General features: G+C 42.3%; 2 protein-coding genes across 9 annotated transcripts; one reads left to right on the top strand and one right to left on the bottom strand.

The window, feature by feature from the left end:
- Positions 1-42,141: 42,141 nt before the first annotated feature.
- On the bottom strand, positions 42,142-95,871 carry LOC115195481 (zinc finger and BTB domain-containing protein 1-like). Of its 7 annotated transcripts, XR_003878706.1 has the most exons (3): positions 83,668-84,084; positions 45,668-45,762; positions 42,142-42,664 (listed from the first exon to the last, which is right to left on the bottom strand). XR_003878706.1 is itself a non-coding variant. In XM_029755369.1 (2 exons), the coding sequence occupies exon 2, from the start codon at positions 53,576-53,578 to the stop codon at positions 51,479-51,481; it is 2,100 nt and encodes a 699-aa protein (XP_029611229.1). In that variant the 5' UTR covers positions 53,579-53,582; positions 83,668-84,038; the 3' UTR covers positions 51,383-51,478. The 7 variants fall into 7 exon arrangements, 5 of the variants coding, with proteins under 5 accessions (XP_029611229.1, XP_029611238.1, XP_029611254.1 ...); XM_029755369.1 differs by lacking the exons at positions 42,142-42,664; positions 45,668-45,762 and adding an exon at positions 51,383-53,582 and having other exon boundaries at positions 83,668-84,038; XM_029755378.1 differs by lacking the exons at positions 42,142-42,664; positions 45,668-45,762; positions 83,668-84,084 and adding exons at positions 51,383-53,582; positions 76,503-77,910.
- A 40-nt stretch (positions 95,872-95,911) lies between these two features.
- Positions 95,912-99,483, top strand: LOC115195514 (zinc finger and BTB domain-containing protein 25). Of its 2 annotated transcripts, XM_029755431.1 has the most exons (3): positions 95,912-96,067; positions 97,591-97,785; positions 98,245-99,483. In XM_029755431.1, exons 2-3 carry the CDS (start codon positions 97,613-97,615, stop codon positions 99,479-99,481), a joined length of 1,410 nt encoding a protein of 469 aa, XP_029611291.1. In that variant the 5' UTR covers positions 95,912-96,067; positions 97,591-97,612; the 3' UTR covers positions 99,482-99,483. The 2 variants fall into 2 exon arrangements, with proteins under 2 accessions (XP_029611291.1, XP_029611282.1); XM_029755422.1 differs by lacking the exon at positions 95,912-96,067 and having other exon boundaries at positions 97,192-97,785.
- Positions 99,484-121,520: the final 22,037 nt, after the last annotated feature.

Here is a 121,520-nt window from a genome sequence, read left to right as displayed (position 1 = left end):
CTGGCGGTGCTTTCACTCTAGTGGTAGCATGAGATGGAGTCTACAACCCACACAAGTGGCTCAGGTAGTGCAGCTCATCCAGGATGGCACATCAATGCGAGCTGTGGCAAGAAGGTTTGCTGTGTCTGTCAGCGTAGTGTCCAGAGCATGGAGGCGCTACCAGGAGACAGGCCAGTACATCAGGAGACGTGGAGGAGGCCGTAGGAGGGCAACAACCCAGCAGCAGGACCGCTACCTCCGCCTTTGTGCAAGGAGGAGCAGGAGGAGCACTGCCAGAGCCCTGCAAAATGACCTCCAGCAGGCCACAAATGTGTATGTGTCTGCTCAAACAGTCAGAAACAGACTCCATGAGGGTGGTATGAGGGCCCGACGTCCACAGGTGGGGGTTGTGCTTACAGCCCAACACCGTGCAGGACGTTTGGCATTTGCCAGAGAACACCAAGATTGGCAAATTCGCCACTGGCGCCCAGTGCTCTTCACAGATGAAAGCAGGTTCACACTGAGCACATGTGACAGACGTGACAAAGTTTGGAGACGCCGTGGAGAATGTTCTGCTGCCTGCAACATCCTCCAGCATGACCGGTTTGGCGGTGGGTCAGTCATGGTGTGGGGTGGCATTTCTTTGGGGGGCCGCACAGCCCTCCATGTGCTCGCCAGAGGTAGCCTGACTGCCATTAGGTACCGAGATGAGATCCTCAGACCCCTTGTGAGACCATATGCTGGTGCGGTTGGCCCTGGGTTCCTCCTAATGCAAGACAATGCTAGACCTCATGTGGCTGGAGTGTGTCAGCAGTTCCTGCAAGAGGAAGGCATTGATGCTATGGACTGGCCCGCCCTTTACCCAGACCTGAATCCAATTGAGCACATCTAGGACATCATGTCTCGCTCCATCCACCAACGCCACGTTGCACCACAGACTGTCCAGGAGTTGGCGGAAGCTTTAGTCCAGGTCTGGGAGGAGATCCCTCAGGAGACCATCCGCCACCTCATCAGGAGCATGCCCAGGCATTGTAGGGAGGTCATACAGGCACGTGGAGGCCACACACACTACTGAGTCTCATTTTGACTTGTTTTAAGGACATTACATCAAAGTTGGATCAGCCTGTAGTGTGGTTTTCCACTTTAATTTTGAGTGCGACTCCAAATCCAAAATGGGTTGATAAATTGGATTTCCATTGATTATTTTTGTGTGATTTTGTTGTCAGCACATTCAACTATGTAAAGAAAAAAGTATTTAATTAGATTATTTCATTCATTCAGATCTAGGATGTGTTATTTTAGTGTTCCCTTTATTTTTATGAGCAGTGTATAATTGATCCTAATATTGATCTTAATCAGAAAATGTATTAGATATTACATAGTATGACAGCTGTTACCTTATTGTATTGTCCATGGGCCATGAAATGGGTGTCTTGCAAACTGCAGACACGACATTGGACAATAACATTGAAAACAGTTTACTGGCTGACACATTTCCTAATAATGTTCACTGAGGCAAGGAGTTCACATGAAGAATATGGTTTTAGAATTTTGGGGCATTTCACATTAAATTGCACATTGAATACAAGATCATACCAACCCCCTTGGATTTCTTCACATTGTTGTGTTACAAAGTGGGATAGAAAAATATTTAAGAGATTTTTTGTCATTGATTTAGACAATATACTCCGTAATGTCAAATTGAAAAGAACATTCTTCACATTTTTACAAATGTATATATTTTTTATTTATTAAAATATAGTTGTTGCATAAATATTCACCCCCTTTGTTTAGGCAAGTCTTAACAAATCACATAATAAGTTACATGGACTCACACTGTGTGAAATAATAGGGGTTGACATTACTTTTTAATGACTACCCCATCCTCTGTCCCTCATACATACAACATCAAAACATTAAAGTGCCTCAGTCAAGTAATGAATTTCAAGCACAGATTCAACCACAAAGACCATGGAGATTTTAGTAAGCCTCATAAAGACCGGCAGAGATTGGTAGATGGGTAACAATAACAAATCAGACATTGAATATTTATTTAAGCATGGTCAAGTTAATAGTTACGCTGTGGATAATGTATTAACCCACACAGACACAAAGAGACAGTCGTCCTTCTGAACTGAGCTGCAGCTGCACCGTGAGGCCATTGGTGATTTTAAAACAGCTACATAGTTCAATGGCTGTGATAGGAGAAAACTGAGAATGGATCAACAATATTTTAGTAACTCCATAGAAATTACCTGCTTTACAGATAAAATAATACAAATATACAGCATCAAATTATTCCAAAACTTGCATCCTGTATGCAACAAGGCACTAAAGTAATAATGAATGGGGAAAAAACGGCAAAATAATACACTTTTTATAAAAAATGCCAAGCCTTATGTTTGGGGCAAATCCAACAAAACACATCACTGAGTAACTATTTTAAAGCATGGTGGTGGCTGCATCATGGTATGAGTATGCTTCACATCGGCAAAGACTGACGAGTTTGTCACGATAAATAGAAACGGGATGAAGCTAAGCACAGGCGAAAGACTAGAGGAAAACGTGCTTCAGTCTGCTTTACACCTGACACTGGAAGAGGAATTCACCTTTCAGCAGGACAATAACCTACCAACACAAGGCCAGATCTACACTGGAGTTGCTTACCAAGAAGACAGTGAATGTTCCTGAGTGGCCAAGTTACTGTTTTAAGTTAAGTCTGCTTGAAAATCTATGACAAGACTTGAAAATTGCTGTCTAGCTATGATCTACAGTCATTCTTCTTTTAAAAGTTGTGTCATACTGCAGCACAACTTGCGGGTTGCCGCAGAATTCTATTGCACGTTGTTTAAGTGTCAGCGATTAATGCTAGTTAATGCTAGTTTGACCACCAGAGGGCATCTTTGAGAAGCTAAGTTATTGAAATAACATGGAGCTGTAGGCCTAAGAGTCCTGTTTACTGTAGCTGTTTTAGCATAACTTACAATTGGCATAAAGGCCTACTTCAATATACAGTATATCAATCAATCATTCATTCATGCATGTCATCACACAACATACAGGTCATCCATGTCTTTAAAAACATTCAAGCATTTTAGTTATAAAATAAAATAAAGGGAGCCTTGAATATTTAAACAATGAATAAACCTTAACATGTCAGCAAAAGTGATTGAATTCAGGAATGCATTTGACTGTTTTTAATATTAGGAAAATATGGCGATGTACAACGTGACCGGTCGGGAGTAGACCTAGGTTACTAAGTGACTGTGAGTGAGCAAAATAATCCTAACATTTCCACATCCTAATTGTAGGCTAACCAATACCCAAATGGAGATTAAGTGAAAATAAAAATCTCATTGATTTATCAAGAACAGTCCCCATGCTTGTCTCAGAGCAGCACAAAACGGTGCTGAAATAGTTGACCACACGCGGGTAGGCTATTGCTTCACATTCTATTATAACAATTGGATTACTTTGGAAGTTACAGTAAGCAACAATTTATTTCCTTCATTAGCCTACTTTATTCTTAAAAGAACTCCAGCACAGAGAATAGAAAGGAGCCTTAAATAATTCAACAATAAAGTGATTGAATTCACAAATGCATTTGACTGTTTTTAAAACTCGGTGTCCCTTCTACGGGACGGTTGAGCTAACGTAGGCTAATGCGATTAGCATGAGGTTGTAAGTGTCACAGGCCGGCTCATAGCCTGTGGCAAAAATGAGGGGACACAAACAACAGGTATAGGCCAATCAAAAAGGTTCTTTATTATAAACCAAAAACTTTTAACTTTAAACAAAGAAAAAGGAATGAGGTGTGGAAATGTCATAATGTAGGGTGTATGTAAAGTGCAGGGGTGCATGAATCTGTGTGTGTGAATATGACTGAGTGGAAACTACGTAAAACTACAAAGGAACAAACAAAACAGGATCATACCTGGAGGAGCAGAGAGAGAGAGAGAGAGAGAGAAGAGTGGTTAGTGAAGCAGTTTAAATACCCTGAGCCCAGGTGGCTCCAATCACTAATGACCCTCCTCTGCCTGCAGGAGGAACCGCCCCTGCACTGCAGAGGAGGGGCCGTAACATAAGTAACAAGAACATTTCCCAGGACATAGACATATCTGATATTGGCAGAAAGCTTACATTTTTGTTAATCGAACTGTACTGTCCAATTTACAGTAGCTATTACAGTGAAAGAATACCATGCTATTGTCTAAGGAGAGTGCACGATTTTGAACATGAAAAGTTATTAATAAACAAATAAGGCACATTTGGGCAGTCTTGATACAACATTTTGAACAGAAATACAATGGTTTATTGGATCAGTCTAAAACTTTGCACATACACTGATGCCATCTAGTGGCCAAATCTAAATTGCACCTGGGCTGGAATAAGACATTATGGCCTTTCTTTTGCATTTTAAAGATGATGGTACAAATATAAAAAATATTTTTAATGTAAATAACGGTTTGTTTTTTTCTTTGTATTATCTTTTACCAGATCTATTGTGTTATATTCTACTACATTCCTTTCACATTTCCATAAACTTCCAAGTGTTTTCTTTCAAATGGTACCAAGAATATGCATATCCTTGCTTCAGGGCCTGAGCTACAGGCAGTTAGATTTGGGTATGTCATTTTAGGCGAACATTTAAAAAAGGGGCTAATCCTTTTAATATTGGCCATCAACCAAAAATACAGCATCTACCTGAGTAGAAACATGTTATTGAATTCAATTTCTTTTTTTTTACTATTTCAAAATGCCTATGTTTATTAGGCTACTATGCAGTCTGACAAAACCAACAGGACAATGAGAATATGCAAAATAACACACCATAATTCCTCTCAAGAGAATTAACATTAGAGTTACACCAACTGGTACGCTGATCACACAATTGTACAAAATGGTACGAGAACTGGTGAGGAAAGTTACCCTGCTACATACACATTTCTTGTATTTACATATAACAATAGCAACAGGAATATTAAAAAAGTGAAATTAGGTATTTGACTTACATTTGGCCAAAAATGCACAAATATCCCTGCAAATGAAAACGGTCTAATCTCCACAAAAGCCAACCTAACTAAGAAATACATTTCGTTGGTTGCCATGGTGAATAATCCAATAATAATTGGTAGGACACATTAAAGGAAACATCAAAGGGTTTACATGAAAATACTAGCAGATCAATAAAATGTCCTTGTACAATTGTAGAGTTAATTCAATTTAGAGGATTCTAAATTAATATCTAAGGGGCTTTTATACAATTATAATGCAGGGTTAATAATAAATGAATGTATTTGTAGGGGTTGATGCATTTTTTTGTTGGGGTAAATCTGGTTTTAGAGTACTTAAGCATCGAATACATTGCAAGTTTGGCTACACTGTACAATATGACTTAAATCTGACTGACCGCAGCATCTACTGTAAATAAAAACACAGCATCTACAGTGGTACAAATAAATCATTGAATTCAAATTTATTTTTTTAACTTTAAAAATGTATATGTTCATTAAGCTACTGGCAAGTCTGACAAGTAAACATAGCCTACAATACATTGTAAACAGACATAGTTCCTCTGTCCAGTGTCTGTATTATTTTGCCCATCTTAATCTTTTCTTTTTATTGGCCAGTCTGAGACATGGCTTTATCTTTGCAACTCTGCCTAGAAGGCCAGCATCCCGGAGACGCCTCTTCACTGTTGACGTTGAGACTGGTGTTTTGCGGATACTATTTAATGAAGCTGCCAGTTGAGGACTTGTGAGGCGTCTGTTTCTCAAACTAGACACTCTAATGTCCTTGTACTTTTGCTCAGTTGTGCCCCGGGGCCTCCCACTCCTCTTTCTATTCTGGTTAGAGCCAGTTTGCACTGTTCTGTGAAGGGAGTAGTACACAGCGTTTTACGAGATCTTCAGTTTCTTGGCAATTTCTCACATGGAATAGCCTTCATTTCTCAAAACAAGAATAGACTGATGAGTTTCTGAACAAAGGTTTTTGTTTCTAGCCATTTTGAGCCTGTAATCGAACGCACAAATGCTGATGCTCCAGATACTCAACTAGTCAAAAGAAGGCCAGTTTTATTGCTTCTTTAATCAGAACAACAATATTCAGCTGTGCTAACATAATTGCAAAAGGGTTTTCTATTGATCATCTGGCCTTTTAAAAGAATAAACTTGGATTAGTTAACACAACGTGCCATTGGAACACAGGAGTGATGGTTGCTGATAATGGGCCTCTGTACGCCTATGTGGATATTCCATTACAAATCAGACGTTTCCAGCTTGTAACGGCTGTCGTAGGAGAGAGAGGACCAAGGTGCAGCGGGTTGCGTGCTCATCATTATTATTTATTAAAATGTGAACACGGAAAAAACAATAAACAAAGAAACGACAGGAACAGTTTTACAGGCTATATTAACAAGCAGTGCAAAATCAACTACCCACAAATCCCCAGGTGAAAACACGCAACTAATATATGACTGCCAATCAGGAACAACGACGTACAGCTGTTCCTGATCGGGAGCCACACAAACCACACAGAAATAGACAGACTAGAAAACCATAGAAAACCAACACTAGAACAATTACTCAAACCCCAGACTACATAAACCAAACACCCCTTAAATAACACACACAACCCGAACCATATGAAACAAATACCCCTCTGCCACGTCCTGACCAAATATAATACAATTACTCCCTCTGTTGGTCAGGACGTGACACAGCTACTATAGTCATTTACAAGATTAACAATGTCTACACTGTATTTCTGATCAATTTGATGTTATTTTAATTGACAAAAAATGTGCTTTTCTTACAAAAACAAGGACATTTCTAAGTGACCCCAAACTTTTCAACGGTATTGTATGCTGACTGCCTGTCGAATGTGGAGTTCCAGAGCTCACACGTGTGCCTGGCATGGATTGTGCCTCAATCTCATTCCTCGTCCTCTTCAACGCATCATTCTCCGCCTGACTCTCTGCCAATGCCACCTGACTCTCCGCCAATATCACCTGGCTCTGGACAAATGTGTTTCTATTCCATGGAAAACTAAAAATGCATTTCTTACTGTAGGCCTAAGTGTTTTTGTTAGGACAATATGGCGTTGTACAACGGGACCGGTCAGTAGTAGGCCTAAGCTACTAAGTGACTGCAAGTGAAGATCAAAATAATCCTAATATTTCCAAATAATAATCTGATTCATTTATCAAGACCAGTCCCCATGCTCTGTCATTCAGTGATATTTATTCCCTATTGTCCTGCTGATAGTTGAAATAAACAACTGCATTTTGAAAGAGTATTTGTATCATTATTTTATTAACGAAATCACAAATACTGTACAGTATATGCTTGATCCGACATTTTGCGGTTGCATGAGGTTTGGAGTTAGAAATTGTCATGACTTCCGCCGAAGTCGGTCCCTCTCCTTGTTCGGGTGGCGTTCAGCGGTCGACGTCACCGGCCTTCTAGCCACCGCCGAGCCACTTTTTATTTTCCATTTGTTTCGTCTTTGTTTTTCACACCTGATTTCAATCCCACAATTACTGTTTCATTATTTAACCCTCTGTTCCCCCATGGGTTTTTGTGAGTGATTGTTTATTGTATTTTCGGTCTGTCATGCTGTACGTGTATTTGTTACTTTGTATATTTGACATTTTGAGTAAAAGTACGTTGATTACTCATATCTGCTGTCCTGCACCAACCTCTCTACACCAGCCACACAAAATTGGATCTCAGGAGCGCCTACAACCTGGTGCGTATCCGGGAGGGGGACGAGTGGAAGACGGCATTTAGTACCACCTCAGGACACTATGAGTACCTCGTCATGCCGTACGGGTTAATGAATACCCCATCAGTCTTCCAGGCCTTTGTTGACGAGTTTTTCCGGGACCTGCACGAGCAGGGTTTAGTGGTGTATATTGACGACATTCTGATATACTCCACTACACGCGCCGGGCATGTGTCCATGGTGCGCAGGGTGTTTGGTCGATGGTTGGAGCATGACCTGTACGTCAAGGCTGAGAAATGTCTGTTCTTCCAACAGTCCTTCTCCTTCCTAGGGTACCGCATTTCCACTTCAGGGATGGAGATGGAGAGTGACCGCATTTCAGCCTTGTGTAATTGGCCGAATCCCACCATGGTAAAGGAAGTGCAGAGGTTTCTAGGGTTTGCCAACTACTACCGGATGTTTATCTGGGGTTTTGTCAGGTAGCAGCTCCCATTACCTCACTGCTGAAGGGGGGACTGGTGCAGCTGCAGTCTGGAGTATATCCGGCCGGCAAGGAGACTGAACCCCCGCCAGGCAAGGTGGGCCATGTTTTTACACGTTTTGTTTTCATTCTATCCTACAGACCAGGTTCCCAGAACGCTAAAGCACTGTCCCGGATGTATGACACAGAGGAGCGGTCCATCGGGCGGACAGTGCGTTGCCTTAGTGGGAAGTACTGGTGGCTCACCTTGGCCAAGGACGTGAGGGTTCATGTTTCCTCCTGCTCGGTGTGCGCCCAGTGCAAGGCTCCCAGGCACCTGCCCAGAGGGAAATTTCAACCCCTACCCATTCCACAACGGCCGTGGTCACACCTGTCTATAGACTTCCTGACGGATCTTCCTCCCTCACAGGGCAACACCACAATCCTGGTCATTGTGGATCGGTTTTCTAAGTCCTGCCGTCTCCTCCCTTTGCCCGGTCTCCCTACGGCCCTACAGACTGCGGAGGCCCTGTTCACTTATGTCTTCCAGCACTACGGGGTGCCTGAGGATCTCTGATCGAGGTCCCCAGTTTACGTCCAGGGTCTGGAGAGCGTTCATGGAACGTCTGGGGGTCTCGGTCAGCCTCACCTCAGGTTTTCACCCCGAGAGTAACGGGCAGGTGGAGAGAGTAAACCAGGATGTGGGTAGGTTTCTGCGGTCATATTGCCAGGACCGCAGGGAAAGTGGGCGGCGTTCATCCCCTGGGCAGAGATGGCCCAAAACTCACTCCGCCACTCCTCCCGCTCCTTTCCAGTGCGTACTGGGGTATCAGCCGGTACTGGCACCGTGGCATCAGAGCCAGATCGAAGCTCCTGAGGTGGACGAATGGTTCAAGAGCTCGGAGGAGACCTTGGACGCCACCCACGCCGCTACAACGGGCCATGAGGCGGCAAAAAGAGGGCGCTGACCGTCACCGCAGCGAGACCGGGTCTGGCTCTCAACCCAAAACCTGCCCCTACGCCTGCCCTGCCGGAAGCTGGGTCCACGTTTTGTGGGGCCATTTAAAGTCCTGAGGAGACTGAACAAGGTATGCTACAGGTTACAGGTTACAGCTTCCCCCAGATTATCGTATTAATCCCTCGTTCCATGTGTCTCTCCTCAGGCCAGTGGTGGCGGTCCACTCCAGGAAGCTGAGGTGCGGGAGGTTCCTCCGTCCCCTCCGGTTCCTCCGGCCCCGGCATATGCTGTTCGAGCTATCCTGGACTCGAGGCATCGGGCGAGGGGCCTTCAGTACCTCATGGAGTGGGAGGGGTACGGTCCAGAGGAGAGATGCTGGGTGCTGGTGGAGGACGTCCTGGACCCTTCGTTGCTGCGGGATTTCCACCGTCTCCATCCGGATTGCCCTGTGCCTCGTCCTCCGGGTCGTCCCCGAGGTCGGTGTTGGCGCGCTGCTGGAGCCACGCATCAAGGGGGGGTACTGTCACGACTTCCGCCGAAGTCGGTTCCTCTCCTTGTTCGGGCGGCGTTCGGCGGTCGACGTCGCCGGCCTTCTAGCCACCGCCGATCCACTTTTCATTTTCCATTTGTTTTGTCTTTGTTTTACACACCTGATTTCAATCCCACAATTACGGTTTCATTATTTAACCCTCTGTTCCCCCATGGGTTTTTGTGAGTGATTGTTTATTGTATTTTCGGTCTGTCATGGTGTGCGTGTATTTGTTGTTATTTTGTATATTTGACATTTTGAGCAAAAGTACGTTGATCACTCATATCTGCTATATGAACATGTCATAAGCCATGGCCCAAAACATTTGAATGACAGGAAATTAGATTCAAAACAGCAACATTTTCCCTCAGCCTCATGGCAAATATGTAGAATAGCATAAGATTATCTTTAAAACTGCAATTCTTTCTCTGAAGGAATAAATTATTTCAGAATCGATTGGAGCAAACTTTGTACCAGAATAAAAAGACAAACAAAATGTATTTTTACAATCAACATTTAATAACACTAATCAATATGTTTACAAACATACTGAGAATGATTATGAAAAGCGACCTCGAGATATCTGAAGATACGTCGATACCTGTTGTATTCAGCTCATGTGACAAATCAAATCAAATTTGCTCTTTTCCTCTCCTCTGAGTTGGGTGATTTCTTGGCTGCTCCTTCTTTGGGTTGTGTCTGAAGATGGCACTACAGTGGATAGTAGTCGTCTTAAGGGCTCCTGACCAATTTTGCTATTTTGTGTTTTTTTTTGTTGATGTCTCCGACAATGTCAGGGAACAAATAGACCGCCATTGCCCTCTGTTCTGTTGGCGAACGTGCAGTCAATAGAGAAAAAACTAGAAGTGATCCGGTTGAGACTATCCTATCAACGGGACCTAAAAAACTATAATATCCTATGTTTCTCTTAGCTTGGACATGGGAGGAAAGGTTACATCAGACAAGACCATGGTTGCAGACAGTTTTAATAGCTACCTTACTGCTATAGCGAATACATTAGTTAGCACAGTTCCTTGTCAATGATGTTGCTATGGAGAGTCAAGTCCAGCAGTTTAACTCGCAGCAGGGGATTCAAGTAAATGCTTTTTCATTTGAAGTCAACTGTACTATAGAAGCTGAAAGGACTTGACCATTCCAAGTCAACTGGCCTTGACAACATTCCTGCCAGATTTCTAAGGGATAGTAAGGTAATTATCACCCTCTGCCTAACTCACATTGTAAATCTGTCCTTTGAACTAGGGTTTTATCCCAGTGAACTAAAACTTGCATTCCTCTATATAAAAAAGTGAATAAGTTAGATCATGGAAACTATCGGCCTTTCTCAATCCTGTGTATTTTAGCGAAGGTCATGGAAAAGATTATGTTCGAGCAGATTGACAATTATATTTCTGTACATAACCTACTATATGAGCTCCAATCTATCTTTAGGAAATCCCATTCCACCAACACTTGTCTACTATATCTAACTGACCACGTCAGGAAGGAAGTAGATGGAGGGACATTTTGTGGTATGGTTATGTTAGATCTCCAAAAGGTGTTTGATACAGTGGATCATGAGATTCTGTTAATCAAACTAAAAGCCTTGGGCTTTAACAACTTAGCCGTAAAATGGGTTAGTTCTTATCTGCAAGGAAGAAACAGATGGTGGATGTGGATGGGACCCTGTCTAAACCTAAATTTTGAACAGCGGGGTACCCCAAGGGAGTGTGCTGGGTACACCAAAGGAGTGTGCTGGGTCCAGTTTTCTTTCTGTTGTATATAAATTATCTGAAATCTGCCTGTACATGTGATATTTTCCTCTATGCAGATGATTCTGCATTGTTGGTTTCCCCACAGAGCAAAAATGTGGTTGAGAAAGCCCTCAGTGCTGAACTTCTGAATGTCAGTAAAGGGTTATATGACAATAAGGTGTCACTTCATCTTGGAAAGTCCATCTTGTTCGGGTCCAAAGGGAAACTGAGGAAATCCCTGGATTTTAAGGTGTTAGTAGGTGACTTAGTAGTCACAGCAAAATACTGTTAATTATCTTGGATGTGTGCTAAAGGGGAGCGCATGGCACAAAAAGTTATCAACAGTGAACCATAAAATTAGGATTCTGGCAAGAACCTCCAAATATCCGGATAAGAATGCAATGGTGTCATTGGCAGGAGCTCTTGCTCAGTGCCACTTAGACTATGCGTGATCTTCCTGGTACCCCCAAGGTAATAAAAAATGAATTAGTCAGGATTATTCTTAAACTTCCAGCACATACTCATCTTGACCACACACACTTTGAAAGCCTTAGATGGCTCAAAGTGGAGGAGAGAGTCTCTCAGATGAAATTGTGTCTTGTACATAAAATTATACCGAGTATGGTCCCCAGGTACCTACAGTGCTTTCAGAAAGTATTCAGACCCTAAAATGGATTAAATCGTTTTTTTCCCTCATCAAGCTAAACCCAATACCCCATAATGACAAAGCATAACAGGTTTTTCAATTTTTTTGCAAATGTATTGAAATGAAGAAACGTAAATATTACATTTGTGACTCACTACCTGGATTTGGTCTTATGTAGCAAAATTTAAAATTGTGTTTTTTATATTATAAAAAAGTAGAGACTCAGAGCTACAAAATTGTATATCATACACTGCATTTGAGGAACAAATGGGAAAGTAATTCTGCTTTGAAAGATGATCAACTTGTAAACTCACTTTTGAGAATATCGCCTTTGAATGTTTTGCTGTCTAGTGAAGAGCTCTTCTTTGTCTACACCCATTCAGCATCGTTCACACCCTAAGCTTTAGCCCCACCCATCTCGTTTCGCTCTCGAAGTGCACACTTGATGCTCTGGCTGATGATTTGTTTACCTCTGGATAACATGAAAACTGCCTTACCAGCTCTGCTGGCAACAATTTCATTAAGCTTTTCTGCAGACATTTACTGACACCAGCCATATTCAACAGGTGTTGTACACACGTCATATAACGTGTGTTAGCTAATGTGCCAGCCAGCCAACTTTAGCTATTTAAACAAACAGTGCCAACAATGCCACAATGCTTGGAGATAGCTAAAATTGAACATGGTTGGTTAACTAACATTAGGATCTAACTAGAACAACACACGGCTCTGGGAAACTAATAATAATGTCAGTTAGGGAGCAAGCCAGATAAGTTTAGCTAGCTAGCTAACAGTACATTTTAGCGTAAGACATAAAGCTTGCTAGCTAGGTTAACAATATACCTAGCTAGGTAAACAAAGTGTAAGTTCACACACGTCACATAATGTTAGCTAACGAGCCAGCCAGCTAATGTTAGCTAGTCAAACAACAATGAACAGCGCCAACAATGCCACAGTGCTGGGAGCAAACCAACCATGTTCAATGTTAGCTAGCTAACATTAGGCTCAACTAGAACAGCAAACGGCTCTGGGAAATGAATAATAACATCTGCTATGGAGCCAGTCAACTAACATTAGCTAGCTAGCTAACAGTACACTTTAGCTTGAAATGAAACCACTTTCTGCCAAAATTAGAAAACGTTTAATATGTGAAAATGACTATCTTACTTGTATATATCATTGTGCATGGAAGCGTCTCCCTGTCAGGAATGCCATGTCACGGTTTCCCTTAGTTTGAAGATGTAATCTGGAGACACGTGTTTCCTCCATCTCTTTAGCTATCATACTCTAATTCCACTGATTTCAAAACTTGATCCTCCAGAAAGTGGAGAGCCACACTTATGCAGCTCCACTAGACAATATATTTTTTTAAAAGCCGTGTATGACAGGATTACCAACACAGACTGACGAGCTTCTATGGCAGACCAATCCAAACTCGGCATGTCCAGCCCACTCATTATCTCAGCCAATCATGGCTTGTGGGAAGGTTGCTCACTTTTTCTGTGGCTTAACCAACAAGGCTTGTAATTTAACAATTGTATTCGTATTTACAGATGGCATACAAGTTTGTTATTAAGGCACATGAATGTTCACATGTTCAAGGCTGCATTCATGCCAAAAAACGCATTTTGATTAAAAAAAATATTTTTATGTTTAAAAGGCTCTCGTGTGAAGTCGTGACTTGTGACATACGCCTAGTTTCCTGAATCAGGTCACATTTACTTAAGTATTCAGACCCTTTACTCAGTACTTTGTTGAAGTACCTTTGGCAGTGATTACAGCCTTGAGTCTTCTTGAGTATGACGCTACAAGCTTGGCACACCTGTATTTGGGGAGTTTCTCCCATTCTTCTCTGCAGATCCTCTCAAGCTCTGTCAGGTTGGACGGGGAGGGTTGCTGCACAGCTATTTTAACGTTTCTCCAGAGATGTTAGATCAGGTTCAAGTCCCGGCTCTGGCTGGGCAATTCAAGGACATTCAGAGAATTGTCCCGAAGCCACTCCTGCGTTGTCTTGGCTGTGTGCTTATGGTCGTCTGAGGTCTTGAGCACATTGGAGCAGGTTTTCATCAAGGATATCTCTGTACTTTGCTCTGTTCATCTTCCCCTCAATCCTGACTAGTCTCCCAGTCCATGGCGCTGAAGAACATCCCCACAGCATGATGCTGCCACCACCATGCTTCACCATAGGGATGGTGCCAGGTTTCCTACCGAAGTGACGCTTGGGCTTCAGACCAAAGTTCAATCTTGGATTCATCAGACAAGATAAACTTGTTTCTCATGGTCAGTCCTTTAGGTGCCTTTTGGCAAACTCCAAGCGGGCTGTCATGTGCCTTTTACTGAGAAGTGGCTTCCGTCTGGGCACTCTGCCATAAAGACCTGAATGGTGGAGTGCTGCAGAGATGGTTGTCCTTCTGGAAGGTTCTCCCATCTCCACAGAGGAACTCTGGAGGTCTGTCAGAGTGACCATCGGGTTCTTAGTCACCTCCCTGACCAAGGCTCTTCTCGTCGATTGCTCAGTTTGGCCGGGTGGCCAGCTCTTGGAAGAGTCTTGGTGGTTCCAAACTTCTTCCATTTGAGAATGATGTAGGCTACTGTGTTCTCGGGGACCTTCAATGCTGCAATTCCCCGAGTCTCTGCCTCGACACAATCCTGCCTCGGAGCTCTACGGACAAATCCTTTGACCTAATGGCTTGTTTTTTTTTCTCTGACATGCACTGTCAACTGTGGGACCTTATATGTGTGCCTTTCCAAATCATGTCCAATCAATTCAATTTACCACAGGTGGACTCCAATCAAGTTGTAGAAACATCTCAAGGATGATCAATTACTAAATTAAAATTGCCATGGCGCCCAGTCTCTTTCAACTGTTAGTATCTTCTTGGACCCCAAGTGATGCAAGCTAGGCACTTCTCATTTAATTTATTTATTTAGCCAGGATACTAGTCCACTCAGTAACACTTGCCACTGTTCTCCAGGGAGTCCTTCTCACTCTTAACTCTCATCCCTTAGCGATACAATGTATATGCCAACAGCATACAATACACATCAACATCCACTAGTTGAGAAGCCTCTAAAAAGTAAACTCAGATTCAGACATCCGCTCAAAACAACCTCAGATGAGTCACTTGGAACAATGTGTCTCAGCAGCAACGGTTTCATCTGCACATAGTGTCACCCATAGCAAATCAAATCCCATTTTATTTGTCACATACACATGGTTAGCAGATGTTAATGCGAGTGTAGCGAAATGCTTGTGCTTCTAGTTCCGACCATGAAGTAATATCTAACGAGTAATCTAACAATGTCACAACAACTACCTAAAGGAATGGGTCCTGGACTTCCAGAAGTTGTTTAGTTTGTCTGGGAGCAGGAAATCGTGGACCGCTACGGGGCTTGTTTTCTTTTTGTAGTCCGGGATTGACTGTAGACCCTGCCACATACCTCTCATGTCTGAGCCGTTGAATTGCGACTCTACTTTGTCTCTATACTGACCCTTAGCTTGTTTGATTGCCTTACGGAGGGAATAGCTACACTGTTTGTATTCAGTCATGTTACCGGTCACTTTGCCCTGATTTAAAGCAGTGGTTCGCTCTTTCAGTTTTGCAGGAATGCTGCCATCAATCCACAGTTTCTGGTTGAGGAAGGTTTTAATAGTTGCTGTGGGTACAACATCACCGATGCACTTGCTAATAAACTTGCTCACCGAATTAGCGTATTCATCAATGTTGTTGTCCGACGATATGCGGAACATATCCCAGTCCACATGATCGAAGCAATCTTGAAGCGTGGAATCAGATTGGTCAGACCAGCGTTGAACAGACCTGAGCATGGGCGTTTCCTGTTTTAGTTTCTGTCTATAGGCTGGGAGCAACAAAATGGAGTCGTGGTCAGATTTTCCGAAAGGAGGGCGAGTGATGGCTTTGTATGTGTCGCGGAAGTTAGAGTAACAATGGTCCAGGATTTCTTCCACCCGGGTAGAGCATTCGATATACTGGTAAAATTTAGGGAGTCTTGTTTTCAGATTAGCCTTGTTAAAATCCCCAGCTACAATGAATGCGGCCTCAGGATATGTGGTTTCCAGTTGACATAGAGTCCAATGAAGTTCATTGAGGACCAGCGATGTGTCTGCTTGGGGGGGATATATATGGCTGTGATTATAATCGAAGAGAATTCTCTTGGTAGATAATGCGGTCGACATTTGATTGTAAGGAATTCTAGGTCAGGTGAGCAAAAGGACTTGAGTTCCTGTATGTTGTTATGATCACACCACCACCCGCCCTTCTTCTTACCAGGGATATGTTTGTTTCTGTCGGCACGATGCTTAAAGAAACTAGGTGGCTGTACTGACTCCGATAGCGTGTCTCGAGTGAGCCACGAGTGAGCCTCGAGTGAGCCACGTTTCCGGTTTTCTTTTTGTAGTCCGTGATTGACTGTAGACCCTGCCACATACCTCTCGTGTCTGAGCCGTTGAATTGCAATTCTACTTTGTCTCTATACTGACCCTTAGCTTGTTTGATTGCCTTGCGGAGGAAATAGCTACACTGTTTGTATTCGGTCATGTTACCGGTCGCCTTGCCCTGATTTAAATCAATGGTTCGCGCTTTCAGTTTTGCACGAATGCTGCCATCAGTCCATGGTTTCTGGTTGGGGAAGGTTTTAATAGTTGCATATTCATCAATGTTGTTGTCCGACGATATGCGGAACATATCCCAATCCACGTGATCAAAGCAATCTTGAAGTGTGGAATCAGATTGGTCGGACCAGCATTGAACAGACCTGAGCATGGGCGTTTCCTGTTTTAGTTTCTGTCTATAGGCTGGGAGCAACAAAATGGAGTCATGGTCAGATTTTCCGAAAGGAGGGTGAGGGATGGCTTTGTATGCGTCGCGGAAGTTAGAGTAACAATGGTCCAGGATTTTTTCCGCCCGGGTAGCGCATTCGATATGCTGATAAAATTTAGGGAGTCTTGTTTTCAGATTAGCCTTGTTAAAATCCCCAGCTACAATGAATGCAGCCTCAGGATATGTGGTTTCCAGTTTACATAGAGTCCAATGAAGTTCATTCAGGGTCATCGATGTGTCTGCTTGGGGGGATATATACGACTGTGATTATAATCGAAAATAATTATCTTGGTAGATAATGCGGTCGATATTTGATTGTAAGGAATTCTAGGTCTGGTGAGCAAAAGGACTTGAGTTCCTGTATGTTGTTATGATCACACCACGTCTCGTTAATCTTAAGGCATACCCACCCGCCCTTCTTCTTACCAGAGATATGTTTGTTTCTGTCGGCGCAATGCTTGAAGAAACCAGGTGGCTGTACCGACTCCGATAGCGTGTCTTGAGTGAGCCACGTTTCCGTGAAGCAAAGAACGTTACAATCTCTGATGTCTCTCTGGAAGGCAACCCTTGCTCGGATTTCATCTACCTTGTTGTCAAGAGACTGGATGTTGGCGAGTAGTAAACTCCGGAGCGGTGGGCAATGTGCCCGTCTACGGAGCCTGACCAGAAGACCGCTACTTCTGCCCCTCCTGCGGCGCTGTTGTTTGGGCTGGGATCTGATCCCTTGTCCTGGGTGGTGGTCCAAATAGAGGATCCGCTTCGGGAAAGTCGTATTCCTGGTCGTAATGTTGGTAAGTTGACGTTGCTCTCATATCCAATAGTTCCTCCCGGCTGTATGTGATAAAACTTAAGATTTCCTGGGGTAACAATGTAAGAAATAATACATAAAAAAACTAAATACTGCATAGTTTCCTGAGAAGGCAAAGCGAGGCGGCCATCTCTGTTGGCGCCGGAATAACTATAAAAGTAAAAAGATACCAATACATACAATACATTTTAGTCATTTAGCAGACACTCTTATCCAAAGCGACTTTCAGTTGTGAGTGCATACATGTTCATACTTTTCTTCATACTGGTCCCCCATGGGAATTTACTGGTCCCCCATGGGAACTTTATCATTGCAAGCATCATGCTCTACCAACTAAGCCACACAGGACAGAGAAGGCTGGCTGAAGTAAGGGGGCAATCAGGACACCAAGGCCTTTGCAATCACTTTTGATTTCCATGAGAGAACCACAGAAAGGGCTCTTTTCAATATTTAATCACTGGGTGGGTTTTATGTAAGCCTGATAATCTTGTGAGTAGATTTCTGCTAATGCTTAGACCTTCCTCCTCTTTAGGGCCCTAAACTCTGCAGGTGTCGAGGTGGAAACTAATGGCTTATAGGCATCGAAATCCCAATCCCAACGCTGCCCGTGAACACAATACACACAAAGTCACACACAGAGCTGCACACAGCAGCAGCATGTGCACAAAGCCACTCACACATAGATGACACACAGACATGACACCCACCACACACCCACACAGAGATAACATGCACACAAACAGAGACAAACAGAAATAGACAAAACACACACACACAACCTGCTTCAAACACAATCTGCTTACAAAGATACACAACCTGCTCCCAACACTCTCACACACACACATCTTGCTTCCAACACACACACACACACACACACACACACACACACACACACACACACACACACACACACACACACACACACACACACACACACACACACACACACACACACACACACACACAAACACGCCCCTCCACCAGCCAAGGTCTTAGGGGCTGTCCCTGCATGAGGGAACACTAGGGAACACTAAACCCACGGAACAGTAAACTGAATCACACTACAGGATAAACCAGGATGCTGTGTGGCTAGTGACCATACTTCCAATCAGTGTCCTACAATCCATTTAAAGAACACCCATGTAAAACTGGGACAACAGATGTTAAACAGAGTTTGATCTAGTAATTTATGTATATTTCTACAGAAATGACAATTTAAGCTCAACGTTTGTGTCCTCGACTAACCCGGAGAAGCCATTTATAGTTGTTTGAAGGAATTTTGTAAAAATGTCTGGGCTTATTCTAAGCCTGTGGGTAAACAATGGGCACAACAATTCAATTAAGCCCCAAGGTCAACGTTGGCCAAAACAATTCAATTAAGAGGCATGATTATTATATTTCACACAAACATAGTAACTTAATGTTGTTAAGTGACTTTGCACCTCATATGTTATAAGTATAACATATTGTTATTAAAAGCCAGACAATGACATATCATAAAACAAAGGTAATTGTGATTTAAAATGAATTTGACCCTAAGAACATAACAATTCAGTCAGTCTCCTTTCAACATGCTTTAGGTTGAAGATTTGACAGAAGGATTTGTGTGGTCTCTACTATTCTGTAGTGCTTTATCACGCTTTCCCAAATTAGGCAAGGCATTATTGCTGATAATATTGCCCCTCTCTCCTCTAACCATCCACACTGTATTTTCGGAGAACAGGCTCCTCTTCTGGGTATTAATTTGCTTTCAAACCTCCACATAACGGCACATCATATTCGGTTGGTTGAATAACATAGTCTACTCCTGATGTATGCAATGACTTGGGACTGTGGTGAATAGCCTATGTATGCTATTCTGAACTGGAGTATGCAGGTAGGTACTAGTCCCGACTCCCAATTGATAGTGCATTTATTCGATTGCAATATACTTTATTTCTATGCCTGGAATGTCTTGGTGCAGAGCTGGCAGAGACTCTTTTACTATGGGCCAAGAGGACAAAATAACATCGCAAAGCTGGTAGAGACTATTTTACTGTGGGCCAAAAGGACAGAATAACAATGCAGAGCTGGCAGAAACTCTTTTACTGTGGGTCAAGAGGACAGAATAACAATGCAGAGCTGGCAGAGACTCTTTTACTGTGAGCCAAGAGGACAAAATAACAATGCAAAATAAATCACCCACTCGCTACTAGAGGGTAAATGTTTAAGGTAGTTTGCCGTTTTATTAACTAAATGGAGAAACATTAAACCTGAGATGATAAATTATAAGAGATTAAGAGTTATAAATCTATCTATATTTACTCGGAGAGGAGACACCTGTCGACATAATAACCCATCAAATTAACGAGGCGGCTACATGGAAAGCAACAATGTAGAGGGGACACAAGGTAGCTAGTCACGCAATCCCCTTTAAACTCGTCAAACGACATCGGAAAATACTGTGGATCATCTCCTGTAAAGAGAAGCACTAAATTGCTTCCTCTAATTGCAATGACATTTTTCCCCTAAGAGGTTTCAATCAAAAATTGGTCACTGGTATAGATAGTACATAACATTTTTGCCAGTCGGTAATGTTTTCTCGATGTTGAGGCGACTTTCTCCAGAGAGCTAGTTTCTTGTTAATATTTGGGTGCCTCTTAGATTCAAGTTCACATCTACAGTTTTGTAACATGAGTGTTCTGATGAGGCGGTCTTGCTGTAATTGCTTGTTTTTCAACAACCCTAATTCCTTAATTACTGCCAAAGATTCATTACATGCTTCCAGTGTATTAATCATAGGAGATATGTATCTGAAAATGTGTTTAGAAAACTTAGCCCCTATTCTAGCTGAACTAAGGATACATGTATGTAAATATACATAAGCTACATAGATTTCCTCAAAACAAAAAACGATTTAGAACGAGGGAAGTCAGGAAATAGATTAACATAATTGTATCATGTATACACTAAGTTACGGCTCGGGTAGAAAACCCAGAACACAGACAAAAACTTTTAATCAAAGACCTTGGCGGTCCATCTCCCCTGGGCATCATGCTAGAATAAGATAAACAAGAGAAGTCCAAAGGTACCTTCACAGTATTATCTGTATTCTCCCACTACCTAACCCTTGTGTAGTCTTAACATTCTGTATAGTGTATAAAAATAACTCGCCTTCACTAAACCCCTGAAATAAATCAGCTTAATTGAATTTTAAACCCCAAATCTATTTTGCATGAAGAAACAGCCTGTCATTCATCACAAACTTTGAATATCTGGGTTTTCCCTCTTCACAATCAGAAAGACTGCATTTAATCAGTGGACACCACTCGTTTTTATTACAACACACCTGCCATAATTGTTTTCTTCACTAAAGTAGAGGTTTATTATTATTATTGCTAAAGGTTCTGCATAGGTGTAAACATGTTTTTTTCAGCAAGAGATAGCACTTATACAGCCTAAGAAAGTAGCAGAAATGTGCAGAAAGTAGTTTTGAATGCATTTTATTGAAGGGAAACAATAACAGTCTTGAACTTTTTTGGCAACATGGTGATATATTCTTACATACTGTACAATGAGGAATGAGGAACTACAAAATACAATTTTTTAACCATTGCCCCCACCCACAAGGTGTATAAACAACAACAATAAATAATAATAAAATATGATAGATATAAAATCAATCAACTCTAATTAGCACATGTAGGACAGTATGCAAGTGTGTGTGTGCATGGACTTTGCAGATGTATTTCTCACATGTGCAGCACATAGTATTTGTTTTATAGTGCTTCTTTGGGGGGCAGAATTGGCATCTCCTCCTCTTGCCTGCCCCAGCTGCAGCCTCCGGTGGATCAGGACAATATTCAGCCCCCTGAACAGCTTTCCCAAGCACTGCAGAGGCTGCTGTGCGGGGGAGGCGCTCCCTTCTTTGAATGTGTGGGGTTACAAGTGCCTTTCCCAGCTGCTCCAGGAACACCCTCCTCTTGTTCTGCTTATCAGGCATTCAGGTAGGGTTGATCTTGTTCTATATCACGAAGGCATTGTATGAGGACACATCAATGATGTTATGGAAGATGACCAGGGGCCAGCGGGCAGTCAAAAACATAATTTAGGGTTTTTTCTCTGCTGTTAAACAGTGGTGGGTCATTTTTGACCCTTAAGACAACACAAGGGTTAAGTCGGGCCAACAGTTAGGCTAGTTGAGCCACCCCTTGATGGTAGGAAACTATACATACTGTAAAATCAATCATGTGGTCAAATATTAAGGAAGAGGTCATCATTTCATAGAGTCTGTGAAGAAAGAAACCACATGGATAACGTGGTAAGCAAATTATGTCCAACAAACTGATTTTCACAAAGTTGTGGTATATGTTTCATCATGCTTGTTTAAACCAAAGAAAACAACTGTTCTATAGATCAGTTGGGGTATCTATAAGCTTCAATATGAGGTCCTAACCCTAACATGAAAGTACATCCTTGTAGGGTTAGTGTTATCCAGGATCATTGGGACATCCCTATCCTGAACCCTAACCTGAACCCCAACCCTTACCTTAACCATAGCCCTTACCGAACCCTAACATTAACCATTTTAAATGTCAACGTCAATGGGGTAGCGACATCCCAAGGATGCCGGATAGCATGGACCATCCCTGTAGCTGTGTGGGCTAATATGTGACTCATTTCAGGAAACTAGGCGTGTGTCACACGTCACTAATTCAGAGGAGAGGCATTTGAACGTAAACATTTATTTTTAATCACAATGTGTTGTTTTTTTTGTAGAAATGCCTTCTGGAACATGTGCACTTGCTCTTAGTACCAAACTTGTATTCCAGCCATAAATACAAATACAATTGTTAAATCAAGAGCCTAGTTTGTCACAGAAAAAGTCAGGAACCTTCCCGCTAGCCATGATTGGCTGAGATGATGGAAGGGCTGGACATGCCAGGGCATGAGTTTGAATTGGTCTGCCATATAGCATGCTTCTGTCTATAATGTGAGCTGCTCAGTATGTGTTGAAAGTTCTTTCTACCGCAACATTTTTGAAAGATATAACATTAGCCATCAGGAACTACAAAAGTTATGCTACTTTTCTCAACAACATTGATGCCCTGAATTTAGCAGGCACTATTGATAGATCAGTTGTTAAAAGTGATGGGCTACTTTCTGCACACGCCACAGTCAGTGTGAACCAGAACAGAGTTAAATGAGAGTCTAGATACATTTTTAGATAGTATATGTTTCTATTTTTGTCAGAAAGTAGTTTTCATTGCAAGTCAAAGCATACTGTTAGCTAGCTAGCAAACATTAGCTTGCTGGCTCGCTAGCTAACGTTACGTGTATGATCTGTGTAGTAATATCATTTGCATTGCTAGTTATAGCCTAATGTTATCTAGTTGGTTGGTTAGCTGTTTAGCTACCTGCAGATTTATACTACAGCTATGACAATGTTTGTATTGGGAGTAGTATGAGTTTATTCCGGTTCATTGTTTAACTAGCTAACTACATGTCTAAACAAAAGACTCCACTTCGCCAGATGATTACATAATCCATCAAGTTAGCCAAGTGTGTCTGGGGGTGATTACAGCCATCTATTGTATTTCATGAACATGTGTACATGTCTAGACAATAGTGACCCATCCACTTAACTAGATGTGGCTGGGGAGTGGTTAAAGTATTTCCTTCACGTGTCAGGTAAGCGTCATCTAATAATTATAAAATAATTATAAAATATTTTTATCTGGACACTTTGTTTTTGATATTGCCTGTGGCGATTTTAGCATGTTAATCTTGGTGGGGCAAACTCAACCTTTTTTTGGGGGGGGGGGGGGGGGTGGGATGCATGCCAGCAAAGCCACTTAACAACACTAAACACTACAACGGTAACAAACGGTGCCCACAAACTGTTAGGGCCAAACTGTCCCAACAGCAGAGCTTTCTTTTCAGCACCATGGAATGAATCCTCACCACCGCTACACCTAGCTTTCAGCAGAGCCTTGTCTGGCAGTGAAACAGTTCATTCAGCCTCATTTACTGCCTTTTAAAAAAACATAGCTGATAAGGCTGACTTGCTTAAACAAATGTGGTTTCTACTGACAAGTGATATGTACAAACTATTTCATAAGGGAATGATGAGCGGATAAGAGGTAATACATAATTTTGATTAAGACATTAAATGAGCGAGCTAAGACGGATGTAGTCAATATAAATATTTGTTCAGCACTTTGAAATGTACAGTGAAAGAATTAAAAACATGGGCCGTATTCTCCCTGTACACCAAGTCAGAACTATAGGTTAAATAAAGGGGGTATATAAGCAGACAATGAAAGCTCTTACAATATTCGATGATGACATTTCTCTAAAACAGGCTATAGACTACATGTGCACCACCATGTCAGAACAGTAGGCTAAGCTCTGAGGGGAAAGGGATCAAATTATTATGGTGAGGTACATGGGCTACTAACAGCTTACTACACAACATACACTGAGTATTACTTTCTTAGCTACAGTATACATATCTCCCTGGCATATTACATCACTTACAGGCCGTGATTGGGAGTCCCATAAGGCGGCGCACAATTGGCCCAGCGTCATCCGGGTTAGGGTTTGGATGGAGTAGGCCGTCATTGTAGGCACTCACCGAAGGCACTCACCGTTGCCGCTTGTTATAAACCTCCGTCAGCCCCCAGCTGTGCCCTGGACACCATATGTGAAAGGATTGCCCCCCATCGATCTTCTGAGCTCGTGGTACTAGGTGACCTAAACTGGGACATGCTTAACTAATAGTAAGAAATGTATGTTCTATTAATGCTGTGTTTCTGTAAAGGGGTGGTTTCCACTCTAGATTCTTGCACTTAGTCTGTGCGTATGGTCAAGAGAAATGGGTTTTGCTAGAGATAGCTTGAGCTGACAATGACTTGGTGATAAAAACAACAAGGTGGCATTACATAGACAAGATGTGGTGTGTGTAACCGAGATAGAGATAGCCAGGAAGAGTTTAGAACAATCCCTTATTGTCTCATCTTCATCCTGGCATCTAAAACACCCCCCGTGCAGATAACGACAGGATGAACCCAGAGTGCTTTATGATGCCCCCCGATCAGCATGGGAGGGGTGGAACCAGCCCTGACTCAGCATTTTTTAGATCGCCTACATAAGATCTCTGTTTTACATGATCATGTTAGGCTACTCAGCCCAACAGTCAAGAGTGTTGGGTTGACTAGTCTCGTGTCAAGGCTCACTAGAGTGATGGGGTGAAGTCAGGCGCAGGAGACCAAAGATGCATAGTAGGGTGTTTTATTTCCTAATTCCAACAAATCCAATCAGGAAATGAACAAGGAAAACGAACCAGACAAAAATATCAATGTCCACCTCAACAGGGTCGGAACACAGTCCAGAAACAAAAATAACATCTTCCACAAAAAGAATCATGAAAACAAAAATACACCCCCTAAACCCCACGACAGTCAACAACGAACAATCCCGCACAAAACCTAAACCCAGACAGCAAGACTAAATACCCCACTAATTACCTAACTCAAAACAGGTATAACACAAAACCAGACAAAACCAAACGAAAAGGAAAAGAGGATTGGTGGCAGCTAGTAGGCCGGTGACGACGACCACCGAGCGCCGCCCGAACAGGGAGAGGAGCCACCCTCGGTAGACTTCGTGACATCTCGTTATTTCAATAATTAATCGATTTTAAATAAAGATGATTGTTTGAAGAAATTACCAATTCTCTCTCAATATGAATTTCCATGACATTTTAGGCGACGAGGATGGGATCTGCAACTTCACCTCTTGATCACTCCTGAAGATCTGGGTAAACTGTGCACAGGGGATCAGCAATTGAAATCTCAGGGAAAACCACACATTATTGAGGAGCTGAACCCGCCTATAATCTGAGAGGTAGTGTGTACGTGTGCATGCCAGATCTCACACATAGTACTGAGAGAGGTAGTCTTGGACAATCTATCAATAAGTTATGAAATTATAAAGAAAAAATTAAAATATTAAAAACATAAAAGTCCCTGTTGAGGGTACGCTCTGAGCGAGGGCCACAGCTGAGGTAACTATCAGGACTGAGTTGAGTTGATAAGAGTGTTCTTAATACTTGGTGGAAGCACCTTTGGCAGCCATTACACCTGTGAATCATTTTGAATAAAATTCGACCAACTTTGCACAATTCTTAGGGCAAAGTTTTTTTTTGTTGTCAAAATTGCTCAAGCTCAGTAAATTTGGTTGGGAATCATTGATGGACAGCCATATTCAAACCTTTACATTACAACTCCTCTACATGAACACTCTCCAAAAAAAAGATAAGTGTCCTCCCGAGTGGCACAGCGGTCTAATGCACTGCATTGCAGAGCTTGAGGTTTCACTAGAGACCCGGGTTTGATCCCAGGCTGTGTCACAACCAACAGTGACCGGGAGTCTCATAGAGAGGCGCACAATTGGTCCAGCATCGTCCGGGTTAAGGGAGGGTTTGGCCGGGGGGTCTTTACTTGACTCATCGAGCTAAAGCGACTCCTAGACGCAGGCCATGAGCCTACAGGCTGACTTTGGTCCTCAGTTGAATAGTGTTTCCTCTGACACATTGGTGCAGCTGGATTCCGGGTTAAGCGGGCGGGTGTTAATGAGTGCGGTTTGGCGGGTCATGTTTCAGAGGATGCATGACTCGACCTTCACCTCTCCCGAGCACGTTAGGGCGTTGCAGCGATGAGACAAGATCGTAATTGAAATTGTGAGAAAAAGGGGGTAAAAAAACCCCCAAAATGTATAAATCAAGAGATGTTATGGCGTGTCTACCTACAGGCTATGGTAAAAGTGTATGTGTGCGCCACACTCTGCGATTTCTTGAAATTTAAAGTCACCACAAACACAGCATAAATCATTTTGATGGGGTTCTAAATTGCCAATTTCCCGGCCATCATCATGCACTGTTGATGCTACGGCACTAATCTAGAGAGCACCTTTGGAGCTCCGCCCAAGCAAGGCATTTAATTGGCTGGATGTATTGTGAGGAGTCACTGATTTACACCGAGTTTCCACCCCTTTGTAGTTACTTTCTGCCATTTACTTTACCAGGCTTTCCGATTAGGGAAATCTAGATCTCGTTAAGGCATTTCTATCTCTGTATGAAATCATTTCTGGGTAACAATTAAGTACCTTACTGTAATCATTCACCATTAAAATGGTTTAAAAAAATAATAGAATTCCTAGGACTGTCTGGGGGTGGTCTGAGTCAGGGACATTTACCCTGAAAACTAGCTGGCAGAGAGGTTTGGAACTCTTTGTTATTGGTCTATTAACTAATACGGCCTGGTAATGTCACTTGGCAAGCCAAAACTTCACCAATACAAAAGCTGCTGATTAGAAAGTCTTGTGTAAATTGTATTCTCAACCAGCAACTATCACAAAATAACACTGATAAAATGTTCACATGTTTATAGTGTTAGTTTCATCAGCTGTTGTACAATACGATACAAAACACAGGAAAAACAGAATTTTGACTGCACTGAGCCTTTAAAACGTAGACACAGATGTCTAATTTATATTTTGATACTAAAAGCAATAAAAGTAGGTTAAATCAACATTAAGTTCATAGTTCACCGACAAAAATGTATCTCTTGGAGTGCGGCCCCTGAACAAACTAAAACTATAAATAATTGATAGTTGTAGATGTCCAATGGTTTAATCATTTACTGGGGTACTTTTGGAATTTCCCTACACCTTAGAGTTCAACCACATGTACATTTACCATGGAGATCAGTAGGAGCTTATGCCCAACAGGTTCATTTGGGTAATGTGAGGAAGTGGCTCCTCACCGTAAGACATTCCAGTTTTATCATACTTACTCAAAAATATTTATTAAAGTTATGTGTTTAAGAGCATGTTGTGTAATTTGGGTATCTTCAGTTTTGTTTCACTTTGGGAGAAACATTCTCTCCAAACACTCCAACTCTTTTCAAGCGTTTCAATTACAACCAACGCATCCTTCTTGTTAAAACTTTATTACTTCTCTGAAGGATCAGTTATCTACACAGTGCGTGTTCCATACGTGCTCCCTCTACTTGCTCTGTTGACTGGAAAACTGTTGTCTAGTGATACCCTTTCCACCAGAAGACCAACATGTGGACATCTACTATCTATGGAGTGGGCCTAACCCTAAACTGAGGTTTGTAAAAAAAATAAAAATATGATTTCCCATTTCCAATTTGTAATCGGAATCAACCTTCAAAATGCTGATCTTTGGGAAGTGGATTTTATCGAGGGTTTCGCGGACCATGAGATGTTCAATGTAGTACTGACAAAGACCAACAGCTCCTGAATTTTAAGAGGGAAACTTGATATAAGTGATAGTAACTCTCTCAGCCTTGTCTACAATGACTTGTGTCATGTATCGTTAGACAAAGTGGCTTTGTGAAGAGAAATTCTTCAGCTCTAAGAAAAGTATCTATCTAATGATCATCTCCTTTCCTCTGCCCATGATGGAAAATGCTTCAACTCATCTGTCGACATGACCTTTTCCGAAATGACATTTCCAAACACCACACCTCACACGTATGTCATATAGTGTTGACTGGCTGGCCTGCTCCAATTCAACATCCTACGCCAGCTAATCAAATAGAAATGAGTGTTTTGTGTGTTTGGGATGAGTTGGACGGCAGAGTGAAGGAAAAGCAACCAACAAGTGCTTTGTATATGTGGGAACTCCTTCAAGACTGTTGGAAAAGCATTCCAGGTGAAGCTGGTTGAGAGAATGCCAAGAGTGTGCAAAGCTGTCATCAAGGCAAAGGGTGCCTACTTTGATTTGTTTAACACTTTTTTGATACTACATGATTCCATATGTGTTATTTCATAGTTTTGATGTGTTCACTATTATTCTACAATGTAGAAAATAGAAAAAATAAAGAAAAACCCTTGAATCATGAAAGAATTACCTACCACAAAAAGACCAAGCAGCGTGCGCCAACTGGGAAGACGAGCTGGACCGCGGAGAATCAACCACGACGCAAGCGCGAGAGGCAGCCCCAAATCATTTTTTGGGGGGGCACACGGGGTGGTTGGCAGAGCGAGGTTTCAGACCAAAGCCAACTCCCCGCACTCGCTGTAAGGAGCATGTGACCGTGCAGGCACCATGCTTTGCGGTTACACGTACTGTGTCTCTGGTACGCATCCACAGCCCGGTGCGCTCTGTGCCAGCTCCCCGCATTTGCCCTGCTAGAGTGGGCATTCAGCCAGGACGGTTTGTGCCAGCTCAGCACTCCTGGTCTCCGGTGCGTCTCTTCGGCCCAGGATATCCTGCGCCGGTTCTGCGCACTGTGTCTCCGGTGCGCCTTCACAGCCCAATGCGTCCTGTGCCAGCACCCCGCAGTTGCCGGGCTAGGGTGAGCATCCAGCCAGGACGTGTTGTGCCAGCTCTACGCTCCAGACCTCCAGTGCACCTCTATTTGGTTAGGTCAGGGTGTGACTTCGGTGGGGATATCTATGTTTCTATTTCTTTGTTGGCCTAGTATGGTTCCCAATAAGAGGCAGCTGTTTATCGTTGTCTCTGATTGGGGAGCATACTTAGGCAGCCATTTTCCCACCTGTGTTTGTGGGTAATTATTATTTTGTGTGAGTGTTTGTGTGCGCCACAGTTGTGTCACGTTTGATTTCTGTTTACCTGGTTTTTGTGAAAGGTTTTCACTTCCATTAAAGATGTGGAATTACATGCACGCTGCGCCTTGGCTCATTTATGACAGGGAGTTTGAAGACAGTGATCGTGACAATATCCACAGTAAAATGAGTCCTATATCGACATAACCTGAAAGGAAGAAGCCACTGCTCCAAAACCGCCATAAAAATGCCAGACTACGCTTTGCAACTACACATGGGGACAAAGATCGTACTTTTTGGAGAAATGTCCTCTGGTCTGATGAAACAAAAATATAACTGTTTGGCCATAATGACCATTGTTATGTTTGGAGGAAAAACGGGGATGCTTGCAAGCCGAAGAACACCATCCCAACAGGGAAGCACGGAGGTATTGGAGTGGCTTTCACAAAGTACTGACCTTGATCCTATAGAAAGTTTGTGGGCAGAACTGAAAAAGCATGTGCGAGCAAGGGGGCCTACAAACCTGACTCAGTTACACCAGTGTCACGCCCTGGCCATAGAGGGTTTTATTCTCTATTTTGGTTAGGCCAGGATGTGATTAGGGTGGGCATTCTATGTCCTTTTTTCTATGTTTTGTGTATTTCTTTGTTTTGGCCGGGTATGGTTCTCAATCAGGGACAGCTGTCTATTGTTGTCTCTGATTGGGAGCCATACTTAGGCAGCCTGTTTTCCTTTGGATTTTGTGGGTGGTTACTTTCTGTTTAGTTCATGTTCCTGACAGAACTGTTTAGCTGTTGTTCGTTTTCTTGTTTTGTTGAAAGTGTTCTATTAAAAGTTAATGATGAGCACTCACCACGCTGCGCCTTGGTCTACTCCTTTCGACGGCCGTTACAACCAGCTCTGTCAGGAGGAATGGGCCAAAATACACCCAACTTATTGTGGGAAGCTTGTGGAAGGCTACCCGAAACGTTTGATCCAAGTTAAACAATTTAAAAGGCAATGCTACCAAATACTAATTGAGTGTATGTAAACCTCTGACCCACTGGGAATGTGATGAAAGAAAAAAGCTGAAATAAATCATTCCCTCTACTACTTTTCTGACATTTCATATTCTTAAAATAAAGTGGTGATCCTAACTGAACTAAGACAGGGAATTTTTACAAGTATTAAATGTCAGGAATTGTGAAAAGCTGAGTTTAAATGCATTTGGCTAAGGTGTATGTAAACTTCCGACTTCAACTGTGTATATATATATATATATATATATATACTACCGTTCAAAGGTTTGGGGTCACTTAGAAATGTCCTTGTTTTTCAAAGAAAACTAACTTTTTTTGTCCATTAAAATAACCCAAAATTGCTTAGAAACACAGTGTAGACATTGTTAATGTTGTAAATGACTAGTAGCTTGAATGATTAGTAGCTTGTAGCTTGAAATGGCTGATTTTTAATGGAATAACTACATAGGCGTACAGAGGCCCATTACCAGCAACCATCACTCCTGTGTTCCAATGGCACGTTGTGTTAGCTAATCCAAGTTTATAATTTAAAAGGCTAATTGATCATTAAAAAACCCTTTTTCAATTATGTTAGCACAGCTGAAAACTGTTGTCCTGATTAAAGAAACAATAAAACTGGCCGCCTTTAGAATAGTTGAGTATCTGGAGCATCAGCATTTGTGGGTTCGATTACCGGCTCAAAATGGCAAGAAACAAAAACTTTCCTCTGAAACTCGTCAGTCTATTCTTCTTCTGAGAAATGAAGTCTATTCCATGCGAGAAATTGCCAAGAAACTGAAGATCTCGTAAAACGCTGTGTACTACTCCCTTCACAGAACAGCGCAAACTGAATCTAACCAGAATAGAAAGAGGGGAGGCCCCGGTGCACAACTGAGCAAGAGGACAAGTACATCAGAGTGGTTAGTTTGAGAAACAGATGCCTCACAAGTCTTCAACTGGCAGCTTCATTAAATAGTACCCGCAAAACACCAGTCTCAACGTCAACAGTGAAGAGGCGACTCCGGGATGCTGGCCTTCTTGGATAAGCTAACACAACGTGACATTGGAACACAGGAGTGATGGTTGCTGATAATGGACTACTGCACATTTATGTACATTTTCCAATAAAACAGTTGCCGTTTCCAGCTACAATAGTCATTTGCAACATTAACAATGTCTACACTGTATTTCTGATCAATTTGATGTTATTTTAATGGATAAAAAAATTGCTTTTCATTCAAAAACAAGGACAATTCTAAGTGACCACAAGCTTTTGAACTGCACACACACACATATATATAAATAAAATAAAATAGTTTTTGTCACATGCACCGAATACAACAAGTGTAGACCTTACAGTGAAATGCTTACTTACAAGCCCTTAACCAACGATGCAGTTTTAAGAAAATAAACCAAAAAACTTACAAAAGTAAGAGATAAGAAAAACAAATAATTAAAGAGCAGCAGTAAATAACAATAGTGGGACTATATACAGGGGGTACCGGTACGGAGTCAATGTGCAATGGGGCAACGGTGTCGAGGTATTTGAGATAATTATGTACATGCAGGTAGGGTTGTCAAAGTGGCTATGCATAGATAATAACAGAGAGTAGCAGCAGCGTAGTGGGGGGGTGCAAATAGTCTGGGTAGACATTTTATTAGTTAGCTGTTCAGGAGTCTTATGGCTTGGGGATAGAAGCTGTTTAGAAGCCTCTTGGACCTAGACTCTCTCTGCTACCGCACGGTAGAACAGTCTATGACTAAGGTGGCTGGAATCTTTGCCGATTTTTAGGGCATACCTCTGACACCACCTGGTACAGAGGTCCTGGATGGCAGGAATCTTGGCCCCGGTGATGTATTGGGCAGTATGCACTACCCTCTGTAGTGCCTTGTGGTCGGAGGCCGAGCAGTTGCCATACCAGGCAGTGATGCAACCCGTCAGGATGGTGCAGCTTTAAAATCTTTTGAGGATCTAAAGACCCATGCCAAATATTTTCAGTCTCCTGAGGGGGAATAGGTTTAGGAGGGGAGTGAGCACGCACCCTTGACGATCAGCGTCAAGCCCAGTGTTGACGATCAGCGTGGCGAATGTGTTGTTACCTACCCTTACCACCTGGGGGCGGCCCGTCAGGAAGTCTAGGATCCAGTTGCAGAGGGAGGTGTTTAGTCCCAGGGTCCTTAGCTTAGTGATGAGCTTTGAGGGCACTATGGTGTTGAACGCTGAGCTGTAGTCAATGAATAGCATTCTCACATAGGTGTTCCTTTTGTCCAGGTGGGAAAGGGCAGTGTGGAGTGCAATAGAGATTGCATCATCTGTGGATCTGTTGGTGGAGTATGCAAATTGGAGTGGGTCTAGGATTTCTGGGATAATGGTGTCGATGTTAGCCATGACCAGCCTTTCAAAGCATTTTATGGTTACAGACGTGACTTCGACAGGTCGGTAGTCATTTAGGCAGGTTACCTTAGTGTTCTTGGGCAGAGAGCATGCAGAGAGCGTGATCACTCAATCATCCGGAACAGTTGGTGCTCTCATGCATGTTTCAGCGTTACTTGCCTCGAAGCGAGCATAGAAGTTATTTAGCTCATCTGGTAGGCTCGTGACACTGGGCAGCTCTCGGCTGTGCTTCCCTTTGTAGTCTGTAATAGTTTGCAAGCCCTGCCACATCTGACGAGCATCAGAGTCATAGTAGTATGATTCGATCTTAGTTCTGTACTGACAATTTGCCTGTTTGATGGTTCATCGGAGGGCATAGCGGGATTTCTTATAAGCTTCCGGGTTAGAGTACCGCTCTGTGAAAGCAGCAGCTCTAACCTTTAGTTCGAATGTTGCCTGTAATCCATGGCTTCTGGTTGGGGTATGTACGTACAGTCACTGTGGGGACGACGTCCTCGATGCACTTATTGATAAAGCCAGTGCCTGATGTGGTGTACTCCTCAATGCCATCGGAAGAATCTCAGAACATATTCCAGTCTGTGCTAGCAAAACAGTCCTGTAGTTTAGCATCTGCTTCATCTGACCACTTTTTTTATAGACCGAGTCACTGGTGCTTCCTGCTATAAATTTTGCTTGTAAGCTGGAATCAGGAGGATAGAGTTATGGTCAGATTTGACAAATGGAGTGTGAGGGAGAGCCTTGAATGCGTCTCTGTGTGTGGAGTAGAGGTGGTCTAGAATTTTTTTTCCTCTGGTTGCACATATAACATGTTGATGGAAATTCAGTAAAACTGATTTAAGTTTCCCTGCATTAAAGTCACCAGCCACTAGGAAGGCCGCCTCTGGATGAGCGTTTTCCTGTTTGCTTATGGTGGAATACAGCTCATTTAGTGCGGTTTTAGTTCCAACCTCGCTCTGTGGTGGTATACAGACAGCTCTGAAAAATACAGATGAATACTCTCTGGGTAAATAGTGTGGTGGACAGCTAATCATAAGATACTCAACCTCAGGCGAGCAAAACTTTGAGACTTCCTTAGATATCGTGCACCAGCTGTTGTTTACATAAATGCATAGGCCTCCGCCCCGTGTTTTACCAGAGGTTGCTGTTCTGTCTTGCCGATAGAGTGTATAACCCGGCAGCTCTATGTTCTTAACGTCGTCGTTCATCCACCGTTGTCGTCGTTCATCCACCGTTCATTCAGCCGTTGCTGAACGGCCTTTCAGGTTATGTCGATATAGGACTCGTTTCAATGTGGATATAGATACTTTTGTACCCGTTTCCTCCAGCATCTTCACAAGGGCCTTTGCTGTTGTTCTGGGATTAATTTGCACTTTTCGCACCAAAGTACGTTCATCTCTAGGAGACAGAATGCGTCTTCTTCCTGAGCGGTATGATGGCTGTGCGGTCCCATGGTGTTTATACTTGCGTACTATTGTTTGTACAGATGAACGTGGTACCTTCGGCATTTGGAAATGGCTCACCAAAGGAAGAACCACACTTGTGGAGGTCTACAATTTTTGGTCTGAGGTCTTGGCTGACTTCTTTAGATTTTCCCATGATGTTAAGCAAAGAGGCACTGAGTTTGAAGGTAGGCCTTGAAATACATCCAGAGGTACACCTCCAGTTGACTCAAATTATGTCAATTAACCTATCAGAAGCTTCTAAAGCCAGGACACCATTTTCTGGAATTTTCCAAGCTGTTTAAAGGCACAGTCAACTTAGTGTATGTAAACGTCTGATCCACTGGAATTGTGATCAAATCAAAGTTGATTTGTCACGTGCGCCGAATACAGCAGATGTAGACCTTACAGTGAAATGCTTACTTACTTACAGGCTAACCAATAGTACAAAAAAGGTATTAGGTGAACAATAGGTAAGTAAAGAAAATTAAAAAACTGTAAAAAGACAGCGAAAAACAGTAGCGAGGCTTTAAAAGTAGCGAGGCTAAATACAGACACCGGTTAGTCAGGCTAATTGAGGTAGTATGTACATGTATATATGGTTAAAGTGACTAAGCATATATGATGAACAGAGAGTAGCAGTAGCGTAAAGAGGGGTTGGCGGGTGGTGGGACACAATGCAGATAGCCCGGTTAGCCAATCTGCGGGAGCACTGGTTGGTCGGCCAATTGAGGTAGTATGTACATTTTTTTTATTTCACCTTTATTTAACCAGGTAGGCAAGTTGAGAACAAGTTCTCATTTACAATTGCGACCTGGCCAAGATAAAGCAAAGCAGTTAGACAACATACAACAACACAGAGTTACACATGGAGTAAAACAAACATACAGTCAATAATACAGTAGAAAAATAAGTCTATCTACAATGTAAGCAAATGAGGTGAGATAAGGGAGGTAAAGGCAAAAAAGGCCATGGTGGCAAAGTAAATATAATATAGCAAGTAAAACACTGGAATGGTAGATTTGTAGTAGAAGAAAGTGCAAAGTAGAAATAAATAATGGGGTGCAAAGGAGCAAAATAAATAAATACGGTAGGGGAAGCGGTAGTTGTTGGGGCTAAATTATAGATGGGCTATGTACAGGTGCAGTGATCTGTGAGCTGCTCTGACAGCTGGTGCTTAAAACTAGTGAGGGAGATAAGTGTTTCCAGTTTCAGAGATTTTTGTAGTTCGTTCCAGTCATTGGCAGCAGAGAACTGGAAGGAGAGACGGCCAAAGGAGGAATTGGCTTTGGGGGTGACCAGAGAGATATACCTGCTGGAACGCGTGCTACAGGTGGGTGCTGCTATGGTGACCAGTGAGCGGAGATAAGGGGGGACTTTAGCTAGCAGGGTCTTGTAGATGACCTGGAGCCAGTGGGTTTGGCGACGATTATGAAGCGAAGGCCAGCCAACGAGAGCGTACAGGTCGCAGTGGTGGGTAGTATATGGGGCTTTGGTGACAAAACGGATGGCACTGTGATAGACTGCATCCAGTTTGTTGAGTAGGGTATTGGAGGCTATTTTGTAAATGACATCGCCGAAGTCGAGGATCGGTAGGATGGTCAGTTTTACGAGGGTATGTTTGGCAGCATGAGTGAAGGATGCTTTGTTGCGAAATAGGAAACCAATTCTAGATTTAACTTTGGATTGGAGATGTTTGATGTGAGTCTGGAAGGAGAGTTTACAGTCTAACCAGACACCTAGGTATTTGTAGTTGTCCACAAATTCTAAGTCAGAACCGTCCAGAGTAGTGATGCTGGACAGGCGGGCAGGTGCAGGCAGTGATCGGTTGAAGAGCATGCATTTAGTTTTACTTGTATTTAGGAGCAGTTGGAGGCCACGGAAGGAGAGTTGTATGGCATTGAAGCTCGTCTGGAGGGTTGTTAACACAGTGTCCAAAGAAGGGCCAGAAGTATCCAGAATGGTGTTGTCTGCGTAGAGGTGGATCAGAGACTCACCAGCAGCAAGAGTGACATCATTGATGTATACAGAGAAAGGAGTTGGCCCAAGAATTGAACCCTGTGGCACCCCCATGGAGACTGCCAGAGGTCCGGACAACAGGCCCTCCGATTTGACACACTGAACTCTATCAGAGAAGTAGTTGGTGAACCAGGCGATGCAATCATTTGAGAAACCAAGGCTATAGAGTCTGCCGATGAGGATGTGGTGATTGACAGAGTCGAAAGCTTTTGCCAGGTCAATGAATACGGCAGCACAGTATTGTTTCTTATCGATGGCGGTTACGATATCGTTTAGGACCTTCAGCGTAGCTGAGGTGCACCCATGACCAGGTCTGAAACCAGATTGCATAGCGGAGAAGGTGCGGTGGGCTTCGAAATGGTCGGTAATCTTAACTGACTTGCCTAGTTAAGTAAAAATTATTAATAAATTATCAATGGAAACAGGATGCACCTGAGCTCAATTTCGAGTCTCATAGCAAAGGGTCTGAATACTTAAGTAAATAAGGAATCTTTGTTATTTTTAATACATTTTTTTTTAAATCTAAAAACCTGTTTTCACTTTGTCATCATGGGGTATTGTGTGTAGATTGCTGAGTAGAGCATTTTATATAATCCATTTTAGAATAAGTAACAAAATGTGGAAAAAGTCAAGGGGTCTGAATACTTCCCCAAGGCAATGTATTTTTTGTTTCCCCTCGCATCTAAAGCTGCCTGATAAAGCTAGCCAGTTGATAGTAAAGCTAGGATGAATGTCAGAGGCCATCTAGCTAATGCAATAGCGGCTGTTAATGCAATGGCTGGTCTGGAGTTCGTCTGAAATGTACCATTATATTTTACATGATAAACAAACTACTGTCATGCCTTTTCACCCTCATAAATGTATGAACACAGATAAGAGACAATTACTTTCAAGTAGATTGCTTTTGTTTCATTTACCTCATCCATGCTTGTTCATATGAGAAGCTACTTCTTGAGATTTGATTGTTGGACCAATCCAGCCAATGGTTACAGTGAAATGCTTACTTACGAGCCCCTAACCAACAGTGCAGATTCAAACAAATACGGATAAGAATAAGAGATTAAAAAAATAAAAGTAATTAAAGACAGCAGTTGATAAGCAATTGGCCTTGTGTTTTAGGTTATTGTGAGATCTTGCATGGCGACCCAGGCCGAGGGAGATTGACAGTTCTTTTGTGTTTCTTCCATTTGCGAATAATCGCACCAACTATTGTCACCTTCTCACCAAGCTGCTTGGCGATGGTCTTGTAGCCCATTCCAGCCTTGTGTAGGTCTACAATCTTGTCCCTGACATCCTTGGAGAGCTCTTTGGTCTTGGCCATGGTGGAGAGTTTGGAATCTGATTGATTTATTGCTTCTGTGGACAGGTGTCTTTTATACAGGTAACAAACTGACATTAGGAGCACTCCCTTTAAGAGTGTGCTCCTAATCTCAGTTCGTTACCTGTATAAAAGACACCTGGGAGCCAGAAATCTTTTCTGATTGAGAGGGGGTCAAATACTTATTTCCCTCATTAAAATACAAATAATTTTATAACATTTTTGACATGCGTCTTTCTGGATTTTTTTGTTGTTATTCTGTCTCTCACTGTTCAAATAAACCTACCATTAAAATTATAGACTGATCATTTCTTTGTCAGTGGGCAAACGTACAAAATCAGCAGGGGATCAAATACTTTTTTCCCTCACTGTAGCTTACATGTCAACAATCTCAGCCATAACAGTCTGTTTAGCCCCATAATTGTGCACATGTCGGTTTTGTTGCCAAACAACCAACCCGTCTATAGTCAGATGAGAGTTGTGTCTCCAACACAATTTTCAACAGCACATTTAATAACAGTAACTTATCAAATTACATTGGTTGTAATAAAGCCTATTATTGCAGAAAACATTTACAAGCATTTTTGAATGCTTAAGGTGCGCAGATGTGCAAGATCAGGGGTATATACACCTCACACAACAGCCTCACACGAAGCTGCACACAGTGTGCAGTTTGACTAGGCTACTGATATTGCCTGGGGTTGTTCGACATACAAAATGACTTGTAGATCAATGACTGAGTGTCAACACAGTTACTTGCTTAGTTCAACACTGAAGGAGAGGTTTTGTGACAACTGATGCGTATCAGTTGTCACAAAAGATTAGGTACTTTCAGGAGGTAGAAAGAAAGTAATTTGCAAAAAACATTTGTGAACCAGTGATTCGTAGTGTTCAAATCGATTTTCTGACCTATGCATGCTTCATTTTGATCGATTCGGAGTCCCGCAGACCGATGCACTTCTATCTTAAAAATACTAACTGGGGACCGATGCTAATATTCCACGATATGCAATACATAGATTCATTGTAAGATTCCATTCGACAACACTCAACTTGGCATGATACAGGCCTTTCATAATAACAGGGTACTCACAACAAGAAGAAATAGAACACAGGTAGACCTATTTTGTGGGATGTATGACCTATGCACATTGTACCAGTGGATATAGTCAGCAGATGATGGCCAGCAGTGATTTCTGCATCCTGTGTGGAGCGGTGGGCATAATCAGGCCTAATTGCCTCTCCCAGGAAACTCAATTACTGTGTGACAGAGACTCAAGTCTCAGTGGGGGAGAAATGTGATATATAGCAGCTTTCTGGTGTTTTTTTAGTTGATAGGGCTCCACAGTTGCCCAATAGAATGCACTAGGGGCACTATTTGTTGGTCTAATAGGTGACATTTTCAAGAGGTTCTGATCAATCACTTTAGCAAGTGAAATGAAGAATTCAAGAAACATAAACTTGACAAAAAAACTGCTAAAATGGGAAAATGAACATACATGACTAAAACATGGGTCAAGAAATGCTGTAGAATAGCCCTGGACTAATTCAAACAACTAACTACTGGAGAGAAAACCTGTTCTGAGTGGAACAGCACACCCAAGTGTACAAATTAGGAATCACAGCCTAGGCAACAGCAACAGACAACCCAATGAATTCATCTCCGCCAGGATGATTTGTTCATTGCTTTCCAACAGTATATTGCATCATATCAAAAGATGTGTAAGCAAGCAGAGTGCAACAACTAAAACACTAGGCCTACTGTGTGAATTGAGGCATAGTAAACACAATTGAATGAATTCGACAACACATTTTGCAATAACAGATTGCGGCAGTAATGTGCCTTCACAGGGATCAAGCCGAGGGCGTGGTCCAAAACTACACAATCACCATGGGGACGAAATAGCAACTCTGCTGCAGTTGAATAATTAGCGGTCCGATTGGCATCTATCCCTGAACTTCTTTTCCATTCCACTGTCAAAGCCAGTTACTTAACCTCCCTGGGCAAGGTGGGACGTTTGCCTCCCACCCTAGTCAACAGCCAGTGGAATCGTTCTCCACTAACATCAAGGCGGTGACCCGATCCTGTAGGTTCATGCTCTACAACATTCGCAGAGTACGACCCTGCCTCACACAGGAAGCGACGCAGGTCCTAATCCAGGCACTTGTCATCTCCCGTCTGGATTATTACATCTCGCTGTTGGCTGGGCTCCCTGCCTGTGCCATTAAACCCCTACAACTCATCCAGAACGCCGCAGCCCGTCTGGTGTTCAACCTTCCCAAGTTCTCTCACGTCACCCCGCTCCGCCGCTCTCTCCACTGGCTTCCAGTTGAAGCTCGCATCCGCTACAAGACCATGGTGCTTGCCTACGGAGCTGTGAGGGGAACGGCACCTCCATACCTTCAGGCTCTGATCAGGCCCTACACCCAAACAAGGGCACTGCGTTCATCCACTTCTGGCCTGCTGGCCCCCCTACCTCTGAGGAAGCACGGTTCCCGCTCAGCCCAGTCCAAACTGTTCGCTGCTCTGGCACCCCAATGGTGGAACAAGCTCCCTCACGACGCCAGGACAGCGGAGTCAATCACCACCTTCCGGAGACACCTGAAACCCCACCTCTTTAAGGAATACCTGGGATAGGATAAAGTAATCCTTCTAACCCCCCCCCCCTAAAAGATTTAGATGCACTATTGTAAAGTGGTTGTTCCACTGGATATCATAAGGTGAATGCACCAATTTGTAAGTCGCTCTGGATAAGAGCGTCTGCTAAATGACTTAAATGTAAATGTAAATGGAATCGCGTTGCGCGAAATACAAATACCTCATAAATGCTATAACTTCAATTTCTCAAACATATGACTATTTTACACCATTTTATAGATACACCTCTCCTGAATCGAACCACGTTGTCCGATTTCAAAAAGGCTTTACAGCAAAAGCAAAACATTAGATTATGTTAGGAGAGTACCCTGCCAAAAATAATCACACAGCCATTTTCAAAGCAACTAGCATGCATCACAAATACCCAAAACACAGCTAAATGCAGCACTAACCTTTGATGATCTTCATCAGATGACACTCCTTGGACATCATGTTACACAATACATGCATTTTTTGTTTGATAAAGTTCATTTCTATATATAAAAACAGCATTTTACATCGGCGCGTGACGTTCAGAAAATATTTTCCCTCAAATACTGCCGGTGACTCAACGCCACAATTTACAAAAATACTTGCCATAAACATTGATACAAAATTAAACTGTCATTCAAAGAATTATAGATGAACATCTCCTTTATGCAAACACTATGAAAGATTTCAAAAAAGCTTCACGAGGAAAGCACTCTTTGCAATAATCTGAGTACTGAGCTCAGAAAGATACACTAGGCTATACAGATAGCCGCCATCTTGGGGACATCTAAAATCATACATTGCATTAGAAATATTCCCTTACCTTTGAACATCTTCAACAGAAGGCACTTCCAGGAATCCCAGGTCCACAACAAATGTTGTTTTGTTTGATAAAGTCCATAATTTATTTCCAAATAACTCCTTGTTGTTCGTGCGTCCAGTAAGCTACTCCAAGTGTAGAAAGCGCGCGGACGATGTCGCGACGAAAAGTTGAAAAAAAAGTTGTATTTACGTTCGTTCAAACATGTCAAACGTTGTAAAACATCAATCTAACGGCCTTCAGAACGTGAAGATTCAATAATATTTCAACCGGACGGTTTCTGTGTCTTGATAAAGGTTTTGGAACGGGAGGATCCTCGCTCGTGAACGCGCCCCAAGAAGTGATGTCATCCCCTGCCTCAACAACTTCCCCTCCTTGTCATTCGGTCTCTGTTCATCATAGAAGCTTCAAACAACTTTGTAAAGACTGTCGACATCTAGTGGAAGCTGTAGGAAGTGCACAATTATTACTACGTCACAGTGTATTCAATAGGACACGACTTGAAGGGAGCCCATGCATCCAGATTTCCACTTCCTGGTAGGATTTCTCTCAGGTTTTTGCTTGCCATATGAGTTCTGTTATACTCACAGACACCATTCAAACGGTTTTAGAAACGTCAGAGTGTTTTCTATCAAAATTTGCATATCCTACCTTCTGAGTCTGAGTAGGAGGCAGTTTAATATGGGCACATATTTTTCCCGAAATTGTCGATACTGCCCCCTAGACCCAACAGTTTTAAGTGTCTTAAAGTGGGGAGTTTAGGCTTTCTCTGTGTGGCCTTGTCTGCTCTTAGCTGGGCAGTGTTCAAAAGGGACGAAACAGAAAACAATGCTCTAAAACAGAGTAAAACGGGGAGGTACTATGTGAACTTGTCCAATAAGAAACAATAGTTTTTGTTTCCTGCTACAAAAACATTGCTACGCTCTGACCTAATGGTGAGATTTCTGGCACAAAATGGATGCCATGGCATTATCCAGGTGGGTACTTCACATTAGCAGTGGATGAGGAGAGTACTCCCCATACAATGTAAAGCACCAGGAGCACCTAGAACAGCACTAGCTGCAAATCCAATCCATTATTATCAAGTTATCAAGGTCTACACACTGAATACAATATTGGATACAAACAAATGTTTTGAGAACGTCAATGTTTGCTTAGTCTAGGTCATAATGAACAACAGTAGTTTCACCTAATGAGAGTCACATTACCATAGTGAACCTTATAAAAGGGGAAAAAATCACTGCAGTTTGAGGTCAGGTCAGAAAGCTGACAAACACATGTTCATGTTATAGCAGACACACAGGGCAGCATAGAAAGATTTTACATTGCATTCATCTCCATTTCCGGAAACACATTAGCAGAACAGCCAAGCTTTACAGATCTCAAACCACAAACATTGATGTCAACCACACATTACTACATTAGACAGCTTCCTTTTCAAGTGTCTTATTTCTTCATCCTTGTGTGAGGGGATGGAGTTTCCTTGTCAATGTTAGGGGGTGATTTTTATTTTATTGCCTCTGTTATGGGTTCAACTCCTAACATAAGGCAAGATAAACTTGTCAATAAATTACAGTAGTAGACAACAGTTCTGACCAGTGTTGGTAAAAGCACATCCCTCAAATAGTGCATTTCATCAGCTGCCTCTATTCCTCTAAATGTCTATTCTCCTCCTCCTCTTCACACTTCTCCAGGTGGCCCTCGATCCTCTGATTTGGGATGCCTTTTGCCTCCTTTGGACTGCTTTGCCACCGAACGGGTGTTCATCTCTATGTGACACATAGGAGAGGGGATATTGGATGGTGCATTGAATAAACCAATGCATGAATGAATAAATAAATGATAAAACTTTATTGATCATCAGATGGGAAATTGCATGTCACAAGTAATGTCACCCCATTTGTTGAGATAATAATGGGAATAGCAATGGTGATACTGCATATAAACTACAAGCTATCCTAAACTGCTAAATTATCACCCATGGCTGTTACACTTAAGTTAGAAATGGCTGCCTGCATTGTTAGGATGGAATGAATTAAATTCTGGAATTCTGGAATTAATCCATGTCAAGTTTTTATTAATCTTTCTCAGTCTATTTGATTAAATTTCAAATAATTTCATGACTTGGGTATGTTATCATGTGTGTGTATGCATGTGTCTGTGCCTATGTTAGTGTTGATTCACAGATCCCGCTGTTCCATAAGGTGTATTTTGACCTTTTTAAATCTGATTCTACAGCTTGCATCAGTTACTTGATGAGGAATAGAGTTCCATGTAGTCATGGATCTATGTAGTACTGTGCGCATCCCATGGTCTGTTCTGGACTTCGGGACTGTGAATAGACCTGTTGTGGGATGTCTTGTGGGGTATTCATGAGTGTCCGTGCTGTGTGCCAGTAGTTCAAACAGACAGCTCAGTGCATTCAACATGTCAATACCTCTCATAAATACAAGTAGTGATGAAGTCAATCTTTTCTCCACGCCAGGAGAGATTGACATACATATTATTAATATTAGCTCTCTGTGTACATCCAAGTTCTGAACAAATTGCAATTTTCCTAAGTCCCTTTTTGTGGCACCTGACCACACGACTGAACAGTAGTGCAGGTGCGACAAAACTAGGGCCTGTAGGACCTGCCTTGTTGATAGTGCTGCATCGCTTTAATATCCTCAGTCTTTTTCCCTCCAAGTTGTCAGACCCTGGTGGCTTGTCATTGTTGATTGACAAAAATAAATTCTGCACTTCCACACTCACTTTATGGAATTCAATGCTTGTCTTTCATAATTTAGTCAGATATACTTGGATGTGTAGTGTCAGCGTTTGTTGCTGGCATGTCATGACTAAGTTTGCTAATCTTGCCAATTAAAAAATAATTAAAGTAGTTGGCAATATCAGTTGGTTTTGTGTTGAATGAGCCATCTGATTCAATAAATGATGGAGCTGAGTTTGCCTTTTTTCCCAAAATTTAATTTAAGGTGCTCCAAAAGCTTTTTACTATCATTCTTTATGTCATTTGTCTTTGTTTGATAGTGTAGTTTCTTCTTTTTATTCAGTTTTGTCAAATGATTTCTCAATTTGCAATACCTTTGCCAATCAGTTTGGCAGCCAGACTTATTTGCCATTCCTTTTACCTCATCCCTCTCAACCATACAGTTTTCAATTCCTCATCAACCTACCGGGATTTAAACGTTTTTATAGTCATTTTCTTAATGACTACAAGACGTTTTGTAGTGATTCCTATGTTGTTGATGTAAAAAATATTTGTTGGATCGTGGTGTGTAATGAGGAGCAAACAGACACTGCACTTGACACATTTATGAAATTGCTTATTCTAGTTACTAGTAAGCATGCACCCATTACGAAAATGACTATAAAAACTGTGTAGACTGTTAATGCTGTAAATGTCTATTGTAGCTGGAAACTACTGAGTTTTAATGGAATATCTACATAGGCGTACAGATGCCCATTATCAGCAACCATCACTCCTGTGTTCCAATGGCACGTTGTGTTAGCTAAGTTTATAATTTTAAAAGGCTAATTGATCATTAGAAAACCCTTTTGCAATTATGTTAGCACAGCTGAAAACTGTTGTCCTGATTAAAGCAGCAATAAAATTGGCCGCCTTTAGACTAGTTGAGTATCTGGTGCATCAGCATTTGTGGGTTCAATTACAGGCTCAAAATGGCCAGAAACAAAGGACTTTCTTCTGAAACTCGTCAGTCTATTCTTGTTCTGAGAAATGAAGGCTATTCCATGTGAGAAATTGCCAAGAAACAGATCTCGAACAGCGCAAACTGGCTCTAACTAGAATAGAAAGAGGAGTGGGAGGCTCTGGTGCACAACTGAACAAGAGGACAAGTACATTAGTGTCTAATTTGAGAAACAGACTCCTCACAAGTCCTCAACTGGCAGCTTCATTAAATAGTACCCGCAAAACATCCGTCTCCATGTCAACAGTGAAGAGGCGACTCCGGGATGTTGGCCTTCTAGGCAGAGTTCCTCTGTCCAGTGTCTGTGTTCTTTTGCCCATCTTAATTGAATCTTTTTATTTGCCAATCTGAGATATGGCTTTTTCTTTGCAACTCTGTAATCTGTTACTCCCCAACCCTGGATATGGCTACTATATCCAGGGTTGGATACTGCTTTCAAGCTCATTTCAGCAGCATTAATATATATATATATGTGATCAATAGATTTCATTCCTGTCTGTAACTCCTCTGGTAGGTTGACTGATAACCTGAACCCGGTTGCAGGCACTGGTTACAGTAGCAAGAGTCAGAAGAAGTGCAATGTCTCCCCCAAGTGAGCTTCATAGGAGACACACCTGAGTTGGCATCTGGTTCATTAAAGTGATGGTGAGGCTATCCCACTGGTCCGACAAGTCGGTGATATGAGCTGAATAACTGGTTTTGGTTTTGACCAGCAGGGTTGCCACGCTCCGTTCGGCCTTTCTCCTGTCCTCCTAAACTTTTTATTAAGAATTAGACATGTCATGTGATATAGGTGAGGCCTCAATGCAGCCAAAGACATTAGGAAAATCTAAAGGTAACCAATTCAGTGTGTTTGTATGGATTCTGCTTTGTAGGTAATAAAGCCTCTACTGAAAACAATACACCATCGATCATTCAGATAAATGCTTAAGAAAATGCTAAGTGTAAAAGGCTTCAGTTTTGACTCAAAACAGAGTAGCATATCAATATATGGTGTTTACCTTCGTGTGATATTGGTTTCTTTCAGTCAGGGCACTGCACTAGCTACTGATAGACACTCACATTGAACCTCTCCGGCAAAGCCTTGTTTCTCCTCATCTCTTCGATCCTCCTTTCCAGCTCCATGGCTGTATTGGATGGGTGTACAACCTCTGGCTCTGCAGAACATTAGCAAGGGGAGAACATTGAGTTAATTATCAAGCAACTGTATAGCATCTTTGTGAAAAGTAACAAAGGCAAAACAACATTTGCTGGAATGATCAAAAGAACATGGAACAATAACATCCACAATGGCCAATGAGAGAGAACCCTTACTATGGGCCTCTTTTCAGTGCTGCTGTCCTGAGCAGGTAGCTAGGTCCATTTGAAAGAACACCTGCATTAACTAGTCTCACCTTTACAACTGTTTTGTTCTGAGTTTGTCACCTGCAAACCATCACCAAGTTTGCAAAAAAGAATGAAAGTATAGGATAATTGCATTACTATACGGTAGAGTTCAAGTGTTTAACTAGGAAAAGTTTATTTGAAAAACTGAAATATTGACTAAATGTGCACCACTAGATAGCTGACGAAAGCTAACTTATAGCTTTGCTAGAATGTTTTGCCAAAGCTAACTAGCAACTATAACGTTAGCTAGCATTGCTAGAATGTAACTTTGCCACAAAATTGACCGAGTAAAAATTCACAAGTAGGAATAATGTTTGTAGCAACTAAATTACCTAGCTATATCAAAAGCAAACTTTACTTGTACTTTATTTTAACTTTAATACTAATGTTATGGGCCATGATGAATTTGTTAACCAATACACTTTGGCAAGCACATTTTCACCATCTTTTTGCTAGCAATATTTTGGGAGGAGTTGAGTGAGAGTTTAGAATGTGGGGGCAGTATTTGCATCAAACAGAGCAGGAGGCACAGACAATGAACTAATCAATGATCTAATTAAAATGCCCACCTGACCAACATAGTAGGCCTAGCCTTCTCCTGGTACCACCGAGGTTTGATTTGGACAGTTATCCATGGTGCATTAACAGATAAAAGCAGTTTGCACCATACTTAACTATCAATCTTGCCTTTTCATGTCGTGCAACCTGTTGCTGTATCACGACCATTAACTTGTGTCCATCCTAAAAATACTCCATATCAACAGTGTAGTTACAGCAAAACCAATCATAATATACCCTTTGCAATGCAAATGAACATAGCTCTGTTGTCTGTCCTGTTTGGATTATACTCTAAATCATTAGAGTACAAACCAGTGCTCGATCCCTCTGATATATGGTCCAGCTACATTTATAGGACTGCTGCAAGGTGCTGACTGAGGGAACTAGACTTATTTTGTATATTTTTCCATCATGAAATATATAAAATACTCAGTGCTTGACTCGGACGGAAATAGGTTTCGGTACCCATTTTGGGTGTCAGTACTGCTTATATTTAGGTGCAGGAGCTCCACAATACTTTTGAGCTAATATTCTATAAGAGAAAGAGGAGCTCAAGCAGTATAATATGTGTTCATTACTCAGCTCCGGCGAGCTCCTGGTGAAGTCAAGCACTGAAAATACTACAACCCTTGCCTAGGTAGGTCCGTGATCACTTCAAAGTGGGTTAACTCTATTGGAGCCATGGTTAGCAAGTTTGCCTCTAGGCTGTTGTTGCTCCCTACATTGTGATCAGAAGTTGGATGAGTCTATCAGAGTTGCGTATACACGTGAGGGACTTGTTATGTTGAAGCCAGGTTATACGCTTTTCCGAACGGAGGGGATAGTGTAACAACCCTTGACCTAAGTAGGCCTATTACGATTTCCCCCCAAGTGGGTTACCGTTTTGGAACAGTGAATAGTAAGTTTGCCTATGGGCTTTGAGACCCATAGGGGAGTTGCACTGTTGCTGTCTGCTACAATACTTTGTATTTATGTGGTAATTAAGTAATGGGAGACAACATGAAAGACTAATTAACATAACCCACTGGAGTTCGACACAAACAAAATGTTTTTTCACATGGAGAGTATCCACTTGGTTTATTCAGACCTTGAGAAAAAGCATCTATATCCAAATGAAAACATTTATCGTGGGTAAATAATATATTTTTTAAACAGCCTTACAAACTGGTACAATAATGTTTTCACCTCTCAGATACCCAAAAATCAGTCACCCAACAAAACTGACATTTCCGAGCTTGACCTTGTTACCAACACAACACAATGAAATGACCACCAAAAAACAGTGACAGTGATAAACTAAATTCAGATCCTTAAAAGATGACTCGTCACTCTTGCTCTTTTGAAACAGGATACATACCAAGAGCCATTTAACACTACTGTGAAAAGCAACAAACAGCTAGACAATTAACCTTTGAGTATACTAGGCCTACCTTTTACCAAGGAAAATCAGCATGACTTGGGGTGAGTTATCAGATTGTATGTATGTATTATTTTAAAGGTTCTAAAATCCAATAACAAATTCAAATTGCAGAAGTAAAAGTACAAAAATGATAAATTACCTATGCTTTTATATAACACCAGTTTGGGTTCTCAAACTCATTTCCGTCCAAATGTTAGGCTAAGGGGGAAAAATTATTCCTCAGAACCATGTTAGCTCATAAGGTACAGTTATACACAGAAGATGCATGGTTCTTGAAAAACTTACTGTGTTAAGGAAATGTCCTTTACCCTGATTTTGATTGAATGGGGCCCTGAGTTGTGGATTATACAAACATTTGCTTGCTTGCTCATTAATAATGCTTATTTTAGCCCCTGAAGGGATATCACCTTGTTAAGGTAACTAATAGACAACATCCATACATGGTTATTTTGTAAGCTACATTGTGATGGCTTAAGAGGCTTCACCAGCTCCCACACTAATGCATGTCATGTCAAGATGTTTTCAGAGATGATGTTCTCTCTGCAGTGCAACAAACAAAATGATTCGCATTTCACAGTAGCGAAATGTGTGTGATGCTATCTAACATGCAGGAGACATATTGCTCAAGTAGTTCCCCGCAATACAACACCAATGTAGGACAAACCTCAATATTGGCTGTGTAATGCAATCAAACAAAAGGGCTGATCTGATTGGTTAAAAGACCAATTAGTGGCAAAAGATCTGAAATGGTCTGCCTGTGTAAATGCAGCCAAGTTAATACAAAGGCAAATGTAAAGGGATACTTTAAATGTAACACAAATGTTACTTTGATACCTATCCAAGCTGAAGAGAAGGCTAATGTAACATGAATGAAATAGAAATCACTTAGTACATAAAAGTTCCTAAGAGTTGATTCAGACTTAATGATTTTAGGCTGTGTACAGTATACAAAAAGGAAATATTACAGTCTGTAAAGCCAAATTGATGGCTGTCCTAGTCACTGGGTTACAGACGTTCTGTTGCTAATTGTATAGGTAATTTACAATACCCAATACCTTGCCATGAAATCTGAACAACAATTGTAATGTAGACATCATAACCGTTTTCTCACTCAGCCATTTTTCAGTTTTGTGTTTACTAATATTGCATAGTAAACAGATTAAATAATTGATTATGCAAAAGAGAGAGTGCATGATCTTGTCTTTGTGGCATGAACAATTTCATAGGGAATTAGGTTATAACCATTGCCAAGAGTTCAGTATGTGTTTCTATTTGTTCTGGTTCCAACCAGTGGAGCAATTCTAGTGTTTTTGTGTATTGACATTATTTTAAATGTATAAGTGCTGGTACAGTAACTGCTCAACAAAAAATATACTGCTCAAAAAAATAAAGGGAACACTTAAACAACACATCCTAGATCTGAATGAAAGAAATAATCTTATTAAATACTTTTTTCTTTACATAGTTGAATGTGCTGACAACAAAATCACACAAAAATAAATCAATGGAAATCCAATTTATCAACCCATGGAGGTCTGGATTTGGAGTCACACTCAAAATTAAAGTGGAAAACCACACTACAGGCTGATCCAACTTTGATGTAATGTCCTTAAAACAAGTCAAAATCAGGCTCAGTAGTGTGTGTGGCCTCCACGTGCCTGTATGACCTCCCTACAACGCCTGGGCATGCTCCTGATGAGGTGGCAGATGGTCTCCTGAGGGCTCTCCTCCCAGACCTGGACCAAAGCATCCGCCAACTCCTGGACAGTCTGTGGTGCAACGTGGCGTTGGTGGATGGAGCGAGACATGATGTCCCAGATGTGCTCAATTGGATTCAGGTCTGGGGAACGGGCGGGCCAGTCCATAGCATCAATGCCTTCCTCTTGCAGGAACTGCTGACACACTCCAGCCACATGAGGTCTAGCATTGTCTTGCATTAGGAGGAACCCAGGGCCAACCGCACCAGCATATGGTCTCACAAGGGGTCTGAGGATCTCATCTCGGTACCTAATGGCAGTCAGGCTACCTCTGGCGAGCACATGGAGGGCTGTGCGGCCCCCCAAAGAAATGCCACCCCACACCATGACTGACCCACCGCCAAACCGGTCATGCTGGAGGATGTTGCAGGCAGCAGAACGTTCTCCACCGTGCCTCCAGACTCTGTCACATGTGCTCAGTGTGAACCTGCTTTCATCTGTGAAGAGCACAGGGCGCTAGTGGCGAATTTGCCAATCTTGGTGTTCTCTGGCAAATGCCAAACGCCCTGCACGGTGTTGGGCTGTAAGCACAACCCCCACCTGTGGACGTCGGGCCCTCATACCACCCTCATGGAGTCTGTTTCTGACCGTTTGAGCAGACACATGCACATTTGTGGCCTGCTGGAGGTCATTTTGCAGGGCTCTGGCAGTGCTTCTCTTGCTCCTCCTTGCACAAAGGCGGAGGTAGCGGTCCTGCTGCTGGGTTGTTGCCCTCCTACAGCCTCCTCCACGTCTCCTGATGTACTGGCCTGTCTCCTGATAGTGCCTCCATGCTCTGGACACTACACTGACAGACACAGCAAACCTTCTTGCCACAGCTCGCATTGATGTGCCATCCTGGATGAGCTGCACTACCTGAGCCACTTGTGTGGGTTGTAGACTCCGTATCATGCTACCACTAGAGTAAAAGCACCGCCAGCATTCAAAAGTGACCAAAACATCAGCCAGGAAGCATTGGAACTGAGAAGTGGTCTGTGGTCCCCACCTGCAGAACCACTCCTTTATTGGGGGTGTCTTGCTAATTGCCTATAATTTCCACTTGTTGTCTATTCCATTTGCACAACAGCATGTGAAATTTATTGTCAATGATTGTTGCTTCCTAAGTGGACAGTTTGATTTCACAGAAGTGTGATTGACTTGGAGTTACATTGTGTTGTTTAAGTGTTCCCTTTATTTTTTTGAGCAGTGTATATATATTGCATAGGCTATGTTTGCTAGACACTAGATTCCAAAAGCGTTAAAACATGAACAAATTTGCTAAGGATTTGTCTGTAAATGTTTACATTTTTAATTTAACTAGGCAAGTCAGTTTAGAACAAATTCTTATTTACAATGACGGCCTATACCGGCCAAACCTGGACGACGCTGGGCAAATTGTGCGCCACCCTATGGGACTCCCATTCCCAGCCGGTTGTGATACAGCGTGTACTCGAACCAGGGAGTCTGTAGTGATGCCTTTAGCACTGAGATGCAGTGCCTTTGACCGCTGCGCCACTACTGTGTGTGGCAAATGTGCTAAGGATTTGTCTACTGTATGTGGCAATCATCAAATTACATTAATGTGTCTTTAGTACAGGGGTGGAAAACAAATAGACATTAAACTCAAACATGTATGCCTAAACTTTTAGGCAATAAGACACTTCAATTTGACATACATTTTGAAAGTGCAGATTTAGTAGGTTCTTTTTTTTGGTGTTTAAGTGCATACATTTGTTCTCACGTTTATGACTTTGAAGTAACAGATACATTCATTCAGGCAGGACACAGTCTTTTGGTGTGTTTGGAGTTGTAGTGGCTCCGCATGTCCTTGCGAAGGCGAAACTTCTCCCTGCAGACGCCACAGACGTATAGGTGCACATCCATGTGTTTCTCCAGGTGCTCGCCGCTTTGGAAGATTTGAAAGCACACCTGGCAGATGGTCTCCCCGGCCGACAGGTGCGAGATCATGTGGCGCACATGGTCGTGTTTGAGGAAGGCGCCCTGGTTGCACACAGGGCAGACGTAGCGCGCCATGCCCTTGTGCATGTCGGTGTGCAGCCGGAGCTGCCGCTCCCGCAGGAATTGCTTGCCGCACGTCTGACAGCTGAACTGCTTCTCCTTGGTGTGGACGGTGTAGTGCTCCCGCAAGTGGCAGCGCTGGTAGAAGCCCTTGCCACAGATGGCACAGAAATGCTTGCGCCGGTGGTCAGGCTCGACACCGCCATCCTCCAGCAGGACAGGGCGGAACAGCTCCTGCTCGTGGCAGGTCAGAGCGTGTTCCAAGGCCAGGCTCTCACTCTGGAAAAACAGGCCACAGTGGGGGCAGGCCAGGTCACCCCCCTCCAGCAGCCCATCGTCCATGGCTTGCAGGTCCTCTGGCAGGGGCGTGTCGCCTTCCTCCCCATGAGAGTCAGTGTCCGCACTCTGAGGTTCGCCACAGCGCTCAGCATGCTCCTGCAGTTGCCACCCCTTGATTAGGACCTGGCCACACCTCCCACAGGCGCAGATGTGGCCCATGTGGCTGGAGATGTAGTGGGCTGACTGGTACTCTTCCGTGAGAAGTTCTCCGCACAGCTCACATGGCAAACTTTCCCCATCCTTCTTCTCCTCTTTAATATTGTGAATCTTAGCAGGTATGCCAGAATCCTCATTGCTGGACATGTGCCCTTCAAATGGCTTGTTTCTGTCGTTCATGACGGAAACACCAGCCTCGGGCTCCTGGTCAAATTTAATCGGGTCCCTCATAGTCTCATTGAGTGCACTGTGCCTCGCACTGATATCTCCCACCTGGACCACTTTAATGCCATCCATCATCTCGGACACCACGTTTTCTTCCGGCTCCACCTTGATGGTGATATTTCTGGCAGACCCAGGCTCATTTTCCGTACCAGTTGCCACAGACCTGATCGCTGTGTCGGAGTCAGACTTGTGGTCCGGCCAATCTCCTCTAGCCTTGCAGACCACCCTGTGCTCCTCCATCCCCTCAGAGGCCGAGCTCTCTGCCTTTCTGGAATCATTGTCTGCCTCTGCGCTGGCCTTGGGGACCTGGAAGGCCTTACGGTTGGTGCAGGTGAGGATATGCTCAATCAGCAACTTCTCGCAGCTGAAAACAAAGCCGCAGTCGTCGCAGGTGTATGTGCGTCCGAAGCGGGGGCGCTCTTTTAAGGTGGTGATCCGGGCGCTGGGCCTCTTGCGCAGGTCACAAGGTTGCTCAGCTACGCTGTCTAGAAACGGTGATGCTACTACTACCAAAGGGGGTGCCACATCCTCCACCACGAGTGCAGGCCTGTTGACTGGGAAAGGAATGCTTGTTCGCACAGGCACAGCAGTAATTGCAACTTTGGGCAAACTTTTGGGCTCGGTCTCTGGGGCACCTGGCTTCTGCTGCTCATACATTTGGACTCCAAAAATCATTTTGCCGATAATTGCCGGGCCAGCGGAGGAAGAGGAGCTGGACGAGGTGGTGGAGGAAAAGGAAGAGGTAGAGCAGGACGGTGTGAGGTTTGAGGCGCTTCTGATGTCCCTGAGGTCCTCCAGGGAGTCGGGGATGTAGTACATCTGCAGGAAGGCCATTGAGGCCTTGAGCTCCTCGAACTCGTAGCTGCCCACCACGATGCGGCCCAAGTACATGAGCTGCAGGATTAGGTCGAAGTACTCCGCGCTAATCTGCATGTTGCTGAGGTCCATGCTCGCCGTCCCCTGTTGGTCTCGGATGAACATCATGCGGAAGTAGGAGCTGCAGGCAGCCAGCATGGCCTTGTGGGCCCGGAAGTAGATGTCGCCGATGGCGATGCAGCAGTCACACAGGAATCCCCACTCCCGCTGGTTGTTGAGCTGCTGCAGGACATGCTCGCTGTGGCTCGGCCTCGCCATCAAACTGGAAAAGGAGTAGAGGAGAGAATTAGCAAAGCAATGCTTCAATCTACAGATGCTAAATAACAGCAATGTAGCACCAAATCTGTTCGAAAACAAGTGTGTAAACTTGTGCAGAGACCAATTGCATGTCTTATGATGTCTTTATAAGCTAAATTAAGCTGTTATTTCTTCATGATACCCCTAGTAAAATAAAAGGTTAAATATAACAATATAAGAGACATATCTGAATCAGTCTTTTCACAACAAGAGGAGACCCAACAAACACAACATAAAAACTAAATTGTAGGTACTCCACACTCCTAGGCATTCGATAATTTACACATTAATGGTTGCTTATTAAATTATTTTTAAAGATTAACACTCATGCCTTAAAAAGGTGGAATCCGCAGGTCGCCCCACTTCTTGTGTTGTGTTTTCACTTTGAATGAAAACAATAGGGTTGAGCCTTGAGCCGCCTTGGGCTGGCCTTTTGGGCAAGATGTGTCATTGTGCTAAATCCTGCCTACTCAAATGACGCTGCTGCCATGGCTCCGTGGCTGAAGAGGAAGGAAAGTCACCTGCGAGCTACAGCCGCCAAAAGCAAACACAGAGGAGACTAAGCCAACAAGCTAGCTAACTTGTTTGCAGATAAACGGTTCTGGTAGCAGGGACAACATTTTCAGAAAATATCGACAGCAACAAGCATAATTCTCGGTTTTTGGATCTGAATCAACTTGACTCCAAAAGACTGCTCATGACCAATCCAGAAACTGGATAAACTTTGGAATACATTTTGAATGTTGGAAGAGTGGCGCCGAAATGGCCCCCTTCTCATGGACTGGTAGGTAAGTGTTGGGTGGAGTTTTTAGCCTACTAGCTACTAACCTTAGTGTATACAATGTTGAAGCTAGCAAACACGACTACTTAGCTGGCTAGCTAACATCTGTATTCGGACTGTTTTGTTCTCAAAGGAATCTAACGATAGCTATGGGATGTAAACAAATTTGTGCACAAAATTGGAGAGATATAAGCTTTTTGTGCATATGGAACATATCTGGGATCTTTTATTTCAGCTCATGAAATATTGGACCAACACTTTACTTGTATATTTTTGTTCAGTATAGCTTTAGCTAGCTAGCTAACATTAGCTAGTTGAAATTTAACATTTAACATTTAAGAAATAAAGGCAATGGGCGTCTTGTGGGTTTTATGCAGTGTAGCCAGCATCCCGGAGTCACCTCTTCACTGTTGACATTGAGACTGCTGTTCTATGAAGGGAGTAGCACACAGCGCTGTACAAGATCTTCAGTTTCTTGGCAATTTCTCACATGAAATAGCCTTCAATTCTCAGAACAAGAATAGACTGACGAGTTTCAGAACAAAGTACCTTGTTTCTGGCCATTTTGAGCCTCTAATAGAATCCACAAATGCTGATGCTCAACTAGTCTAAAGAAGGACAGTTGCTTCTTCAAATCAGAACAGTTTTCATCTGTGCTAACATAATTGATTTTTTTTTTCTTCTAATGGTCAATTAGCGTTTTAAAATGATAAACTTGGATTAGCGAACACAACGTGCCATTGGAACACAGGAGTGATGGCTGCTGATAATGGGCCTCTGTACTCCTATGTAGATATTCCATTAAATTGAATCAGTTTCAGGCTACAATAGTCATGTACCACACTAACAATGTCTACACTGTATTTCTGATCAATTTGATGTCATTTTAATGGGCTTTGAAATGTGCTTTTCTTTCAAAAACAAGGACATTTCTAAGTGACCCCAAACGTTTTGAAAAGTAGTGTATATTTGTGCGATGTTACTGTACCAAATTGTATAGCTAGATGCATTTTTAGTGGTGGTCCTGGGCTGAAAATGCAGTAGACCACCTAGCTTTGGCACCAAATCAGCCTCTAAAGTCCATTGTGCGAGATGGAAAGACGGAAATGTCAAGCAAGACGAAATATCATTGAGCAAAAAAACACCGAGTTTAGAGCACAGAGGATAAGTCCAGAGAGCAGAGGATGAGTGCAGGCAGCAGGGGCATGCAAATTAAACTTGCAAGTGTGAGTTTGAACATGTAGAACATTATTGCCAGACGCAAAATATAAATTTGAGAGCAGAGATTTTTGTTTTGTTTTGCAGAGATACTACATGTTAATACTTAGAAGTTACTGAGCTCTCACGAATACACCGCACCCAACATGGATTTTCCGCTCACACCAAAAAAATTTGCACTCGCAACTACAATCTTTTACTCATTTTATTGCAGGTGAAAATTAGAGCCAATGAACTTAGTTGTCACTAAATAACACAGCCACAAAGTCATAATTATTATGGCTAAACTCCACTTATTTCTAAAATGTATCTTATTAAAATCTGATTTTAAACCTAACCCTAACCTCAACCACACTGCTAACATTACACCTAACCCTAACCTTAAATTAAGACCGAAAATAACATTTTTGTTTTCTTACATTTTTATGATGTGGCTATGTTATTTAGTGGAAACCGAATTTTGTTGGTGAAAGGCAAGGTGATGGTGAAGTAGGGATGATAATAAAAAGCTAAGCGCTATCATTTTTCAGTCCAGAATCTAACCAACCAACTAATCAACTATGATTTCAATATTAAATTATTAATAGTTATTTATATGAGCTTCTGTTATTAAAGCAGGCTATTGATTAGGCAAGCTAGGTTAGCGTCAGCTAGCAGAGAGCTAGTTAGTGTTTAACCACAGAAAACTAACCAGTATCTTTGGTTTAAACAAGAGCACTGCTAGCTAGCTAAGTTAACGAGGACTTGAAAGACCAATGCGGTGGAGGAGGTAGATGGAGATTTGATTACTTTTACTCTGGCAGTTTTGTGCAGTTAGAATTAAAGATAATTACTTTTAAACATCTCCCTCTCTCCATGCAGGCCCATTTTTACTATGCAGTGGGGAAGTTGCTCTCTGCTTAGCTGACAGAGATAGGAGATACAGGAGTCCACTCTGTTCGAAGTACCTTGACTCTCCTCTATGCGCATCACTCTGGACTTCTTGCAGGTAACCATGACTTCTATCAATCACACCCGTAGCTTAATCATTAGTGGAACTGAGAATGGAGGAATAGTCATTTGGGCATTTGTCACGTAGATAGGATGACTTGCTCATGACGGCGCCGGTGGGTGGGGCTGCCGTCTTATCGGCCCTCAACCAATCATGCCATTTTGTTTGTTATTTCGCGTTGTTCATAACTTGTTCTGTACATTTTTTTATTTAACTAGGCAAGTCCGTTAAGAACAAATTCTTATTTTCAATGACGGCCTAGGAACAGTGGGTTAACTGCCTTGTTCAGGGGCAGAATGACAGATTTGTACCTTGTCAGCTCGGGGATTTGATCTTGCAACCTTTCGGTTACTAGTCCAATGCTCTAAACACTAGGCTACGCTGCCGTCCCTACATAATGTTGCTGCTGACCGAAAAGAGCTTCTAAACATCAGAGCTGGGATTGCTCACCTCAAACTGGACAAAGAGTTTTTCTTCAATGAGTCGGATGCGAGGGATATACTGTTGACACCCGACCAGGCCGATCAACGTGATTCTCTGGAGAAGGAAACTGAGATTGAGGCAAAAGTTCAGGGTGCCTTGTGAGGACCAGGCGACAAGCGGCTAATCTGCCCTTGCCCTCCGTTCAGCTAGCTAACGTTCAATCGCTAGAAAATAAATGGGACGAACTGAAAGCAAGTATATCCTACCAATGGGACATTAAAAACTAATATTTTATGCTTCACCGAGTCGTGGATGAACAATAACATTAAGAACATAGAGCTGGCGGGTTATACACTCTATCGGCAAGACAGAACAACAGCCTCTGGTAAAACATGGTGGGGGCCTATGCATTTATGTAAACAGTTGGTGCAGGATATCTAAGGAAGTCTCAAAGTTTTGCTCGCCTGAGGTGGAGTATCTTATGATAAGCTGTAGACCACACTATTTAACCAGAGAGTTTTCATCCATTTTTTTCATAGCTGTCTATATACCACCACAGAGCGAGGGTTGAACTAAATCCACACTAAATGAGTTGTATTCCTCCATAAGCAAACAGGAAAACGCTCATCCAGAGGCGGCCTTCCTAGTGGCCGGTGACTTTAATGCAGGGAAAATAAGTTTTGCTGAATTTTTATCAACAATTTAAATGTGCAACCAGAGGTAAAAAAATTATAGACCACCTCTACTCCACACACAGAGACGCGTACAAAGCTCTCCCTCGCCCTCCATTTGGCAAAGCTGACCATAATTCTATCCTCCTGATTCCTGCTTACAAGCACAAATTAAAGCAGGAAGTACCAGTGACACGGTCTCTAAAAAAAGTGGTCAGATGAAGCAGATGCTAAACTACAGGACTGTTTTGCTAGCACAGACTGGAATATGTTCTGAGATTCTTCCGATGGCATTGAGGAGTACACCACATCAGTCACTGGCTTTATCAATAAGTGCATCGAGGACGTTGTCCCCACAGTGACTGTACATACATACCCCAACCAGAAGCCATGGATTACAGGCAACATTCGCACTGAGCTAAAGGGTAGAGCTGCCGCTTTCACGGAGCGGAAGCTTATAAGAAATCCCGCTATGCCCTCCGATGAACCATTGAACAGGCAAAGCATCAATGCAGGACTAAGATCGAATCATACTACACCGGCTCTGATGCTAGTCGGATGTGGCAGGGCTTGCAAACTATTACAGACAACAAAGGGAAGCACAGCTGAGAGCTGCCCAGTGACACGAGCATACCAGACGCGCTAAATAACTTCTATGCTCGCTTTGAGGCAAGTAACACTGAAACATGCATGAGAGCATCAACTGACAGGGATGACTGTGTGATCACGCTCTCCGCAGCCGATGTGAGAAAAACCTTTAAACAGGTCAACATTCACAAGGCAACATTCACAGACAGATTTCCAGGACGTGTACTCAGAGCATGCGCTGACCAACTGGCAAGTGTCTTCACTGACATGTTCAACCTCTCCATGTCTGAGTCTGTAATACCAACATGTTTCAAGCAGACCACCATAGTCCCTGTGCCCAAGAACACTAAGGTAACCTGCCTAAATGACTACCGACCCGTAGTACTCACGTCTGTAGCCATAAAATGCTTTGAAAGGCTGGTCATGGCTCACATCAACACCATTATGCCAGAAACCCTAGACCCACTCCAATATGCATAACGCACCAACAGGTCCACAGATGACGCAATCTCTATTGCGCTCCACACTGCCCTTTCCCAACTGGACAAAAGGAACACCTATGTGAGAATGCTATTCATTGACTACAGCTCAGCGTTCAACACCATAGTGCCCTCAACTCAAATCAAATTTTATTGGTCACATACACATGGTTAGCAGATGTTAATGCGAGTGTAGCGAAATGCTTGTGCTTCTACTTCCGACCATGCAGTAATATCTAACAAGTAATCTAACAATTTCACAACAACTACCTTATACACACAAGTGTAAAGGAATGAATAAGAATATGTACACATACATATATGGATGAGCGATGGCCGAACGGCATGTGCAAGATGCAGTAGATGGTAGAGTACAGTATATACATATGAGATGAGTAACGTAGGGTATGTAAATATTATATAAAGTGGCATTGTTTAAAGTGACTAGTGATACATTTATTACATCCCATTTTTAATTATTAAAGTGGCTAGAGATTGAGTCAGTATGTTGGCAGCAGCCACTCAATGTTAGTGATGGCTGTTTAACAGTCTGATGGCCTTGAGATAGAAGCTGTTTTTCAGTCTCTCGGTCACAGCTTTGATGCACCTGTACTGACCTCGCCTTCTGGATGATAGAGGGGTGAACAGGGAATGGCTCGGGTGTTTGTTGTCCTTGATGATCTTTTTGGCCTTCCTGTGACATCGGGTGGTGTAGGTGTCTTGGAGGGCAGGTAGTTTGCCTCCGGTGATGCATTGTGCAGACCTCACTACCCTCTGGAGAGCCTTTTGGTTGTGGACGAAGCAGTTGACATACCAGGCGGTGATACAGCCCGACAGAATACTCTCGATTGTGCAACTGTAAAAGGTTGTGAGTGTTTTTGGTGACAAGCCAAATTTCTTCAGCCTCCTGTGTTTGAAGAGGCGCTGTTGCGTCTTCTTCACCACGCTGTCTGTGTGGGTAGACCATTTCAGTTTGTCCGTGATGTGTACGCCGAGGAAGTAAAAAATGTCCACCTTCTTCACTACTGTCCCGTCGATGTGGATAGGGGGGTGCTTCCTCTGCTGTTTCCTGAAGTCCACGATCATCTCCTTTGTTTTGTTGACATTGATTGTCAGGTTGTTTTCCTGACACCACACTCCGAGGGTCCTCCCCTCCTCCCTGTAGGCCGTCTCGTCGTTGTTGGTAAAAAGCCTACCACTGTAGTGTCATCTGCAAACTTGATGATTGAGTTGGGGGCGTGCATGGCCACGCAGTCATGGGTGAACAGGGAGTACAGGAGAGGGCTGGGAACGCACCCTTGGGGGGTAAATCGAATGCGCGACCTGGGCTGGGAAAATTCTGGATCGTTGTTACTCTAACTTCCACGATGCATACAAAGCCCGCCCTCGCCCTCCTTTTGGCAAATCTGACCACGACTCCATTTTGTTGCTCCCAGCCTATAGACAGAAACTAAAACAGGAAACGCCCGTGCTGAGGTCTGTTCAACACTGGTCCAACCAATCTGATTCAACACTTCAAAATTGCTTCGATCACGTGGACTGGGAGATGTTCTGGATAGCGTTGAACAACAACATGATGATATAGGCTGATTCGGTGAGCGAGTTCATTAGCAAGTGCATCGGTGATGTTGTACCAACAGCGACTATTGAAACCTTCCCCAACCAGAAACCGTGGATTGATGGCAGCATTCGCGCAAAACTGAACGCGCGAACCACTGCTTTTAATCAGGGCAAGGCGACCGGAAACATGACCAAATACAAACAATGTAGCTATTCCCTCCGCAAGGCAATCAAACAAGCTAAGCGTCAGTATAGAGACAAAGTAGAGTCGCAATTCAACGGCTCAGACACAAGAGGAATGTGGCAGGGTCTACAGTCAATCACGGACTACAAAAAGAAAACCAGCCCCGTCGCGGACCCCGATGTCTTGCTCCCAGACAAACTAAACAACTTCTTTGCTCGCTTTGAGGACTATACAGTGCCACCGACACGGCCCGCTACCAAAACCTGAGGACTCTCTTTCACCGCAGCCAACGTGAGTAAAACATTTCAAACGTGTTAACCCTCACAAGGCTGCCGGCCCAGACGGCATCCCTAGCCGCGTCCTCAGAGCATGCGCAGACCAGCTGGCTGGTGTGTTTATGGACATATTCAATCAATCCCTATCCCAGTCTGCTGTTCCCACATGCTTCAAGAGGGCCACCATTGTTCCTGTTCCCAAGAAAGCTAAGGTAACTGAGCTAAACGACTATCGCCCTGTAGCACTCACTTCCGTCATCATGAAGTGCTTTGAGAGACTAGTTAAGAATCATATCACCTCCACCCTACCTGACACCCTAGACCCACTCCAATTTGCTTACAACCCCAAAAGGTCCACAGACGACACAATCGCAATCACACTGCCCTAACCCATCTGGACAAGAGGAATACCTATGTAAGAATGCTGTTCATCGACTACAGTTCAGCATTTAACAACATAGTGCCAGCCAAACTCGTCATTAAGCTCAAGACCCTGGGTATCGACCCCGCCCTGTGCAACTGGGTCCTGGACTTTGACACGCCGCCCCCAGGTGGTGAGGGTAGGAACAACACATTTGCCACACTGATCCTCAACAAGGGGGCCCCTAAGGGGTGCGTGCTCAGTCACCTTCTGTACTCCCTGTTCACCCATGACTGCACGACCATGCACAACTCCAACACCATCATTAAGTTTGCTGATGACACAACAGTGGTAGGCCTGATCACTGACAACGATGAGACAGCCTATAGGGAGGTCAGAGACCTGACCATGTGTTGCAAGGACAACCACCTTTCCCTCAACGTGATCAAGACAAAGGAGATGATTGTGGACTACAGGAAAAAGAGGACCGAGCATGCCCCCATTCTCATCGATGGAGCTGAACTGGAGCAGGATGAGAGCGTCAAGTTCCTTGGCATCCACATCAACAACAAACTAACATGGTCCAAGCACACCAAGACAGTCGTGAAGAGGGCACGACAAAACCTATTCCCCCTCAGGAGACTGAAAAGATTTGGCATGGGTCCTCAGATCCTCAAAAGATTTTACAGCTGCACCATCGAGAGCATCCTGACAGGTTGCATCACTGCCTGGTATGGCAACTGATCGGCATCCGACTGCAAGGCACTAGAGGGTAGTGCGTACGGCCCAGTACATCACCGGGGCCAAGCTTCCTGCCATCCAGGACCTCTACACAAGGCGGTGTCAGAGCAAGGCCCACAAATTTGTCAAAGACTCCAGTCACCCAAGTCATAGACTGTGCTCACTGCTACCGCACGGAAAGCGGTACCAGAGCGCCAAGTCTAGGTCCAAGATGCTTCTAAACAGCTTCTCCCCCAAAGGCATAAGACTCCTGACTATTTGCACCCCCATGCTGCTACTCTCTGTTATTATCTATGCATAGCCATTTAAACAACCCTACTTGCATGTACATAATTATCTCAATTACCTCGACACCGGTGCCCCCACACATTGACATAGTACCGGTACCCCCTGTACAATAGCGGGGCTATGTTTTTCACTGATGCTGTTTAATTATTAGTTTTCCTAATCTTTTACTTTTTTCTTAATTTTCATTTTTTTTTAGGTATTTTCTTAAAACTGCATCGTTGGTTAAGGGCTTGTAAGTAAGCATTTCACTGTAAGGTCCACACCTGTTATATTTGGCGCATGTGACAAATAACATTTGATTTTATGTTATTAACTATTACTACTATTACCAACTGCTGTCTATTTGGTTAGAAAGATGGTTCTATACAGAGGATAATTCTATACTGAATGGAGAGCCATCCTCCTATAGGTTCACTTCATCCCTTACCTAACATACATACAAGTAGGTTAGGTAAGGGATGAAGTGAACCTATAGGAGGATAGCTCTCCACGACAAGGGTTGGGCGTGAAATGACAGTAGGCTGTTTAATACTAAGCCATACTGACTGATGAGTGGCATGGATTGGTACAACTCGACTCAGTCCCACATAGTAAGTTATCATTTATTTAGCTAAATGATTATCCATAGTTGCCTCTTTTGATACAGCAACAGTCTTAAAATGGACTGTTACCTTGAATGCAGCATTAAGATGTTAAACTTTCCAACTCCAATTTAACTCTGACATTTCCTATTTTTACTCTCTCTCTCACTGCAGTTGTTCTCAGGAGACGGATCAGTGTGTGTAGAGAACATATATCTGACAAGGTTAGTCAGGCTTCTACTTCATCACCCTGGATCACTACACCTACGAGGCAGAGGACACCAATTTTGACCTGTGACCCCAAAACTCATCTTGTGCCTTACACAACTTAACAATTATGTATCCATTCACCTTCCTCAGTGGAGTCCTGACCTGGGGTATCAAACTCCAATATTTGTGAAATCAGAGCAAGGCTTCAACCGCAGAGGGACATCAGGGAAATGCTGTGTCTTTGTTTTTACTAAGAGGTGGCTTACGGAAAATAAACTTGACTCTGCTATTCATCCAGACGGCTTCTCCATATATCGATTGGATCGAGTGGTGGCTTCATTGCGAGCTCCTCTTTACTCCACCTGGAGTTCCTTATGCTTAAATGCCAACCCTACTATATGTCGAGGGAATTCACGTGTGTTATTATCACAGCTGCGTACATACCGCCACAAGCAAACCAAGGCGGCACTCAGCGAACTGTAAAGGATCATTAGCCTGCAAGAATCCTCTCACACGGAAGTAGTCTTTATTGTTGCGGATGACTTTCAATCAAACCAGTCTAAAACAAATGTTCCCAAAAAATCACCAACATCTATCCTGCCCCACAAGAGGATCCAGCATGCTTGACCATGTATACACAAACATTTATTCATATATATATATATATATATATATATATATATATATATATATATATATATATATATATATATATATATATATATATATATATATATATATATATATATATATATATATATATATATATAACCTTTATTTAACTTCTTTGGGAACGGGGGGCAGTATTGAGTAGCTTGGATGAATAAGGTGCCCAGAGTAAACTGCCTGCTACTCAGGCCCAGAAGCTAGAATATGCATATTATTAGTAGATTTATTAGATTTGGATAAAAAACACTATGAAGTTTCTAAAACTGTTTGAATGATGTCTGTGAGTATAACAGAACTCATATGGCAGGCAAAAACCTGAGAAAAAGTCAAGCAGGAACTGTGGAAATCTGAGGTTTGTAGTTTTTCATGTGATTGCCTATCCAATATACAGTGTAAATGGGGTCAGACTGCACTTCCTAAGGCTTCCACTAGATGTCAACAGTCTTTAGAACGTTGTTTCAGGCTTCTATTGTGAAAGGGGAGCGAATAAGAGCTGTTTGAACCAGTGGTCTGGCTTAAAGCCTTGAGTTGTTGATCGCGTGCGGCCGTGAGAGCAAGCTCCATTCCCTTTCCTTTCTATTGACAAAGAAATTGTCTGGTTGGAATATTATTGAAGATTTATGATAAAAACATCCTAAAGATTGATAATATACATCGTTTGACATGTTTCTACGAACTATAATGGAACTTATTTTACTTTTTGTCTGGACTTCGTCTGTGCGCACTTTGTGCATTTGGATTACTGGACTAAACGTGCAAACAAAAAGAAGGTATTTGGACATAAAGATGAACTTTATCGAACAAAACAAACATTTATTGTGGAACTGGGATTCCTGGGAGTGTATTCCGATGAAGATCATCAAAGGTAAGTGAATATTTATAACACTATTTCTGACTTTTGTTGACTCCACAACATGGCGGGTATCTGTATGGCTTGTTTTGGTGGCTGAGTTCTGTACTCAGATTATCGCATGGTGTGCTTTCACCGTAAAGCTTTTTTGAAATCTGACACAGCGGTTGCATTAAGGAGAAGTTTATCTATAATCCTATGCATAACCCTTGTATCTTTCATCAAAGTTTATGATGAGTATTTCTGTAAATTGATGTGGCTCTGCAAAACCACCGGATGGTTTTTAGAGGCAAAACATTACTGAGCATAACGCGCCAATGTAAACTGAGATTTTTGGATATAAATATGAACTTTATCAAACAAAACATACATGTATTGTGTAACATGAAGTCCTATGAGTGCCATCTGATGAAGATCATCAAAGGTTAGTGATTCATTTTATCTCTATTTCTGCTTTTTGTGACTCCTCTCTTTGGCTGGAAAATGGCTGTTTGTTTTTTTGTGACTAGGCGCTGACCTAACATAATCACAAGGTATGCTTTCGCCGTAAAGGCTTTTTGAAATCGGACAGTGTGGTTGGATTAACCAGATGTTTATCTTTAAAATGGCGTATAATACTTGTATGTTTGAGGAATTTTAATTATGAGATTTCTGTTGTTTTGAATTTGGCACCCTGCAATTTCACTGGCTGTTGTCGAGGTGAGCGTCCCACATATCGCGAGCGTCCCACATATCGCAGAGAAGTTAACTAGGCAAGTCAGTTAAGAATAAATTCTTATATTCAATGACGGCCTAGGAACAGTTCAGGGGCAGAACGACAGATTTTTACCATGTCAGCTCGGGGATTCGATCTTGCAACCTTTCGGTTACTAGTCCAATGCTCTAACCACTAGGCTACCTGCCGCCCCACCATGACGCGTATGAAGCCATCCCCCATCCCCACTTCGGCGAATCAGATCACACAACTGTTGAATCCCTTTGGATTGATGAGGAATTGAAAAATTGTTTGGTTGAGAGGGATGAGGCAAAAGGTATGGCAAATAAGTCTGGATCCAAACTGATTGGCAAATGTACTGAAAATTAAGAAATCATGTGACTAAGCTAAATAAAAAGAAACTATACTATGAAACAAAGATAAATTATATAAATAATGATAGTAAAAAGCTTTGGAGAACGTTAAATGACATTTTGGGGAAACAAGCCAAATCGGCTCCATCATTCATTGAATCAGATGGCTCATTTATCACAAAACCCACTGATATTGCCAACTACTTTAATGACTTTTTCATTGGCAAGATAAACAAACTTAGGGATGACATGCCAGCAACAAACGCTGACACAACACATCCATGTATATCTGACCAAATTATGAAAGACAAGAATTGTACTTTTGAATTCCGTAAAGTCAGTGTGGAAGAGGTGACAACATTATTGTTGTCTTTCAACAATGACAAGCCACCGGGGTCTGATAATCTGGATGGAAAATTACTGAGGATAATAGCGGATGATATTGCCACTCCTATTTGCCACATCTTCAATTTAAGCCTACTAGAAAGTGTGTGCCCTCAGGCCTGGAGGGAAGCTAAAGTCATTCTGCTACCCAAGAATAGTAAAGCCCCCTTTACTGGCTCAAATAGCCGACCAACCAGCCTGTTACCAACCCTTAGTGAACTTCTGGAAAGAAATGGTGTTTGACCAGATTCAATACTATTTCACAGTAAACAAATTGACAGACTTTCAGCACGCATATAGAGAAGGACACTCAACAAGCACGGCACCTAGACAAATGACTGATGATTGGCTGAGAGAAATTGATGGTAAAATGATTGAGGGCTGTCTTGTTCGACTTCAGTGCAGCTTTTGACATTATCGATCATAGTCTGCTGCTGGAAAAAAACGTACAGTGGTTCCTCCTTTAAAAGTGTGTCATACTGCGGCACACCTTGCGGGCTGCTGCAGCATTCTGTGGCACACATTGCGGGCTGCTGCAGCATTCTGTGGCACGTTATCTATTTGTCAGCCATTTTTTTTGTTAATGCAAGTTATTGCTAGTTTGACCACCAGAGGGCATCTTTGAGAAGCATTTGATAGTATTCCGTATTGGCATTACAAGATAATTTAAAACCTTTTTTGTAATAACATAGTATATGGGATTGATTAAGAAATGTAGCTTAATTAATTTGGTTAATACGATGGTATTTCTATTCAGAGAAATGAAAAACGAAACCCTCAGGGTTTCTGTTAGGATGGAATGGAAAATATGGCACTATACAATGTGACGGTTGGGAGTAGGCTACTGGATTGGAGGATTCTAAATTGTTTGCCTTCATTAGACAACTTTGTTCCAATATTTCTGTAAATCAGTGATATTTATTCCCATAGTAATTCGATATGGATCCATAACTAAATAAGCATCTGCATTTTGAAAGAGTATTTTTATCATTATTATATTGACGAAATGTGTTTTTGTTTATTAGGTTACTGTGCAGTCTACAATACATACTGTAGTAAACATACATACATATATATTACACAAATAAAGGGAACACTTAAACAACACATTGTAACTCCAAGTCAATCACACTTCTGTGAAATCAAACTGTCCACTTAGGAAGCAACACTGATTGACAATACATTTCACATGCTGTTGTGCAAATGGAATAGACAACAGGTGGAAATTATAGGCAATTAGCAAGACACCCCCAATAAAGGAGTGGTTCTGCAGGTGGGGACCACAGACCACTTCTCAGTTCCTATGCTTCCTGGCTGATGTTTTGGTCACTTTTGAATGCTGGCGGTGCGTTCACTCTAGTGGTAGCATGAGACGGAGTCTACAACCCACACAAGTGGCTCAGGTAGTGCAGCTCATCCAGGATGGCACATCAATGCGAGCTGTGGCAAGAAGGTTTGCTGTGTCTGTCAGCGTAGTGTCCAGAGCATGGAGGCGCTACCAGGAGACAGGCCAGGACATCAGGAGAGGTGGAGGAGGCCGTAGGAGGGCAACAACCCAGCAGCAGGACCGCTACCTCCGCCTTTGTGCAAGGAGGAGCAGGAGAAGCACTGCCAGAGCCCTGCATAATGACCTCCAGCAGGCCACAAATGTGCATGTGTCTGCTTAAACGGTCAGAAACAGACTCCATGAGGGTGGTATGAGGGCCCGACGTCCACAGGTGGGGGTTGTGCTTACAGCCCAACACCGTGTAGGACGTTTGGCATTTGCCAGAGAACACCAAGATTGGCAAATTCGCCACTGGCGCCCTGTGCTCTTCACAGATGAAAGCAGGTTCACACTGAGCACATGTGACAGACGTGACAGAGTCTGGAGACGCGGTGGAGAACGTTCTGCTGCCTGCAACATCCTCCAGCATGACCGGTTTGGCGGTGGGTCAGTCATGGTGTGGGGTGGCATTTCTTTGGGGGGCCGCACAGCCCTCCATGTGCTCGCCAGAGGTAGTCTGACTGCCATTAGGTACCGAGATGAGATCCTCAGACCGCTTGTGAGACCATATGCTGGTGCGGTTGGCCCTGGGTTCCTCCTAATGCAAGACAATGCTAGACCTCATGTGGCTGGAGTGTGTCAGCAGTTCCTGCAAGAGGAAGGCATTGATGCTATGGACTGGCCCGCCCGTTCCCCAGACCTGAATCCAATTGAGCACATCTGGGACATCATGTCTCGCTCCATCCACCAACACCACTTTGCACCACAGACTGTCCAGGAGTTGGCGGATGCTTTAGTCCAGGTCTGGGAGGAGACCCCTCAGGAGACCATCCTCCACCTCATCAGGAGCATGCCCAGGCGTTGTAGGGAGGTCATACAGGCACGTGGAGGCCACACACACTACTGAGCCTCATTTTGACTTGTTTTAAGGACATTACATCAAAGTTGGATCAGCCTGTAGTGAGGTTTTCCACTTTAATTTTGAGTGTGACTTCAAATCCAGACCTCCATGGGTTGATAAATTGGATTTCCATTGATTCTTTTTGTGTGATTTTGTTGTCAGCACATTCAACTATGTAAAGAAAAATGTATTTAATAAGATTATTTCTTTCATTCAGATCTAGGATGTGTTGTTTAAGTGTTCCCTTTATTTTTTTGAGCAGTATATATATATATATATATTTTACTGTAGTAAACATGGGAAAGTGCCTAATTCCTTACATAAGTGAGAGCAGGCCATGTCTGTACTACAGAATGCGGGGCACGCAGGAGACCGGTGTTATTTCATAGTTGTGATGTCTTCACTATTATGCTACAATGTAGAAAATAGTAAAAATAAAGAGAATTCCTGGAATGAGGAGGTGTGTCCAAACATTTGACTAGTACTTGTTTAATTAAATTGACTACTATTATGTTTTTTCTATTCCAAGAAAAACGAAAAACCCTCTGGGTTTCCATTACGATGGAACAGAAAATATGGTGCTGTACAACGTGACGGTCGGCAGTACAGTACTGGGCTATTTAGCTAAAGAAGCCCCGCAGGGCATGAGGAAGGAGTAGGCTGTCCTTGTAAATAAGAATTTGTTCTGAACTGCCTAGTTAACCTCTCTGGACTAGGTAGGACGTTTGCGTCCCACCCTAGTCAGAAGCCAGTGGAATCCCGTGGCGCGAAATACAAGTAACTCAAAAATGCTATAACTTCAATTTCTCAAACATATGACTATTTTACACCATTTTAAAAGACAAGACTCTCGTTAATCTAACCACACTGTCCGATTTCAAAAAGGCTTTACAACAAAAGCAAAACATTAGATTATGTCAGCAGAGTACCCAGCCAGAAATAATCAGACACCCATTTTTCAAGTTAGCATATAATGTCACAAAAACCAAAACCACAGCTAAATGCAGCACTAACCTTTGATGATCTTCATCAGATAACACTCCTAGGACATTATGTTACACAATACATGCATGTTTTGTTCAATCAAGTTCATAATTATATCAAAAACCAGCTTTTTACATTAGCATGTGACGTTCAGAACTAGCATTCCCACCGAACACTTCCGGTGAATTTACTAAATTACTCACGATAAACGTTCACAAAAAACATAATTATTTTAAGAATTATAGATACAGAACTCCTTTATGCAATCGCGGTGTCCGATTTTAAAATAGCTTTTCGGTGAAAGCACATTTTGCAATATTCTGAGTAGATAGCCCGGCCATCACAGGCTAGCTTTTTTTACACCCACCAAGTTTGGTACTCACCAAACTCAGATTTACTATAAGAAAAATTGGATTACCTTTGCTGTTCTTCGTCAGAATGCACTCCCAGGACTTCTACTTCAACAACAAATGTTGGTTTGGTTCCAAATAATCCATAGTTATATCCAAATAGCGGCGTTTTGTTCATGCGTTCAAGACACTATCCGAAGGGTGACGCGCCGGCGCATATCGTGACAAAAAATTGCAAAATATTCCATTACCGTACTTCGAAGCATGTCAAACGCTGTTTAAAATCAATTTTTTATGCGATTTTTCTCGTAAAATAGCGATAATATTCAGACCGGGAGAAGTTGTTTTCGTTCAAAGACTCAAAGAAGAAAATGGACTCTTCACGTGCACGCGCACGCCCATCTCATTGTTTTCAGATCGACCACTTACCAAATGCGCTACTGTTTTTCAGCCAGTAACTGCAGAGTCATCGTTCAACGTTCTGGCGCCTTCTGAGAGCCTATGGGAGCCTTAGAAAGTGTCACGTTACAGCAGAGATCCTCTGTTTTGGATAGAGATGACAAAGAAGGCCAAGAAATGGTCAGAGAGGGCACTTCCTGTTTGGAATATTCTCAGGTTTTGGCCTGCCATATGAGTTCTGTTATACTCACAGACACCATTCAAACAGTTTTAGAAACTTTAGGGTGTTTTCTATCCAAATCAAACAATTATATGCATATTCTAGTTACTGGGCAGTAGTAACCAGATTAAATCGGGTACGTTTTTTATCCGGCCATGCAAATACTGCCCCCTATCCCCAACAGGTTAAATAAAGGTTACACTAAGAGCATAACATTTTTGTACCCTAATTTTCTAATTCTTGTCTAACCAATACGAAAACGGAGATTAAGTGAAAATAAAAATCTCATTGATTTATCAGGACCAGTCCCCATGCTTGCCTCAGAGCAACGTGAAACGGTGCTAATATAGTTGTAGGCTTTTGCTTCTAATTTCAATATGCTCTTTAAATAAATAAGACCTACACCATTTTTAACAGCACATTACTCAACACTAGTGAGACTCATTTCACCTATGGTAGGCCTACAGTGTATCGCAAAATATTATTTTCAATGACGTTACTCTCCACCTATAATTGCATTTAGAGGATTGGAGGACTCTAAATGAATATCTAAGGGGAATTTTGTGTTATATATTCTCACAGATCCTAAGGGGCTTTTATATAATTCTTAATTAATTAATAATAAACGCTTTGATTAAAAAGTAACAATATTTCGGAGATTTCGTTTTCATTTAAACTAGAGTGAGCGAGAAAAAGGAAATTCTTGAACATGGGGTGAGACATTCTCACTCGCTTGTTTTGTACTGTTCTGTAGATTCGACCCAATGATTCGTCTGACAAACAAAGAATTGTGCATCCTGCAGGCCCAGATCACAGCTGGCGAGACATTCAATAATGTCATCTTCACAGACGAATCAATCGTGGCTCTTGAGCAATTTGCTCAAAATTGCTACAGAAAAAAGGAGATCAAGAAGATTAATGAAAGCATAAAGATGTTTTGAGTTAGAAATGCAACACTTTAGAGCACATTAGCATCGAATACATTGCAAGTTGAGGGATTTTCACAACAGTTTCCGGGCTATAAAAAATCTATGTCCTGCTAATAGGAAACATTTGCATGATGGGCTACATTCTTTTTTGTAACCACAATGTCACACATAATTTGTATCAACCTTTCCAATTACTTTTAGAGTTTAGGATTTACAAATGTGCGCTTTTAATTATTAGTTACATTGTTTTAGTTCGAACGTGCAGACTTTTTTCTTTTAATTATTGTTTTATGGAGGATGCTACATTTTTGACCAGTTGCAACTGTAAGTAGGCCTAATAAAAAAAATCCTACTTCTATTAGGCTGTTAAGCCTCATTGGCTACCTCAGCCAGTTATTAAGTTATTTTATATAGGTCTAGTCTCAGAAGAAATAGACTCCAATTAAGCCCTCTTGTTGTTTGTAAAGTCAATTTAAAATGAAGATTATTGTTGAAATGAATTGCTCGACTTGTGTTGCACACCATCTGTTGGTGTGCAACACTTGCATAACAAGTTAGCTATATTTTCAGCACCAGCCATTGTTTACCTATTGATTGGGCTGTGGTTGCTGCCAGTTGTTTTTTTAAATTGAACCTTTATTTAACAGGGCAAGTCAGGTAAGAACAAATTCTTATTTACAATGAAGGCCTACCCCGGCCAAACCCGGATGACGCTGGGCCAATTGTGCACCTCCCTATGGCACTCCCAATCACGGTCGGATGTTATACAGCCTGAATTCTAACCAGGGGCTGTAGTAAAGCCTCTTGCACCGAGATGCAGTGCCTTAGACCGCTGCACCACTCGGGAGCCATGACCGATATATAGATATGATTTTTTTTCTTCAGAACATGAACCATGTGTAGGTAGATACGTGTGTAGGTAGATGGGGAAAGATAGATACAAATGACTTTTTTCAAGTGGGGGGGGGGGTCACACCTAGCTCAGCTATTAGACAATTCTTTAGTAAAGGTTGAATAGTCTATTGATTAGCTAATAGCCCATCCTGCTACGTTTGTGAAAAACTAATAACACTTTTACCCCTTTCCACATGTTAAAGATTCCAATTGATAGTGTTTTTAGCCACAATCGGCCCCAACCACAATTAATACATTTGGGCACAGTCGATAGTGTGCTGGACTTCGGGCTAGAATGTTGAGGGTTCGAAATCTGCTCCCTGCTTGTTTCATTACATTATTATGCCGGTCTCAGAGTGAACAGCCTGGATTGTTCTCCCATCTCGTTCCTCGCGTCATTCAGCACGCTTGTGGGCGTGCTGGCAGGATGTACTGTTTTTATTCAGTATATATGAATTACAAATCAGCCTTTACTTAAATCATGTTTGTAGTCTATTGCATAGTTACAATGTGTAATCATTGATGTCCCAGGAGCAGGAGTGGTAAACACTGTTGAGGTGTATAATTGTAATACATACATGCAGACACCGCATCATTCACAGAATGGAGTTTGATACACCTGGTATTGGATATGACTGAAAAAAACTTTGCTAAATAGCAATTTTTGTAAATTAACTTCATGACAAAAAAATATGCACAATCATTTGTCTCTACATTAACTAACATATTCCTCTCAATTGTAAATGTTTTGCTTGACTCGTTATGACGATATAATTACTTAAATTAGCTTCCACCATAATGTTTTGTCAGCCATCTTTGCTGAAAAAAGTCACCAGGGACGGGTGGCTTGCGTCAAATTTGTCATTGGAACCACTCGATATGATTGGTCATATAAAAACCTTGGGACCCAAATGCATAATGAGTGCTCTAACACCTCCTTGTGGTGGTCTGGAGCAATGAAACCGTGATGCTGGGTACCTAAGTCCCGCGGTGTAAACTCGCAACTTTTAAAGGAGGAACCACAGTATGTATTATGGCTTTACACCCCCTGCTATAATGTGGATAAAGAGTTACTTGTCTAACAGAACACAGAGGGTGTTCTTTAATGGAAGCGCCTCAAACATATTTCAGGTAGAAGCAGGAATTCCCCAGGGTAGTTGTTTAGGCCCCTTGCTTTTTACAATCTTTACTAACGACATGCTACTTGCCAGCCAAACCCGCCGCCCATAGGACTTTCAATCACGGCTGGATGTGATGCAGCCTGGATTTGAACCAGGGACTGCAGTGATGCCTCTTGCACTGAGATGCAGTGCCTTACACCGCTGCGCCATGCGGGAGCCAACTTAAACCGCAGCAGTTATTTTGAATAATGAATAGTGTGGAAATTGAGCAAGTTGAGGTGACTAAACTGCTTCGAGTAACCCTGGATTTTAAACTGTCATGGTCAAAACATAATGATACAACAGTAGCTAAGATGGGGAGAAGTCTGTCCATAATAAAGCACTGCTCTGCCTTCTTAACAACACTATCAACAAGGCACCTGGACTACTGTTCAGTGTGGTCAGGTGCCACAAAGAGAGACTTGGGAAAATTGCAGTTGGCTCAGAACAGGGCAGCACGGCTAGCCCTTAAGTGGTCTATCAGAGGACCATCAGACTGAGGCTCGTGCACGAGGGGATCCCATGTTTTTATTTTCTCTCTCTTTGAATGTAAACACGCTTTCCCGGTCGGAATATTATCGCTTTTTTACGAGAAAAATGGCATAAAAATTGATTTTAAACAGCGGTTGACATGCTTCGAAGTACGGTAATGGAATATTTAGATTTTTTTTGTCACGAAACACGTCGGGCGCGTAACCCTTATTTACCCTTTCGGATAGTGTCTTGAACGCACGAACAAAACGCCGCTATTTGCATATAACTATGGATTATTTGGGACCAAACCAACATTTGTTATTGAAGTAGAAGTCCTGGGAGTGCATTCTGACGAAGAACAGCAAAGGTAATAACATTTTTCTTATAGTAAATCTGACTTTGGTAAGGGCTAAACTTGGTGGGTGTGTAAATAGATAACCGTGATGGCTGGGCTATCTACTTAGAATATTGCAAAATGTGCTTTCACCGAAAAGCTATTTTAAAATCGGACATAGCGAGTGCATAGAGGAGTTCTGTATCTATAATTCTTAAAATAATTGTTATGTTTTTTGTGAACGTTTATCGTGAGTAATTTAGTAAATTCACCGGAAGTTTGCGGGGGTATGCTAGTTCTGAACGTCACATGCTAATGTAAAAAGCTGGCATACCCCCCGCAAACCTCCGGTGAATTTACTAAATTACTCACGATAAACGTTCACAAAAAACATAACAATTATTTTAAGAATTATTGATACAGAACTCCTCTATACACTCGATATGTCCGATTTTAAAATAGCTTTTCGGTGAAAGCACATTTTACAATATTCTCAGTAGATAGCCCGGCATCACAGGGCTAGCTATTTAGACACCCACCAAGTTTAGCACTCACCAAAATCAGATTTACTATTAGAAAAGTTTGATTACCTTTGATGTTCTTCGTCAGAATGCACTCCCAGGACTTCTACTTCAATAACAAATGTAGGTTGTTCAGCTTTTTCCCGGGCTCTGAGGGCCCATGGAAGCCGTAGGAAGTGTCACGTAACAGCAGAGATCCTTTGTAATGGATAGAGAGAATCAAGAAGGGGAAGAAATGGTCAGACAGGGCACTTCCTGAACAGAATCTTCTCATGTTTTGGCCTGCCAAATAAGTTCTGTTATACTCACAGACACCATTCAAACAGTTTTAGAAACTTTGGAGTGTTTTCTATCCAAAGCTAATAATTATATGCATATTCTAGTTTCTGGGCAGGAGTAATAATCAGATTAAATCGGGTACGTTTTTTATCTAGCCGTGAAAATACTGCCCCCTATCCATAACAGGTTAAAATGGGCACTCATTTTTTTCAAAAATCGCTGTAGCGCCCCCTATCCTAGGCGACCGTCAAGAGGTTAATAAATACCCTAAATATTGGATGATGCCTTTATCTCAATTCACACACTTAACTATTCCCAGTCCTTCCTTCCTTTCTATGTTATCATTGTTATTCCCAACAATGGAGTGATTATATTTAGCTATATTAAATTATGGCCAGGACCTAGTGTATGATGAATGAACTTGTTAGATCACAGCCACATTATGCCCATACTCCACGTGAAGTAAAAAAATCTACTAGCCACTCAGATTTTTTAACAGCCAAAATATTTATTTTGCTAACATTACACCAACAAAACACATGAGCTTTCTTTGTAATGTTTCTGAATCAATACATGCAGTACTAGTAAGAAGTAATGTGGTATATTGTTTAACCAAAATATCACAAAAATGTTCAGGGGCAGGAGGTTACCATGTTAATGTGACTCGTCATGTTTCTGCCTGTAAGATTGAGTCTGACTAGTAGAAGCGTTGTCTTCTCTTCCCTCCCTAGCAGTTGAAACTCAAACATTGAAGAACAACCTAGCTTGTGAACAAAATAATGTAAAAAGCCAAGAACAAAGTCTTGCTTCAGTAGACTTTCGTTTCAAGTAAATTAGACCAACCTTTATGCCCTTCATGTACACACAGCCCCCAGCCAGGCAGTGTTGCAGTGCTAGGTGGATTAGGCTTCGTAGTTCTTTGACTTTATGCGATTAATTTACCAGCTATGAAACAAAATGGCAGAAATTCTTTGAAAACAGTTACTGCAGCATTCATTTTACTATAAATGTGATCCTACTTGACTATTTTCACTTGCACCATGGAGCCCTGACCACCCACCAATGCCAAAACCTACCCGCATTTGGCAGGTGATAATTTTAGGCCCTGCATGTTCATTGTAGGCCCTGCAGATGAACATTTCTGGCTAAGAAGTAATTAGCTAGCTAGCTAACTTTAGCAAGTAGATTCTACGCAGCTCAAAGTTCAGTATAGCTATTTAATTGCTTATGTATCAAGTTGAAGCTGGGTTACCCAAGTCGTTTGGTGCTTACTTTTTAAGCCGGGTAGCAAGCTAAACAGACGGCTCTGAAGTGGATCCAATCGATGTAATGCATCTAAGAAGAATGGCTAAAGGCAAGTATTTGTTAGTTTGTCCATCACTCCAGTGTAAGTGGCCAATCTAAAGTTTCTAGACACCCGCCTCTAAGCCCACCTCCCCACCAGCCTGAAATCCAATCGAGAAAAAAAAGAGAGATTGAAACCCAAAAGGTGCCAAGATTTGTAAGAGAGCAAATTGAGAGTGAAAACTTGACAAAGACGTGACTATTGAGGCTGTCAAATGTATTTTTTTGAACACACTAAGGTTAACAACTAATGTAGCTAGCAGGCTAAAAATGCAACCCAACACTTACCGACCAGGTCATTTCGGTGTCACTCTTCCACTTTTCAAAATTAAATCCAATGTTTATCCGGTTTCTGGATTGGTCATGAGCAGTCTTTTTCTTGCTTCTTTTTCTCTTTTGGGGTCGAGTTCATTCAGATCCAAGAACCCGAGAATGACGTTTGTTTCTGTCGACATTTTCTGAAAATGTTGTCACTGCTTCCAGGACAGTTTATCTGCAAACAAGTTAGCTAGCTTGTGGGCTTTATCTGCTCTGTGTTTGTTTCTGGCAGCTGTAGCTTGCAAGTGACTTCCCTTTTCTCACCAACTCTGGAGCCATGGCAGCAGGGTTGTTAGCACAAAGACACACCTTGCCCAGAGGCCATCCCACAGCCGCTCAGGGCTCAACCTCCTTGTTTTCGTTCAAAGTGAAAACACAACACAAGTGGGGCGCCATGCGGGTACCCACGACCTGCGGATTCAGTCTTTTAGTCCACAAAATTATGCTAAACATTGGATGTTGTAATAGTATTTTTTTTTTACTATGCATGATGTGGCACATAATTATACCACAAAAAGGTCAACAAAAAAGAACACTGTTGCGATAAGATCACCCTAAAGAGAATACTTGTCCCACACATGCAGGTGCACACACAAAAACATAGGGCTACATTATCAAATTGACAGATAAAAAAAAAAAATGTATCTAGCCTAATTCTATAAAAAATGTTTTTACATTTTTGTCATTTAGCAGACACTTTTATCCAGAGTCACTTACATTTAGTGCATTCAACTGCATATCACAGCCATAGTAAGCAACATTTTTCCTCAATAAGCAGCTACCAGCAAAGTTAGTGCTATTAAGAAAAGACAAGTGTGAGTGTTAGTTCGCTATAATATACAATACAGCCAGCCTGTCTTGAACTAGCGTGGAGGCAGGGAGCTTAGAAAGATCCCAGCTAACAATTCTAAGGAGAGAACGTTTTTGTTATGTTACCCTTAATGTTCCCCTAATGTTTGTGTCCAGTTTTCCATTAGTTAGAATGATACCCTAACTTCTTAAGCTAAAACCTTCTGAGAACCTTTTTAGCATGAGTCGGTGTTAGAGTTAGGAAAACTTCCCATTAATGTCAAACAGAACATACCCAGAACATGTTTACCATGTTCTCAGAGTATACACTATTAATGTTCTAGACATTTCATAGGACCTTGCAAAAACATTCATGTGTCCATTTTTGTTATTACCTAATTGATAGTTACGACCTTGTCTCATTGATGCAACTCTCCAACCGGCTTGGGAGAGGTGTCTTCCGAAACATGATCGGCCAAGCTACACTGTTTCTTAAATACACTGCATGCTTAACCCAGAAGTCACTCATACCAATGTGTCGGACAATTAGACTGACGACACCTTGCAGGCACCTGGCCCACCAAAAGGAGTTGTTAAAGCACAATGAGCCAAGGAAAGCCCCCTGGCCAAACCCTCCCTTAACCCGGACAGCGTTGGGCCATTGTGCACCGCCTTAATAGGCTCCTGGTCACAACCCCAGGCTGTAGTGGCGCCTCAGCACTGCTTGGCAGTGCCTTAGACTGCTGCGCCACTTGGGAGGACAGGATATTATTACATCAATGTCCCACCAAACATACACAGAACAGGGTTTTCATGTTCTCAGAACATAAGATATTAATGTCCTACACACGTTTCATGGGAACGTTGCAGTAAGATTTCTATGTATCAGATGTCAGGGCGTCACCTGATGCTCCCAAAGAAAGCTCTGATTGGTGAATCACTGATCCATTTCAGCTCTTTGTCTGTGGGCAAGGTTAGGGATACTTACACAAACAGTGGTTTTAACATACTGTACAGTGTTTTCAACCTACATATTTGACACACTGATTACATTGTTCATTTATACAGGAGTTATTATTCAACAGTCCTCATCTGGGATTTGAACTCACAACCTCCTGGTTCAGGATATGCCAATGTTCCTGCTACGCCACCATGTCCGTGTATTGGTTCATCAGAATTTCCTCATAATTGATTTGATTTACTTATTTCAGCAATGTAAGGGCTTTCAGTATAGTTGTCTAATGTTGGTAGGGCATGTTAACCTGCTTTAAAGCACTCCTGAATCACTATGATCACTAAAAGTTTTTCTTGAGTGTACTTTTAACAGAGCTGAGATTTATTTGCAATCACCCTATTGTTTACAGCCTTCCACCTATCAAGTTGTTTCAAATCTACACAAGTGCCTAGGGAGGAAGGGGTAGGGTTTATTCTGGACAGGAAAGGGCCAAACTATACTGGCCCAATAACCACATGCCCTAGAGATATTCCTTATTGGGACAGTGGTTAGGGAGTTCATCATTGCTGCTGGTGGCAACAGTCAAGACACGCTAGGACAGTCCCCCTAGACTGATATTCTTAGCAAAACATGTTAATGGAATTACTTGGCAACAGTTACAACACACCTATCTGATCTAATTAAAATGAGTTTCTCATTGAAATATAGGAATTTGTAGGATTTCCCCTTGAGCACAAATTATGACCACATTTACGCTACCTCATAAATTATCAGTATTTATTAATTCTACATAGCTGAGCATCTCAAATAGAACTTTTGAAATAAGCTGTAACTGTTCCCAAATAATGATATTAACATATTTTGCTAAGAATGTGAGAGTAGGGTGATTCCCTGCAGGGGTGGGCAATTCCAGTCCTCGAGGGCCTGATTGGCGTCACAGTTTTTAACCAGCCCCAGCTAACACACCTGACTCCAATAATCACCTAATCATGATCTTTAGTTTAGAATGCAATCTGATTAATCAGCTGTGTTTGTTAGGGATGGAGAAAAAGTGTGACACCAATCAGGCCCTCGAGGACTGGAGTTGCCCACCCCTGCGGCCTAGTGGGTCTCGAACCCAAGCCACCAGCACCAATGACTAACGCCATAATCACTGTCTCAATAAGGGGCATCTCCAGGGCATGTGCTTATTGGGCCAGTATAGTTATGCTCTGTCCAGAAAAATACCCTAGGCACGTAAACTCAGGAAAAAAAAGAAACGTCCCTTTTTCAGGACCCTGTCTTTCAAAGATAATTTGTAAAAATCCAAATAACTTCACAGATCTTCATTGTAAAGGTTTAAACACTGTTTCCCATGCTTGTTCAATGAAATAAAAAATTCATGAACATGCACCTGTGGAACGGTCGTTAAGACACTAACAGCATTAGACGTTAGGCAATTAAGGTCACAGTTATGAAAACTTAGGACACTAAAGAGGTCTTTCTACTGACTCTGAAAAACACCAAAAGAAAGATGCCCAGGGTCCCTGCTCATCTGCGTGAACGTGCCTTAGGTATGCTGTAAGGAGGCATGAGGACTGCAGATGTGGCCAGGGCAATAAATTGCAATGTCCGTACTGTGAGACGCCTAAGACAGAGCTACAGGGAGACAGGGCGGACAGCTGATCATCCTCGCAGTAGCAGAACACGTGTAATAACACCTGCACAGGATCGGTATATCCAAACATCACACCTGCGGGACAGATACAGGATGGCAACAACAACTGCCCGAGTTACACCAGGAACGCACAATGCCTCAAATCAGTGCTCCTGACTGTCCTCACCAGACATTTACCGGCAACAACGGGCACAAACCCACCGTTGCTGGACCAGACAGGACTGGCAAAAAGTGCTCTTCACTGACGAGTCACGGTTTTGTCGAAGGAATGAGCGTTACACTGAGGCCTGTACTCTGGAGCGGGATCAACTTGGAGGTGGAGGATCCGTCATGGTCTGGGGCGGTGTGTCACAGCATCATCGGACTGAGCTTGTTGTCATTGCAGGCAATCTCAACGCTGTGCATTACAGGTAAGACATCCTCCTCCCTCATGTGGTACCCTTCCTGCAGGCTCATCCTGACATGACCCTCCAGCATGACATTGCCACCAGCCATACTGCTCATTCTGTGCGTGATTTCCTGCAAGACAGGAATGTCAGTGTTGTGCCATGGCCAGCGAAAAGCCCGGATCTTATTCCCATTGAGCACCTGGTTATTCTTTAAAAGTGCCTTCCTCACCATCTTAAATAAGCATGCCCCATTCAAAAAATGTAGAACCAGGAACAGATATAGCCCTTGGTTCACTCCAGACCTGACTGCCGTTGATCAGCACAAACACATCCTGTGGCGTACTGCATTAGCAACAAATAGCCCCCACGATATGCACATTTTCAGGAAAGTTAGGAACCAATATACACAAGCAGTTAGGAAAGCTACGGCTAGCCTTTTCAAACAGAAATTTGCATCCTGCAGCACAAACTCCAAAAAGTTCTGGGACACTGTAAAGTTACACGGCCGGATAAAAAACGTACCCGATTTAATCTGGTTACTACTCCTGCCCAGTAACTAGAATATGCATATGATTATTGGCTTTGGATAGAAAACACCCTAAAGTTTCTAAAACTGTTTGAATGGTGTCTGTGAGTATAACAGAACTCATATGGCAGGCAAAAACCTGAGAAGATTTCATGCAGGAAGTGGCCTGTCTGACAAGGTGTTGTTGTTCTTGCCTCTGTTTATTGAAGACTAAGGATCTTAGCTGTAACGTGACACTTCCTACGGCTCCCATAGGCTCTCAGAGCCCGGGAAAAAGCTGAACGATATCGAGGCTGCCTCTGGCTGAAACACAAGTGGCCGATCAGAGGACAAAGGGCTTAGGCGCGTGCCCGAGTCGACACCATGCTTTATTTTCTTTCGTCTGTTTACCTAATTGCAGATTCCCGGTCGGAATATTATCGCTTTTTTACAAGAAAAATGGCATAAAAATTGATTTTAAACAGCGGTTGACATGCTTCGAAGTACAGTAATGAAATATTTAGAAATCTTTTGTCACAAAATGAGCCGTGCGCGTGACCCTTATTTACCATTCGGATAGTGTCTTGAACGCTCGAACAAAACGCCGCTGTTGGAACATAACTATGGATTATTTGGGACCAAACCAACATTTGTTATTGAAGTAGAAGTCCTGGGAGTGCATTCTGACGAAGAACACCAAAGGTAATCAAACTTTTCTAATAGTAAATCAGAGTTTGGTGAAGGCTAAACTTGCTGGGTGTCTAAATAGCTAGCCCTGTGATGCCGGGCTATCTACTTTGAATATTGCAAAATGTGCTTTCACCGAAAAGCTATTTTAAAATCGGACATATCGAGTGCATGGAGGAGTTCTGTATCTATAATTCTTAAAATAATTGTTATGCTTTTTGTGAACGTTTATCGTGAGTAATTTAGTAAATTGTTAGTAAATTTGCCGGAAGTTTGCGGGGGGTATGCTAGTTCTGAACGTCACATGCTAATGTGAAAAGCTGGTTTTTGATATAAATATGAACTTGATTGAACAAAACATGCATGTATTGTATAACATAATGTCCTAGGTGTGTCATCTGATGAAGATCATCAAATGTTAGTGCTGCATTTAGCTGTCTTCTGGGTTTTTGTGACATTATATGCTTGCTTGAAAAATGGGTGTCTGATTATTTCTGGCTGGGTACTCTGCTGACATAATCTAATGGTTTGTTTTCGTTGTAAAGCCTTTTTGAAATCGGACAGTGTGGTTAGATTAACGAGAGTCTTGTCTTTAAAATGCTGTAAAATAGTCATATGTTTGAGAAATTGAAGTAATAGCATTTCTAAGGTATTTGAATATCGTGCCACAGGATTCAACTGGCTGTTACGTAGGTGGAACGATTTGGTGCCACCTACCCTAGAGGTTAACAATCTGATGGCCTTTAGCTTTGATGCACCTGTCCTGACCTCGCATTCTGGATGGAAGCGAGGTTTACAGGTACTTGTGTAACTTATTTCTTCTTATTATTTTTTAAACTGCATTGTTGGTTATGGGCTTGTAAGTAAGCATTTCACTGTAAGCATTTCACTGTTGTATTGGCTCGGAAACAGCAACAAGGTGTAATTAAACTCTTTGGGGGTTCAATTACACCTGACAACTGATACACAGAAATGTTCCCATGAAACATGTCTAGAACATTGATATTTTGTATTCTGAGAACATGTTTGGTGGGACACTGATGGGACACTGATGGACTGGACACATGAATGTTCTTGCAACGTTCCCATAAAACGTGTCTAGAACATTAATATCTTAAATTCTGATAAAATGGTAACCACATTCTGGGTAAATTCTATTAGACATGAAGGGAATATTCTCTTGGAAATATTCCTTGCACATCATGGGCACATTCCTGTCAAAACATTAGTTAATGACCTAATGACATTCTTAAGGAACCATCTCTACAGTTGTGGGGGCGTTTTTGTTAGCTGGGGTGGACCTGCAACCAGAGGGTACAATAGGGACAAATCTGCCGTGATTCGGTTATTCTAGCAAGGCCCTTAATCCCTAAACTCCAGGCGTGCTACACCGTGGCAGACTCTGGCATCCAGCCGCTCAGTGTGTGTGTGTTCCTCGGGAAGCAAAAAGGACCGATTTCTATATAGCTTATCATTTTGATATGATATGCAGCCAGTCAATGACATCTTCTACAGTGTTGACATAGAGCAGTTCTGTCTGCAATAACTAAGCATTTGTAGCCTTTATTATTTTAAACCTTAGCTGACTAAAATCCACTCCATAGTGAAGGAAGTTGAGTTCATCAGAAATGTCTTTCAGCTATTCAAGCCTAAATCTATAACAGTCTAGAATACATTTGAACGTAGTTGACCACAATGAACTATCATCAATGGTCTACTTTGAGAATGTGCAGTCAGTAAAGTGATACCCTCATATTTATGGTTCAAAACAGTCGTTTCTTTGTCAGGACTCCTCGACGGCTCAAATTGAGAGGTTTTACATCCCACCCACGCATTTTCATTGGCCTATTTTGGAGACTGTCGCGCGCACATCATATCTGTCAATCATACCGCAATAAAACCAATAATCAACTAGACAGATTTACAATTATCCCGATCGGAGCAACAGAGTGGTACTTCTTGAAAATATCGGGGGACCAAACAAAGTGAGACCAAAATGGAGAGCTCCACGGCAGTGTTGTCGGAAATGTCACGCAAGCACGCACTGCCACCCCCGCGCTGCTTCCCGCATTCACGCTATGTGGAAAAAAGGCACAAGGTTTTTCCAAACGCAGGAATGTTTACCCTGTGAAAAACACTGAATAAATACTCACTGAAAATAAAGGTGGACGACTGTGGATGTAGTAAAACTCAAGTTGGGTTGTACTGTCCAGAAGTTCCACCTGAACCGCTTTTATCCAAGCATAAAGTTGTGACGAGAATAATCGCGAGGGCGAAGCCCCTTCTGCAGCACGGATGAAAGAACTTCCGCACAGCCGCTGTTTGAGCTCGTTCACCGCACTGAGCCTGGTCGAGCCCCACTCACGCAAATTCAACCCTCCCGATACTTGGTGCACAGTGGAGTAACAAGGCAGTTAACATTACTCAGTTGAATGCTTGCAGTTAAATTTGACGAACATAGAACATGTGATACTGGCACAGTTATTATATTATACATGTAGGCCTGTACAATTGAATTAGGCATATCTTCCACAGCATTCATTTGATTAATAGCCCATGTGTATTGCCTTTCGTCTCCACATGCACAGGCATTTACTAGAATGACCACCGATGATGTTTAGGGTACATTTCAGCATTAACTCAAATTAGAATAAACATTGAAGTCTCCGAGGCATGCGTTTATTAGAACTTTGCTGCGCCCATTGGCTGAGCATGGCATGTACATTTTATGATCTATTTGAAAGTTTTCTCTGCTGAAAAGTTTGTTAACCAGCATCAGATTTTTTTAGGATAGCGTAAAACACACTGTATGTACAAAACAATATGTGCGTTCGCTACACACAGGTGATTTTTACACATTTTATGACCTGACAGAAAATGTACATGGGACACACTCTTTTCACGCATTCTGCCCGGTGGGCAGTCCCATACGTGGGCGTCAGTTTCAAAGTGCAACAACTGTTCCAATGGCATGGGACTGTCCGATGCACGTCAACGTTCTACCGAGGCTGGGTCCAGTTGTTTTAGCTAACATTCCACTCCTTGCCACTCTGGTCATTTCCCATGTCTTGGTCAAATGCCCTGGAGTAGCCTACAAGGAGTGGAATGAACGTGCTGAACTGAGACCATAACCAGGCAACTCCACCTGGGATCTAATTCATACATTAGGCTATGATGGGTTTATACTTTATAGTTTACTTAAGCAATAATACATGAGAGGCCATGTGTTATGACATTTTTATCATGGCTGTGATATGGTCATAGCCTCCAGTGTGTTATTGCTTTTATACAACGGGTTAACAGCATTAAAAATCAAGATTATTTTCCAAACGATCAGTTTTTAAACAAAACATGATGCTACAGTACATTCACTAACACTGGTTGTCAAGTGACATTTTAGGCATTCTCTGATCATTACTTATTTTGTGTGTATTAGGATATAGCATCAAGTACTAGGATTAGGATATACAGTGTCTGAGTGGCTCATAGTGTTATTGTAAGAGTATCGTTCCATAGTTTAGTAATTCCATACCCAGCATTTGGAATTCAGCTTATGTCCTCCCACTGCTAAAGGGTGGAGATCCCTCAGATGCTAATAACTATCGTCCTATCTCCAAACTCCCTATCCTGGCCAAAGTCTATGAATCCCTAGTGAACTCCCTATCCTGGCCAAAGTGTATGAATCCCTAGTAAACTCACTATCCTGGCCAAGGTCTATGAATCCGTAGTGAACTCACAGTTAAAAAGCTTCTTAATTGAAAAGAACATACTGAGCAGGGTTCTGTCTGGCTTTAGATCAGGGCACAGCACCACAACTGCAGCTATGGCAGTGGCAAATGATATCATTAATGCACTAGATAAAAGCAACCTTGTGCTGCTCTGTTTGTGGATTTATTAAAGGCCTTTGATTCAGTTGACCATGAATTGTTGCTAGCTTGACTCAGTAACATTGGTCTCAGTGAAGGGGCAGTAAATTAGTTCAGGAACTATCTTTCTGACAGAACACAATGTGTATATACTGACAATCACACATCTAGCTTTCTTGAGATTAATAAAGGTGTGCCCAAGGGTTCCATTTTAGCTCCTGTGTTGTTCTCAATGTTTATTAATGATTTGGGAAATGGGATGCAACCAGCAAAGTTACATCTATATGCAGATGATACAGTTATATATTCATGTGCTCCTTCTCTGGTTCAGGCTGTTGAAGAACTCCAGACTGATTTTCAGTCACTGCAAGCCTCCCTTTATGGTCTCAAACTGGTCTTGAATATACAAGAAACTAAATTCATGACCTTTACCAGAGCTAGAACTCTGCCAGAGAATGTTAGCATTGTCACATCTGGTGGCTTATCCATTGAAAAAGTGCCATCCTATAAATACCTACAGTTGAAGTCGGACGTTTACAAACACCTTAGGCAAATACATTTAAACTCAGTTTTTCACAATTCCTGACATTTATTCCTAGTAAAAATTCCCTGTCTTAGGTCAGTTAGGATAACCACTTCATTTTAAGAATGTGAAATGTCAGAATAATAGTAGAGAGATGTCACGCCCTGACCTGAGAGAGAGGGTTTGTTTCTCTATGTGGTTAGGTCAGGGTGTGGGATGGGCATTCTATGTTTTGTATTTCTTTGTGTTGGGCCAAGTATGGTTCCTAACCAGAGGCAGCTGTCTATCGTTATCTCTGATTAGGAACCATACTTAAGGCAGCCTTTTTTCCACCTGTGTGTGTGTGGGTTATTGTTTTTGTATTGCTGTGAGTAGCCTGAAAAACTTTTCGTTCGTTGTGTTTCTTGTTTTGGTTTTTGCTGGTTCACCGTTAAATAAAATATGATCAACCCACGCTGCGCTTTGGTCTACCTTTAACGACGGACGTTACAAGAGAATGTTTTATTTATTTCTTTCATCACATTCCCAGTGGGTCAGAAGTTTACATACACTCAATTACTATTTGGTAGCATTGCCTTTAAATTATTTAACTTGGGTCAAACATTTCGGGTAGCCTTCCACATGCTTCCCACAATAAGCTGGGTGAAATTTGGACCGTTCCTCCTGACAGAGCTGTTGTAACCAAGTCAGGTTTGTAGTCCTCCTTGCTCGCACACGCTTTGTCAGTTCTGCCCACACATTGTTTATAGGATTGAGGTCAGGGCATTGATGGCCACTCCAATACCTTGACTTTGTTGTCCTTAAGCCAATCTGCCACACTTTGGAAGTATGCCTGGGGTCATTGTCCATTTGGAAGACCCATTTGCGACCAAGCTTTAACTTCCTGACTGATGTCTTGAGATGTTGCTAAAATATATCCATGTAATTTTCATCCCTCATGATGCCATCCATTTTGTGAATTGCACCAGTCCCTCCTGCAGCAAAGCACCCCCACAACATGATGCTGCCACCCTGTGCTTCATGGTTGGAATGGTGTTCTTTGGCTTGTAAGCCTTCCCCTTTTTCCTCCAAACATAACGATGGTCATTATGGCCAATCAGCTCTTTTTTGTTTCATCAGACCAGAGGACTTTTCTCCAAAAAGTACGATCTTTGTCCCCATGTGCAGTTGCAAACTGTAGTCTGGCTTTTTAATGGCGGTTTTGGAGCAGTGGCTTCTTCCTTGCTGAGCGGCCTTTCAGGTTATGTCGATATAGGACTCGTTTTACTGTGGATATAGATAATTTTGTACCTGTTTCCTCCAGCATCTTCACAAGGGCCTTTGCTGTGGTTCTGGGATTGATTTGCACTTTTCGCACCAAAGTACGTTCATCTCTAGGAGACAGAACGCATCTCCTTTCTGAGCGGTCTGACGGCTGCGTGGGTTTGTACAGATGAACGTGGTACCTTCGGGCATTTAGAAAATGCTCCCAAGTATGAACCAAACTTGTGGAGGTCCACAAATGTTTTTCTGATGTCTTGGCTGATTTCTTTTGATTTTCCCATGATGTCAAGCAAAGAGGCACTGAATTTGAAGGTAGGCCTTGAAATTCATCCACAGTTACACCTCCATTTGACTCAAATGATATCAATTAGCCTATCAGAAGCTTCTAAATCCATGACATCATTTTCTGGAATTTTCCAAGCTGTTTAAAGGCACAGTCAACTTAGTGTATGTAAACTTCTGACCCACTGGAATTGTGATACAGTGAATTATAAGTGAAATAATCTGTCTGTAAACAATTGTTGTAAAGATTGCTTGTGTCATGCACAAACATTTAAATTTTTTTACATTTTAGTCATTTAGCAGACGCTCTTATCCAGAGCGACTTACAGTAGTAAATGCATACATTTCATACATTTTTTCCCCCCGTACTGGTCCCCCGTAGGAATCGAACATACAACCCTGGCATTGCAAACACCATGCTCTACCAACTGAGCCACACAAAGTAGATGTCCTAACCGACTTGCCAAAACTATAGTTTGTTAACAAGAAATTTGTGGAGCGGTTGAAAAATCAGTTTTAATGACTCCAATCTAAGTGTACAGTCGTGGCAAAACGTTTTGAGAATGACACAAATATTAATTTTAACAAAGTATGCTGCCTCAGTTTGTATGATGGCAATTTGCATATACTCCAGAATGTTATGAAGAGTGATCAGATAAATTGCAATTAATTGCAAAGTCCCTCTTTGCCATGCAAAGGAACTGAATCCCCCCCAAATATTTCCAATGCATTTCAGCCCTGCCACAAATGGACCAGCTGACATCATGTCAGTGATTCTCTCGTTAACACAGGTGTGAGTGTTGACGAGAACAAGGCTGGAGATCACTCTGTCATGCTGATTGAGTTCGAATAACAGACTGGAAGCTTCAAATGGAGGGTGGTGCTTGGAATCATTGTTCTTCCTCTGTCATCCATGGTTACCTGCAAGGAAACACGTGCCGTCATCATTGCTTTGCACAAAAAGGGCATCACAGGCAAGGATATTGCTGCCAGTAAGATTGCACCTAAATCAACCATTTATCAGATCATCAAGAACTTCAATTGTTGTGTCGAAGGCTTCAGGGCACCCAAGAAAGTCCAGCAAGCACCAGGACCGTCTCCTAAAGTTGATTCAGCAGCGGGAGCGGGGCACCATCAGTACAGAGCTTGCTCAGGAATGGCAGCAGGCAGGTGTGAGTGCATCTGCACGCACAGTGAGGCGAAGACTTTTGGAGGATGGCCTGGTGTCAAGAAGGGCAGCAAAGAAGCCACTTCTCTCCAGGAAAAACATCCGGGACAGACTGATATTCGGCAAAAGGTACAGGGATTGGACTGCTGAGGACTGGGGTAAAATCATTTTCTCTGATGAATCCGCTTTCCGATTGTTTGGGGCATCCGGAAAAAAGCTTGTCCGGAGAAGACAAAGTGAGCGCTACCATCAGTCCTGTGTCATGCCAACAGTAAAGCATCCTGAGACCATTCATGTGTGGAGTTGCTTCTCAGCCAAGAGAGTCGGCTCACTCTCAATTTTGCCTAAGAACACAGCCATGAATAAAGAATGGTACCAACACATCCTCCGAGAGCAACTTCTCCCAACCATCCAGGAACAGTTTGGTGACAAACAATGCCTTTTCCAGTATGATGGAGCACCTTGCCATAAGGCAAAAGTGATAACTAAGTGGCTCGGGGAACAAAACATTGATATTTTGGGTCCATGGCCAGGAAACTCTCTAGACCTTAACTTTTGGCCACGACTGTATGTAAACTTGCAACTTCAACTGTAGGTATTTGGTGGGATGACAAGTTGTCCTTTAAAGTTCATGTGGATAATCTTGTGACAAAGCTTAATTTGAAATTGGGTTTTTATTTTCATAATAAGGCTTGCTTCCTGCTTATGGCTAGAAAGAATCTTGTTCAGGCCATTTTTCTCTCTGTAATTGATTATGGTGACTTGTTGTATATGCATGCAACCTCCTCTGCCTTACAGAGACTGGACTGGGTGAGTGCCAAGTCACTCACCCACCATTGCAGATTGTACCAAATGGTAGGTTGAACCTCACATTATATGCGCAGAAAGATACATTTGTATGTGTTCATCTACACAGCTCTTTGGGTAAACTCCCTCTTTACCTCTGTAGTCTGGTCTCCTTCACCAGCAGTTACCATACACTGTCTGCTAGGTGGTTGCTACTTCTTGGATGGTGGCAGTATTGAGTCGCTTGGATGACTGACGTGCCCAGAGTAAACTGCCTCCTACTCACTCCCAGAAACTAAGATATGCATATAATTAGTAGATGTGGATAGAAAACACTCTGAAGTTTCTATGATGTCTGTGAGTATGTTTGAATGATGTCTGTGAGTATAACAGAACTCATATGGCAGGCAAAAACCTGAGAAGAAATCCAACCAGGAAATGATTTGTAGTTCTTCTATCTAATCCCTGTTCAAACTACAGTGTCTGTGGGGTCATTTTGCACTTCCTAAGGCTTCCATTGGCTGTCAACAGCCTTTAGAAACTTGTTTCATGCGTCTCCTGTTACTGGGCAGAGAATAGGAGCTCAGTCTATCAGTGGACTGCCTGGGACCAGTGAGTTGTTTACTGCGCGGGCACGTTTGGCGCGCCACTCATTCTTTTTCTTCTGTAATGAATACGCTATTGTCCAGTTGGAATATTATCAACATTTGACATGTTTCTACGAACGGTAATGGAACTATTTGACTTTTTGTCTCTTATTTTACGCTCACGCGTTATGCCTTTGGATAGTAATCTGTACGCACGAACAAAACAGAGGTATTTGGACATAAATATGGAGTATTTCGAACAAAAATAACATTTCTTGTGGAAGTAGGAGTCCTGGTGGTGCATTCCGACCAAGATCAGCAAAGGTAAGGGAATATTTATAATACTAATTCTGAGTTTAGTTGACTCCTGCTGGTATCTGTATAGCTTGCTTTGATGGTTGAGCTCTGTACTCAGAATACTGACAAATGTGCTTACGCCGAAAAGCTATTTTAAAATCTGACACCGCAGTTGCATTAAGGAGTAGTATATCTATAATTCTTTCAATAACTGTTGTAAATTTTATCAATGTTTATGATGAGTATTTTTGTAAATTGATGTGCTCGTTCACCGGAAGTTTTGGTGGGAATACATTTTCTGAACATCACGCGCCAATGTAAAATGGGGTTTATGGATATAAATATGAACTTTATCGAACAAAACATACATGTATTTTGTAACATTGAGTCCTGGGAGTGTCATCTGATGAAGATCATCAAAGGTTAGTAATTAATTTTAGCTGACCTGGTTTTTGTGATGCCTCTGCTTGCTTGCTTGGAAAATGGCTTTGTGGTTTTTCTTGTTTAGCTGCTGTCCTAACATAATCTAATGTTTTGCTTTCGCCGTAAAGCCTTTTTTAAATTGGACACTGTGGTTAGATTAAGGAGAATCTTATCTTTAACCTGTTTAGGATAGGGGGCAGTATTTTCACGGCCGGATAAAAAACGTACCTGATTTAATCTGGTTATTACTCCTGCCCAGAAACTAGAATATGCATATAATTATTTGATTTGGATGGAAAAAAAAGTTTCTAAAACTGTTTGAATGGTGTCTGTGAGTATAACAGAACTCATATGGCAGGCCAAAACCTGAGAAGATTCCATACAGGAAGTGCCCTGTCTGACCATTTCTTGTCCTTCTATAGCCTCTTTATCGAAAATAGAGGATCTCTGCTGTAATGTGACATTTTCTAAGGCTCCCATAGGCTCTCGGAAGGCGCCAGAACGGGGAATGATGACTCTGCAGTCCCGGGGCGAAAAACAGTAGGGGTTTTGGAAAGTGGTCGTTCTGAGAACAATGACACGGGTGCGCGCGTGCATGTGAAGACTCCATTTTCTATTTTCAGTGTTTGAACGAAAACTATATTATCGCTATTTTACGAGAAAAATCGCATAAAAATTGATTTTAAACAGCGTTTGACATGCTTCGAAGTACGGTAATGGAATATTTTCAATTTTTTTGTCACGATACGCGCCGGCGCGTCACCCTTCGGATAGTGTCTTGAACGCAAGAACAAAACGCAGGTATTTGGATATAACTATGGATTATTTGGAACCAAAACAACATTGGGTGTTGAAGTAGAAGTCCTGGGAGTGCATTCTGACGAAGAACAGCAAAGGTAATCCAATTTTTCTTATAGTAAATCTGAGTTTGGTGAGTGCCAAACTTGGTGGGTGTCAAAATAGCTAGCCATGATGGCCGGGCTATCTACTCAGAATATTGCAAAATGTGCTTTCACCGAAAAGCTATTTTAAAATCGGACACCGCGATTGCATAACCTCTTACATCTAGACGTTCCGCTAGCGGAACACCTGCTCCAATATCCAATGATAGGCGTGGCGCGAATGACAAATTCCTCAAAAATCCAAAAACTTCCATTTTTCAAACATATGACTATTTTACACCATTTTAAAGACACGACTCTCCTTTATCTAACCACACTGTCCGATTTCAAAAAGGCTTTACAGCGAAAGCAAAACATTAGATTATGTCAGCAGAGTACCCAGCCAGAAATAATCAGACACCCATTTTTCAAGCTAGCATATAATTTCACAAAAAACAAAACCCCAGCTAAATGCAGCACTAACCTTTGATGATCTTCATCAGATGACACTCCTAGGACATTATGTTATACAATACATGCATGTATCTATAATTCTTAAAATAATTGTTATGTTTTTTGTGAACGTTTATCGTGAGTAATTTAGTAAATTCACCGAAAGTTTTCGGTGGGTATGCTAGTTCTGAACGTCACATGCTAATGTAAAAAGCTGGTTTTTGATATAAATATTAACTTGATTGAACAAAACATGCATGTATTGTATAACATAATGTCCTAGGAGTGTCATCTGATGAAGATCATCAAAGGTTAGTGCTGCATTTAGCTGTGGTTTTGGTTTTTGTGACATTATATGCTAGCCTCTTGTCGTTCGCCTAGGATAGGGGGCGCTACAGCGATTTTTGAAAAAAATTTGTGCCCATTTTAAACGGCCTCCTACTCAAACTCAGAAGCTAGGATGTGCATATAATTAATACTTGTGGATAGAACACACCCTAAAGTTTCTACAACTGTTTGAATGGTGTCTGTGAGTATAACAGAACTCATATGGCAGTCAAAACCCCGAGACCGATCGTAACAGGAAGTGGAATTCTGAATTGCGGACTCAACTTCATCAGTTTGCCTGTAAATCACACAGTGAGCAATGGTTCATTGAGCACTTCCTATTGCTTCCACTAGATGTCCCCAGTCTTTACAAAGTGATTTGAGCCTTCTACTGTGAAAACTGAATGAATGAGACGCAGTGGAACGTGGTCACACTGAGAGGGCCATCACCATTATGACGCCGGCGCCCCTGGCTACCCTTCCCTTTCGAAACGTTTTGAAACACAATGCAATCGTCCCCCTTGAATCTTATTGGAGCTCTGGTTGAAAAAGGCCCTAAAGATTTATGTTATACAACGTTTGACATGTTTGAACGAACCTAAATTAAAAAATAAAGAATTTTTTCGAAAGTGGAGTCCCGCGCACGACGGAACTTTTGGTGCAGCCTTCAGAACGCGCTAACAAGAACAAGCTATTGGAACATAAAGATTAACTTTTTCGAACGAAAATACATTTGTTGTGGACCTGGGATTCCTAGAAGTGCTTTCTGATGAAGATAATCAAAGGTAAGGGATTATTGACAATAGTATACAAGACTAGATTTGATATGCGATTGTTCCAAGATGGCGCTGACCTGTAACGGTAGCCTATTTTCTGAGTATCGCATCCCCTTTTATCGCAAAGTGTGATTACCCAGTAAAGTTATTTTTAAATCTGGCATTACAGGTGCTTTCAAGAGATATTCATCTATAAATCTTAGAATGACAATATTACATTTTAAAAATGTTTTCGAATAGTAATTTAGTAAATTGTAGCGCTGTTTCACCGGATGCATTTGAGGGAAAATAGTTAGTCAACGTTACGCGCCGATGTAAAATGCTGTTTTTATATATAAATATGAACTTTATCGAACAAAATAATGCATGTATTGTGTAACATGATGTCCTAGGGGTGTCATCTGATGAAGATTGTCAAAGGTTAGTGCTGCATTTAGCTGTTTTTTGGTTATTTGTGATGCATGTGGTTGGTCGGAAAATTGCTATGTGGCTACTTTTACGATATACTCCTTTAACATAATCTAATGTTTTGCTTTTGCTGTAAAGCCTTTTTGAAATCAGACAACGTGGTTCGATTCAGGAGAGGTGTATCTATAAAACGATATAACATAGTCCTATATTTGAAAAAATATATATATTAAATTTCATTATGCTAATGGCGATAGGATTTTTCGCTGGATGTCCGTCCCGCTTAAGGGACGAGCCCGACAAGAGGCTAGCTTGAAAAATGGGTGTGTGATTATTTCTGGCTGTGTACTCTCCTGACATAATCTAATGTTTTGCTTTCGTTGTAAAGCCTTTTTGAAATCAGACAACGTGGTTAGATAAAGGAGAGTCTTGTCTTTAAAATGGTGTAACATAGTCATATGTTTGAAAAATTGAAGTTTTTGGATTTTTGAGGTGTTTGTAATTCGCGCCACGCTCTATCATTGGACATTGACGAGGCGTTCCGCTAGCGGAACATCTAAATGGTGTATAATACTTGTATGTTTGAGAAATTTTAATTATGAGATTTTTGTTGTTTTGAATTTGCCGCCGTGCACTTTCACTGGGTGTCGTCATATCAATCCCGCTAACGGGATTCAAGCCATAAGAAGTTTTAAAGTCCACAGGACATTCACTTTAGTTTATTTAGCAAATATTTTCTTAACTCTATTTCTTGAACTGCATTGTTGGTTAAGGGCTTGTAAGTAAGCATTTCACAGTAAGGTCTAGACCTGTTGTATTTGGTGCAAGTGACAAATAAAATTGGATTTGATTTGCTGATTGGTTAGTCAACATGTAATAATACCTGTATACTGTCAATAACTGAGACATGCATTTCTAGCTTCATTAAAAACTGTTAACCTGATGGATTTTGGAAGTCCTTGTTCTTATTTATTTGTTTGAGGGCCTATACATGAGGCTAACTTTACCATATTATCCTGGAGGCATACTTACACAACCAGTCTCATTTGTGTGAATTATATCTCTCAACTTTAAACAATGCGAAATTCGAATAGAAAATAATTTGTTTAGCTTTTTCCTATGCCGTGGCTGCACGAAATAGCAAAGAATGTGAATTCAGCGATTACAATTGTTAACTTCATCTTTGTGGCTCCCTGATGAAACAGTAACATCCATTACTGTAGTTAGGCTTAGAACATCTGAACTCTCTATTGCTGCTTTTCGACCGTAACACCAGTGTTACACTAGTGCAGGGTTCCCCAATTAGCGCCCCGAGAGTGGTTTTAGTTTTCTGAGCAAAACAAAAAGAAGATTTAAATTGTTCACAGTTAGCCATTGTTATGTAAACGCAGCTGAAAAGCCCCAGCAGCCTTGCCTTGGACCCAGGGCCGGTGCTAGCCTTTTGGGGGCCCTAAGTGAGATTTGGTCGGCATGGCTATTTGAGTGATTGTCATTGACTGACATAACAATAAAAAAATTGCTCAACCAAATTTCAAACTTGCACCTTGTGTGTTCTACTATTCTAACTCTCAACAGTAAATTGAGACCCTGAGTTCCACAAAAAAATGTATTAAGTGTTCTGCAGTTCTACACATTTTGCCATAAGATGGAGATACATTTTTTAACACCTTTCATGCAATTCTACTCATTTTGCCAAGGGGCAGAGATGTTTTTCTCTCTTCAGTTTTACAGCTACTTTCCTGCAATTCTACCCATTTTGCCATGACTTATGCCATGTTAATGATATCTGAGTGAGAGTGACTAACAAAATCAATGGGAGGTCAGGGCCCCTGGGCACGTGCCCTGCATGACCGGTTGGTATTCGGCCATGATAACTGGCTAGACTAATTTAACAATCTAAAAAATACTGGCTGACCTGGCTAATTGAGTAACTGTCAGTGACTGACATAACAAGAAAATAATTGCTCATTCACAACCAAATTTCGAACTTGCACCTTGTGCATTCTACTATTCTAACCTTCAACAACAAGTTGAGATCCCGACTGGGGGTTGGGGGCCCCCTAGCGGCCTGGGCCCCCAAGCAACCGCTTTTGCCACTTATTCCTGGAGCAGGTCCTGCTTACCCTCAAGTTAGAGCAGGTTCGCAGGAGCTATGGTCAAGTGAGACAGGTGCTGGTCTGCATAGAAGGACACAGTACACGGTTAAATCATCAGTGGAAATGCCCCATATATGGCTTTGCGCAGTGTGTTGAATAGATTCCACGATCCGGACATGAGCGAGTGCTCGGCTCGTTCTCGACACTGTGCGCGCTGGAATCTACGCCCACGGTGACGTTAGCACCGCCTACCGGGCGAAATGCCGTGAAAGAGTAAGTCCCAAATGTACGGTGCAGTACAGTCACGTGATAACATGCTCAGTTGACAATCACATATGAAGACGTGAGAGACTGCGAGAATTTCTCTGCAGCAACAAATAGACTACGAAATATAAACCTGTATTTCGCAAATAGGTGGTAAGAAGGACTCCCAATTATCGTATATGTTTTGTTTTGCAAATAGGAGGGGATATCCAAATGCATGCATTAGTCTAGAAGGAACACTTGATTCGGTCGGAAGGAACACTTGATTCAACGCAGACGTGTGTGAATGGATGTTATGCTGTCGTGAAACAAGTTGGCGAATTTATAATGAGACTATCTGTGGGTTGTAGGCTACATAGGGGACTGGCATATCGACAATCTTTTAGGATGGTATTTTCAGTTATTCATGTATTCCATTCGTCGAAAGCTGACCCTGTCGTGGTTGCAGAATGCATGCTTTGTTGCCATGTCTGACAGTCTATCGTTTTGTCCCATCTGCTTTGAAGTAGATAACATGAATGGATACATTTGAATAAAGGGTTGCTACAATATAAATATGCTTGATCGATTGCAACAATAATACTTCTGGCAATTTTGGAAAACTCAAATTCTTGCCTTTCCAAGGAAAACACTGTCATAACCCTTGGCGGTTATGATTGGGAGAAAATATAGAGATTTACATTGTTTTTAACCTGTAACTGAGGCTTTATAGCCTATATGGTTAATTATGGCTGTCATTGGTTAAAATCTACCACAATATCAATGTTGTCAGCTAAGGTACAGTGTATGAGGGGATAATAGGTGGGTTGGAAAAGGCTATCAGAATGTGCACATGGAGGACGGTAGAGGTAGCCTAAATATTCATTATTTAATAAAACATAAATGCACTGACTATGTGACTAAAATGGCTGTGATTTAAAACTTAACTAAAATTGTTTTAGTCGAATGATAACTAAAAGTAACGAAGGATGAAGTGACAAATGTAACAAAGCCTAAAATGTATTTTAAAACTTAATCTTAATAAATGGCTGCCAAAATGAACAGTGCAGTGTAACAGTAAATTCTATTGACCCCATACTCAGTTGCAATGTACCAATATTGCCATAAGGCTACATTGACATCTGGAATAGTTTTTTGTCATAGTTTTTAGGTTAGCCTACTGTTACTCAATGTTTCAAGTGTCAATGTTGTCACACCCAACGTGAAACTCCTTTATTATCTAAAATGTCTACATGTAGAAAGTTACGGAGATGCCAACATCTGGCCCAGTCCTTTAGTTAGAGATGCTTCTTTCAGTTCTTTGACCAGCAGAGTATGCAATTGTTTCAGCAACACCTTGAGAAATGCCTTAGTGCATGAGTCAGAGGTGTTACACACCAAACATATGTTCATAAATGTGTTTTAGGGCATGGGGGAAGAGAGTAGTCATATAGAACCACATTGTCATTGCACAGAAATCAGACCTGTCATGGGTACCAATAGTATTTGTGTATTAGGTTGTTTATTGAGCTTACCTGGCACAATGGAATAGCCCCAGATGTGCAATCCGCACCCACCACACTAAAAGTATTTGATGGGAAGGAAATACTATTTTAACCCACGTCTGCACAATGTATCCTCTCCCAAATGAATTTTAAGCTGTATATAATACAATATGAATTACTGTGTGCGTGTAGCAGGAGGTCGAGAAGTGGCGTCATGGACGTGTCCAGCCACAGCCTGTTCCTCCTGCAGCAGCTCAACGTCCAGAGGGAGTTTGGCTTCCTGTGTGACTGTACTGTCGCCATTGGCAACGTGTACTTCAAGGCCCACCGGGCTGTCCTGGCTGCCTTCTCTAACTACTTCAAGATGATCTTCATTCATCAGTCAAGGTTTGCTAGCTTTTATCAACAGTACTAGTCAATATCACACTCATGGTGTTGTTAAATACCTATGTTTAGGCCTTCAAGTAAGTAGTTAGCATTGTACAGTAGCATGGGCTAGTGTCCACATTCAATGTAGGCTAGCATAATAGTGGTCGTCAGAGGTTGTTTCAGTGGTATTGGAGATTCAAAGGAATGTTGTATGTTGACTCATATTGCACTGACTGTTAAGCTAATATTATCTTTGAGGATGGTAATATACAAAATGTATATGATATGTGTGTTTTCCCTGGAAAGCTGTCACAAATAAGATATTTTGAGCTAGTTTTGTATTCATACATCTTACTCTACAAAATCTAAGAGATACTTTGATATAAGAGACAGGAGATTTTATGGAATTTGTCTTTGCAGACTAAAAGCTAATGGTCAGCAATAATACTTTCCCACTGTCTACTACCATCTCCACAGCGAGTGCATTAAAATACAGCCCACGGACATCCAGCCGGACGTGTTCAGCTACCTGCTCCACATCATGTACACTGGCATGGGCCCCAAGCAGCCAGTGGACCAGGGCCGCCTGCAGGAGGGCATCAAGTTTCTCCATGCCTACCAGCTGTGCCGTAACCCCGACGAGGGGTCCCCCGATGTCGGCGACCTGGTTCGTATGTCCAACCTGTACGGTATTCAGATTTCATCCCAGTTGGCCAACAAAGAGGGTGCTGGGGGCCCTAAAGGTAGTGCAGGGACCCGAGGAGGAGGCGGCCCGGAGGACAGGCGTTCGTCCACCCAGGCGGGCCGCTCCCACGCCGCACAGTTCTCGATGACCGTGGGGATGGAGGACATCCCCTCCTCAGACCGTCAGCCCTTCTCTGGTCTCCTCCGTGGCGTCTCCTCAGTGGCTTCCGGCGACGACTCAGACATCTCGACACGTATCAAGCAGGAGAGGGTGGAGGAAGGGGAGGGAGAGGAGGGCCACCTGGCACTGGGAAGGGTAGGGTCCCCAACGTCTCCTTCAGCCCAGGGCGGCAGCCCCTGCCAGGGCCTCCTGTTCAAGGATGGCCCTCTGGTGCTGCTGTGCCCCCGCTGTGGCGAGCGCTGCTCCTCCCCCGAGGGGCTCCGCAAGCACCTGTTCAGCCATGCCGCCTGCACCCTGGATCCCAGTGGACTAATGGAGGGCCTCTCCCAGGGCGGGGTAGGGGACCCAGAGGGCCCTGAGGACCAGCAGCAACGTGGGGCCCCCCAGGATCAGCTAGATGCAGGCTGCTTGGAGGAGGCCCTGCGGCAGAGCCAGGCCCTAGCTAACGAGCTAGCTGCTGAGCTAAGTTGGAGCAGGGGTGGTATAGCCATTGGCACTAGTCCACCCCCCACCACCACCTCCACCACCAGTCACGCACGAAAGCGCAAGATCGCTTGTGCTGTGTGCAGCATGCACTTCGCCCAGAAGAGCCAGCTGCAGGAGCACATGTATACTCACACGGGCAAGCCGTCACGCTACCACCGCTACAGCCGCCTCTGCAGCCAGCTCATCCACGCCTCCGGACACTTCTGCGAGGGGCCACCGGAGGGCGGCGTTGGGGTGGCAGCAAGCGCCACGGTAATGTTGGCGGAGGAGTCCAATCGGGAAGCTCAGGACAATGGCAGCTCCTGCTATTCGCTAGACTCTGAGATCTCACAAGAGAGCGTGGATGCCGTCACTGTGGAATGAAAGGGAGAAAAATAACTAGAAATCAAATAAATACATAGTCCCAAATATTTTTTCTTATTCTTAATTCCAGATAGTACCTCCTGTTTCAGTTTGTTTTCTTCGGTTTGATTCCTACTGAACTTGACCTTGTTTCAGTTGCAGGGATTCCTTACCTTTTGTCATTATCCTTCCACTTATCCGCTTATATCCTGTATTTTGTCAATACTGTCATCTTTCTGTTGGTTAGATGAAACCATGTGATGTGATTCCAGTGTAAACTTTATCTTATTTTATTCAGTGAATGTCTGAATAGAATAGAACATTGTTTTTACATGATACTTGTGTTCTCTCTCTGTCATATGTTACCAGCTGATATTGATTGGAATTTAGCAAATACTATGTATCTGCATTTATTTCTGAGAATTTGCACTTTCCGAAATAAGTAGCTGTTGAAACAGGTACAGTACCAGTCAAAAGTTTGCATACACCTACTCATTCCAAGGTTTTTCCTTTATTTTTACTATTTTCTACATTGTAGAATAATAGTGAAGACAACAAAAATGTGAAATAACACATGTAATTATGTAGTAACCCAAAATGTGCCTTGATGACAGCTTTGCATTCTCTCAACCAGCTTCATGAGGTAGTCACCTGGAATGCATTTCAATTAACAGGTGTGCTTTGTTAAAAGGTAATTTGTGGATTTTCTTAATTAGTTTAAGCCAATCAGTTGTGTTCTGACAAGGTTGGGGTGGTATACAGAAGATAGCCCTATTTGGTAAAAGACCAAGCCCATATTATGGCAAGAACGGCTCTTATAAGCAAAGACAAATGACAGTCCATCATTAATTTCAGACATGAAGGTTAGTCAATTCGAAAAATGTACAGAACTTTGAAAGTTTCTTCAAGTGCAGTCGCAAAAACCATCGAGCTATAATGAAACGGGCTCTCATTAGGACCGCCACAGGAAAGGAAGACCCAGAGTTACCTCTGCCGCAGAGGATAAGTTCATTAGAGTTACCAGCCTCAGAAATTGCAGCACAATTTAATGCTTCAAAGAGTTCAAGTAACAGACACCTCTCAACATCAACTGTTCAGAGGCGACTGCATGGCTCAGGCCTTCATAGTCTAATTGCTGCAAAGAAACCACTACTAAAGGACACCAATAAGAAGAACAGAGGTGCTTGGGCCAAGAAACATGAGCAATGGACATTAGACCTGTGGAAATCTGTTGTTTGGTCTGATGAGTCCAAATATGAGATTTTTGGTTCCAACTGCTGTGTCTTTGTGAGACGCAGAGTAGGTGAATGGAGGATCTCCGCATGTGTGGTTCCCACCATGAAGCATGGAGGAGGAGGTGTGATGGTGTGGGGGTGCTTTGCTGGTGACACTGTGGTTTATTTAGAATTCATGGCACACTTAACCAGCATGGCTACCACAGCATTCTGCAGAGATACGCCATCCCGTCTGGTTTGGGCTTAGTGGGACTATCATTTGTTTTTCAAAAGGACAATGACCAAAAACACACCTCCAGGCTGTGTAAGGGCTATTTGACCAAGGAGAGTGATGGAGTGCTGCATCAGATGACCTGGCCTCCATAATCACCTGACCTTAACCCAATTGAGATGGTTTGTGATGAGTTGGACCACAGAGTGAAGGAAAAGCAGGCAACAAGTGCTCAGCATATGTGGGAACTCCTTCAAGACTTGGAAAAGCATTCCTCATGGAGCTGGTTGAGAGAATGCCAAGAGTGTGCAAAGCTGTCATCAAGGCAAAGGGTGGCTACTTTGTGTTTAACACTTTTTTGCCTGCTACATGATTCCATATGTGTTATTTCATAGTTTTTATGTCTTCACTTCTTCTACAATGTAGAAAATAGTAAAAAATAAAGAAAAACCCTTGAATGAGTAGGTGTCTCCAAACTTTTGACTGTTACTGTACGTAATGTTGTTATGGATGTTTGTCAGGGTTACGGGAATTTGCAAGGGACAACTTCTTAAGACCACAATGTTGCAGTACACAAAGTATGGTACATCATTATACGTATTGGATTTTTTTTCTATATTTCCCCCCCAAAATCATGAGCAGTGCCTTGCTGTTTAGTTTTTTATAGAGTACCTCCTAACAAACTAGCTAAACAAACTAGAGAATTAGCTTTGAATTCAAATGGTTCAGGAAGAGTGTACTACCTACTTAAGTGGACAAATATGCAAAAGTAGACAGTCACAAGTGTCATCCCAAGACCTTTTCAAGCTGGAAAACCTGGATCTGTATGTTTCAAGTGTCACAGGAGAGGTGATCTAGAATCAGGTGCCCCCCTGTCTTATTCATTCTTGATCGAAAAGGCAAAACTGATTCTAAGTTGGGGGGGAAGAGAACTCAATATACTTTAAAATGACCAAAACGAAACTGTAGAAATGATAATGGACCTACATTCACACAGTTTCTAAACCGTGTCCAGCTTGCTAATAATCACCGAATTGAAAGCTAGACAGTGAGGGAGCATTTAAAATTCCCCAAACAATGGATAGAGGGCTATTTTTTGCTCATTTTACCGGTAAGGAAATATATCACATTTTCAATGTGGCCCTACGTACCTCGTTAAAGACCGAATGCGGCAAGGACCTTTAGCAGGGACCTTAGCCGAGTGGTTAAGTATAGAGTACACTTGTTGAATGTCCTTTCTCCTTGACTAGGAATATTTTAAACACTAAGAGGAAGGACTTATTTTAGCTCATAACAGGCTAACATGAGTAGAAATGACTAAAAGAGATGTTCTGAAATTCGTTAGTGCTCTACAGCTTTATGATAGTGAGATTATAGTTTCACCTTTGATGGATATGTGTGAATGGCTATCAGAATGTGTAGGACAATGCATCTGGTAATGACGAACCAGGAGTCTGCATGTACTGTGATAGGTTTATACTGTCTCGAAATTGACGATCACATTTGCCATTTTGGGTGTTTCCATTTTTGTACTGTTGTGTGTGTGACTTCTGGTCTGTTTGAATTGGCTACTCTTCTATGGTGTTTCCACTTTGTCATACACTTTAAACATGAATGTAGTTTAATGTTTTGTAAATCTGTGTCACCTTTCCATAAATGAGAAATGTTTTGTAAATAAATGTTAAGAGATTGTCCAATGTAACTCTTCTCATTGATAAAAAATCTTTGGTTTCCACAAACCTGAGTGCCAGTCTGTTTGTGCTATACAATGCCAACTCCTTATCCCTCATTGTCATGCCAAACTTAGATAGACAAGGACTGCAATGGAGTAGGCAAGAGCACAAACAGATCTGGGACCAGGCTTTATGTTCCCTGTTCCTGTAGTAACCATCTGTTACCACCAGAGGCCACTTAAGAGCTGAAGGACTCATCCCCAAAAGGTACCATCGCTCCTCCTCTACCCTGTGCTTGATGGGTTGACTCCCAATTCTCCACCCTTTTCCAGAAGTGTGCACTTGAAAAATATCTGACATGGATTTAACAAAGGTGGAAACTCCCTCCAGCCATTGTTTACGCCAATCCTATGCTTATAAATCCATAATGGGGAGTGTGCAAGTACACACTTCTAAATAAGGGCGGAGAATTGGTAAGAAAACATGGTCCATTAGTAGCGCAAGGTAATGGAATAACTACACAGAATGTTTTATGCATCCCTCTACGGAGCTCAACAACAAAATATTAAAACTGACAGATGGCTTTTGACTCTGAGACAGCACACCTCTCAAGCAGTGGGTTAGATACATTCCAATTCGTTCTAGGACAGCTAGTGCTGGAACCCATCAAACTGTCCAGTGTTGTATTGATGATATATATTGTTACATAAAGTAAGAGGCTGAGCCTGTAAGGACAATAATTCTCAGAGTCCCTCCCAAACAAATGGAAAACTATTATTGCACCTAATCTAAGAGAGAAACTGATCAACTAAGAAACAGAGCTGTAGTGGTTAAAACTGGCAGTTGCTTGATGATTTATTTTTATTTAACTAGGCAAGTCAGTTAACAACAAATATTTTTTTACAATGACGGTCTACCAAAAGGCAAAAGGCCTCCTGCGGGGACGGCACTGGGATTAAAAAAAAAATATATATATATATATATATATATATACATATAGGATAAAACACATCACGACAAGAGAGACACCACGACTAACACGGAACCCAAACCGGCTGCGTGCGTGCGCCATCGTGCATACATTTATTTTGTCCCCCTACACCAAACGCGATCACGACACGCAGGTTAAAATATCAAAACAAACTGAACCAAGTTTGCTTGCACTTGTTAGCTTGCTGTTGCTAGCTAATTTGTCCTGGGATATAAACAGTGAGTTGTAATTTTACCTGAAATGCACAAGTTCCTCTACTCCGACAATTAATCCACACATTAAACGGTCAACCGAATCGTTTCTAGTCATCTCCTCCTTCCAGGCTTTTTCAACTTTGAATTTATATGGTGATTGACATCTACACTTTCATAGTATTACCACGACAACCGGCAAAACAGTTCGTCTTTCAATCACCCACATGGGTATAACCAATGAAGAGATGGCACTTGGGTACCTGCTTCTATAAACCAATGAGGAGATGGGAGAGGCAGGACTTGCAGTGCGATCTGCGTCAGAAATAGGAATTACTTATATTTTAGCCTTTGGCAACGCAGACGCTCGTTGGTGTGCATGACCAGTGTGGGTGCAATATTTGAATAACATAGATTCCTAAATTGATTTTGCAACGCTCGCTCACGCGACGCGAGCGGTGTAGTCAGGGTATAAGACAACAACATAGCAAGGCAGCAACACATGACAACACAGCATGGTAGCAACACAACATGACCACAACATGGTAGAAACACATGGCAGCAGCCCAACATGGTAGTAGCACAAAACATGGTACAAACATTATTGAGCAAAGACAACAGCACAAAGGGCAAGAAGGTAGAGACAACAATACATCACACAAATCAGCCACAACTGTCAGTAGGAGTGTCCATGATTGAGTCTTTGAAGAGATGGAGGTAAAACTGTCCAGTTTAGGTAGGTTATAATTAATGTAAGATATTTCTATTGCTATAGAAACCAAACACTGCAGACTCCACTGGGGAAGATCATTTTCACATGTTAATGAAAAACATTGGTAGACCGGGAGTGAGATTTTGCATGTCTGTTCGATAATTGAATGAAAAATATTGTTATATTGATAAATACATATCTACCAGCACTTTATATACATTTAATAATACTAAACTCTGTCAAAGTGTTATTTTTCTAAAATGTATTTCATGTTATTTTACAAGGGGGCTTGAATGGGATATTGTAACATAAAACAACAACAAATCAACCAGCTATTACTCACATAACTGAATTAGAATAGCCAACAGATACAAAAACACCCAGAGTTCTAGGTACAAAATAAATAATACAAAATCAGACATACAGAACAAGGACAGGTAAACAGAAAGAAGGCAGATGTCATCGCCCATATCCATCCCTCCATCAACCCCCCCCCCCCCCCCCCCCAAATTCTTTCTAGGTGTAGAGTGTTTGCCAAATCGCTGAGACATAACTTCCTTCCGTTTCAAAAACAAGATTCATTTTTTTGCTGAAATGTGACTGTAAGAGATTAGTTGTTTTCGGGGGTTGGATAATCTGTTTAGGGTTTCTGACACTTCCAGGATGATCAGAAGCTGGTCTGGGTCAATTGAAGTCTCCAGAACTTCAGAGAGGATCCTAAAAATTCCACACCGATAACCATACAAGTTAGAGCATAAGGCAAAGCAGTGGAGTAGTGTACCCTGCACAGCATGACATTTATCACACATAGGGGATGTATCAAGAAATATCCTATGCAGCTTAGTTTTGGAATATTGTAATCTGTGTAATACCTTGAATTGTATGAGACGATATCTGGAGTTAATGGAGTAGGTGTGGATATACTCCAAGCTATCTTCCCAGTCTGCCACAGAAATGTTAGACCCTAGCTCTTCCTCCCATTTTGCCTTAATGGCATCTGTAGAAGGTGTGCTAACAGATTGAAAAACGTCATATAGACAAGATATCAGTTGCCTGAGGAGGGACATATTTTTATGCATCAGTCAAACATGGAAGGTTTAGCATGGAATATGTTTTCTAACAGTCTCTAATCTGTAGGTATCTGAAAAAGTTACTTCTGGGAAGATTATAGGTTTTCTTCAGCAAATCAAAGGAGGCAAAGGTCCCTTCTATATATAAATCCCCTATGGTATTGAACCCTAGCTCTCCACATCGCTTAAGGGTGTTATCAAGGTTAGAGGGGGAAAAGGAGGGATTCCTGGAACAGGAATGATATTGGTCTAAGGTCAAAAAGGACCTCCATTTGCTTCCAGATACGGACTGTGCTATGGGCGGCAGGTAACCTAGTGGTTAGAGCGTTTGGCCAGTAACTGAAAGTTTGCTCGATCGAATTCCCGAGCTGACAAGGTAAAAAAAATCAGTCGTTCTACCCCTGAACAAGGCAGTTAACCCGCTGTTCCTAGGCCGTTATTGTAAATAAGAATTTGTTCTTAACTGACTTGCCTGGTTAAATATATATATTTTGTTAATGTATAATAGGGTTGTTATTATAAAGTGACATCTCCAAATTGACTGGGCACAAAATCACCACACCAATAGAGAAGGGGTGGCAATCCTCACGCTCCATACTAAGCCAACTGGATGACGGAGGAGCATCATCCAGCCAAAACATAACAGCACAGAGGTTAACAGCCCAATAGTAAAATATAACATCTGGGAGAGACAATCCTCCTTCCATCTTGGACTTACAGATGTGTTTTTTACCTATCCTGTGTGTTTTATAATCCCAGATGAATGGATTGATAACTGAGTCCAGTTGTTTATGAAAGGTCTTAGGTATGAATACCGGGATGTTCTGGAATAGGTAAAGCAGTTGTGGGAGGAAGACCATTTTAATAGCATTAATTCTTCCGAGCAGGGAAATTGGGAGATGTTACGGCTGTCGTAGAGAGGGGACCAAAGCGCAGCGTGGTAAGTGTTCATTATGGTTTATTAAACAATGAAAACACTAGAACAAAGAAACAAACCAAAAAGCCAAACAGTTCCGTCAGGTAATGAAATACAAAACAGAAAATAACTACCCACAAAACACAGGTGGGAAAAGGCTGCCTAAGTATGATTCTTAATCAGGGACAACGATAGACAGCTGTCTCTGATTAGGAACCATACTCAGCTCAACACAAAGAAATACAAAACATAGAATGCCCACCCCACACCCTGACCTAACAAAATAGAGAAATAAACCGTCTCTCTCAGGTCAGGGCGTGACAGTAGCCCCCCCCCCCAAAAGTTGCGGACTCCCGGCCGCAAACCTGAACCTATAGGGGAGGGTCCGGGTGGGCATCTGTACTTGGCGGCGGCTCTGGTTCAGGGCGTAACCCCCACACCGCCCGCTGATCCCCCCGCTTCTGTGTCACCGAAGAAACCAGACCATGGATCATCGCCAGAGGCTCTGAACTGCCGACCGCCGCTGAAGACTCCGGGCTGCAGGCCGCCGCTGAAGACTCCGGGCTGCAGACCGCCGCTGAAGACTCCGGGCTGCAGGCCGCCGCTGAAGACTCCGGGCTGCAGGCCGCCGCTGAAGACTCCGGGCTGCAGGCCGCCGCTGAAGACTCCGGGCTGCAGGCCGCCGCTGAAGACTCCGGGCTGCAGGCCGCCGCTGAAGACTCCGGGCTGCAGGCCGCCGCTGAAGACTCCGGGCTGCAGGCCGTCGCTGAAGACTCCGGGCTGCAGGCCGTCTCAGGAGGCTCCATACTGGGGAGCGTCTCAGGAGGCTCCGGACTGGGGAGCGTCGCTGGAGGCTCCGGACTGGGGAGCGTCGCTGGAGGCTCCGGACTGGGGAGCGTCGCAGGAGGCTCCGGACTGGGGAGCGTTGCTGGAGGCTCCGAACCGGGGACCGTCGCTGCAGGCTCCGTGCCATGGATCGTCGCTGCAGGCTCCGTGCCATGGATCGTCGCTGCAGGCTCCGTGCCATGGATCATCACTGGAGGCTTCGTGCCATGGATCATCCCTACAGGCTTCTTGCCATGGATTATCCCTACAGGCTCCGGGCCATGGATTATCACTGGAGGCTTCATGCCATGGATTATCACTGGAGGCTTCGGACCACAGATCATCCCTGGAGGCTTCCTAACTGGAGCTGGAACCGGTCTCACCGGACTGGGGAGACGCACAGGAGACTGGGTGCGCAGAGCAGGCACAGGGTATACTGGGCCGTGGAGGTGCACTGGAGGTCTGGAGCTTAGGGCTGGCACACCCCGTCCTGGCTGGATGTTTATTTTAGCCCAGCAAGGGCAGAGCGCTGGCACAGGACGAACTGGTTTGTGCTGGTGAACGGGGGGTACCGTGCGTTGAGCTGGCACAGGATAACCTGGGCCGAAGAGACGCACTGGAGACCAGGAACGCTGAGCCGGCACACTTCTTCCTGGCTGACTGCCAACTCTAGCATGGCAACTGTAAGGAGCTGTGAGTGCGCGCTGGCGACACAGTGCGCATCACTGCATAACACGGTGCTTGCTCGGTTACTCGCTCCCCACGGTAAGCACGGAGAGTTGGCTCAGGTCTCAACCCCGACTTCGCCAATCTCCCCGTGTGCCCCCCCCCAAAAAATATATATTTTGTGCGCTGCCTCTCGGGCTTCCGTTGTTGCCGTGCTTATTCCTCATAGTATCGCCGTTCCGCTTTCGCTGCCTCTATCTCCTCTTGTGGACGGCGATACTCCCCAGGCCTTGTCCAGGGTCCTGCCCCATCCAGGATTTCCTCCCAGGTCCAGTCCTCCTGATCATGCTGCTTGGTCCTTTGGTGGTGGGTAGTTCTGTTACGGCTGTCGTAGAGAGGGGACCAAAGCGCAGCGTGGTAAGTGTTCATTATGGTTTATTAAACAATGAAAACACTAGAACAAAGAAACAAACCGAAAAGCCAAACAGTTCCGTCAGGTAACGAAATACAAAACAGAAAATAACTACCCACAAAACACAGGTGGGAAAAGGCTGCCTAAGTATGATTCCTAATCAGAGACAACGATAGACAGCTGCCTCTGATTAGGAACCATACTCGGCCCAACACAAAGAAATACAAAATATAGAATGCCCACCCCACACCCTGACCTAACAAAATAGAGAAATAAACCGTCTCTCTCAGGTCAGGGCGTGACATGAGAGTTCTCCAAAATGGTATGTTTGCCTTTAGTTTTTGCATCAGAGAGGGGAAATTCTATTTAAATAGATTAAATAGAGAGTATTGTTTGGTAACTACAATTCCTAGATAGGTAAATGTATCTGAAGATAACTTAAATGGAAGAAGTTCTAACCAAGAGGGGTTTTGCAACCGTATGGGCATTAATTCATTCTTGTTCCAATTTATTCTATATCCCGAGGAGGTACCAAACAGGGTTAATCAAATCAAGAATAGCTGGAATATTAGATTGGGGTTCTGTTACATAGAGGAGAATGTAATCTGTGTATAGAGAAATCTTATTTAGAATAACTTTAGTATTATAGCCATGAATTGCTGCATGAGATCTGATCGCCTGAGCGAGATACTCAATAACTAGAGCAAAAAGCAGAGGCGACAGCGCACAACCCAGCTTTGTCCCTCTATAAAGGTTAAATTGTGGCAACAACGATTGCTTAGTGAGTATTCTCACACAGGGGTTCCTATATAGAAGCTGGATCCATTTTATGAATATCTCCAATATTGAATTTCTGTAGGACACCTCTTTGGGATCGGTGTCCCGCTAGCATTCCACTACGACAACATCCGGTGAAATTGCAGAGCACAAAATTCAAAATACAAAAATCATAATATTAAACATTCATGAAAACACAAGTGTCGTTTAAAAGCTTAACTTCTTGTTAATTCAACCCTGTTGTCAGATTTCAAAAAGGCTTTACGGTGAAAGCATACCATGAGATTATCTGAGGACAGCGCCCCCACATCAAAATACTTTTTCAAACCAGCACAGCCGTCACAAAATCCCAAGTAGCGATAAAATAAATCACCTACCTTTGAAGATCTTCTTCTGTTTGCAATCCCAAGGGTCCCAGCTACACAATGAGTGGTCGTTTTGTTCGGTAAAGTCCCTCTTTATATCCCAAAAAGTCAGTTCAGTTGGCGCCATTTATTTCAGTAATCCACTCATTCAACTTGCATACAAACGAATCCAAGAAGTTACCGGTAAAGTTCGTCCAAACAAGTCAAACGATGTTTCTAAATAATCCTCAGGTACTCTAATATCTAAATAAATGATCAAATTTAAGACGGAGAATAGTATATTCAATAGGGAAGATAAATAACAAAGAGTGTACACCTCATTCACGTGCGCAACAAGACTACTTTTCTAATGAGGGACACCTTGGAAAAACTACAACTACTTGTTCATTTTCAAAAAACAAGCCTGAAACCCTTTCTAAAGACTGTTGACATCTAGTGGAATCCATAGAAACTGCAATCTGGGTCCTAACCATTTGTTTTTCCCATAGGCTAGCATTGAAATGGCTTGTGACCTCAAAAACAAATTCCGGATGGATTTTCCTCTTGTTTTTGCCTGCTAAATCAGTTCTGTTATACTCACAGACATTATTTTAACAGTTTTAGAAACTTCAGAGTGTTTTCTATATGCATATCATAGCTTCTGGGCCTGAGTAACAGGCAGTTTACTTTGGGCACGTCATTCATCTGAACTTCCGAACACTCCCCCCAAGCCTTAAGAGGTATAGATAGGACCACTCAACCTGGTCAAAGTCCTTTTCGGCGTCAAGAGATAGTGTAACGGGAAGGTCCACTTTGGGTAACCTCTGAGAAAACATAATGTTGAAGAGGTGCCTGAGATTGAAGAATGAGTTTCTGTTAGGGATAAAGCCAGTCTGGTCTGAATGGACCAATTAGCCCACTAAAGTGCTAAGCCTGTTAGCCAGAGTTTTTGCTAAAATCTTTTGGCCTGTATTAAGGAGAGATATTGGTCTGTATGACCCTACTTCTTCTGGATCTTTACCCTTTTTATGTATAACTGTAATAAACCCCTAATCCAAAGTACTTTGGGAGAGCTCCATCCTCATTGGCCTGAACCAACAGTTTGTGCAGGTAGGGAGAGAGAATGTTGCTGAGTGATTTATAGAATTCACCAGGGAATTCATCAGGCCCAGTGTCTTGCCACTCTTTAGAGATTTATATGTTTATCGAATTTCTCAGAGAGATATTTCCTTATTCAGGAAGTTAGAATCTTCCTGGTTCAGGGCAGGGTGATTACAGTCCTCCAAAAAGTTTTGCATAATTAAGTGGTTAGGATCTGCTTTAGATGTATAGAATCTCGAGAAAAAAAATGCAATCTGTCATTGATGTCCTTGAGGGAAGAGAGTAATTCCCCAGTTGCAGATTTAATTTTGTGAATCATTCGGTCACTCTCAGTTTTTCGAAGTTGTCTGGCAAGGAATTTGTGCGGTTTGTCACCAAACTCAAAATATTTTTGCTTGGCATAGAGAAAAGATTTAGCAATTTTAGCTGAGAGAATCCGATTATATTCCAATTTAAAGATGTTATTTTTTTATGTTTGTTTTATGTCTGTGTTGTCATTGGTATCAAAGAAAAATGTAATTTGGTCTTTAAGATGTTCACAGAATGTTGGTTCTGTGAGGAGCTGAGGATTCAACTTCCAGACCCTCTCGTTTTATACGATGTCACCCTATCTCAGGGAAAAGGTGAGTGGACTGTGGTCAGAGAATATAATATCATGATATCTCACATTACAGGTAAAGGGAGTAATTTAGCATCAACCATAAATTTGTCAATTCGGGTATAAACATTGTGAACATGAGAGTAAAAGGAATATTCTTTACCCGTAGGTTTGGAGATCCTCCAAATTTCAAATAAGTTAGAATTTTTTATGTAGGTATACAATAATTCGCTTGAATAGGAGGTAGGGGTATGCCAGGTAGAGGATCTATCCAAACATTGGTCTGCCACACAGTGGGGTTATCAATGTTTGGCCCATAGATATTCAGAGTTACAGAAGTATAAAGGATCTCTCCTATTACGATAACATAGCAACCCTCTTTATAGCGACCCACAGAATCTGACCGAAACCTCCCCACCCTGTCCCCCAACGTTCCCCAACATTTACCCTCCACCTCAACCAACCTTCAACAAGCATATACAAATAGGAAAAAATTATTACAAATAAAAAACACACTGTCTGGCCGAAAATAAAATCCCAAATATATGTTCACCTCTCACTATCCTAGAACTTCTACTAACATATGAACTGAGGGGGCTCCTGCAAATGAAGTGTACATTTAGCATCTAATAAACCAAAACAGAATAAATTGCAAAATAAACATATTACTCACTCAAGCATCATCTCGGATTGACCCATGAGATAAGGAAGATATAACAGCTCAAGGTTATATTGCAGAGGAATGCAGGTCTAAACATTAACCATCAGCAGCCAATATAGACAGTAGTACATTTACATATTGTGTGTTGGGAGATCGGAACAAGGATCTTGCTAAATTAAACGTAACCCCTAACCCCCCAAAAATGTACAAAAATATATTTTGGAAATATAATCATAAATATATACGAATTAATATAAATATTCATACAAAAAAATTACAATTAAAATATACACATAATAATAGTAAAATGATAAGAAAAAAATTAAGTACAAAACATAATTATACATACACACACAGCAAGAATGAAAGTGAAATGAAAGTGAAATGAAAGCTCCGATCGCCCTCCAGTGGGTGGATAAGCATCTTACATGTCCAGGAGCAACAATAATACTTAGTTCGGCAGCCATTGCTGAAATAGTTTAATAAGATTTCCCCCACTATGGCACAGAATGGATTCGAGTCCATGAGCAGACCCTAACAAGCAATGACAAGGCGCTCCCACCCGTACTGGGGACTGATGTATATTCCTGGATAAACTTCTCTGCATCCAAAACCGAGTAGAGACAAATCTTCTCACAAGGAGGGGTAATTCTGAGTCTGGCAGGGAAGAGCAAGGCTGGGTGAAGATGGAGTTTGTACAGTTTGGTCATGACATCCCTGTAGCCACATTGGGCTACTGCTTTGCTTTGCCACTGCTTTGCCACATTGGGCGCGTAATCATCATAGACATGGAAGGGATGTCCTTCCAACAAGGAGAATGCCTCAACTTCTATGTCAAAGATAATAAAACAGCAGTAAATACTACATTAATATAATACATTTCTTATCATTTATACTTGTACTTTTAATTTTGATACTTAAGTATATTTGCCGATTACATTTACTTTTGATACTTAAGTAAATGTTAAATCAAATACTTTTACTAAAGTAGTATTTTACTGGGTAACTAACTTTTACATGAGTCATTTTCTATTAAGGTATCTTAACTTTTATGACAATTGGGTACTTTTTACACCACTGCTCATCAGACCAAAGGACATATTTCCACTGGTCTAATGTCCATCGCTTGTGTTTCGTGGCACAAACAAGTCTCTTCTTTAGTAGTGGTTTCTTTGCAGCAATTCGACCATGAAGGCCTGATTCACATAGTCTCCTCTGAACAGTTGATGTGGAGACGTGTCTGTTACTTGAACTCTGTGAAGCATTTATTTGGGCTGCAATTTCTGAAAATGGTAACTCCAATGAACTTACAGTGGCTTGCGAAAGTATTCAACCCCTTGGCATTTTTCCTATTTTTTTGTCTTACAACCTGGAATTAAAATAGATTTTTGGAGTATCATTGATTTTTGTTTGTATCATTTGATTTGCATAACATACCTACCACTTTGAAGATGCAAAATATGTTTTATTGTGAAACAAACAAGAAATAAGATGAAAAACAGAGAACTTGAGCGTGCATAAGTGCTCACCCCCTGAAAGTCAATACTTTCTAGAGCCAACTTTTGCAGCAATTACAGCTGCAAGTCTGTTGGGGTGTCTCTATAAGCTTGGATTTTTGCTCATTCTTCAAGGCAAAACTGCTCCAGCTCCTTCAAGTTGGATGGCTTCCGCTGGTGTACAGCAATATTTAAGTCATACCATAGATTCTCAATTGGATTGAGGTCTGGGCTTTGACTAGGCCATTCCAAGACATTTAAATGTGAGTGTATTGTTTTGGGATCACTAATTTAGTTAATATGTTGATAATGTTATGGGTTTCCCTGTTCATATAGACAGGGTTTTAAATTTAAAAACATCTCCCATGTTTAGTGAAACATTCAAAGCTGTAGGGTGCTTTCAGGCCTCCCATTCAGAGACCAGGTAACTATGCCTCTGCCTGTCTCCTTTTGTGAGAAGTATCAACATTAATTTATCTACTCTGACCACTGTCCTGTCAATCTGATGGGAATAGACCTCCTGTGTAAACTGGGCATCAACATAACATGTGGCCAAACCGGTTTAACAGTTATTCATGAGGAGGCGGAGGAAGAGGGGTAGCAATTAATGTTAATGTCTGAGTTTTGTGACTGGTATTGCTCGTGTTTTCTCAATGACTAAAACCCATTGGGGCCATGAGGGCAGTTTCATGTCTGAAGCAGGCTTACATTGCACTTCCTATTTTTCACCAATGACAAGAGATCCCCATTATGAGAAGCAATGCTACATTACAGGATGAGTCAGTGCAGTGTGAGGGTTTATACTGTAGCAGTGATTTCTGTGCTTTAGTGGTTAATGTACCTCCTGCACAGAAAGAGCTCTACATGTTTGAGGATAGCGCACCACGTGTCCCTGGCAAAATCAGATTGAGTAGAATGGGCGTATACTAGAATGGATAACAGCTTGTCAGTGGTTTAGGTGAATAAATTGACCCATCAGAGCGAATCTCCCTGTCAATGTCATCAACCAAGTATAGCTGAGAGATGCGCCCTGATGGGTCAACTTAGTCACCTAGCACACTGACAAGTTGTTGCCCACTCAGTTGGAACATGCCAACTGAGAGGGGTGTGCATGGTGTTTATCAGCTTTATTTTTCTACCAATATCATGTTGTTGAAAGAAGACTGAATGCCTATGGGCAAGGGACAAGTATGATTTTGGGAGAATGAAGGGAGCTGAGCCAATGGTGGTCACTCCTAAAGATACCAGGCACCCATCTACAGCACAGTATCCACTCAGTAGGGAGGCAATAGCAGGTATTTCTCCTGCTCATGCATCCCTGTTAGCTAATGGCGCTTTAATTCCCTGTTCGGAATCACCCTGTAACACCGCTATCTTGCCTGTTAGAAAACCTTCAGGTGATTGGAGATTTGTCCAGGACTTAAGGCCTGTGAACGATGCAATTTTTTCCCGTGCCTCTGTGGTTCCCAATGTTACTACTCTGTTGGGGGCATTACTAACTGCTCTGACCAGACTAAAACCACTCATGACTACTTCTCCCTGTTTGGGACTCCCTGACCATTCTAAACCTTTTAACCTCTTTGTTTGTGTGAAAAATGGTTTTATGTCATCTGTTTAATAAACACAGCATCGTGGAGGAAAGCAGCGTCCGGTTGGGTATTATTCAAAACAGCTGGACAGTGTGGCCAGAGGTCTGGTTTGTTGTTTGAGAGCTGTGGCTGCTGCTACTGAAGCTGTGCTGGCATGTGCAGACATTGTTGCAATGTGTGAACTTACTGTACACGTGCCTCATGCTGTACATGCTCTTATTTCACAGGTAAAGATGTCCCATCTAACACCAGCTCCACTGTGTTGGGTGGTCCTTTGCATGGGGTGATGTAAGTTTCCTTCAACACTCAGTCTTTCAGATAGATGACACAGACACAGGAACTTTGGTATAAAACTCGTTAGGAATAAAATGCAATTGCAGACAGAGATTCACATACAGAATACCTCAGTAGTTTATAGTAAAGATCTGTGTGGCGAAACAGGAGACAACGCTCCTTATACTAGTTGGTGTGGACAACCTACTGTCAATCGTACCTTAACATTGTTGCAATGGATTAGATACAAAGTATCTAAAATGAGAAAAACATGTCTAGACTGTGGTTTCTCACTACTATCTCGGCCTTGAGGCTGCGTGACTATCAGCAGGTGCAGGCAGTTCTCAGCCTGAGAACTAAAACAGTACATCTCCATTTACCCAGTACTTTTCCATCATTGCGCATTGCAAGCATACACAAGTTATCATATACATACAGTAATCATGGCATTGGTGCAGATAAAACCTCAGGAACACCAAATCTAGGTATTATCTCCCTCACTAGTAGCTTTGCTACTGTCTTAGCATCACAGTGTGTGGTGGGAAATGCCTCCACCCACCTGGTGAACCTGTCAATAAGGACTAAACAGTACCTTTTACTTTCTTGTCTATCTGCAAGACCTATAAAATTCATGGCAAAATGGACAAATGGTCCTCTTGGCGTAGGGAAATGACCTGGTTTCAGGGGTGTTCCTTTGACAATGTTAAATTGCATGCACGTAGCACATCAAAACAGAGTCAAATTTGGACAAAAATCTAAGAAATTGCCTCTATCATATCCCCCCTTGACAAATGGGCCATACCATGGGCTTCTTGGCAGAGGCGATAAGATACGCTGGCAGACACAGTCTGTCTCCAAATTTTAGAAACGGTCAAGTTTATGTGGCCATACCAAATGAGAACCAACATCCAAAGCCTGTCTAGATGCCAAATCGTCATTGTCTTTCCCAACAGTAGCAGAGAAGAACATGGAGTGGCTATGACACTTTGAGGCAGCCAATTTAGCAGCCTCATCTGCCATGGTGTTACCCATATTCACAAAATCTTTCCACGCAGTGTGAGCAGCAACCTTCACGATAGCCAAAGCAGACGACAGCATCATAGCCTCCAAGAGATCTAAAACCATAGTTCTATTACAAATAGGACTTCCACAAGCATTGTGAAAACCCCTACTCCTCCAGACGCCACACCAGGAGAGACAAACCCCTATTGCTTAAGCAGAATCATAGAAAATTGTAACCCTTTTCCCTTCTCCCATTTTACAGGCAGTGATTAGTGTCAAAAGTTACGCCTGTTGAGCTGAGAAAGTATCTGGTAGTGGTTGTTGTATGTGAGTGGTTCTATCAATTGTCACAATACCAAACCCTGCATGTTTCTTCCCTGTAGTTTAATCTATATATGCATAACCGTCAACGAAAAGCTCCAAGTCAGCATCAGTCAGGGCAACGTCACAGAGGTCAGGCCCAGCCTTCATTGGTGTGGGACCCACTGTCTCTGCACTGCCTTTGGTTGAATCTGTCATGGTGCCCCGGGATTTTGTTTTAATCAGGTTCTATGTAATGTGAACTGAGTGACTTATCTGTATGGTACTGTAGAAAACCCCAGTTCTATCCCCATATACGGGTAGTAGAACCTAACATAGGATGATATACCCAACGCAGTTCTATTTTCTCTAACCACTCTTCTTCTTTAGTTTCACTACATTCATTGACTAACCACGCTACTGTAAATTGTTCCACATATGTGTGGTAAATAGCCACAATTGGTTTCACTTGTATTTTAACATGTCATTTCCCAATACGCAATTTGCAAATGTATCCCTTCTTGTACTACTCTTAAAGACTTGTTGTCTATACCAGTCTAGATTTATTTCAGTACATAGAAATTATTGATATTGACTAGCATAAATCCATTCGCTGTTATCAAATATACTCAACTCATACAACAATTGTCCCACACCAAATCTATAATCCCACCAATTACACATATATCAAAACAAAACCAATGACTTCCCTCAGGTAAGGTCACCATACATAAATCCAGTGTCTTCCCTCAGGTAAGAACACCATACATTAAACCAATGCCTTCCCTCAGGTAAGAACACCATACATAAATCCAGTGTCTTCCCTCAGGTAAGAACACCATACATTAAACCAATGCCTTCCCTCAGGTAAGAACACCATACATAAAACCAGTGTCTTCCCTCAGGTAAGAACACCATACATAAATCCAGTGTCTTCCCTCAGGTAAGAACACCATACATAAATCCAGTGTCTTCCCTCAGGTAAGGTCACCATACATAAAACCAGTGTCTTCCCTCAGGTAAGAACACCATACATAAAACACGTTCAATCACTTGTCACCCAGTACCTCACTACTGACTTGGTTCATCCTAATCTATCACCAAGTTCCTCACACAAGGTTCCATTAGACCCTCAGGAATTTCTAACTATTACACCTGGGATTCTGTGTCATTTATCACCTATACATCATATTACGGGCTTGTATATAAATGTAGGTTTCGACTGTTCCTGTAATTATCAACCCCATGAGTGAGGTGCCACTTACACACTGGAATGAGTCATCAACCACACAGTGCTTTTTCTAATTTCAGACTTTTAGTTTAACAGGCGTCTGCTTAGCTTATAATTTGATGAGCTGCACAGTGGGACGAAGATCATCCAGAAGCAGTGGTCGCTCACTCCTGGCAAGCTCGCCAAATGTTGGGTGGCTGAGATAATGAGTGGGCTGGACATGCCGAGAGAGGAGAGTGGATTGGTCTGCCATATTGAAGGTGTCTGTCTTTTTGAGCTCGTCAGTCTGTGTTGGTAATCCTGTTGAACATGGCTTTAAAAAAATGTATTGTGTAGTGGAGCTGCATAAGTGTTGCTCTCCATTTTCTGGAGCATCAACTTTTGAAATCAGTGGAATTAGAGTATGATAGCTAAAGAGATGGAGAAAACGTATTACATCTTCAAACTAAGGACTCCGTGGTATGGCATTCCTGACAGGGAGACGTGTCCATGATGCATATTGATGTATGCAGGCAAGATAGTCTAGCGTTAGCTAGCTACATTTTCATATATTACACGTTTCTAATGTTGACAGAAAGTGGTTTCATTTCAAGCTAAAGTGTACTGTTAGCTAGCTAGCTAACGTTAGCTGGCTGGCTCCCTAGCTGGCGTTATTATTTGTTTCCCAGAGCTGTTTGCTTTTATAGTTAGAGCCTAATGTTAGGCAGTGTTGGCATTTTGTTCATTATGGTTGGCTGGCTCGTTAGCTAACATTACGTGACGTGTGTACAACACCACTTTGATTATAGCCGGTGTCAGTAAACGTCTGCAAAAAAACGTAATGAAATTGTTGCCTGCAGAGCTGGTTAGGCTGTTTTCATGTTATCCACAGGTAAACAAATCAGCGGCCAGAGCGTCAAGTGCACGCTCCGAAAGTGAAATGAGATGGGTGGGGATAAAGCTTAAGAGGATGTGAACGATGCTGAATGGGTGTAGACAAAGAAGAGCTCCTCACTAGATTACAAAACATTCAAAAGCAATTTTCTTGAAAGTGAGTTTACAAGTTGATCAGCTTTCAAAGCAGATTTACTTTCCCATTGTTCCTCGAATGCAGTGTATGATATACCATTCTGTAGCTCTGAGTCTCTACTTTTGTCCAATGTATAAAAAAAAAAACTTTTCACATTTTGCTACATAAGACCGAATCCAGGTGATGAGTCACATTTGTCATCAACAAAGAATTTACGAGGGGGATTTGATTGTTCACATTTGTGCAGTATAATCATCTTAGAACCTAGCTCCCGTGTACCAGAACCTGTTCTGATCCAACCCCGAGGAACCACATTCCAAACCTTTCATTGTCACAACCCAAACAATATTTGCATACCACAATTTAATGTATCCTATCTGGGAATGTCAAGTATAGTGTCTTCCCAATAGGATGTAGCTGGAAGAATGGAACATGCAGCTCTGGAAACCCCATTAGACTGAGGGTGGAGCACACCATTGTTGACGCGGACTCTGACAATCGTTCTCCTCATCAATTTGGCTCGGCAACATTTACTGATCATTATTGGATCTGTGGAGATAAAATCTCTACCTACCAACAAATTGATCATTATTGGATCTGTGGTGATAAAATCTCTACCTACCAACAAATTGGACAGGGTGCTGTATTTTCGGTTAACTAAACATCTCCCTTGTGGTAATGCATAAAACGAACTCCTCCATTCCAAGCAGGTTAACACGAATTAAGAGGGACATCTCGCAATCCAATGACGTCCCCAGTGACTCGTGATGATCCTCAAAATTGGAGAAGTTCTGCCGCGGGTTAATCCTCTGGTATGGGGATTTGACTATTGTAGTGGAACATTTAAGGGAGCTTAGTGGTGTTCTCGAAAGGGAACACCAGCCTGACAACAACTGGAATCCATTTGGGTGGGTTAAGTCATTGTTTGGTGCTTGGGGAGTGACCATTTTCCACTGGCTCATCTATGGTTTAGTATTGCTGATTGCTCTGTTGCTGATTATCACTTGTGTGAAGAAATTGTCTAGTAAAGCGGTTGATGTTCTTACTATGCCCTTGCTTGCAAATGAAGAAGGTGTAGATGAAGAATCTGAGATTGATGGACAACAATAAGGTGAACACATTTCAGTATTCTCACTGGACAGTGTAGATATAGAGGGTTCACAGTATATGAATGATTTCCCTTACCTATTACATATTCCTGACATCTCTGATGGTGGGACCCCAATCCTGAGCATGGGAACCCAGATGTGGAGTTTATGTTCTACACTGTGTGTGCAAAGTGGCCGAGGGGGGGGGGGGACAAAGGGAACTGATGGGCATTTCCACCATTCCGATCCATATTACTGTGCCCGCTGTCGGAGGGATGACTGTCCAACCTGTTGTTATGAGAACTGTGTTTAGACACTGGTTCTCCTGTAACTTAGGGAGCATTTCTAATTTCTGTTTCTCATTTCTGTATTTTCCTCAACAATGTATTATTCTGCATGACTAAACATGTGCAAGTATGTCTTGCGGAATAAAGGTTGTCAACTCAGTTTCCCAGTTGAGAAAGCTTACCCGGAAATAAGGTATTCGACATTAAAGGGATTTGATTCTCTATTTTTAATTTTTCTATAATCCATATACTCTGTTAAAAACATTAGTAAGATACCATGTTACAGTTCTGATGTCTCCAGAAGGGACGTTGTCCCTTGAGGGGGGAATGTGGCGGGAGAATCAAAATTAGCTCGGTAACATAGATAATTAAGACGACTTATGTATTTAATATGCCTATATGATTAAAACTGTTGAACTCTTGTTATTATATTATATCCCTTTCGATTCTGGTGTTGGCAGTAGCACTTCCTTCCTCATATGGGCCTCAGTCACCTGGGGCCCAGAGAGGGGAGAAGGCAGGCTTGTCTTTCACATGTCCCTGGTGCTGTGCAGAATATAAGAAAGAGAAGAGTACAGGAGGGAACATTGTCTTTATATGTGAATGTGTCTACCTATTTTAAACCATGTGAAGGGATGACATGATTAATGGGAAACCAATTACTATTCTCCACAATGTCTGTGCGCCAGTCACTCCCTCTTTTGGCTTTGGGGGAGATAATGATGTTGCACCTATCCTGGGATAGTGATTGACCTAGAGGCTCACTCCCCTCAGTGAGCTTGTCTTAGGCTCGTGTGGTCAAGGAGGGGTTTTACTTGAGATGGGGGTATCTGGAGTTGACAATTGATTTATGCCATACAATTAGTTGGTGTTTCTGTGCTATGAAGTACCAGGAACGAGATCGGAGCCTCATCTTGGGGGCCAAACTCTGTACAATAAGAACAGTCTTCAAAGCAGATGATATCTGGCTGGGTGATACTCCTTTCTCATTTATCAAGTCTCACCTTGTGACCCATTCCACAGGTCTGTTGTTTGTCATGTAGACTAAAGGGGTGTATCTTGGCTATAAAATATATTTGTATCCTTTGTCTCGGGGCACTCAACAAATCATCTGAGGTTGTTTCGTTGACCAGCCATCGCTATTGCAGAGCTCTCACTAATAAAGATTCAGTTTAAGTATAACTCTGACTTGTGTGCTAAGGTTTTCTCTCCTCATTTGATAATACAGAAATTAACCACCACACCCCACACCCCAAAGAGCCCCAGAACAGCAACACAATTAGACCCATCCAAATCATGAGAAAACAAAAATATAATTACTTGACACATTGGAAAGAATTAACAAAAAAACAGAGCAAACTAGAATACTTTTTGGCCCTAGACAGAGAGTACACTGTGGCAG

The sequence above is a fragment of the Salmo trutta genome, chromosome 1 (assembly GCF_901001165.1).
Source record: "Salmo trutta chromosome 1, fSalTru1.1, whole genome shotgun sequence".
NCBI lineage: Eukaryota > Metazoa > Chordata > Actinopteri > Salmoniformes > Salmonidae > Salmo > Salmo trutta.
Note: the sequence above shows the minus strand (reverse complement) of the source record. Positions and strands in the feature narration are given on the sequence as shown.

What these genes read in the sequence shown, in the direction of transcription:
- LOC115195481 (XM_029755386.1), bottom strand. Translation starts at nt 53,578, where the DNA reads ATGGCGAGGCCGAGCCACAGCGAGCATGTCCTGCAGCAGCTCAACAAC.
- LOC115195514 (XM_029755422.1), top strand. Translation starts at nt 97,541, where the DNA reads ATGAATTTTAAGCTGTATATAATACAATATGAATTACTGTGTGCGTGT. An exon ending in ATCTTCATTCATCAGTCAAG is followed by an intron (nt 97,786 to 98,244) that starts GTTTGCTAGCTT and finishes CCATCTCCACAG; the next exon opens with CGAGTGCATTAAAATACAGC.